The 144,179-nt window shown below is 45.3% G+C and overlaps 1 protein-coding gene and 3 pseudogenes across 6 annotated transcripts; all 4 read right to left on the minus strand.

Moving 5' to 3' along the window:
* Positions 1–2,764: 2,764 nt before the first annotated feature.
* On the minus strand, positions 2,765–7,410 carry LOC149333150 (monocarboxylate transporter 3-like; annotated as a pseudogene).
* A 20,472-nt stretch (positions 7,411–27,882) lies between these two features.
* Positions 27,883–55,539, minus strand: LOC149333151 (monocarboxylate transporter 3-like). 5 transcript variants are annotated; one of them, XM_089558576.1, is made up of 6 exons: positions 55,270–55,539; positions 43,594–43,732; positions 36,272–36,519; positions 32,793–32,936; positions 31,004–31,972; positions 27,883–29,491 (listed from the first exon to the last, which is right to left on the minus strand). In XM_089558576.1, exons 2-6 carry the CDS (start codon positions 43,626–43,628, stop codon positions 29,370–29,372), a joined length of 1,518 nt encoding a protein of 505 aa, XP_089414702.1. In that variant the 5' UTR covers positions 43,629–43,732; positions 55,270–55,539; the 3' UTR covers positions 27,883–29,369. The 5 variants fall into 5 exon arrangements, with proteins under 5 accessions (XP_089414702.1, XP_089414701.1, XP_089414704.1 ...); XM_089558575.1 differs by lacking the exon at positions 55,270–55,539 and adding an exon at positions 44,115–44,213; XM_089558578.1 differs by lacking the exon at positions 43,594–43,732.
* An 8,685-nt stretch (positions 55,540–64,224) lies between these two features.
* LOC149333152 (monocarboxylate transporter 4-like) lies at positions 64,225–85,439 on the minus strand (annotated as a pseudogene). The gene is made up of 5 exons (XR_016285184.1): positions 85,223–85,439; positions 79,504–79,647; positions 75,584–76,561; positions 71,168–71,284; positions 64,225–64,337 (listed from the first exon to the last, which is right to left on the minus strand). The product of XR_016285184.1 is annotated as a monocarboxylate transporter 4-like (transcript).
* Positions 85,440–96,482: 11,043 nt separating this feature from the next.
* On the minus strand, positions 96,483–104,862 carry LOC149333153 (monocarboxylate transporter 3-like; annotated as a pseudogene).
* Between the last annotated feature and the right edge of the window lie 39,317 nt (positions 104,863–144,179).

A 144,179-nucleotide genomic window follows, 5' to 3' on the forward strand; every position in this document is an offset into this window, starting at 1 on the left:
GTCGGCATTTTTGTCAAAATGCGCCAGAATGGGCAGTGTCTGAAGGAGACGTTGGGGTTCCTTAAATGCCTGCTCCCGCGTGGTTCCCCAGGTCAACGGCTCATCATCATGGTCAAGCGGTTCAAGTGTGCGGAAATTTTGGGGTTTTTGACGAACCGGTGGCTTTCAAGCGGGAGGTAAAGAAAAATTTCAATTTTCTTTATGAACCACCAAATCTCAATAAAAGCACGCATTCATAAGCCACTGGCTACACAGGAATGTAGAAGGTGGTCACTAACCGGGAAGATTATTCTACACGAAATAACATGCGGAATGTCCAAACTTTTAAATTAATTCCATACATTAAAATTGTTTACAAACATCTTTTTCTTTTCCTTTCATTATCTCAATTCTGTGAACAGTTCATGTAAAATAGCATTTTCTCTATATTGTACTTACTGCGCGTTTTCCGTTTTGATGATATTTTGTTTTAATAATGCGTGATGATTTTGTATATTGATGATTTTTGGTATACTGAACACGCTGCTCTATTGCTGTATGCAGTGTAAGTGAGAATGTGGTCTTCAGTAAGATCACTCTTTCCCCAGCGACTTCCCCCGCAGTCTCCCCCATCAACGATAAAATCAACAATTAATTATTATTATTAATAATAATAATATTAAGGAAGGTGTTATTATTATTATTAAGGAAGCTGTTGAAGAAGGACTCGTAGAAGCTGAGATTTAACAAAAAATGGGCGAAGTTCACACTTGCTTCCGCTGACTGTCACGATGGTCATAGTAGAACTTAGGCGTACTGAATTAACCTTTTCTTGCGTTTGTAACGGTCATTCAGCAAAGTATTTTCACACCCCTTTCTGTATATGCCTCTGCAGGCATGAGCGATGCGGCGCCCTGTTTTTCATTTTTACCTCAAACAGCTGGAGCGTTTCCTCGAGGGATCAAGAATATTTCTCTATGTCGTGCCCACGTAGAGCAGTTTTATGTCATTTTCTAGGTCCTTAGCGTGCTGTAGAACCTTTTTGTTGAATGTTACAGTTTCTTTGTAGTGATGGAGCAATTATTCATTGGCATCCACAGAAGTGCCGTCGTATGGCTACGCAGAATACAGCTCCCGTAGAAACTTTGTAGCTAAAGAAAAATCCATCCTACCCCAGGTTTTGAGCCCGAGACCACCGCTTCATCGGAACAATTGCTCTACCAAATGAGTTAAACAGGACAGCATACATATGGCTGGGCGAGACCAAATTGACATAAGTGTTGGTAAAATGTTTAGGGGAACTCCCCAAGACGGTGCAGATTTGTTAGAACGGCCTATATAGTGATTGGTTTCGACCCAAGTGCAGCCGTGCGGCTACAAAAGAAAGCTATGCCAATGAGTAATTACTGCCTCATTGGAAATCTACTGAACTTGAGGATTCACCTCAACATTTTACCAACGCTGTTCCCACTGTGAGTCGCCACCAGCTGAAGGTAATGCAAACTCGGGCAAGTTGGTGTGGTGTCATGGTGAATGTTGTGATGTATGCTTCTCGGCAATTTTGTGATTTGCGGTGTTGATTGGCTTGTTTTTATATCGCCAGTTCACTTCAATAAAGTTTAGTTGTGAGTCAGGGCTTGTTCTGACTGGTTTCGTGTCCCTCTCAGACGGACCTGTTTTGTTAGGGCTCTTTGTTCCTCGATACAATCGCTGGTAAGCATCGCCTCCCACCAGTCAAATAGTGTGTACTGCGTCTGTAAGTGTTCAGATTCGCCCCGCATCCCCCCGAAATGTGGAGCCAGCGGAGCCCTAGAATGAGGATTCCACCGACAACCCTCAAGAAACATCCCACTCATTTAGATCATTAAAGTTTACCTACCTGCCTATGTCCCTGTCTTTACCGCCGGTAAATTTCACCTTCTCACCAGCTGCACTGGCGTGATGTCCCAGGCCTATGCTCTACTGTCTCTCTCACTACCGTCCAGAGATCATTCGTTTCTTGAGATAGCTTGCCGGTATCCTGTAGAACCAACTTACCGCCTAATTCTACTGCATAGTCAGTAAAGATAGCTGGGATATTATTGTTCACTGCTTGAATATTAAGGTCGTCGTAATCAGTGAAAACCCAATACCTGCTCTGCAATGATATCCTGAATTTCTCTACTTTCCCTCTAACCGCTAACTCAGTACTGGGCTTCCGCTTTACTAGTTTCTTCCCTTCGCTCTTCATGGCTAGGGTAATTTGAGGCCTTACAATCCTGTAGTTGCTACTACGCAAGAATGGCAGGGTGAGCCCATATTACGATGTATATTTGATTTTTATTCATACCACTGGGGCTCTTCCACTTCCATTACCGGGTCTCTCTTTAGCAGAAGAAGGTATTCACGATCCGTAAATTATTTCTCTTTGCGAAATGTACTCATAACTCTCACCTGCTATTCTTAGAGACTATGCCAAAGTCACCAACTGCCTGATATTGACCCTGCATCACCCCTACCTTGGCATTGAAGTCGCCCGCCAGTACAGTGTGCAGTGTTTTTACTTGGCGCATTGCTGATGAATATATATGAAAGCATATATTGGTCATCTCATGTAATATTGCAGGCAGTTTCTTACTAACACATAGCCTACTTTGCTGCTGAAATTTTCTGTGTTCTCGCATCAGATGAATGGATATAGGGCATTTGTCTCGCCAACGGCATGTAAAAAAAAATAAGGAAACATCTTTTTAATGTAAAATTTCAACCGTTCACAGATGATTTCAAAGGAAATTTTAATATCTTTTTAGCATTGTTTTTTCCAGCTCCGAGAAAAATATTTTACCACCCATGCCACACCAAGGACGACATTCGAAACGACCACAAGGTGAAGAAACAAGTCGTAGGATCCAAGAACGTCACGGCAGTAGCCTGCGTGATGTATATAAGAAAAACATAATACCGGAACTCTTAGCTCCTTAATGAACGTCTGGTGCTCTGAAATAGTCATGAGCCCTCCACACAGGTGCGACTTTCACCTTAGCCATTTTGTATTATCAGGAACACTCCTTGCGAGTAATTTTATTAGGACACACCCATGTTCCGTATGCTGTAACACCTTCTAATTTGTTTTGAGATTAAGATATTTGTGCATTATTGTCTAGCTTGACGCTGTAAACAATGCAAGTAAAATTTTCAAAGTCACTGTTTACCACCTATAAGATTTCTGCGGATCGAATAAGTAATATTAATGACAATGAACGCGAAGACCCATTTGCTGGAGTCATTTATGTCAGAGAGTAAAATAACTGTGTGTATGAAGTTAAAGCATTTAGTGACGTTTTATTTCAAAAGCACTACCAGAACGCGTTCCTGACCAAAAATCTAGTGTGAAGAATCGTAGTAACTCGAGTAAGCTTGGTATAGAAGCGTCGCGATAGATGCAGCCATTGGAAGGGCAACCTTGAGGGTCACCTTGGCCAAAGGCACCGCCCATGCAACAATAAAATAAATAAAACCCACGTCGGCACGAAGAGACCGCCTCCGCTGGCCACTACAGGGGAGCACTATGCTATCGCCGCAGCCCCTCACGACTCATGTTAAACGGCAAATCACTCTCGCGCTCTCTATTGCACGTCATCGTTTTACACAACTTCCACAACCATGAGCCATACAAGCTAATCATATGTTTTATCTCGACTAGTAGCTTTAACTGCGTTGAAACGCTACCACTTTGCTTTTCCTAGACTATTCCAACACAGTCCATTGCCGCAGATAAAAGTACTGACTCCTCTCAGAGGAAGACCTTGCCCCTTTATGACATCTGTACATTGCCTTGCCTGTCATGAGCCATGCTAAAAGAGATCGTGCGCCAGGCTTTCTTCGCTGGTCAGTTAGTATGATCCACGACTCTTTCTCAACGAAATGCAAGACATTGAAACGGGGCGCTCTAAATATGTAATAGTGGAAAAATCCGAGCGTGAGATATACCTTTTATGCCATACAGGCTTCACATACCAAGCAAGAGGGCCATTCACCACAAAAAAAAAAGTGCGTGATCATAAACACTTTGTGTTTTCGGTAGGATGAGCGGCGGTAACAGCCCAAAATGATATCACCATTTCTTAAAATAGTCCATACTGGACACCCAGAAGTGCAGCGATCGTGAAGGGAGCGATTCTCGCGTGAGCAAGCCGCATGCGGTTGGCATGAAAGCCTCAGCTGGGAAACGACTCGCAATAATCCTGCCAGAATATGGCCTTTTTTGAAAAAATAAAGCATACTGAATAGCTGATAATCTACGAAGACGGTATCACGCCAACGAGCAATCACGTGTTTCGTAGTTACTTTCGTTCCTAGTTTACACTTTAAAGCATTGTGTGCACTAACGACACCAGCAAAGCCTTTAAGTAAATTAAGACATGCAAACAAAATTAACACGATGCTTACCAACTAATGATGGCCGTGTGAGGAGAGCCAGACCATTGCAGAATCCTACTCCGCCTACTGTAAGAGGTAGCGCGTCAATTCCAAAGTCATTTGACGAGTGCTGGAGCTTGCAGCGACACCCTCAAGCCGTTGCTGATACCTATAAGCACTGAACAAGCGAGCATAATCGGGAGAGTTGTAAGCCGTGCGAATACCTCGAAGGCTATGGCTTGGAGGAAGAATCCTAGGAACATCGCGGTTTCAATGCTTAGGAAACCAGCGTCGATGATCAAGCCGCTCAATGGGCGGAGTATGATGTCTCCAACGGCAAACGCTGTCGTGAGGAAGACGGCAAAAGAAGGTGGCACTCCTCTGTCTTTCGAAATGTCCACCGAGAGCAGAATAAACCCTGTCATTCCAAACATAAGGACGGTGAAAGTCAAGCCATGAACGGCGAACGGCACGCTTAAAATGTTTCTAGCATTAAGGGACGAGCTTCGTTGCTTTTCCTCTCTCTGGCGGGCAAGCTTCGACCACAGCGTTGTCAGGAGGACAGGATGAAGTCTGCGTTGGTTACTCTGAACAAGTGGGTGTTCGATAGTCCGTGGTGACTGCAGCTGCATGAATGCGGTTTCTCCTTCTTGAATGGTTTGTATATTTGTACCATCATCAAACGCCGAATTATTGCCCTTCGCTGCCGCCATTTCTTCCAAAGAACCAATCTCGCATATGCCTGCAGAGTATTTTCTACTTTTCATCCATTCCGGACTTCGTACCACGATGATTGCTGGACACGCGTTCAAAGACAGACCACCCAACAGGACAAACGCTCCCCAGATGCCGTACGTGGAGCGAAACATTTCCACCAGTGGAGGTGCCAGCAGCGTGTTGAGTCCGTTGAAGAAATAGATGATGCTGCAGGCAGCCACGCGGTGCCTTTCAAAGTGCTGCGACACAAGGACGTTGCAAGCGACGTAGTAGCCTGAGAGCGCCATTCCTGCGAAAACGTGAGAGCACGAATGCTACAGCTGTAAGATATAGCTGTTATGTATTTTTCTCTTCAGGGATATTGTTAAACTGTCTTTCATCACCTGAGAGAAACTCGCAAATGCGCTCTACTCCATTCTTATTCATCTAGTTATTTCACTCTCGTGATCCGCATTTGCGTCACTACCCGCCTTAAGTAGATGTTTTCCCTTACCAGTTGCTGCACATCGCTAGCAATTGTAAACTGCTGTTCCCTTGCAAGGCTGTTTAGCATTAGTTTTGCTTTCTGCATAGTTATCGTTCTGCTGTGCCAGTCGAACTTATTGACCATATTTTGCATTTGATCTCCTGTGTATTCTCCAGTAACTGTTAACACCAACTGTTGCCAATCCGGCCCGCTAAATACCTGCTCTAAACAGGCGGCGTATAGCATTGGCGAGATCGCGTCTCCCTGCCTAACACCCTTTCTCATTGGAATTTCATTGCTGGTTTTGTGGAGGACTTTGCTATCTGTGCACCCGCTACAAATATCTTGCAGTATTTTTACATAAGGCTCTTGAACACCCTAATTCCGCAATGCCTGCATGACTGCTGAAGTCTCGGCAGAGTAAGATGGTTTCTCATATTATATAAAGGCTATATATTGGGGTTGCTTATATTCTGCGCATTTCTCTAACCCCTGATCGATAGTGTGAATATGGTCTATTTTCTAGTACCCTTTACGAAAACCTGCCTGATCATTTGATTGATATAAGTCTAATATTGTCTTGGTCTATTAGCAATTACCTTTCTAAATGCCTTACAGACAACGTACTCTACGCTCCTCGATCTGGTATTTTTCAAGCCCTTGACGTCTCCTTTCTTATGAATTAAGATAATGTTAGCGTTCTTCCATGCTTCTGCTGCCTCTCTTATTAGCCTCCTGATTACATTGGCTGATGTAAAAATTTGTCTAGAACTTTCGGTGACTTTAACCACCTTATTCTTATTGCTGATGGCGCTGCCCTATTTGTCTTTTAACGTATACATCTGCTTTTTTCGTGTGATTAGTTTCCTCTTAATCACATTTAGGCTACCTATGTTCTTTAAAGCCTGCTCGATTCTTTCCGGAATAGACTTTCTGATGTCGGGTACCTTGAGCTTATTGACTAACTTGGAGAGCTCTGCCAGCTCTGGTTTGTCTACGGGGTTAGACGCCTCCATGCATTGACATTTGGTAATCACATATTTCGTCTCCTGAGATTGTTTGCTGGTATCCTGTCGAACCAACTTACCGCCAGCTACTACTGCGCATTGCGTTAAAATAGCTGTAAGATTATCGTTGTTTGCTTCAACATTAAGGTCGTCGTCCTCGATAAAATCGGAAGCCTCTGGGTTAATGCGGCTCGTGTCTTCACGTCTATCGACCAGACGGCACCGAACGTCGATTAGTTGCTGCTGAAACTCAGCCTGCCGCAGCGGACTGGAACGGCTGATTCGCGTTGGCTTGCTGGCTAATGTTTTCTTATTTTTTCCTAATTCACCTATTTCCCGTAGAGCGATAATCCTACAAGCTATAATAAAGCGCTGCCATTTAACAACGTACTGTCACACCTGTACTTTTTGTTACCTTGGATGAAGCCGAAAAAGAATGTGAGCAAGAGAATGTTGTCGGTGAAGGAGCAGGCGCAAAGGGAAAGTCCTGCAGCGATTGAAGAGGCCCATAGCACGGCTGTACAGGAGAAACGCCGGCAGAAATATCCGATGGCAGGTCCTGCAATAGAAATCCAAGATTATAAATGATTAATTCTAAGCACCTTTACAAGTCTTCGTACCCGCCAAAGAGCTGCAGGCGCCGCTGAAAACGAGAGGCCATGCCGCCTGCTCCCTGCTGACTCCGAAGGCGTCTACGATGCCGTAAAAGAGAACTCCCATGGATTGCTGCGAAACTGTCCCCATGAAGATTATCCAACTCAAGAAGCCTGCTGTGATCCAGCTCCACCTGGAGTCAACGCCGAACCGCCTGTCGTCCTTGAAACGAGCCGCCGAGATCGTCATGCCTTCGCCTCGATGGTCGTAGTCGAGTTCACCACGATGGAAGCCTAGACGCCAATGTGGATAAGGTAGGCGTCAGTTGCATCGAGCGGCGGATGGTTGAACACCTACTTGCGTGATGAAATTCTGTACGTGACGTTCTGTATAAAGCCTACATCATTGTTTTTGGTCGAGCTTTCCTGCTTCCTACAGCGCTGACGCTGTAGGCTTAGCTCTGCTGAAGGGGGGTATGTGAAACAGCATTTTATAAGTGTAGCAATAGACGGATACAGCTGCAGGCGCTGTCTGGCTTGAAAACGCGGAGCTACTATAAAAATAAAGCGCTGTTCTTTATCCGGTGCAGAGCAACAGTGCGCCTGTTTCAGAACATTTTATGGCGTCTGAAGTGCGTTAGAGAATTTTATGATGGTGTTTGTTGCAGAAACATGGAAGGAAAAAATACTTCCCCTCTAAGCGGGCAAAGGTGCGGATTAAGGCTCAAAATAATAGTTACTTCAGAAAATATTAATGCTTAGGAGATTAGCCTGTACGTTCGTCGAACGTAGCGTTATCACACGATTACTGTGTGTACTGTGGTAACTTTTACGGAAAGCAGAGGCTGTTTAATTGCAGTGCCCTTTCTAAATATTCATCATATGTAATACCGACACAGAGGACTTCATTTTGCCAGTGGCCTCCTCTGACTGAATGCGATCCGATTTCATTGTGTAATTTCTATCAACAATATCGTAGACGGTGCATTTATTTGATAAATTTCGGTGAACGCTTCAAAGTAGTCTCCTAGCGATATTTTTTTTAAAGTGCCCCAGAGAGTGCTAGCCCGCAGAGTTGAACGACTCTGCATCAGATCGGAAGCTGGTTTATCCAAATACTTAGAGTGTTTTTAAACACATATAAGCTTAAATTACTCAGCGATCTCTCCATCTACAACGAAATGACCGATAATTTTTGCCTAAATTATATAAACATTTAAAGGCAGAAAGCAGAAGACGACAGTGTGCAATGCATAGCGTGAAGGTGTGTGAGTTTTACACGAAGTCATCATCATCAGCGTGACTACACCCACTGCAGAGCAAAGGCCTGTCCCATGTCTCTCCAATTAACCCTGTCCTTTGTCAGTTGCCGCCACTGTATCCCCGCAAACTTCTTAATCTCATACGCCCACCTAACTTTCTGCCTTCCCCTGCTACGTTTGCTTTCTCTTGGAATCCACTCCGTTACCCTTAAGGACCAGCGGTTATCCTGCCTTCGCATTACATGCCCTGCCCAAGCCCATTTCTTCCTCTTGATTTCAACTAAGATGTCATTAACCCGCGTTTGTTCCCTCACCCACTCCGCCCTCTTCCGATCTCTTAACATTACACCTATCATTTTCCTTTCCATAGCTCGCTGCGTTGTTCTTAACTTAAGCTTAACCCTCTTTGTTAGCCTCCACGTTTCTGCCCCATAGGTGAGTACCGGTAGGATACAGCTGTTGTATACTTTTCTCTTCAGGGATATTGGTAAGCTACCATTCATGATCTGAGAGAACCTGCCATATGCGCTCCACCCCATTCTTATTCTTCTAGTTATTTCCCTCTCATGATCCGGATCTGCGGTCACTACCTGCCCTAAGTAGACATAATCTCTTACTACTTCCAGTACCTCGCTACCTATTGCGAACTGCTGTTCCCTTGCTAGGCGTTTGAACATTACTTTGGTTTTCTGCATGTTAATTCTTAGCCCCACCGTTCTGCTTTGCCTGTCTAACTGATTGATCATGTTTTGTAGTTTTTGTCCTGAGTGGCTTAGTAAGGCAATGTCATCAGCGAATTGCAAATTACTCAGGTATTCTCCATTAACTCTTATCCCCAACTGTTCCCATTCCAGCCCCCGGAATACCTCCTGTAACCAGGCAGTGAAGAGCATTGGCGAGATCGTGTCTCCCTGCCTGACTTTATGGAGAACTAGAGTAGCTGTGAAATCGTTATAAATATCTTCCTATATTTTCACATAACACTCTTCCACACCCTGATTCCGCAATGCCTGCATGACAGCTTAGGTTTCTACTGGGTCAAATGCTTTCTCGTAATCCATGAAGGCTATATATAGGGGTTGGTTATATTCTTCGCATTTCTCTATCACCTGATTGATAGTGTGAATGTGGTCTATTGTCGAGTATCCTTTACAAAAGCCTGCCTGATCATTTGGTTGACTGAAGTCCAAGGTTGTTCGGAATCTAATAGCGATTACCTTAGTAAATACCTTGTAGGCAACGGACAATAAGCTGATCGGTCTGTAATTCTTCAAGTCCTTGACGTCTCCTTTCTTATGAATTAAGATGATGTTAGCGTTCTTCCAAGCTTCTGGTACTCTCTAGGTCACAAGGCATTGCGTATACAGGGTGGCTAGTTTTTGTAGCACAATCTCGCCTCCGTCTTTCAACAAATCTGCTGTTACCTGATCCTCACCAGCTGCTTTCCCTCTTTGCATTGCTCCTAAGGCTTTCTTTACTTCCTCCTTCGTTACTGGCGGGATGTCCCATTGCTGTGCCCGACTGCCTCCCTTAGTAACTTGGTGATTACATTCGCTACTGTATAGATTTGTGTAGAAGTCTTCGGCTAATTCAACTATCTTATCCATATTGCTGATGACATTGCCCTGTTTGTCTTTTAGCGCATGGTTTTTACCTATGCCCAGTTTTCTCCTCACTGATTTCAGGCTACCTCCGTTCCTTAGACCATGCTCGATTTTGTCCATGTTAAACTTTCTTATGTAGGCTACCTTGCGCTTATTTATTAACTTCGATAGCTCTGCTCGTTCTATCCTGTCTGTGGAGTTAGACGTACTCATGCTTTGGCGTTTCTTAATAAGATCTTTAGTCTCTTGAGATAGCTTGCTGGTATCCTGTCGAACCATCCTACCCTCTACTTCTGCGGCGCACTCTGTAACAATAGCTCTAAGATTATCATTCATTGTTTCAACACTACGGTCGTCTTCTTCAGTTAAAGCGGAAAATCTGTTCTGCAGCGACATTCTGAATTCCTCTACCTTCCCTTTTAATGCTAACTCGTTAATAGCATTTCGCTTCACCAGTTTCCTCCGTTCCCTTTTCAAATCTAAGCTAATACGAGACCTTACCATTCTGTGGTCGCTACAACGGACCTTACCGAGGACATCCACATCCTCTACAATGAGGACCTCTACATCCTCTACGAAGTATCCTCTCTGTAATAGTCGCATGAGGACCCCCACGCCGAATGATCACGGTCATCGAAATCTTTGTTCCTTGAGGAGTGCGCTTGGCTCCCCTGTCTAGATGCATATGTGTGCCTCCAAGAATTTTGATGTTTGCGGAGATGCGGACATGCGCAGTATGGTTAGCTCGCATTACGCAGGCTGGTGCTCTGTGGCGAGAGCACATTCAGATTTTCCTTTCCGCCAGCTTTTTCATACACTAAAACAAACTTCGGCGATAGCCTAGTTCTGTCGTGCACTCGCAAGCGAAGCTGATCTGTACGTGCCTCGTGGGTTCAAATCCAAATCACGGTAATATGTGTTTGATTTATTTTTCTTTATTTCACTTGGCACAAATCTACAAACAGCGCAAGATAATGTGCTTGGCATAAAACCGCAAAACCGCAAGCTCGTCCTCGGGATGTACCTAATGTAATAGTGCTCTCGAACTAATCGTTTGTTGTATATAAAGCAATATCTCGCCTAAAATTTAACCTATGTACATTGGTGAGAATATCTGTCAGGTATAATATAAAAAATGATGTTAAGGATGTATTCGCAAGCCAAATTAACTTCAGGGGATGCTGCGGAATCTGCATACAGTGGGCAAGGAACTTTTTAAGGCAAGGAGCAGCGCAACAAGCCCCTTGGGAGGATATTGTTGGTCCCTTTTTGTGGGGAAATTTTCAGTGTTTTGTGTAAGGTGATCTCGGTACTCTCTGTGTATATTTATTTCTGATAGGCTGTAGTAGCGCCGTGGATTATCGCACGGAAGTTGTGGCAATTTTGCCCTAAAGCAGATCCGCAGAGGATTGCGGTCCGACAGGTGGACGTCTTTACAGCACGGTATACGAAGCATTCCTGTGCGGCCGGCCTATGCGAGCAACGCAAGCACGTTTTCACGGTGGTGTTTCAATGGTACAGCTAACGACCTCGGTGGCTGTCCCTTTCAGCAAAGGGGCGGTGTTGGCTGGATTAGTTATTAAGTTATTACGCTTTTGGATACAACGCTTTTGCTACATCTAGCTACGATAGCAATGAGCAGAGGAAGAAATTTGCTTTTAAGGCGTGTTACGTGTGCAGAACAGAATATGTATTTACCAGTGTGGCAACAATGGGAGCTACAAAGCAAGTTAGGATCTTGATGCTTGCATATTGTTTGCTCACCACTTGGAGTAAAAATCAAACTAATTGACGGTTCCGGTGCGTGTGGTCACGGCGGACGCAGCCCGGCTATGTCGCTAACCAGAACTCTGCTCTGCATTCTGCAGGTCACTCCTTACCCCTTTTCATTACGCAGCGATTGCCGCAGCATTATTGCCCTGCCGTGCCGACGGAAGTGTGTCGAGCTAGCACACGAGTGTGTTCATGTTTGCAAGTTGCTTCTTTGTGGGGACATCGAGGTCAACCCTGGTTCAACACAGATAGAGCTGTTTGAACAATTGCTTGAGGGTGAAACTGCTATTTGTACTGTCGTTTCAGAAATAAAAGCTCAACTGTTTACTGCCGAAAATATTATAAGCAACCGTCAACACATGTTAACTCAAATTGAGGAGAAAGTTTTCGAAGCTTCTCCCGCTCACGACGATCACGATGAAACTACATGTAAATCTGCGCAACACATCACTGGCTTCCAGCCAAAAAAGCTAACAGGTCTTGAGGATAGAAACAGGTGATCAAATATAGTTATTCATTGCATAATTGACATACCACAAACAGAGTAAAAAAAAACATTATTACTGAGATAATTAAGATAACTTGAATGTTGAATGAAAATTTATCGGCCGCATTCACAGGCTTGGCTGGGAAGGCACTAACCGTCCAGTCATCATCATACCTCCGGGTTTTCAATGAAAACAAACTGATATTTGAAAACTGCAATAAACTGAATGGATCAAACATAAGTATTAGGAACGATTGATTGCTAGCTGCACTAAAAAAAAGCAAGCTTCTGGGGGACAGCGCGCAAACCGAGAAAACTGACGGTAAAAAATATACCTGGTTCATGACTAACATAAGATTGAGGAAATACTTTTTTTGTGGGATGAAGAAAAAGGCATGTGCGCAAAAATAATGAGTAAATCCGCCCCGCAGCCGCACACTTGACGCTCTCCCCAAAAATGTGACACGCACTTGCGTATTATTGACCTAAACGCTCGGAGCGTATTAAACAAAAAAGAAAGTCTCGCAATTACTTTATTAGAGCACAACTCACACATCGCAGTGATAACGGAGACGTCGCTGCGATCTGAAATAAGTGATGAAGATGTGTTCCCACAGACTTAACAAGTTTTCTGATAGGATAGGAGTTCTACGGGAGGCGGCGTTCCCGTACTTTAGAAGCTGTTCTCCAGGAAAACGATCCACATCTCGAATGCTTAGGCATAAAAATCACGTGTTGAAGGCGCAAATTTTTTATGTGCGATATTTACAGACCTCCCGATGCGCCGCCTTAGTAGCTAGTCAAGCTTCGGGAAAACATGTTTCATTTCCAGTGAAATAAATTGTTACTAATAGGAGACTTAAACTTACCTCACATTACCTGGGAGAGTTTAGCAAGCACTTTCATTGTACGGTAAACATTCAGACAGCATGCTTAACACAATGATAATGCATGACCTGGTTCAAATAGTTCAGGAGCCAACACGTGTGCAAGGACACTGTCAATCTGTGCTTGATGTGGAATTTCTGCCCAGAACGAGAACTGAATATTCTACTGCGGTTGCAGAAGGTATATCTGATCACAGGTTATTAATATCAGTGAACACATATTCGCTGTACTCCATCTCAGAAACCTGTGTAGCGTTTCTTCCAGGACTATTCACGTGCAAATGATGCGACTATAATAGAACATATGGGAACATGCCTCAAACACTTTAACGATAAGGACGTGCTGAATGTTTGGCAGCGTTTTAAAGACATGTTTCAGTTCTGCATGAATAACTTTGTGCCTGATAAATACAAACTGGTTCACAAACAAACCCCGTGGATAACACGTGAAATTATTCACATGACACGCAAGATAAAACGGTTTAGGAAAAAGCACTTGCAATTTGGTGACAGAGAAATGAAAGAAAACCTTGCGCGTGCAGTACGGACATCGAAGGAAAACTACTTCAAAACTATGTTATCAAACTTTATTGTTGAACATCCCGAAGAGTTCTGGAGCTATTTGTGCGAAAAAAATAAACCAGTAACCAAATTTGCACTGACGGATCAATCATTACCGACCACCGTCATACTGCGGGTGATTTCATTGATTACTTCCATAATGTGTTTTCTAAATGTAGAAAACGTTTCACCCACCTGAAGGGAATTTTAATTCGTTCCCTGGCATAGTTTCGATGTTATTAAACTTAAAAACTAAATATTCTTGTTGTCGTGATAAACTTGCAAAACTTTTTTTGAAAAGAAATGCTGAATGCATTGTTAAGTTCCTTGTAATTATATTTCGTGCTTCACCACATGCTGGGAAACTACCGGATGACTGAAGAATAGCCAGATTTGTGCCCGTGTTCAAGAAGAGCAACAGTTAATTGTTAGAAAACTACCGTCCAATATCAGTGACATCCTCGGGTTTTAAACATTTGAACATATTGTTGCCAATCAGATTAACAAACTTCTCGATAAATACTCAATACTGTCTAATGGTCAACACGGATTTAGAAAAGGCTATTCAATAGTAACACGGCTAGTCACAGTACTACATTCACTCGCCTCATGTCTTAATAATAATGGTCAAATTGACGCTGTATTTCTTAATTTTGGAAAGATTTTGATATAGTTGCACATGAGAAGATAATATTAAAACTTACTCTTCTTCAGCATCTAGAAATTCCCAACCCATGGATAACAAGCCAACAAACCGCCGCTAGGAATTAATGAGCAGCGACCTAGCTGTCTTCCGGTCAGCTCAGGGAGTGTCCTAACACCACTGCTTTTTTTTTTACTTTTTTACTTTTTTTGCTTTTTTACTATTTTTAACTACTTTACAAATGATATTACTAGTGCAATTATTTGCTCTGTGCATATGAGGTTGTTCGCTGACGATTGTGTACTTTTTCGAGAAATCACTTCAAGAAATGATTAAATCGATTTAAATGTTTCTCTTGCTGGCATATTTGATTGGTGCAAAATGTGGGGAATGCGGCTTAGCACTGAAAAGAGGTCTTTCTTCGCTTCTCTCGTCAAAGAGTTCTACTATCCTTTTCTCACATGATAAGTTCGTCACCTTTGCAGGAAGAAACCAAATATAATTATTTTGGTGTTACAATTGCTAACAATTCATCATGGAATTTACACATTGACAAAATTTGTTCTTCGGACCTGCGCAAGTTGTACTTTAGAGATATTATTTAAAACGCCCCACCTAACGTAAAATTTCTTCCTTATTATTCACTAATTAGACCTAAACTTCAATATGCATGAGTTGTTTGGGGCCCGTTTACTAAACAAAATATAAAATGTCTTGAAAGAGCACAGGGGAAAGCTGTGTGATTTATCTGCTCAAAATTCTTTCGCTGTGACTCTCTCTCACAAATAATGAGTTATTATGGCTTTGGGCTTCTTGAGCAGCGAAGCATTAACCAAAGATTGCAGTTCCTTGCAGTGCTTTTTAATAAATATTTAGCAATTAACCCTTCAACCTATCTGTCTCGTTCAACTTCCAGGCTTACTAGCCGCCATCATCCGAATTCACTAACCCCTTATTTTGCGTGGCCGGATGTTTTCAAGTTTTCATTTTTTCCCTCAACTATGACAGACTAGAATGATTCACTGTTTCCTGTTTCCGTTGACTGATACATTGTTTCTTTTTATTATTCTTTTTACCACCATCCCTGGACCTGAAAATGATGTGCAGTATGAAGTAAATATTTTAAATAAATAATTATTTAATCATTTTTCATTAATTGAGCCTTTGCATTCAAACTGTGTTCACATTAGAGTTAGTCCATAAACATTTTACCCTCCTACTCTCATCATACAGGGATATATGGATATGTATGGGAGATGCCTTCGTCCTGGAGCGGGTGTACTCAGGCTGATTATGATGGTGATGATGATGGCTCACTTCATTGAAAATGCCTCCCTATGAAGTAAAACATAATATACATAAAATATGAAAATATGAAGTAAGACATAATATACATAACCTTGGTACTCTGGCATATTTAGAAAAAAATGAGCAATATTATGTTACAAGACATGGAGAATATTGGAAACTTGTTGCACCCCGTTTGAACTCTGGCATGGAACGCCTATGTTATTCTTTACCATCACTGTTAAACCATTATGTATCTACTAACTTTGATTTATTTATTTGCTGCACTACTAAGCTTCTATCTATGTTTACTGAGGATGAATAAATGATTTTACTTATCCAGGGATTTCATTTTTCGGACCACTCTGTTTTACTTCTGTTCTGCACTGATCAAGTGTTTTCATTTTCTTTTGTTTGACTCTATAAATTCTTCCTGTTGACCAAACGCTGCTCATTAAGTGGGGCGACGGACTCGTCAAGCCGCCTATTGACGACTTTTTTTCCGTCGTCCTCCATCTGTGTACTGTACATGGTGGAAATAAAGTCTTCTTCTTCTTCTTCTTCTTCAACGCGCGTGCTATTGTGATCGTAGCCTCTGTCGGCGTCTGTTTCAGCACAAATAGGCCGTGCGCTTCGTAACGTAACGCTAATGATGACAGGCAACCCTACAGTGGTGAACTGTGACAGTGCAGGTATTAAGTTTCATGATTTCGCATTTCCAAACGTGCCTCCTACCACCGGGAAAGGTTTGAGATTTTAGTCCAACAATTTATTCGAACTGCTTAAAGGGCTCTAAAGAATTGTAGTAAAGTTGCGGTGTGCCTGGGATGTTAACGCAAACCACTTCACGAATATTGTCCAGCAAGAATTTTTTTAATGCGCTTTGTAGAAACTGGGTTGTCTGTAGTCGAAATTTCAATTTTAGCGTCTTTGCGCCTCTCCCTCTCCTCTCGTCAGTTTTCGCACGCTGGAAGGCCGGCGCTCCTCCGCCGGCACCACTTCCGAGGGCGGAGCGTCGTGACTCGCCGGAGATACGCGACTTATTGGCGCGGTCACGGTAGCTGACTAACGTCCGAAAGAATGCAACCAAAAGCCATCTCTCAACTTGCATACGCAGGTGCGAGCGACGGAGGAGTATGCGAGCGTCAAGAAGTCGCAGGTGAGGGTCACCAACGTTCGCGCATGATTGTGGGTTTGTAGCACGCTCTTTTGGGTGCGCCTAGGGCACAGCCAAAGCGTGCCCGCGCGAGAAGGAAAAGAAAGACTGCGCGGGGCTGTAGCACATTGAAGCCCTGGCAAGCATTGCAATTCTTGCCCAGATCAGAGTCAGCTGTTCCTTCCTTCGCTCCTTAGGCAAAAGCCTACAAGCGGTGACTAAGGGTGAACACCATGACTGAGCAGTGCGACACCTCCAAGAAACGGGACTTTCGTCCGCAGGTCGTCGCGTCGCTGCTGCTTCGCCTCTCCTCCTTGTGGCCTCAGCACCCGAAGTCTAGATTTGTAGATTGAGGCGTAGTTCAGCCTCCATCGCATCATCTTCCTGCTGATGTGGCCTGCGAACTCTGGGATGTTCTCTGCGAACCAACAGAAGACATTATCAGCACATAAAGACCAAGGTGCTGGAGAGACTCATGCCCCTCGGACCGTTCCCGCCTCCAGCAGCTCCTTAACGCGGAGGAAATTGGCAACCGGCGCCCATCCCAACGGCAGCGCCAGATGCAGCAGCTTCTCGCAATGTGCGACGTCCCCGCCCACAATGCGTTGCTTCGAGAGCTCTTCCTCAACCGCCTCCCTTAGCCCATTTGCCTTGTCCTCGCGACGGCCGGGACGTAACCCTCGACCGCCTGGCGGAGCTCGCTGATCATGTTCATGAGGTGGCTTACCCGTCCGTATCTAATGTCTTGTCACCTGCTGAGACGCGATTTCACGCCTCGAGGAACTCACCGCCTCGGTTGCCGCAGTGCGACGCCCGCTCAGGGAGAACCATTCGCCTCGTCCCATCCATCGCTCACTTTCAAGCGCACGTCATACTCGGAGCCCCAGCCCTCGGTCTCTATGATGGTACCACCGCCGCTTCCGACACCGTGCCACGAAGTGTACATCTGCATGTTCGTGGTCAGGACACGCCCGCCGAGATCACTGACGGCGGCATGTAACCCCGCTTGTCGTCACTGCCGTGTTTTTAGGATTACCGACAAGCTACCTGGGGTCTGGTTCCTCATAGACACGTGAGTGGAAATCAGTGTTGTGCCACCGACTAAGGCTTACCGTTCTAAGTCAACGGGGCTCTCGCTTCGTGCTGACGAGTCGTCCATGGCGACATGTGGTCTTCGTTTCCTCACCCTAGACTTCGGACTTCGCCAGACTTTCCGGTGGATCATCGTCATCGCTGATATGGTCCACCCGATCATTGCCTCTGATTTTCTGTCCTTCTTCGACTTGGACGTCAGCATGCGACGTCATCGCTTCACTGATGCTTTGACTCGTCTGTCCATCTCTGGAGTCCTGTCTGACCATGCTCCCATCGGCATCCGCACGCTAATGCCTTCCTCGCCGTTCAAAAAATTCCTGGGGGAGTTTCAAGAGTTTACGAAGCCCTGAATCCTTAATCAGCCGCCTAAACGTACGGCGACCCACAACATAGTCACCCGTGGCCCACCAGTCGCCGCTCGTCCACGCCACCTGTTTCGGTACCGTCTGGATATCGTTAAATGAAGTTCGACCACATGCTGAAGCTTGGCATTATACAACCATCGTCGATAGCGTAGGTTTCCCTGCTGCACCTTGTGCCCAAGCGGAATCCCGCTGACTGGCGTCCATGCAGGGACTATCGAGCGTTGAACGCCAACACTGTTCACGATAGCTATCCGCTGCCTCGCATCCAGGAGTTTTAAGACGGCTGAACCATCTTTATCAAAGTGGAGGTCGTTAAGGCCTACCATCAGATATCCGTCGAGCACGCCGACATACCTAAGACCGGCATCATCACGCCCTTTGTTCGGTTTGAGTACGTGCGGATGCCTTTTCCGCTCAGCAACTCGGATCGAACCTTCCAGCTGTTCATCGCTGAGGCCGCGCGCGGCCTGGCCTTCGATGTCCGCGTACATCTGTGATGTACTTAGCGCCAGCCCTACTCCTGAAGATCAGGAGCGCCATCTCCGCAAATTCTTCCATCACTTACAGAAGTATGGACTGGTCGTGAACGGAACCAAGTGTGTCATCGACACCTCTGACCTCGAGTTCTTGGGCCATCATACATCATCGCATGGTATCCGCCCTCTTCCGGCCCATGCCAAGACCGCCCAGGAATATCCCCAGCCTACTACACTGCGCCAGTTACGCCAATTCGTGGGGCTCGTGAATTTTTCCCGGCGCCCGCTCACCGCCCTCCTTCGGTCCACCGGTGACCCGTCCTCTGCCATTTCCTGCTCAGCAGAAGCCCAGGCCGCCTTTACTGCTGCCAAGCACGCTGTCGCGAGCGCTGTGCTTCTGATCTATCCACGCATCAACGCCCAGTCTAGATTGATGGTGGATGCCCTTAGTGTGGCTGTCAGATCCGTCTTACAGCCGCTCATTAACTCCGAGTGGCAGCCTTTGGTACTTCCTGCTTAGACCCGCTACAGCGTCTTCGGCCGTGAACTACTTGCCCTCTATGCTACCATACAGCGCTTTTGCCATTTACTGGAAGGATGTAAGTTTCACGTGCTCCCCGATCACAAGCCACTGGCGTATGTTTTCAGGAACAACCTTCGAAATACGTGTCCCGCGAACTCTCCATCTCGATTCCACCTCACAATTTACTACCCACATCAGTCACGTGAAGAGTGCCATCAACAGCGCCGCCGATGCCCTTTCACGTATAGCGGCTGTTGATTCTCCAAATTTAACCATGACAAGGCCGCATTCTCTTCCGCACAGCAGGATGACGGCGAGCTGAGGGCTTTTTGAAGAGAACTCCCATTCCCTCCGATAATGGATTGTTCCTCATCCGTGCTCGCCTGAGCCCTTGTGGTGCGATATTTCAGCAGACCTTCCCCGCCATCTTGTTCCGGCTGTATTACCGTACAATTTTCTACTCGCTCCACGACATTTGTCACCCAGGCATTCGGGCTGCTCAGCGTCTCCCAACCCAGCGCAATGCCTCGTCCAGTATTAATGGCGATGTGCGCGCGTAGACGCGCGAATGCCTCCCCTACCAGGCGACAAAAGTTTCCGTCATACCAAGACTCCTTCTCAGGACTTTTTTCAGGACGTCTATGTGGGGGCTCTGTAGGTTCCTCTTTTGGCTGCGCCTAGGGCACAGCCAAAGCGTCCCCGCGCGAGCAAGAAACTAAAGACGGCGCTTGTCTCTGGCACGAGAAGCCACGGCAAGCATTGATGGTGTGGAATTTCAGTGCAGGGCTTTCTGTAGGTTTTGGCACTCTACCTGGATTCTACCTATATTTAATGGAATGACAAGGTGTGCTTTCAGCAGTCTGACGTCTGCATTGGTTCCCGAGTGGCCTCGGTTCTGAGCGACATGTTTCTTGGAAAAAATAGACAAATATCTACAACAGGACTTGGAACACTAGGTCAACAGGGTGGTGAGATATGTCGATGATTACCGCGTTCTCAGGCATATCCGGGATCCAAATGACGGTATTATTGACCAAGTCGCCAGGGTGTTCCTGGAGTGCTCGGGCGGATTAAATTTTACAGCCTTCGTGGCCAAAAGAAGGATGCATCCAGTTTTTGGATGTCAACGTAATGTTCATGGAAAGACCGGTATGCTGGGAATATTGCCCCAGGTTGGCCAAATCAGTTCTGAGCTATGAGTCAGGGCACACAAGGACAGTTACTTTTATCTGAAAGCGTCACTTCAAATGTCGTGTCCCCACATGATGGAGGCGGCCCTACTCTTGCAAGGTTCTTGGAAGCCGGTCTTCCAGAAGTGACCTCAGCGCGAATTTGAGAAAGTTGGCCAAGGATATTAAGAAAGGTGCTCAGCCAGAAAAGTGCAATTAAACGCAGAAAACGACGGTGGCTACCCAATGCGTTCACGGAGTTCCCACCGTTTAAAAAAAAGAATTGGTGACAAGTACGGGCTCAGAGTCGTTTTCAAAGCTGCAGACGAATTCAAGAAGATCTTCCCGGCTGTCAGCAAGCGACTGATCGCAATGGCTAACATCACTAGGGGCGGATGCGGTTCTTGCTATGAAGAGGCTTTCCTCGTCCTCTTCTCGTCCATCGCCTTTCGGGCTGTTTTTCAATGTGGCAATTCATAACTGACTCGCCCAGCTTTTCCGTACTTGAGTGAGTTGACGTGCTCTCGACGGGAGGTGTTTGAGAGCTCATACTACCTCACTGCCTGTATCCGTTGTCCAGCGCCGAGTACGGTCGTTTCCCTCACGTACAATTTCTGAAGGGTAGAGACTTGGGCGAGTCGGTAACTATGATTCAAGGTATGTGAGGTAGCGCAAAACGGGACAAGGGACAAAGACGCATACCGCACAGGCACTGAATACGTAATGATAAAAACTTTCGTATTTGGATAGAAAGTATTTTCTTATTTGTCGACGAAGACAGTCAGCCTCACCAATACGAATTTTTTTGCTGACACACTTTTCTCTAATCCTCGAACTGATGGTCATCAGCTTGGCCTGCATATGGTCTTTCCGTTAATGCTAATTATCAATTTTAAGTGGTGGTTTTAATATTGCTGCTTTGCAATTTTCTAAGTGCTCATAGCCGCCCGAACGCGGCCTTTTAATTTTATTTGCTACGCATGACGAGATCAGGTTTAACTGAATTGATCACAGCCTCGCGGAACAGCTTTTGCATTGTTGAAGGTTGTAGTTTCTTGGGGCACCTTATCTCGAAGGCTCCTTGCCAGGCTCCAATTGAGTGCGGCCCAGAGGGGCAGTAAAAGTTTTTCACTACCACCACCCAGAGCGGCAGGCAGTTTATTCGACTTGCGCCGAGCGTGCTTATTACTACCGCCGCTGCCGAACAGCTTATTCATGTGTGGGCGCAAGTCCGCTCAATAAAGAGCTTAAATTTTACGCCAGTCATGCATTTTCCACGGCGATGTAACGATCATGTGACAAATATAAAGCCTTCTCATCACTATTGTTTAACGAGCTTTACGGATATAAATGAGAAAGAAATAAATATTTTTGTGCTTTACGTCGGACACCTCACGTAGCTATATGAGACCAATTATCTGTGTGTGACACTGGCTATTGACGCTTTTTACTCAAATTAATTCTTGGCCTCCATCGCGTTTTCTGCGTGTGCATAATGTACCTCAGCTTGCGCAGGGTTATTGTCAGTACGCACATCGTCATCGGGTCGTCGCAGCATTAGTTGTGATCAAAGCTCCTGAATGAACCAAAAGCAATGAATTGCCTTGAACTTTGCCTCTTTAGTGCCCCTTGCCGCGCCTCCAATTGTTCAGAACACCACGGTCATGTGTTAGCACGCGCTTTTTGCTGACGCTGCCGTTTTTGGCACCGTGTCTTGGTCGGCAGTTTTGTCGGGGAGCGATATGCGGCTAACGGCGGATATTAGTGTTCCGGCGTTGCCGGGTAGAGGCTAACAATAAGGGTAAGACAAACTACGAAAACGCAGCAAGCTATGCAAACGAAAATGATAGGCGTGACGTTAAGAGACAGGCAGAGGGCAGAGCAAGTCAAAGAACAAACGCGATTTAATGACGTCCTAGTTGACACCAACAAAAATTAGGCCTGGACAGGGCGTATATCGCGAAGACAAGACAACCGATGGTCGTTGTGGGATATGGACTGGCTTCCAAGAGGAGGCAAGCGTTGCAGGGGTCGTCAAAAAGATAGGTAGGGGGATCATATTACCAAGTTTGCGGGTATGTGACGTCTGCGGCTAAAAGAGAGATACGAGAAAGGCTTTCCGATGCAGTAGGCGTAGTTGGACTGATGGCGATGATTGTCGTGTTGCGCTGTGCTCTTGGAAGGAAGAACAGAAGAGGCAATGGTAACAGTCTCTTCTCCATTAAATCGGGCAAGAGTAATGCCGCTAGCCTGAAGGGGTGGCTGCCTAGAATCGGCCGAGAACACTTCGTGCTTACTTCCCATGTTCGTAGAGAACACTTCGTATTTTAGTGCATAAATGTCAGCGATGCTGCTCGGATAGAGCTTAAAGGAGCCATAAATCAGCTTGTGCTCTGTGTTTGACTATTATATGTAAACAAGTCTTAAGCTCCATGGATACGTTCAAAAAATCAGAAACCCAGTGTGTCCATTGTTTTCCTACAGTGTGGGCGCTGCGAGCAGCCCCAGGACGCGCCAGTACATCCAGCAGGTTCAAACATGACAAAGTTCACAGAAGGGTTAAAATGGGCTGCACCAAAGTATGGACGTCATCAGAATCACTATCATAAAGTCTAGGCGTTGCTCGTGCGCACAAAGATGAGCTTAACACGAATAAGATAATGCCAATTCCATTTGTTTACATGTCCTACAATCTAGCCGTTGCGCGACGGCACCGAACGCTCAAGTAAGTTCGGCAGGAGCCCTCCAGTAAAGCTACTTTATATTACTTGATATTACTTGATATCGAACTAGCCCCTCAGTCTCTGTGCGTTAACTGCACCATTTCAGTCAACACCAAAAATATTTTCAAAAACCCTCTTAGCCGCGGGCTTTACAATTGGGACAATAGAATTTTTTATATTTATACACAAATAACAAGTCAATAACGTCAGTATGCTTTCAACGCAACGTTGACGTAACACCGGTCGGCACGACATAACGACGGCGAAGATTTTCTGCGTAAAAGAAAAAATAACTTAGAGGCGGGCAACTAGACAATGAGCAGCGTAGCGATTACAGGAATTATCGCAAAAATTGTAAATCTGTATTGAACGCCACGGCCATAGGTTACACCTGATTTCGTTACCGTTGGCCACATGAAATTTCAGGTGCCATCAGGCAAGAGACGCTGCAAAACAAAAATACAAGTGAGGATGTTCACATACCGTCACGAGGTAGTGCTCACCTCCAGCGCAACGTGCATAAATCTGAACATAGCAACAGAGAAGCGAAAAGCATCGATAAATCAGTACAGCGCTACTAGGCGCTGTCACTGAGCAAAACTCGTTTGTTTCTTCCGTGGTATCACCATATATTTACCAACCGGAAGCAGAATTTACAAACAAAAATGCCCTTTGGCTCCTCGCCCGTTGCGAGCGAATATAGGCGGCGTTGTGAGCGTGTGCTTCCTCGATCCACGCGGGATGCTGCTATCATCGGTGCTCAAGAGAAGTCGGAGAGGAGGAGCATTGGCGTAGGAGGCGGACAGGAGACATGTTTCTACTTGTGATTTATTAACGATTTCGGCTCGAACCCGGCCGCAGCAGGGCGACCGTGCGCTGCACGATGCCAATGCACGTTAAAGATCCTCAGGTGGTCTGAATTATTCCGGAGGCCTCCACTACAGCACCTTTTTCTCTTTTTCCTCTTTCACTGCCGCCTTCCTTCTTTACCTCAAGCCCCAGTTGACATGCCCACTAAGAAGACCGTTGTTAGTGTTTTGATATACTGAAAAACGAATATTAATATATTTTCAGTTCCGTCACAGACGTTATGCCATCTGTCATGTGCGACCAAAACTTAAAGGTAATCATTACCAAACTTCACAATAGATGGCAGCGGTATCAATGCCATAGAAGAGGCGGTAGATTGTTTGACAGCCTTAGGTAACATAAATCCTTACAAACAGATTCATTTTTACAAGAGCACCAAAGAAATTGCAAATTCGGTGTTCAACACAGCCATCAAGCGCTCTGTACACGTCTGGAAAGAGATTGCGAAGGAGTTCTCTCTGACTGGAAAACCCGTGTCAAATACGTTTCCAAGTGCTTCAAAACGCTCCTTTCGGGCGCCCTAGAACCGCTAAGTACAGGCATAGGCAATGTGCAGCAAGATACTTTGGTAATGCATTTATCCATCAGTAGGCTTGAGTGATGCGACGCCCTGATGAACATTTTTCACTTTCTGCGCAAATAGCAGTAGCATTTTCTGTTGCATGAAGAATAATCTTTCGTGTCATGCCCACTGACAACAGTTTTCTCTTTAATTTTGTAGCTGCACAGCCAGTCGCAGATGTCTCCTTTTGTTTCATGTTACAGTTTCGTTGTAATAAGGGAACACTTACTCATTCCCATCAACCTAAGCGCAGCGGTGCAGCTACAAAGGAAAGGTAAATAGTTTCCATCGAAATTTAGTGGTCAATGTTTCATCTTCTCTGAGGTTCGACTCCGGGACACCGCTTTATTGGGGCTGTCCTCTACCAACAGAGCTAACCGCGACGGTTAACATATTGTCACGTTGTAGTGACGGCAGTCCAGCGGTCAGGAAGACAGCAACACGGCTTGCAAACGACGCTCTTTATTTGGGCTGACTTGCGCCCGCAAAAGAACTCAATCACTCGGCGGCGGCGTAAGCAACAAACCTGCTCGTCAGTCGTCGAACTACGAATGCCCGCCGCTCGCGGCATCGCTCAATTTAAAGCCGGCAAGGAAACTTAGAGATAACAGGACAAGGTCTTCTACAGTAATATGGAAAAACATAGATGCAGCTCTTCACGGCTGCGATCAACCGAGATTAGTCCGGTCGCTTCTCGCATCACGAACAAAAAAAAATAGCACCCCTTTCCTGCGGCCTTGAGCGCGAACGAACGGACACTACAATGATACGTGGCAATATAATAGGCCGAGATTGATGTGATCAATAACTCGGAGTAAAGCAGTGATGACCAAACGGTGGGGAAGTATATTTGTAATAAAAGTGTAATTACTCATTCGAGTGCACCGAAACGAAGCCGCACGACTTCAATGAGAAGTTGTGCAATTGAGTAATTGCTTACTAATTATAATTCGAGTCACCCATTGAGGATTCCACTAAAGAATAAACCAACATTGTTCTCACTGATTTACTGGTCAAGTCGCTCTCGGCCCACGATATGCTAGCTGTCCTGGTGAGCTCAGTTGGTAGAGTGGCTGCTCTGGTGAAGCTGTGGTCCCGGCTTCGAACCCCGAAAAAAAAAAACAGTTGTTCTTTGACTAGAAGTTTTTGTGGAAGCTGCATAGCTTTCCTTTGTAGCCGTATGGCTGCGCTTGGACGGGTGTTAGTGAGCAATTGCTCCCTTTTTATGAATCTACTCCAGCGTGGGAGATTCCCTAAAATTTTTCCAATAGTTTTTTTTTAGGAATGTTTTCTCCTCCTTGGGGACAGTTTTCTCTGAACACATATAATTCTTGTCTCCCTTCTTTGGAACCGGAGAAGGAGTGGTGGAGAAGCGTCTGATCTTTCGAGTGTTCTCTCATCTTTTTTGCTTAGCAGAAACACGTAGCTCTCTTTTTTGTTTGTGCGTGTGGAACTAACATGAAAGCATCTCTGGTCTTTCATTTGGATTGGTTGTTGTGCCATAGAATTACGGACTATACTTTTTTAGCAGTTAATACTAAGTGATCTTAAACTTTATTCGATGCTTAGTTTTCAAGAACTGCGTAAGAAAGTTCTCAGCCATTCCCTTTTGCCCTCTGGTGCTTGCCTCAAGTTTCCACAAAACTTGCAGTACCATGATATTTGCTTCAGTACACCTTTAAATCAAGCTTTATAGTCCAGAAGGGTGAATTTACGGGCTAGTTGGTTGTGCAGGAATAATTTACTGCGCAAGGCACAATACACGGGATACGGACAGCGAATATAAATCGCAAGGTTCGAGGCAAGGGACAGAAATAGTGATGTGCCTTCGGGTGTATATTCACCACTAAATTTATAGTGTAAAATGTCACCCTGATTTATTGTACTTTCCCTTAGATTTGTTCAAGCTTTACAAACTGCTGTTCCCGTTATACATCCAGGGCATGAATGCATTGCCGCGTTACTTTTCCAATGTTCATAATAATGTGCTTGAGTTTCAATTCTATCGCCTCCCCTTCGACAGACCTTGCATTTTTTGAAGTCATGGAGCAGTAACCTCGTCGTAGTGTGCCAGTTGTTGCTGTAATTGCATTTTATTCTTATTTTTCTTAGGAAATGCCAGAAATTTGTATGCTAAGAATTTTTATATTCACGGCGTTTCAAAGATCTAAAATGAAATAATCACAGCAGCGTTGAAGGCCATATAAGTGAATAATGTGGCGAATTGAGCGCCTTGTTACACAACTACGGACACAGAACGCACAAAAGAGGGGGACAGCTGTTTATTATGTCTTATTAAGGAAGCTGTTTATTATATCTCGCGCCGAAGCCCTTGCTGCATCTTGTTTTCAAAGACTCCTAATAAGCGCTACAATCTCTGTCCAACCTACTTAAGAAAAATAATCATCAGCCACTTTCTTTTGTGATTAGTTTCCTACATCATCAGGCTAATGTCGCAGGCCACTCTACTACATTTTACTGGATTCCAGCTCAGTGTGGAAACACAGCATACGAAAAAGAGGTAGAAACAGGTCGCAGAGGTATTAAAACCGGAATTAGGCGCTGATTTAGTTCACCAGCTCTGACACATTCCAGCTAGGTAGAAAAAGCGCTTACGAAGAAACAAATCGGGCTGTGGAGCTTGCCGAAACGTCACCAGCAGTTCGTGCACTCCGTCAACTCTCACCCAAGCTTAGTCGTCATTTGGAAGCGCTTTATCATCGACTGCGTCTAAGCGCTGCGCTTACAAACGTCTTAAAGTTGCGCTTATGTCAAGCAAACACTTTTACATTTTGATAACTTCGACTTAGTAGAATAAGTGGAGCATATTTTCTTAGAATGCCCAGCGTATCTCGAGGAGGGCGTACACCATGAGCATCTTATGGAATCGCTCACTCAAGTGCCTATAACCCTCGGCTGTGTATTAGTACTCTAAATCTGCTATAGGCAGCAGAGACGCGCTATTAACTTTTAATGCGACATCGTTAAGGAGCTCGTGTTGCGGAAAAGCCGGTGTCGGCGTCGTTGGCGTTGTCGGCGTTGCAACACGTTAACCTCAGAATACAAAAAAAAAATTAATTCGAAAGCAATATATGGCTATGTAGTTTCAGAAAAAAGTGTCCTCAAAACGTGTCCGCGAATTTTGTCCGCTCGATTACGTCGTTCGCTGAAGGTAAATGTGCGAAATCGAGATTGAGATAGACAGTGTGTGATAAAATTTTGCTCTGGGTAAAGTTTTGTTGATGAGGTATACTTACTTTATTAAATAAACGTGCGAAAACGAGAAAAATGCACTTAGACGCCAAAATAGCCATTGACGTCAATTTTGTACATCGACGTGAGAATGGCCAGGGACGCCGATATAGTATGTGGACTTTTTGCTTTCGCGTTGCTGAAATGCGGGTCGACGCAGTGGTCTCAAACTTCTTTTGGAGACAGGAGGAATCGAACCCAGGTCCTTTACACTGCGAGGCTAGCAGAAACAATACGCAACGAAGGCTTTTTTTCGGCATGTTGTTTATTACACGCGTTTATACGTAGGAAAGAGCTATATACAATATTTAAAAAGTAATCAGCCAGTAGCCTAGAAAGTTGAATGAAAACGCAACACCACACAACTAAAGCGCACTTCATACCACAAATTAACAAAAACTATGGCATGGAAAGACAAGAAATATCAATAACGGGAAACAGTCCTGTTGATAGTCATTGTCTTCGCAAGTGTTTTCAGCCGGCACACCATCTGGCCGAAATGGGGGCTGGAGCAGATGACAAGCTTAGCATGCCGAACCAACATGCTCGTTTCCATAGACTTTGCATTCCGAGCGTGAAAATCATGTCAAAGGGTTCGTGGTCATGTTGTGTGGTCAACAGGCAACGCATGCACTGTGAGAATTCAAAACAAAGTCTTTCTTCAGAGTCCTCTGTAGAATGTCTCGAAACAATATTGCGTCTTTGCAGCCAATAGTGTTCGATTGTTTAAGGCGCATCACATAGGCGACAATTAATAGAAGATACAAAAATGCTTTGTGGTCTTTGAGTTCGTGAAGTGCATTTGTGTACTGATGCGTACATGAGTAATACCCTTTCAGCGCTGCAACACGCTGTAGCGTTCCACTCTTAAAGGCGATGTTTAAGCGTCCTCCAATTTTTATTTGATTATTTTGGTAGACATTAGTCTTTTAGACAAACTCTAGTCCCTCTGTTCAGCAATCTCAGTGTACGTTCTTGCGAACTTTCTCGACCCATTTTCTACAGCACTCTCATTCTATATTTCTCTCCCCAAATCCCTTCCCCACGCAAAGTAGCAAGTCAGCGGATTTACACGCCGGCTTATTTCTCTGTTTCTCAATTAAAGAGCATCTCTATCCCTCTTATCATTTCAAAGGAAGACGAACTTAGCTCGGTAAATGGGCGGTTGGAGGAGACTGATGGATGCATGGCCGGGTACATGTATTAGAATAGGAAATTTGTGATGTTCGGTTCACACTGGCCGCAGCGAAACAGGTTTAATTGCAGATTTTCGAGAGACGTCTTTGTCGAACATTAGGCGTTGCTGGGTTGATCATAATGAAACCAATTATTATGTTTCAAAGCCTTGACAGGTTGCTCCTGATAGCGGCACAGACTCATGCAAGCGCGGGGCAAGTTCTCGCAGCCGATGGATGAATAATGAATTGGTGTTTCGTAGCAGGCATATAGATGAACGCTGATGCATACATTTTGACATCTCATAAAATCAAACTCATTTATGTTTTCAGAGTGATTCACCGATGTTCCTGTCTTCCAGTCATATGCTTAATCACCCATGCAACGCAAAGGACAACGCTTGAAAGACACACCAAATGAAGCAGCAAGTCGTAGGATCCAAGAGTGTCGCGGCAGTAACCTGCAAAGAAAACTCTATTAACTTTTCGAAGGGAACAAATCATGGACATTTCGTTAGCACTTTTAATTATCAGTAAAAAATGTCCCTAGTGGCGTTCAAAATATTCTTTATAGCGCATATTTCGCTACTGGATATTGCGTCTGGTAGCGTTTTTGTAACGACACAATGTTAAAATACTGTGGAGAAGACGACTGAAGATATATGCATCAGGGAAGGCAGCCACTAAACAGCATGAAAGATGCTATCAGCACAAAACTTGCGGTGTTATTGATTTTTATCGCCATTTTACACATAAACTTCGTAACTTCTCGGTAATATTGTATAATGAATCTCTTCTAAATCAACATTTTGTCACTTTACCTATCTTTGTTACTATTATCCAGGAAGTTTAAGACAGATAACAAGCACGCAACGTTCATCCATGTATGTGGTACGAATTACGACGCTCAGGCAAAGGAAACCGCACTAAATACTGAATAGAGAAGGAAATTTTTAAATGAAGAGCCCATGTCCGAAGGGGTCAGGGCTATTTCAGTTAGCAAGGTTTGTCTATTCTAATGACACTGCAGAATAAGTACGGTGAGGTTTCAGTGTTGTTCACTGAACATTTTTAGGAATGCCTGGGCGTGAAAGCACAGTGCTATAGGCCAATCGCATGATTCTAAAAACGTTACGAGTTCAATAAAGGTTCCGGAAGCCTGCTATTGTCCTTCAGCTAAAAGAGCGTTTCGCTGCAATAAACATCAATTAACAATAAGCACCAAGAAAACAAACGTCATTGACGAGTGAACTATGGTCAGCAATATTAGAATTGTTTCAAACTGTAACGGCCGCGAGTGACAATTCACTGAGGCTACTTGTTTTTCATGCCAAATAAGTTAGGCGGGAGTTATTTTGTTATGGATCCCGTAACCTACAGTGACTGAGAGGACAAAGGCAGCAGAACGAGGGGCTCGTTACCTCGAATATGGCGGAGGCCAGGAGTCATTGTTACCAAGGACACCGTATGAAATGTTTTTTAGGTTTTTACCTTCCGCCTATAGCATGTTGCAACGTGTTCCTCGTTCCTAACCCGGGTGCGCTCGATAATTTAGCGAGAGACTCGATTCAGGCAACCTCGGACAGCGGCCGTCTCCCCCTTTTAACAAGTCTCACGTGGTACTTGCGGTATTACACTACGTTCCACGGCTGCGGCCAAGGTTGAACACGCCGCTGGTGAAGACGCCAAACGTTAGGTTACACGCAGCACAAGTAGACTAGAAAGTAGAAGGCTGGACAGCCTCCCCTCCAGCTAATTGGTAGAGCACTGTTTGCATGTAGTTGTTTTTTTCTTCTACTTTCTGAAATATAGTGTTAGAGACAAAAAATGCTCGCACTACTACTTTTCTGCTCAAAAATATAATAAAAAAATGCTCCGCTATGCTTTTCATATTTCACGTGAAGATGTTTCCGTCATATGCAACTTAAAGGCAGGTAAATGATGGCAACAGTTTAACAGATTGTTGTGCATACCAACCAAAGCTGGTCTTGTTAGGAGCGACACACCATTGCAGAACAACACACCTCCCACAAGAAGCGGCAGCGCCTCGATGCCAAAATCTTTGGCTAGTGCTGGAGCTTGCAATGAAATCCTGGACCCGTGGCTGGCACCTATTAGCACTGAACAGACCAGCATCGTTGGAAATGTCCTCAACCAGACAAACAGTTCAAACGCAACGGCTTCGAGAAAGAAGCCCAAAAACATCACTGCTTCTAGGCTCAGCAATCCAGTGTCGATGACCAGGCCACTAAGGGGCATGAGGATGAGGTCACCCGATGCGAAAGCTGTCATGAGGAACACAGCACTAGAAGGGGGAACACCCCTGTCTTTTGCAATGTCCACTGAAAATAGCAGAAAAGTTGCCATTCCAAAAATGAGCACTATGAAAGTTAAAGCATGTAAAGCAAACGGCAAGGTCAAGAACAGTTTTACAAAGAGGGCGCTGGTTCGCTGACGTTCCTCTTCCCGTCCCCCTAACTTATACCTCTGCGTGTACAAACCCACACGCCCAACGCCTCTCGTGGTGGTACGGAAGGACGAAGTTTTGTTGTTGTCCGCGGATTCCAGCTTGTTGATTGCAACTCCGGCACCTTGTTCGGCAGTTTCATCGCAGAGATCATCTCGGAGAGGTAGATTCTCCCGATTCACAGTTTGCACATCTTTTAACTCTGACACGTCCTCAGGATCTAGTTTGGATTTCAACCAGTCCGGGCTTCGGAGGACTATGACTGCGGGACACGAGTTGAGGGTGAGGCCACCCAGCAGCAAGAAAGTGCCGCGGATACCATACGTGGAGCGGAAGAGCTCAGCCAGTGGCGGAGCCAACACCATGTTGAATTCAGCAAAGAAAAAGATGACGCTGCTGGCAGTTGCACGGAGCCTCTCAAAATGCTGAGTAGCAAGGACTTTGATTGCGATCAGGTTGCCCGACCTCGCCACCCCTGCAATGAGATTACAAGTATATCTGAAGAGATCGCTGTTTCAAAAATCTTCTCTGAACTTTAACCTAAAATTAAGCATCAGCAGTTTTATTTTATAGAACAGTACCGTATTTCTTCCACTTTTGCAAGTTTTTTGGATATATGTTACTGTCCCATTCATGGTGAATGGCAAAGCTCATGAAACGAGAGTGCAGTTTGAAAGAGATCTAAGCGATTTGTTTCAAACAAGAAATGGGTGACCACTTACTTTATTGGTTCAGTACTTCAATTAGTGCGCTGCTTCTAAGACAAAATAAATGGAGTTTTATTTTACGGCTCGCACAGGCAAATTCCCATCAAGTTACCATTAGATGACATTTTCTCTTCTGTTACCTGTACTGAGCGCCAGACCAAGTCAGCAATGAATGTCTGGTCAAATATTTAAGAGAAACGCAAAAAGTGGAGTAGATATGTTATTGCCATGCCCCCAAGCGCACTGAATAGCAGCCAACAGCGGATGGCAATGAGTAATTACTCCCTTATTAGAATACATATCATCGGTGTTATCTCAAGAGATTTTCGCTAATGCAGCAGCAGCCGCTCTAAAAAATCTTATGAACTCGCGTACTGGTCATTTTAATGTATCTGCCCTCTAACATCATTATTTCTTCCTCAAGTAGCTGAATATTATACTGCAATAGAACCCGTCAGGTCACTATCAAGACCATTTCGTTGTTTCTTCTAAAATATGCCTTATTATAACGCTCCTCTTCACAAACTTGATTTCAATGCCTAGTTTGTAAAAGATTTAGAGCGTACCCAACCTTGGAGTGCACCTTACCTTGTACAAAGCCAAAAAGGAACGTCAACAGCCATATGTCGTTGGTCAAGCAGCATGCCCCGAGAGAAACTGCTCCAGTGACCGAGCAGGCGATAATTACGGCCCGGCAAGAAAATCGCTTGCAAAAGTATCCCATCACTGGACCTGCAATTGAAAACCTGAATACTGAGCGAACAAATTCTGCACAATGGAGCAAGCCATAATTTTCCGCCCCTTGCGCGACAGCTATGGATGGCGTGCATTGTTTTAAATTCAATTTCGCTCTTCAGTAAGCTATTTCGCGAAGCAAATCCTTGAATCAGTTACAAGTAGCCAATACATTAAAAAAGCAGTAGAAAAGATCCTCCTTATTTTGAGGTGTATCTAATAACACGCTGCCAACATTTGCAGCAACAGCATGTATCTGTGTCATTGATGGCAAGCTAAAAATTCTTGCACCTCATTAGCATTACGATCATAGTATTCGGTTAGTGCTTTTGATTTTGCATGGAACGGGCAGCATTAACAGCGTAAACTCAGCGAGCGCTTTTTAAGCTACGCACGAGTAAGGTTGTAATAATCATACCAGGAAACCAAACCCTAAGCGTTTCTTCAGGCGCTGCGCAGAAGGTGAGGTAGAGAAACACTAGTACTGTATAAAAACGCCCTTTTCGAGCCCGGTGCCAGCCACAAAACTTCTCTATCTTGTGTAACCAAGTCTTTGCGTATACTCATGTTTTTGGAAGGCTTTCTTTCTTTTTTTACGGAAGTTGGGAATTATCCTGAACAAACCGTTTGAAGTCGCTTTCATACCACATGGTATACGTCTAGTTGTAAGAGAAATTTCGTGATTTTTCATAACACTCTTCGGTAGTGCACGCAATACGACGCCGTCGGTATAATTCGCATGCTGACATTTATAATTCGGTCCAATTGCACAACACACATGAAATTATATTCTTGAGAGCCGAACTAAAAGCACCTGAAGGAATAACTTCCCCAACGACAATGATGTTAGGAATTACCCAGCATTACTGGGCCAGCCTTATGCAGCTATTACAGAGGGGGCCTTTATTTGGTTGTTCTATTGTTTTCCCGTCTCTCAATGGTCATGCTCCTCATCAGGCCAGCCACGCCTTCCACAGAATAAAAATCTCTCCTACTAATTTTCAGTTCACTCTGGTCTGCACCTGCTGCAGCTACAACCGTAACGCCGCTAATTTTCCAGCCTCGTTCGCCCGCTGTTCCCACTGTTTCCAGCTGCTACGTTCACTTTTCCTTACAATCCACCTCGTTAACCTGAAAAACTGAGAAAGAAAAGTGCTCGACTCCGCTTTTGAAAGTATTTCAATCGCCCTGCTTAGCAACGGTAGCCGGCTACATTCTACACATTATTCCCAACCATGCTTTGCAACGCTCAGATCATTTAAAACATTAAGCAATGGTTGCAGTCAACATCGGTTGTTCAAGATATAAACATGTCAGGAGGCTACGCTTTCACATGAAGTCATTTAGCGGCAACAGAAGCATAAGAAGCACTTTGAGCGCCACTCTTAAATGTTACCGAAATGGCACATTCTACTGAGAACTTTTTTTTTCTAGAAGCAGGTTAATGACGCATATTTTCACTGACTAGAGGACGGCGAAGTGGTGAGTGACACGGGCGGGAACACTAGCACTAAGCCATCTACCATTAAATCATGCCACAGCCTAATTGTCGTACTGTATTCATCGGCTCGCCGTCACGTGGAAGCATTAAAGCTTTTTCATTTAAAGCGGTCTTCGGCTTGAATATAGCACTGTAATGTAGCACTGTAATGTAGCTAAGCGCCACGCGCTCCTTTTTGCCTTCACGTTACGCTGCATGCTAAGATATAGGCCATGACCCTGAATTCGGTTATGTGTGTAGTGTAATGGTTCTGAATCTTTAAAGCTCGTATTTTTCACAGCGTGCAGTAGAAGCATACAAGGAAGACGACAACAGAAGAATGGAGAGCTGACGATTCGCCCGCGCCACACAAAAGCGTTATTGATGGTGACAGCCTTGATGATATTGGCGACTGCCCAACCGCGGCAGCGAAATAAATTGTGAGCTGTTCTAGACGCCTGTTCAAAGTGCCCAAATGCATTGGACAAGAAAGCGGCTTGCCGAGTCACAGTCACCGAACTTACCAGCAATGGACACCGCGACATATCGCATGAACCGGAAGAGCTCATTTTTTCACTCAATCCAGAGCTATCTTAGAGAGCTCTTTTAAGAGCTCTTTTAAAAAGAGAGAGTTTTTAAAAATATGGGTTTCGAGATTAAAAGTAGACTCTTTCGGCAATCTAATACCAGTGTTGACGGGAGTCAGGAAACCGGTGAATCGTCTTCACTAATAAGCTAGTTAACAAGATTATAAAAGTTATCTATACAACTATTGCAGACACACGCCTTGTTGCATAACATAAGAGTAGCGCAAAACCAGGACGACGGACACAAGGGGAGAGAACACACACCAACAACACAGACGCTGTTGTTGGTGTGTGTTCTCTCCCCTTGTGTCCGTCGTCCTGGTTTTGCGCTACTCTTATGTTATGGATCAGCACCGACTTGCCCAAATTTCCACCCTGGTGAAGCCTTGTTGCAGTAGAGTTTTATAGCAGGCCTTTAGTTGCAACTATATCTTTGTTTAAAACTTCGTAAGCGCGAATGCCCTTCGCATTGTGACCAAAAATATTTTGGCCATTTCTCGCTCGTATCAAAAATTACGCAACACTGTGTGCACACAACGACGTTCATGAAATCACCTGACTGCAAAAAAGCACGTGACACGTGATCTTCCCTGAACCATCCGCGTTGCTTTCTTCACCGCTGCTCATTGCTCCTGCCCAGGCGGGCACGAAAAGTTCAACTGGCACGTGCGCTGGCGATTGACGGCTGCTCATAGACATCGGCTTGCGAGCAACACGGTCGCGCGACTTTCAAATTATGCGAGAAATGCGAAAATTTGTTGCACCACAGCGTAGATGATAATCTAGTTTTAGAAATTCTAAAAACAGGTATGCCTATTGCTAATCGACAGCTTCAAATCTCCCATTAAAAAATAATATCTCCTTCAACTAGAGAGTTATTTTTTTATTGGGGTTTAACGTCCCAAAGCAACTAAGGCTATGTGGGACGCCTTAGTGAAGGGCTCCGGAAATTTCGACCACCTGGGGTTCTTTAACGTGCATTGACATCGCACAGTACACGGGCCTCTAGAATTTCGCCTTCATCGAAATTCGGCCACCGCGGCCGGAATCGAACCCGCGTCTTTCGGGTCAGCAGCCGAGCGCCGTAACCACTGAGCCACCGCGGCGGGGCACTAAATTTCGGAGTTAAGTTAATCGAATCAGCAAACAAAAGAATTTTCCCAGAACAGTAGGGTTCGTTTTTCGCGTAAACATTTTTCAGCCTTTCAAACACATTATTTTGAGCTTACTACCCGTCAAAGAAGCGTTGTGACCATACTGCGTACCTGACAAAGATGTGGAGGTTCCGAAGAAAACCAGTGGCCACGCCGCTTGACCCCTGTTTACTCCGTAGTCGTGAACGATACCGTAGAAGAGAACGCCCATGCATTGTTGTGGCATTGTCGTCATGAACAATAGCCAGCTTAGGAAGCCTGCCGTCACCCAGCTCCAGCGGGAGTCCACTCCAAAGCGGCGGTCTGCTTTCAGGCGGTCCACGGAGTTTGCCATGCTTGCCACCAAATAGCAAGAGGATCTGGAGGAGTTTGAAGTGGATCCAGCTTGGAAGACACAGCATGACACACAGCCAACGGTACTCTCAAGAACTCCATTTTCCATACACCTACAGGTAATTCCGTAGTTCGCCAGGCTATACACTTGGTCAAACTATATTTTGGGCTCAAATGCCGGTTTCCTGGTCTAAAAGGAAACTGCAGTCTCAAAACCCTATCACAACATTGCCTTGATTATCCTCGCTTGTAAGGCTGAAAGTTGAGATAGGTGGTACAAGTGGATGTTGGATATATCAGTGCGATCAGGAGCCGACTACTGGAGGCCACTTCTTTCGGCTATTCGGTAATTGGCGCTTTTCTAGATAGTATATTAATATGTTCTATTTCTAATTACAAAATGGCACGGCGCTAGTGGGTAATAAGAAAAGAAAACTAAAAAAATTACGCGGAACTTTAGCGGCTAAAGTGCTGAAAGGCGAAAGCCTGAGTGCTGCATTCTGCTACGCGATTGTTCACTTCACATTTTGTTGGTGCATTAATTAACTGCCAATTAATGACGCTTAAGCTTCGCCTTTAAGGAGTGGAACGCGACAGCGTGTTGTAGCGCTGCCACGGAGTCCATTGAACGCCACCACCCGTTCGGCGCGATGCCTTGCCCTTTGAACGCAACGCTTTTTAAGGAAAGGAAATGGCGCAGTAATTCTCTGTCGTCTCGGTGGACACCTGAGCCGCACTGTACAGGAAGGGAGGAAGTGGAGTGAAAGAAGAAAGAGGGGCCGTAATGAAGAAAATGAAAATTGTATTTGAGGAAAGGAAATTACGCATTAACTGTCTCGCATATCTCAGTAGACACTAGTCGAAAATTGTATTTGACGAAAGAAGGTTGCGCAGTAACTGTCTCACATATTTCGGTGGACACCCGTCAAAATTCGCGCGTGGTGACATCACGACAATTTGGACCAATCTGAAACGCGGACAAATACGCCTTGCTCGTCAGTGAATTGGTTTTTGAGGAAAGGAAATGTATCTGTCTCTCATATCTCGGTGGACACCTAAACCTCGCCGGAAGAGAAGGGAGGAAGATGGGAGTGAACGAAGACACCGTGTTCATTAGACGCACCTTTGTTCATTCCAAACCATCGAGCTGGCATGGCGAAGTGGTAGCGTGCTCGACTCGCACTCCGGGGACCGGGGTTCGATTCCCAAGCTCGGCCAATTTCTTACTCGGTTTTATTTATTTATCTGGGTTGACAAGAAAGGTTAATTGGACTAATTGGTTAAGTAAGCAATTAACTGAACCCAAACTTACTTGGAGCATCACTATACGATCCCTTTAATTGGTTGCATGGTTAGTACCCAAAGTACAATTGGCCCCGTTTGAAATTCGCGCACTGTGACGTTACGACCGTTTCGACCAACTGAAAAGCGTGACATTTTCTGTCGACAGCTCTTGCTTACAACGATGAGGCATTAAAGGCTTCCGCCTTAAAAGAGTAACTTATATGTGCAAGAGGCGTGAAGACACGGATTTAGGCTCTCTCGTATTCATTATGCAAGCCTCATATAAGCGCTTGCAAGATGAACGAGTAAAATTATGGTAAATGGTTTGGTTTGGTTTGGTTTATTAGAGTTTAACGTCCCGAAGCAACTAAGGCTATGAGGGACGCCGTGGTGAACGTCTCCGGAAATTTGGACCACCTGGGGTTCTTTAACATGCACTGACATCGTACAGTACACGGGTCTCTAGAATTTCGCCTCCATCGAAATTCGGCCGCCGCGGCCGCGATCGCACCCGCGTCTTTCGGGTCAGCAGCCGAGCGCCGTAACCAAATCAAGTCAAGTCATCTTTATTTCAACATCACAAGGATGCTAGGGGCGCAGTCAAAAAGCCTATTAAAGGCTTAACGAGGGGCTGCGCCCTGTACAAAAACTTGGTAACTTCGGCGTAAGAGTTGACTATATAATGAAATATATTTTTAACAGAAACAACAGGGCGAAATGGCACTTTCAGATAATGTTTAACTAAAGACTGTAGAAAAGGTGACATATGATTGCGGCAAAGAAGAAAAAACATACACGCAGTGTGGAAAACATATTTACAGAAATGCACACTTTCAGTGAGGTAATAAAAATAATAATAGCGTTATCTGCACACTGTAACTATTGAATTGTGTTTAGAATAAGAGGCAAGGTGTAACTAATGCTCTGCCATCCGTAATTTGTTCGGGTTTGTGGAATGACGAAATGATTTTTTGTACGAATGCTGTAAATGTGGGACTTGCGTTCAAGTCTGTAGAGTTCCTTGAAGAAGATAGCTGTGTTTATGGCTGTAGTCCTGTAGCGCCTTAATAAGGTTTGTTTATATTGCTGCGGGATAGGAATTATATTCAATTTACGAAAAATCGCTTCCGTTGGTGCGTCTCGAGAAACGTTGATGATGATTCTAAGGGCTCGTTTTTGTAATCTATGAAGCTTGCTAATATTCGAAAAGGTGGTGGTCCCCCAAACCAAAAAGCAGTCACCTATAACAGAAGAAAATAGGGACTGAAAGAAAATTTTTTTTACACATTGCGGTAAACAGTACCGAAGCCTGGAAAGAATACCAACTACCTTAGCTATTTTGTTAATCGTAGTATCTATATGTTTATTCCAAGATAAATGTTCATTAAAATACACTCCAAGGCTTTTAAATTCCGAGACAAGCTCAATTTTTACCGAACCTAGCCACAGCGAATATCCCAGGAAATCAATGATCCTATTTCTGGGACGGAAAAGCATTGCTTTGGTTTTTTTGGTATTCATTTCCAAGTAGTTAATGGCTGTCCATTCATGGAGGGAAAGCAAACACTGATTCGCCTGCCCAAAGAGATCATATACATTAGTTGATTTAAAAAATAGGCTGGTGTCATCAGCATACATTATAAATGTGCATTTGTTATCTAGACTAGTAACATCATTTATGTAAAGATTAAATAGCAGTGGACCCAATATGCTGCCTTGAGGAACACCAGCTCGTAGAGGCTGTATATCGGAAAGCTGATTGTCAATCTTGACCTGCTGACAACGGAAGGTTAAGTAAGATCGGATTAACTGAAGAAAGACGCCCCGAAAACCGTATATGTCCAGCTTGGCTATTAAAGTCTCATAGTTGATCCGGTCGAACGCTTTTGAAAAATCAACGAATATGCCCAGAACAAGCTCCCTCTTTTCAAATGATTCCAGTATTAATTCTTTCTGCACAAGGAGGGCGCTCTCTGTCGACCTGCCTTCTCTGAAACCATGCTGACATGTAGTTATTAGGTTGTGTTTTTTACTAAAGCTAGCAATACGTTTAAACGTCACCTTTTCTAGACATTTTGAGAAGACGGGAAGTATCGATATTGGACGATAGTTAGAGAGGTCGTTTCTGTCACCGCTTTTATAGATAACAGAAACCCTAGCCATTTGCATCCGCTTTGGAAATACTCCGTTTTCTAGGCAGATATGGAATATGTACTCTAATACTTGGCTGATAATATCAATGACATATTTAAAGGGTTGCACCTGGAAGCCATCTATATCACGAGACCTGCTATCACGAAGGGTTGCGAAGTGACTTTGAATTTCATGCTTATCTGTCGGCGACAGAAACGCAGTTTCAGGGGTACGAAATTTTAGATATTGTGCAGAGCGTTGATCATGAGCACTCCTGACAAGTGAAACAGAGTGATCGTTGAAGCGATTGGCCAGCTGCCTTCCGGATAACGCGCAGTCGCCTATTGTGATCGATGTACAAGTTTGGGGGTCTCTTTGAGGGTTTAAGATATTGTTAATTTCCTTCCAAACAAGATCGCTTCGTCTTACTGTATTGGAGTTGAATAGCTTATTCATGTAATCTTTCTTTGCTTGGCGAAGAATTGATGTTACCTGGTTTCTGAAATTTTTAAAAGCTTTAAGGTCATCGGGAGCTCTTGAAGAAAGGAAACGGCTGTAGAGTTTGTTTTTCTTTGTTATCATTTCGAGGCAGTCTCTGTTGATCCACGGTTTACGAGCTTCCCTTGGCTTTTTGCAAGTTCTTTCAAGAAAGCACTCTAAATATATGCTTGTAATTGAGCCACTACGGCGGGGCAAAATTATGGTAAATGAAAAAATTCTAAAAATATGTGGTTTGTTATTTTGACAGAGTATGCTATACAGTTTTCGCTCTCAATAAGCTGAAATAGTATCTTGAATAAGATTCTGGAACGTCGGGTTATTACTTGAAGACTCTTAAACTCACAATCAAGGAGTTTTTCGATAGTGCGGTTCATTAGTGCTTTTTGGAAAAGAAAGGTAAAAACGTGCTTTTGTGAATACTTTCCTGGTTTTCGTGCAGAGCAACTGTGGACTGCTTTCTGATGAGAAAGTACATAACATTTTCGCCTCACACATCTCCGAATAATGGCTTCAACAATTTCAACACACTACGTACCCTGACGAACAACTAGAAAGAAACTATCGCTGAAGTTACTTGCTACATGAAACTTTTTTAAATAGTGCTGTCGTGCGGAACACACTGGTTATACTGAACGTAGCTGAGACAGCGGCAGACGCAAAAGATCAAATTCGGCAAGAGCATTTCGCTGACGGGCGTAATGCCGACTTTGCAAATTTCCTGTGAATGTTACGAAGAGCACAGGTACATTTTGTAGGATCTCCTTGCTTTGAACCCCTTTGCTCAAGATTCCAAGTAACCACTTCTTCCAATAAAAAGCCTAAATCCGCCTACTCTGTTATATTTGTGTAAAGGTTGTGCAAAGATGCGAAGAGACGGCAGTGTACTGTGATGGCTCAGCAACAGAGCGTCTGCCCACATGGGAACCACCGTTGAACATGCGCCGACCAAAAGCACATATGTAAGTATTTCGGATCAACCGATACGAATGGGGTTTCTTGCAGTAATATATTCACACTGTGGCCCCCCACAGAGAAGAAAAGAGGAAAGAAAATGTTCTGTCTGCTCAACAAGGACGTCGACTTCCTGTCACCTCTGCAAAAGCGCTAGGTTAACAAGGGTGCAATTCTAGACGAAGGGTTCACAAGTTAAGCCACTAATCCTCCCCTCTCTCTTTACGTAGAGGAGGGCACTCTAGATTAGTGTACTTTATCATTGTTTGGTTCGAGCATCAGATTTTTTCGAGCGTTTTGATTGCTCAAACAGATTGGGTAGGAGTAGGTGAAACTAGCGCTTACCAATCCGAATACGGATATGCTGCACTATAGTCGAATGCAACTAAAGATCGAGGAGGTGTATGCAGTTCAAAGAAGGTTATCTATTCAATGACGTCAATTGGTTGTGGTAACTTCTCTGTTATTTTACTTCAAACTGCCTAAAAACCCTTTCCACCTGATAGTCCCCCTGTTATGATAGCGGGTGCAGGAATTAAAATCATACTAAATAATTCTGGACAAAAGCATTTTTAAACGGGAAATAGTTCATGAGAGTAATTTTTATATACTCCAAGATTTCACTAATCAAACACCATATCCGCACATATCCCGACAACAGGCTTGCATTCATTTGCTATTAATGTTCTTGCGATCGTCAAAGCTGTCCGCATTGGTGTTCTATGCCAGTCTTAATTGCTCCATGCGAGCGATGGACAAATTTTAAGCTACACATCCGAAGAATAGACCATTGCGTTCATTATTTTCATAACGGTACCTTACAATTTTCCAATATTAAAAATATTTATTCAAAGATATTGAACATGAACCTGCCACTCGGCGGTCTTCATTGGCATTATGGCCCCGTTTGATAGGTGTTCACCTTTTCTTTCCTGAGTTGTGTCCAACTAGAGTAGAAGAGAGCATCACATGCTCAGCACACGTCCACTCTGGGACACAAAAATATTTATGCCGTGCATGTTTTGGAAAAAAGTTAAGTTGCACTTCATGCGCTTGCTGCAGATGCATGCTTGGGCTCTTGTACTAAAAAAGGTTTCCAGCAACTGGATTTAGTGAGAGCGCCGAACGATATTTTTTACGTGCACACAAACAGCGCATAGACCTTTTCTGGCGATAGCAAAAACGTTTTCTGTTAGAACTCGACGACCTCAAAACTTATTCACCTATAGCACTGCCAATTGATAGCTTTGGGGGATATTTGCAATCTTACCCATTCGAATACTCAGCACTTCAAATGTCCGGGGCAGTTTTGTGGTTTATCTGATCATGCATGTGGATAGTCCACATTGATATGTGACAAGAGGCCCTAGAAAAGCAGACAACCTCGTGAATGTTTCCAATGATTGCAGGAATCAAACGAAATGTGTACGACAAAACTTCGTTATAATATTGATGAATTTCTTGTTGATTCTCTAATGCGTACGAGCGCAAAATGCATGAGCGTTCGAGCTTTGCAGTATCTTGGTTTCGTTTGCTTTATGGGTGTTTGAAGTCCCAGAGCAACTCAGGCTATGAGGGACGCAGTAGTGAAGGGCTTCGGATATTTCGACCACATGGGATTCCTTAGCGCGCATTAAAATCGCAGAGTACACGGGCCTATAGAATTTCGCCTCCATCAAAATTCGACCGCCGCGGCCGGGATCGAGCCCGCGTCTTTCGAGTGAGCAGCTGAGTTCCATAACCACTGAGCCACCGCAGCAGCCCTCACTGTCTCTTGGCTGCGCATCCTTGTGACGCTACGATGGAGCGGCACCGAGATACGTTGGTACTTATCTCGGGTATCAATGGCCGACCTGATCAGTAGCAAAGACAGACGTCAATGAGTATCAAGGAAATAGTCGCTGTTATAATGAAGGCTGTTGCTTCGACAATCTCAAGTAAAACTGAGAAGGGGAAATATGTCTCCAAGTAGTTTCACCTTGGCACTTTTGCGAATCTGTGGGACGACGATATTGGAGGATGTGACATATTAAGCGGCCTGATACAAGTAAGGAGTTATCTTTGACGTCTGCGAGAAAATACATACAATCTAAAATCTGTTGAAAATGCAAATTCATTATATTTGCAACTTCTGCAAAAAAAAACGAACGAGTACTTCCAAATCCGGCATACGCCCTATGGCTACTGGGCCGATAAGGAGCCGCTTTCTTAAAATACTGATAATTACATACTGATGCACAGGCTTGTTCTGCTTTTCGTCATGCATCCACTTGCACAGCTGCTATGTATGTAGAACCCGGAACTATATGTTGTCGTTGGCCGTGACAGCTCGGGGAAGCGCTTTACCGAGGCACGGATGTTCAGCCGCGTCTGCATTCATCACCATAAAGATGTCAGCTCAGTAGCCCAGGATTAGAACGAGCATAAATAAATGTCTATGCATTCTGCATTTTAATCAAAGAACAATTCACACATTCAGGGAGAAAAGCAGCAAACGCATCATGCTGGATCTAAAGTTAATCTTTGAAAGAAACCGAAAGTATTCTGTTGCTAAAGCAACGAACTAAACTACAGGGCAACGCGAAGTAGTGATGTCCATATTTCCCGCCTGACTTGAACTTGCCTTTCGACGCATTCAGAGATTGTTAGATACAGGGATACAGAGTTCAGCGAAATCTCTGGTTTGACTGCCGGTCTCCGCTCGAGCTTGCGTATACTCCTAGTATCAGCGATCACTGCCAGCAACACTCACTCAGTAGCCAGGGTCTCGATCAGGAAAACGAAAGATCATAACTGACAAGTGGACTCCCGATGCGCATGAAGCAGCAGTACTTGTATGCTTGACTAACACCAGTCGAAAGTGAACGAAAATATGACGCGATGACTTCCGCAGATACCCCAACAAGCACTTAAGATAAGATGTGCGCCCTGCTCTTGAAGACATGTGCTTGCCTGGAAGGTGGGCATATCGGCTGCCATGCGAAACAGAACCGATAAGATCAACGCGCACTGCGCACGCGCTTAGATCTCGGTAGGAAACACTTCCAGTTGCAAAACAATCGCACATCTGGGTTCGGCTGATGGATTGACGAACACGTCAAATGAAGAACAGTGCGGGATTTGATGCACGGCATGGTGGAGAACTCTGAGTCCTTTCAAACAAGATGGGCTTTTTTAATGAGCATAGAGATATCTCTGAATAGTCTTTTTGGCGTTTCATGTATATTGAAGCTCGGCTCGCTATAACCATGATCGAGGCCGCGACATTGACCTCAGCAGCCGATAGCAAAGCACCCTGAACACCACGGCGAGTTAACCAACATGCGTGAAAGCTTCCATGGAGAGAGCGGACCTAGGTAAAGAAAATGCTGCCAGCAGTACCGCAGTCGTGACTTTCTGTAGTCTCATGAGTCACCTATGGCTGATCCGAGGCACGCGTTGACATCACTGCGACGTGAAAAAATATATAGAAACAGTGGAAGCAGTAGGCGGAATTTACCAGTGCGTCCTCTACATACAGACAGGCATTCTCTGTGCGTCAATTTTACACCTACCAGCTTGCTTACTTGTTATTATTTCGAAAGCAATACTGCTCCCAGTTTGAGTCCTTCAGCGTAGCGCGGCGGTGGACAGGTCTGACCTTTAGCGTGACCTTAGACGTGACGTCATACTAGCTGCGAAAAACCAGGGCCCCAGCTCGGCTCGTCAGTGTAGAGCGGCGGTAGACACGGCGGGCGGTGAGGCTCTCGCTTCTCCCACTTGAGGCGCTGCGGTAGGAGTGACGTCACACCATCTGTGGAAGAGAAGGGCCCCAACTCTTGCCGTCGGCGGAGAGCGGCGGTAGACACGGCGGGCGGTGAGCCTCTCGCTTCTCACGCTAGGAGCGCTGCGGTCGGAGTGACGTCATACCAGTTATATAAACAGAGCTCCAGCTCTCATAGGCTTGCTGTTCTCGCTTCGGCGGGCGGAGTATCTGTTCTCGCTTCGGCGAGCGCGACTTCGGCCGCTTATCTGTTTCTTGAGCAGCATCGGCTCCGGCGGACGCAGTTCTTGCTGCGACGCGCGTCTTTTCTGTCCTTTTTCTCTTTCCTCTGATCTTTTAACTCTCCTCTGTCTGCACGTGACAGCGGTGGTGGCTCGGATCGAGCCAGTAAGCAGGCCCGTGCAATTTCCTTTTCATCCTTCTCTCAGTCACAACAACAACAACAACAACGTAGCTCTCATCTATCTGCACGTGGCAGCGCTGGTGGCTCGGCTCGAGCCAGTTGGCAGGCCCGCGCAATTTCCTTTTCATTCTTCTCTCAGTCGCAACAACAACAACGTCGGCGCAGAGCGGCGGTAGACACAGCGCAATTTCCGGGCTTAACCAAGCTGAGCCTCTGCCATTTTTTTATTTAGGGAGTGCAGCCCTATTATTAAACAGATTCGACAGTAACAACCGACAAAAGTAGCAAGGCATCTTTCGTGCTATATGTCGTCACACGCCGGAAAATATCTTAATTCGTCTATGCTAATTTTAGAGATTATAAAGCTGCGTCTTTTTTTGTGCCAGAAGCTCTTGCGAAAAATCCTTAAATTAAAATAGGCTTTTGCAAACATTTTCTGTGCTCACAGGCAAAACGAAGCAAAACCTAAAAAATTTTGGTGAGAACATGACCTGATCTGTAGCGACGATGCTACACATTGCACACATTACCTCCATATATTGCTCATGGTGTGCAATTGCTCTTCCACAGTTTCTCTCGCGCTCGGTGAACTCGCAGCTCGATAGCATTCATTGATATTGAACAACGCTGCTTCTTGTGCTAGTTGGTTGCTCATAATTTTGACGAAAACTTAAGCGCACATGAAGACTGAGACTATAGAGGCGCACAGATCAAATCACTAACTTTCAACAGCTTTTATGGGCCACACGGAAGCATATGTATACTGATGCGAATACAACCGAACAAAGCGAAGAAGGAAACGCATGTGCGTGCCAATTACTTCCAGCAACGCCAGATATTTAGCGATGTTGCACTGACGCACTCGGCTGCCTTCTTATGAATATGTTTCGCCTCTATAATTTCACAAAAGTGGCAGTCCCTGCTCCTCACTTCCAATAAGCCGTCTGTGAACAATGCCTCGCAAGTTTTCTTGGGACAATCATGGCAGTGATCTAACAGTTCATCGTTTCTTCGTTGTTCCACATTCTACTAGTGTTCCGGTAGTTTTTATTGAGGCATTTTCCAGTATGTACCATGTATACCCGACCACAATAAATATTTTACCATAAACCACACCTGTTGTGCGAGCGACAAACTTGCTCCGGTGCTTCTCTGATGCGTCAGTACGCCGTCCGTTAATCTCTCGGATATGGTAATGCCGTTCCCGAATAGAATTGCCTCCAGCGTGCATATAGTTCTTACTTTCTTTGTATTGTTGTACTCGCTTCACTACTTATATTCGTCCGTGTCGTCAGTAAAAATCGGTTGCAAGTTACTGCTTTATCCTGCGTCACTGTCTTGTCCCAGTCTTCTTGTGCACTCACATTTTCGTGAAATTTGATATTGAATTTTCGTGTTTTATGAAGCATTTCCCATAACCAAATCGTAGACGGTCTGCGCGGTTCTTAGTATTGCACTTTTTTTACGGTACTAGACGCATAAGTATTTGTTGTGTTGGGTTCAATGGCGCATAAGCGTCTAAGGCTATCATGCGCTAAGCTCAGAATATAGAAAATTGTTTTATATAGGACGTTATACAAAAGTGTAAATAAACGGTGGTGTTCAAGGCCTAAAAAGTTCACTCGTGCAACCTAGTAAAAATTAAGGCAAAATTTTAGAAGTCACTTATGGTAAAACGCTTTAAAAAGGATCAGGTAACCTCAGCTGCCATCCTTGGCTGGGCAAGGATCTCGAGGTTCCGACCCTATGGAATAGGGACCTCTGCCGTCTTCTCAGGAATGAGAGAGGGGCTGAGGTAGCAAAAAGTGGTGGGGCAATGGGTTAAAATTTATAGTTTATCGAGAAAACCAGCTTCTCTTCAAAAGCTAAAAACAGAACTTATCTCAACAATTTCATTATTACCCAAGAGTAGCATTGGATGAAAAGATATGTGTTCAGTATAGAATTGAGTGAAGTAATTTTTCCTTAGTCTTTCGAGTTTTGAGCATGAGATTAAAATATGGTTTATTGTGAGTTCGTCTCCACATATTCCACAAAGAGGTTTGTCTTGTTGTTCCGTCATTAGGAAGTTATGTGTAAGGTATGTGTGTCCTATGCGGCGACGACATAAAATTACTTCCATAAAACGTTCCTGGCGAGTACAGGTCTTTCATTCCGCGAAGACAGGTTTTACCTAATGCAGCTTGTTGTTTACTTCCTTTTCTCAAGTTGTCTACCATTTGGTCTACAAGTTAGAATTTATTAATTTCATGCAGTCTCTATGGGGCGTACTGAGGTTTTTGATTTTGTGACTATGAGCTTGTGCAGCACACAAGTTGGCTCTTTCATTTCCAACTATTACAACATGGCTCGGCACCCAGCAGAATTTTCTGGTATGCCCCTGCGTTGTCATTTTTTCTATCTTGTGTGTTATGCTTGCTATTAATGGTTCGGCTGCATTTCTGGGATGTAAAGCTGTGAGCAGGCTGAGTTAGTCTGTGTAGATGATGCTGTTTTCGATATTGTTACTTATGATTCTAGCAACAGCAACAGAAACAGCTTAACATTCGGCGGTTAAAATGGACGCACAGTTTGGCACTCTTACTATTTTTTTCCCAGCATGCTTGTACTACCGCGCTTCCGACATAATCCGCTGTTTTTGAGCCGTCAGTGAAAAACTCCGTGTGGTAAGCATATATGTGTTCGCGTGGTGTCTGTTTTTTTCGAAAATATTGTTCCGAAGAAGACGACGCTGGCAGTGGCGCAACGCGAAGCGCTCGCGCTGGGCCAGCGGCCATTAAATCATCTATTGTCCATCGTTCACCGCCTCATTCTTCGGCTGGCCGCTACGTTACATTTGGTGTGAGCTGCGGGGTCCCTTCATCGTCATCCTGGTCACGGAGCTTCGGCGGCCTGCGCCTGCCGTGGACGTCGGCCGTGAGTACCTGGTCCGCACCGCACGGCCGTGCCCCAGCCCGCCCGACCTGAACCGACCTCGCCACTCACCCCAGCCCCGTCCCTCGCCCGGACCACACGACACGACGACCCGAGATCCGACCGACCCAAGACCCGACCGACCCAAGACCCTGCTCACACATGAAGCCACCGCCCCCTGCCCCTGGCGTTCGGTGCGTCCAAGGACCTCGACCGTCAGCTCCTGGCACCCTCTCGCCCGGATGCTTCGTGGACCGGGACTCATGCGCCTATCATCTTATCCACTGTGGCGACCAGCACTTCATCGTTAATTAAAAGACTAGCGCATGAAACTAGGACAAAGACAGAGGAGGAGACAGGACGAGCGCTAACCCACCAACACCAACTAGCCCAGCTTTTCGCCTTGATAGCTCTTCATCATCATGGCACTTTCTTGTCCTGGAAGCCATCGCTGAATCACGCATCCCTTCGTCCATGTCGTCCTCAGTTCACGATCGGGACGATCGCTCGGTGGCCTCGAGTAATGTTAAGAAGATGACGCTGGCAGTGGCGCGGGACAGAGCGCTTGTGCTAGGCCAGCGGTCATTAAATCATCTCTTGTCCATCGTTCACCGCGCCTCATTCTTCGGCTGGCCGCTACGTTACAATATGTTAATGGAAATTCGCATACAGTGGGCAGGCTGTACCATGAGGGCAGTGGGTTGTGCCCTGAGGCGACGTCAGGAAGGGTATCTAGTATTCCTAAAATCCTCGAAACGGAGAAGCAGAGGTCCAATAGACTGGGGTTTGTTGTTGAACGTGATGTCTTACTTCAATTGTTTCATATAATTCATTAACTACACTCTCTAAATTTTCTTGATTAGCATCAGCAAGAATAGGCTTTTCATTTTCAGCGTTATGACACCTTTCAAACCGCTTTTTCTATTTTTTCACTCGTTTAATTAATAGATTAATTACAAATATTATTTTAACCCGTCATCACCTATTACACAGCAATCAATTATAAATCACTGGAACCAAAAATTACCATGATGTGACTTTTTTTACGGAGCCCTCGACAATAGGTCGCCGGTACGAATCCCTGCCACGACCTACGCTCTAACTTAACTAGTAAGTTTATGGCGCTCAAAACGCTGAATTGTATAACACCATCCGCAACATTTTGCGTGCAGCAAGCTGTTCACATGGGGATATTTTTACGCAGCCCCCGATTATTTCCTACAGGCGGTGCCGACTACGCCGTCGGCTTTTCGACCAAACGAGCTCTATACGTTATCGCGTAATAATGCACAACGACTTTGCACCCTCATAATTATTAAAATTAGCAGCCATAAAAGGCGCCTTCTCGCGCTTGATTTCAAGGCGAGCGTGACGCTCTTTAATGGCTGTCTTTTTCGAATATGCAACTCTTGTTTGAAATAAGCAATCCAGATTGTTGGAAAAGTAATCGAAAATTAAAGTATCCGAGTTAACAGACTGCACTCAGATATGCTGCAGACGTTGTAAGAACGATATTATGAAGAAGCGCAGCGCAAAAGAAACTGCACAGAGAGAATCAATACGCATGAGCGCACCGACTGTTCACAAGGCGCCGACTTTCTCGGCAGATTAGCTGTAAAAGATAGTATACTTTAGATGGTTTGGTTTGGTTTATGGGGTTTAACGTCCCAAAGCGACTAAGGCTATGAGGGACGCCGTAGTGGAGGGCTCCGGAAATTTCGACCACCTGGGGTTCTTTAACATGCACTGACATCGCACAGTACACGGGCCTTTAGAATTTCTCCTCCAAAGAAATTCAACCGCCGCGGCCGGGATCGAACCCGTGTGTTCCGGGTCCGCAGCCGATCACCATAACCACTGAGCCACCGCGGCCGCTATACTTTAGAGTATCTAACTCCGTCTCATTGTTTAAACTGGTACCACCCAGTCTTGGTAAAATACCAAGTTTTCTGAATTCCACGCAGCAGCTGCAGTTTTCGCTTCGAAACAGCCCGCCGCCAAACTGCGCTCAATGCCACCGAACAGGAGAGTGGGAGCCAGCAGTCGTGGCCTAGTGGTCTGGGCGTCCGCTTCGGCTTCGGGAGGTGGTTGGTTCGAAACCCACCGCCGGACACCCACCGGTAAAAATGGGTACAAGCCACCCCCGGCCCGGCGCCCGGCTTCTTCAGGGGTGTGCGCTTGGAGGAAGCTCCGTAAACCCCGCTGCGCCCCTTCGGGGGCAACCTAGTTTCGAGCACTCAGCCTGCAAAGGTGGTTCGTGTTTCACTGCAAAGTGAGGAGTTCCGACTCAAAACTCGTACGCTCTAACCAGCGTGTCTCAAGACAAACACTGTAAGCAATCCTGCGTTCCGAAGAGAAAACTTCAGAGTATCACAGCTGACTAGACATGCCGGTTTTTCCGGCTGTCCGACTTGCGAGGAAAAAAAAGGCAAAAATCGGGCTTCTACCGCACGAGGCGGATTTAAGGTTGCTTGACGGGGGAACTTATCTCTCATCCGGCAAGGCAACTTTGGTCTAAGACCCTTTTCCCAAGCATCTCGCCCTAGAAGAGCCGAGCACCAGGCCAGGGGAAAACTTGTACCCATTAAAGAAACCGGTGGGTACCCGGCGGCACTGGGTATCGAACTCAGCACCTCCCGAATACGAGGCGGATGCTCTACCACAAGGCCACCGCTTCGGTGGCCACGCCGAGAGCGCTCTTTCTCTTTTCACATTCATTTTATTTCGCATTTCTCTCAGTACAGGAAAAAATGCGAGGATATGGACTAAAAGCTGCTATGTAAAGCTTGACTGAGGCCCTTGGCCCCTTTGATGGAAGCGCAGAGCGGTTTCAAATTCTAAAGTGATACGTAAAGGCAAGAAATACTTGTACATGATAACAGTGGTCGTTAACTTGAATGAGCTCCTATTTACAGGTAATAAATTTCCGCACTACAGTCCAAAAATATAGGCAAATAGTACCTCATACACATGCACACTAAAGCATTATACACACTCAGTACACACATATATATAAGAAGTATAGACTGTATAAAGGAATTCTATGTAGCATGCAAATGCTTCTTAAAGAATACCAGAAACAAAGGAATACATTTGTACGTTTTTTTAAATTCCGGAATGCACATCTCTAATCTACTTCTTTATACTGATAAGTTTCTAAAATATTTAGCGGGTGCGGGCCTTGATGCTGTTTTTTTGCGTCTGCGCCCATGGATTTAAGTGTGTTTATTAACAACAGCAAGCGACGTTCTAATCGGTTAAAACCGTTACTAGTACTCGAAAACAGGACAGGCCAAGTGTTTTTATGTCTCATGTTGTAGGTAAGTTCCTGTCTGAGATTGCACTGCCAGAGAAAGCACGTATTTCATTTTGTCAGCTAGGTTTTATACTTCGTACTTAGGATGAACTCGTATATACGTAGTGCAGGGAGTATATTAAATATTAAAAAAAAAGGTACGGTGTGTGTCCATCTTACGGTAAGCTTGCAATATGGCGGATTGCTCTTTTTTACATTAAATATAGACGCACTATGTTCGCCTTTCAAGTCGTTGCCCAAACATGGCTACAGTAATTTGTATGTGAAGTAAATAAGGTATTATATAACATTAGCTTCATCCTAGGAAGAAAAAAATATCGAAGTCTGCACAGAATGCCACAGGCCTTTGCCAAGTTGCGAATCCCGTGGGTTACATATGGATTCGAATTTAAAGGTTCATTAAACACTACGGCTAAGATTTTCACCTCCGGCACAGTATCTATTTTTTAACTTAGTACTTTTGAACTAAAACTGTAATCGAGCATTTTTGCGCACTTTGAGCATGAATTAACTTTGCCCCAATCTAACAGTTTGCTACATGTGATGCTACCTATGGATGATAGTTCATTAACATTCTCTGACTGAAGAAACTCGTGTCATCGGCATAGACTACAAAGAATGCGTGGTTGCGTATTCTTACTATGTCGTTTATGTAAAGTGTAGAAAGAATGGGTCCTAATAGACTGCCTTGGGGCACTCCACAAGATAATCTGCGAAGAGCTGATGGCTCCTCTTTTAATGAAACACTCTGTTGTCTCGCGGAAAGATGTGATCGTAAAAGGGCGAGAGGTATATCACGGAATCTTTAAGGTTCTACCTTAGAAAATCGGGTTCTATGATGAATTCTGTCAAACACCTTAGAAAAATCTATAGAGGCCCGTAGTGTTAATTTTTCTTTGAAACATTTATTAATAAGTTCTTTTTGTGTGAAAGGGCCAGTTCTGTCGACATGCCCTGTCGGAAACCAAACTGCTGGGGCGATATTAGAGAATGCTTGACACAAAGCGTTACAACTTTTTAAAAAATTATGTTTTACAATCCTTTTGACACGAGAGGCCGCACATAAATAGGTCTATAATTTGAAAATTTATTTTCGTCTTCATACTTAGTACAGTGACTCTGGATAGCTGGATTTTTTGAGGTAAAACGCCAGTAGACAAACAGATCTTAAAAATATGCGTCAGAGCAGGTACTAGGAGGTCAAGCGCAAAATTTATGGGGCGGGTAAGAAAGCAATCAATATCATGCGCTTTGCTTTTCGTCAAATACATAAAAATAGAATAAACTTAATCTGCAGTAAGTGGATCAAAGAAAGTCGTGGGAGAGTTCGGCAGACACAAATAGAATGATGCTTTGTTACTGTGGCTGCTATTTGCTAAAGTTTCCTTTTTCCTTTTTCAGAGGAGGAGACAGGACAAAAATCTGTTTCAACGACTTGACGCAGGTCCTGCCCCCTTACAAACTGGCAGACATACAGATACTTTTGTTGTAAGTATTCGTTGAACTTATTTGCTAGATCTCTTCCTTTGAAACTTGCATTATAACTGCGATTTCAAGTTCTTCACTTTCAAGTGCATTGCGATTTAAAGTTCATTCAATTCACTCCGAAGAGCGTCCCTGTGAGCTGCAACGTGGCCAAAAGATTTTTGAAATAAGTTTGTTTAGAGATGCGTAAAACCCTTGTTACACTGTTTCTGTATTTCTTAAATAGCAAGAAATTATTGGGATTGTTTGTTTTCAAAAACTGAAAACACATAGTGTTTTTTTACTAATCCTTCTGATGAATTCTTCAGTGAGCCAACGCTCACGATATTTGTTACGCCTTTTGATAGGTTTGTACCTAAAACGATCTGTGTAGGTACGCTTAAACATACTCTAGACGATGTCATAGCCATCATCAGCAGTAGTACACTAAATCAGAGATGTAAAGTCGATACCCTCAACTACCGGTCTAAAATATTCAAGCATATTTCCATTGATTTCTTGAACTAAAGATAATTCACAAGGCTTTCCGAAATCCTTGCATCGCTCACCGGGCTTGCAAAGCCCGCAGCTGCTGTTATAACGCCAGCTTTGGTGCAGTCGTTCGGGTTATTTGTGATGAATATGTCAAGAAGACTTTCACAGTGACAGGTGATGTTTGTAGGCTCTGTTATCAAGTTTTAACAGTGAAATTTATCCAGAAGTAAACACATATCTTGCGAATGTAAAGTTGTTTGAAGCATATTGATGTTGCTATCCCCACCGATGGTAATGCGCAGTTTATTCAAACACGAATCCAGGAGCTTTTCTAAGTAGGCAAAAAAATTACTAGTACTCCTATCGGCGGCCGCTAAATAACGACAAGTATTGATTGTTTGCAGTGAAGAGTCAGTGTCTCGTAATCTGGAGTAATAGCTGCGAAGTCGGGGAGCACTACATGCGCCATCTGTTCTGATACCAATTGCATTACTCCCCCACCGCGCCTGTAAGGCCTGTTTAGGTAAACACTTCTGTAACCTGGCAAACAAAGCACTTTTGTTGCGTTTGATGCCATGTTTCGGGGATCACTATGATATGAAACTTGAAACAGAATTCATTAAGAAATGTTGTTACCCCATGGTAATTGTTCCTTGCAAAGTGTGCATTAAAATGTAGAAGAGCAAGGTGTGCACTCTTTTTTGGACAAGTGATATTTTTCGGTGTGTTCGTCAACACGGGGAAAGAAGATGCAAAGAAGAGCGCGAGAGGTGCTTACGCAATCTTTTCCAGATCAGCTTTTCATGAAATCCGGATAACTCGAGATGTCTCTGTCGTCCGCGCGAACACTTTGCCGCCTTTTGTCCATGCAAATCCCAACTCATTTCCTCCTTCTTTGTAATAGTCTTTCCGAGCAGAAACTTAAGCTGTGGACGAAGGTGTTCGCTCACGAACACCGATGCTTTGGAGGAAAACCCTAGTAAGTCTGTGTTTAGTTTTTTTCTGCGTGCCTTGTCAATTACTTGGTCCCGTTTCGCACGTCTGTCGAAGCCTGCAACAATGTTCTTGCTTTCTACATCGTTACAAAGGGGAACACGGTGCAATATCTCGATATCCTGCTTATCTATAGATACGCCCACTGCTTCGCCCTCTTTACCAAGCAGTTGTTCCACATTTTCATTATCGTCATACGGCACAGCCTTTATTTCAATATTGTTCCGAGAATTCCGATCCTGTTTCGTTACTCTAACAGAGTTGTCGCGCGCCTGTTTACTCAGTTTTTCAAGCTCTGGTAGCGGTTGTTCATGAGGTTCTTTAAGTGCTGTATCTTCCTTATTTCCGCGCACTCTTGCTTCATTTCTTCGTAGTCTTTGTTGATGTACCCTAGGCTACGTTTAGCTCTCTCAGTTGCGTTCGGAATTCACGTTTTAGGTCAGCAATTTCTGTCATGTCCACGCAGGACAAAAAGCACTACACGTATCGAAAGATCACCGGCAGCAGAGGCACCGCTGAGAGCAGTCCTAAGCAGAAGATACAAAAATGCCAGCTCAAACCTGCGTTTCAAGATGAAAGAATGAGCGTTGCTGCCGATCCGCTGTGACTTTGCCGTCCTTTTATATCCAGCAGGCGACGCAGCAGTTCAGAGACGCTGTACCACGTGACGTAGGCAGATAGGAAGGATGCACGGTTCATTTTGTTGGCTGTAAATCAGCCAAGGCAATCTTGCTGTCCGCTATCAGGTGATGGCGCTCAGGGGCAGCAGAAGTCTGCGTTCCAAGAGAAAAGAATGAGCGTCGCTGCCTCCGCTGCCAAGTGACCATGATTGCGATGGTACCGTCCTTTTATATCCAGCAGGCGACGTAGCAGTGCGGTGATGCTGTACCACGTGATGTGGGCAGGTATGACGGACGCAGGGTTACTTCTGCTGACTGGAAATCTGCCCAGGCAATCCGGTGGTCCACTATCAGGTGATAACGCTCAGGGGCAGCAGGCGTCTGCGTTCCAAGGGTGTGTTTAGCTGTATCCATCAGAGTACAGCTTCTTTTATCGCTAACGTTGTTTTGACGCGTTTGTTCATACTTATTTAAAAAGAAAGCTCTAAAGACCAACGCGCTCTTTATGTTTTGCGACAGACAGGCAGAGGATATGAAAGTTTGGGGTGTTAACCGGGCATTGTCCGGATGGCTACCCCACACATAGGGAAGAGAGTAAACGAAGCGACGGAGAAGAGAGCAGGAAGCCTAAATTCAATTCGTAGTTTGTAACATCTCCACTCTATCCTCTGGTGTGTGAAAACAAATTATGGCCACGGTCGCTTTACAAATTGTCGCTCATGCTTGTGGCTTTTCTATTTTGGTGGAGGAGATGGATGGTACTGTCACTTAATTTAAGCGTAGGCTGCGGTTTCAAAATATTCGCACCATTTATTGGCCGTGAGTGAAAGCAGCGAATTCTTACTCTAGATACAATCGTTTAACCGTGATTGTCGAAGTAAGCGACTGCAGAATAGGTGCAGAATTCTTTTTTTCTTGAACCTGCAATGCTCGCTTGTGTTGGAATGTATCAATGTAATAACATAATAAAAAAACATTTGCAAGCGCCACTCAAACCCCAGCCCTCTTCTCAATGGACGAGGCTGGGTTTGAGCTTGAGTTGGTGTAAGAGGTCCGCGTTTGGCAGACGCCGTCCCGACCTTCCTGTACGAATAGTTTGGGCTTTCATGCGTCCGAGGTTGCAAACCGCTAAATACCACGTAAATTATTTAAAGGCGCTCGCACTCCTGGGGCTGCATGCGCCGCCAACCTATCGCAGGATTCTTGAGCCCGTACGTCGCGCGGTGCGACTCCGTATAGCAATAAACTACCACCTCTTTACACCGTGAGGCGTTCCCTTGTCGGTTGTGCTGCTACAAAAAGCATGTAAATCATTCTGAATAGCCTGCATCATGAAATACAGTCAGTTTTTTTTATGCAATGGCGCAACGTTTCTTTGAATTTTTCTTATAAAGAGCTCCAATAGCGGCCTGTGTACAACTGGACGCTATGTACTTGGCCTACTACTGATTCCTTTTCAGCACAATTTTCTTACTGATACTGATGCCAATATTCACCGCTTTTGGGTTTCCCCTGTGCTGAAGCTGGCGAGAATTCGGCGCCTGGCGGCAGTGGGTCTCTCGCAGAGCAACCCGTCCTCATATATTGCTTGGACTGAGGGGCCACATCAACGCTTCCGCCTCACCTTCCTTAGATCGGCCCACCTTTTTTCATTCATTCAACACCCTTTTTTTTACACGTTCTCAACTCTCTTTGTACACTGAGGCATTAAATAAAGGTTTCAAAAAAAAATATGGGCGTCTTCGCATACGGAGTGCTTAGAATGTAGTAAGTCGTAGAGTGTATTGCTATTTAATGATCACTTAATTTGTATCAATTAAGGTTCTCTGAAACGGTTTATTTTCGCAAATACGCAGCAAATGACACACGAACTCAGCTAGTCGACGGGTTCCTATATCCTACATCAAGCCGGCTCACTCCGGCTTGGGAACAACAGGTTCGGGTTTTGTGCCGCCGACTCTCAAGTTGAGGGTATCTGGAGTGGGTGGATTATCGCTCTGAAGAGCTGTAAATTATTTCAGCGTGCCTACCTCCTTGGGTTCAGAAGGTTGGTCTTTGTCTTTCATTCATTCAGAGCTTCGGAGGACAATGACTGCCGGGAAAGCATTCTGTGTGAGGGCGCGAAGTAGCAGGAACCTGCCTCGGATGCCGTTGGTGGAGCGGAAGAATTCAGCGAGCGCTGGAGCTAGGGGCATGTTGAGTCCGGAAACGAAGAAGATGGCACTACAGGCCGTAGCACGGAGCCTTTCAAAGCTGAGACACAAGGACGCTGACTGCGACGCTGCTGCCGGACATTGCTACTAGTGCGATAAAGAAAATACCAAAAGAGGTCACGAGATCATTCTTCGAAATACTTACAGTGTCACGAAGCTAAAGTATCGCTCTGATTATAGTTTTTTTTTTCTTTACACTCATATGTTTGTCACATCTGCGGCAGGTACCCGCTAAAGTCATGTCTGTGATAAAACCAAATCGCATTGACAGGAATGTGCGATGACGAATTGGGTGTACGTGACCTCTTTCCAAGCTCTTTCATAAATTGCAACGCCGGAATCACTTCCTAACAAAGAATGAGGAGCAGCACATTCGTTTCATGACTAGCACAGCCTCACACCTTAGAAGAATAAAGAGGGTGATGCAATTAACCCTCCCGTTAGGCATACAGGGCTTGTAGTTTAGTAACAAATGAGCTTAAACTGTCCGCTTATACTAATTTGTTCAGAAGCCATTAATTCTTCTTGCAGTGACCTCAGCGTTCAGCTCGAACGGAGCACCTCCCAAGCCCCAGTCACTCCAGCTCGAAGCCTGAAGAGCAGCTCAAGCTGATCGACAGGGCTCGCAAGAGTGCAAAGGCCGCTGGGGCCCTGGACTGAGGGTTCCACCTACGCTGAGAGAAAGAACCCTTGTAAAATAAAGTTTTTCATTCATTCATTCTCAACTCATCATTTGACTTAAATTTAGCTTGGCGCACGATGGCCTTAGTTGCCTATGTGCCATAATTCAGAAGACAAAAAAGTAATTCCAAATGATCATGCACTGTTTGAAAAAATTGCTTTCACCAAGTCGTCGGCAGAATATGTGGAGTTTTGTGAGTACGCAAGATTACCTTGTACAAAGCCGAAAAGAAATGTCAGCCATCGGATGTCGTCTGTGAGGCAGCATGCTCCGAGAGAAACTCCTCCAGCTACTTCACAGGCTGACAATAGGGCTTGGCAGGAAAAGGTGGGCAGAATTACCCCTCGCCTGACCCTGAATTTACAAGAACAAATTGACAAAACCTTTTACGCACATTAGAGAATTTGGTGTTTGGTGCAGTATATGTGACGTTCTTTGATGCGTAAGTTTAACACTCAATTTTTCTTTTTTCCCAGTCATGCAGAAAATCAAACCTTAAAAACACAATAAAACAGCCACAAATTTAACCGCACACAGAAAAAAAATGACTACTTATCCTTTTGGCAACCGCAGCCCACAGTTGTTTCGTCACAGGTGAAGGCTATTTTTTCCTGTTCCAAATTACACTTTCAATCAAGTTTCCGTTTAAAATTTTTGTATTATACTATTTTCCCATAGAACAGAGGAAACGCAGTAGACCTAATAAGCTTCATCTTGCCGCGCTTAGACAAAATTGTGAGAAGCGAGCCTATAGAAAGTTGGAATATAAATAGTTTACTGAGATGCAATTCGTCGTGGTGGGCTAAGTGATGACCTAGTAGCCGCGACTCCATGCATCGTGGATATTTTTCGTACCTCCCAAAAAGAGCCAAGTTTTGCACAATAAGGTAGGCAACGCTGCCTCGCCCCTATTGGCAGCACACTCTAGAACGATCCCACCGACGAAAACACCGAAGGCTTGCTGCAGAATTGTCATGAACAACACCCAGCTCAGGAAGCCTGCCGTCACCCCGCTGCAACGGGACTCAGCCTGAATCTTTTCTCTTCCTTGAGGTGAGCCAAAGATAGTGTCATGCTTAATCTTCACATGTTCTAGAAGAGTACAGAAATGAAGACATGATGGCGGTCACAGCAGGACATGAAGCTAACGGAAGTGCCCTGGGTTGCATTCTTTTAGCAATAGGATATGCGATAGCGAAATTCGACACTCTAAACCGTCCTCTAGTACACTTTGTGGTCATATGCCCTCATAAGCCAAGAACTGTAATATCCTCATCGTCCTCAGATATTGCACTGCGGCGGAAATTGTGATTGTTTGCTCACGTTTACACTGACTAGAGTTTCGCGATTTAACAATCCAGTACACCACTCTCCTCTGTTCGGCTTTTTGCGCTGCTACAGCCAACTTAATAATATCCTGCGTACCGACAGTTCAAGCCTCAATAATACACAAACAGCAAGTTCTGGAACTTCAAGCAGTAACACAAAAAATACGAATATCCCGGCAGTTGATTAAACAATTATCGGATTGTCTTTACTAACAAACTAATTCACCAGTTCAAAACTGCCGTTCAGTAACGCTCAGAAATGAATCAGGAGCTCATGCATTATGATCAGTTTCGACGCTGTAGCCAAGCCACCCATTGCAAGAAACTTGCCCAACAATTGTAGATGAAAGCATTTTTGAAGGCGAAACACGTTATGAACGCATTTTTTTTTCATATATTGTAAACCTTCACTATAATGATCAATACATCCACGCATCTCCCGTCGGCAGTCTGGCATTTGTTTGCTATTAACGTTCTTGCTACAATTAAAAGCTTTACCTTTTGGTTTTCTATGGCAGTTTTAACTGCTCCATATGAGTGACAGAAAAACCCTAAAAGAAAGGTTTAGCTACGCATTAAAAGAGTCGACCGTTACCTTCACTATTTCTATAACAGTGCCTTACAATTTTCTCATAATAAAAATCTTGTCTAAAAGTGTCATGGATATTGTCCGTATTTTTTTTCTACAAAGCTGTGGAATAAGTTGCCATCAACTGTTTGGCCAGATATGTTGTTCGGTTCACAGAAGCAAGCAATCAGAAGTCTTCAGTTCAAAATAAGACACCAAAATATAGGCTGAATGATGTGCTCTTTATATTTATTTTTAATAATTCCCGTTTTCTCTTTTCTATACTGATTTTATAATTATAAAGATCAACTCCCTGTGTTTATTTCAAGGACACCTCATGCAACTCCTCCGTTTTCTGGTGTCCTCCCGATATAAAGAGTTCGATTTCAAACAATGAAACAACATTAAAATATTTCTGATTTCTAATGGATAGCACTAGTTTTGATGCAGGGATTTCCATCGGCGCTATGTCGCACGTATTTCTTTATTGTGGCCTCCGCATGATGTAACACTTTTCAAGCCTACCCTTTCCTTCCTTCTTTTACCATGGTCAGAGAAAACTCAATTTTCTTGAGTAAAACTCTTTCCGTGTTTGGTCAAAAGTAACGGCAGGTAGTTTTCACTTGGTAACAATCGTCCACTTTCTACGTACCACGTAACTTTTATAGCTTGAGATTATTCTCAACATCATTTTCCAATATGAACTAAGAAAGAATAACTCATGTCTCTCGACATGCGAGACTTGCTCGAAATGTTACTTTAAGAAACACGCTTGTACGCAATAAATAAACTAGGATAATGTCATAATTAAGTAACTGAACTTAGCAACAACTTTTATTCAGAGGCATAATGTCCTCTTTATAAATTTCCTCTCAACATTAAAGCGTTTTCTTGGTACAAAACTCTAACAAACCTTTGTTTTTCTGAAGAAAGCGTACGGCTATATTTTATACTATAAATCATAATTCCATGAACAAAAAAACAAGGCCAGAGGAACAGTGGACCACTGTTCCTCTGTACATTGGCTTTTTGGCCAGGAAGCATGATTAGTTACGACACTTGTCCCCAAATCATCCAGCTATGTGCTGAGTCCGTGATGTATAATATACTTCTGTCCGTCCATAAAATTCTTTAAATCTCATTCGTAAACTGTAAATTGTAAGTTTTAAATTATGAACTTCATTCGTAGTGTGCTAGGTACATTAGGAAGTAGTACATCAAATACCACCCTGTAACCACCGTGCATCACCTTTGTATTGAGAAACGATTACGCAACTTCACTACCCAGGCGAGACAGAAGTGCTTATTACTCGATAACCGCACACCACATGGACACTAAAATTCACCTTTTACGACGGCCACTTCGTCCAAGATTGTAATCTGCAAGCACTTAGGATTTCTCCGAAAATGAATCGCGTAGCAGTTGGGTATAGACTTCCAAGGCAACAGCTACCGACGGAGGAGAAGACGCTACAGCCGATTCGCTTGAAGTAGTGTTGACTGACTGCTGTAGTGACCCCGGGCGAAACGGGGCATAAAATATGGAACAAGGATCCGCGTAATGGGTAAGCTTCGCAGCTGTCCCACGTGGCCATTTATGATATGCGTCTGAGTCCAGCTTTTCGGCTCACGAGGCTGCTTTAATTAAAGGAGTACATATCGGTCGCGAATCGAGAGAGCGCAGTAAGACCAACGGACATCTACGTGTGCTGAGATATGGTCTGGAAATTGCATCAGTTGCAAAACAAGTGCGAAAGTCATGAGTCGTTAATATTTCTAACAATGTGTACAAACAGCAGTACGAGCTATCATGCACGGCGGAGCAATATTCTTGTGATTAATTTCGACCTTAGGAGCTTTTTATCGAGCACGAAAATATTAGTGCGTTCTAAGCCCTCGCATATAGTACCCAGGCGAACGTGGCGGGAATGGAACCCGCTACCTTCTGGTCAAAAGCGCATACCACAGTTAAAAATTATACACCAAAGGCAAAAAAACCCGAAGAGGTTAGGAACGTACTACGGGCTACTGTAGTACAGACTGAAAATGAAATCTTTTCATTCACTTTTCACGCAACAAAATTGCCCGAAAATTTCCCTCAGCCGCTGCACCCCCCCAGTCATTGATGGAGATTAACAGTTAAACTTTTATTGCTTAAACGAGGAAACGAACTAAAAGTATGAGGGGACCACCTTGGTCGTCTTACCATACTGCAGTAACTCTTTCTTAACCAGGCCTATTCAAATCATTCAGTTTTAATGCTAGTGCCAAACGCCCCATTCTGAGCAATCTCTCCCCCCCCCCCCCCTGCAATTGCGGCCAAATAACGCCATGATGTAAAAATAGCGCACAAGGAACACAAGGGACGGATAGGAAACGACGCAGACAAGCAAAGAGACAAGATCATGAACGTTATCCAACTTGCCCAACTTTCCTCTTTGCAAATAACGCCAACCAATATGCCAAGAGAACGGTATCGTACTTTCGGAATCGTTGTCACTTTTTGCAGCAGTAGCAGGGAGTATTTCTAAACTTTTCAGTAATCCTGTCACCTCAGAGCGATCGCGGTAACCACAGCGCCTAAGAAGGCTTCCTTGTCTCGCACAGGCCTTGCTCAGCGACGACGATGTTCTCGCAATTTCACGCCATCGACGCTAGACCGTGTAAGAACATATGACGACTATTGATGTTTTTCTTGTAGCTTGGAATTTATTGTAGCTTTCGGTTCCGCGTCGGAGAGATTCACTCTTTTTCGGCACTCAGTGAAGTTCCTGGGCATATTCTGAACAACTTTGTGCCAGCAGGAGTCAAGTGGACCGAGTTTTCCGCAAGAGGACCCGGAATCGACCTTTGAACTACATTCTGGAGTAGCTTAAAGCGCTGGGCAAGAACATTTTTTTTTCTCAACTGGAAAGTTTCGCATCGAGAGATCTGTAACATCGAATGCCTGCTTCAATACTTTTCACGCACAAAACGCTTCTAGATCTTCATTCTACAATTTTCATATTTAATATATCTAATTAGTGTTCAAATTTTTGTTAGAGCCTCTAAAATTGTTCCAAAAAGTTTTTGCGTTCATGAGTATTATTGATTTTTTTAATTCATGTCATTAAAGCTTCAACTTTGTTATCCACAGGCTGTTATGCTGAAATGACAAACAATTTTTAAATTTATGGGTGCAATATTTTGGCGCAGTACACTAAATTCACCTTTACTCCCGCAGTGAGGAGACAGTTAAACGTACATTTGGGAGAGGCTGTTAAGGGAGATGCGCTGCCGTAAACACAGAGCAAAACAACGACGCGCGAGTCCAAGGAAAACACAAGAGAATTGCTGGACAACATTTATAAGGAAGAACGCCGATGTATACCCTGACAGCTGACACAAAAATACCAATGAGGTTTAAAAGATCGTTGTTTTTTTTTTGGATTGCAAAGGCCGTCTGTTTCGTTCAGCGATCAATAAATTGCTTTGAGGGGAGGTGGGGCCAAGTCTTTTCACCGTAACTTATGCTCGCGATAGTTAGGAGCCTACAGCTATTGTTCCAACAATCATATTATAGTGCTTTAGCCCATCTTTAAACGAACCGGCTGTTCTAGTATTGTGAGGAACTTCGTAGGAAGGGCTCCGGATTGTATCGTTTTCATGGAGTCCTTTACCGCGTGCCATAGCTTCCATAAAGTAGCGCACGTCCACTTCGCCTGCTTTGAAACTATGCTGCAGCGGATGCAATGACCGAGCTCTCAGTAGCTGACGTCCCTAACCTTAGAACCACCGTGATGGTGAGGTAGCAGTGAATATTTTCCTTGAGCATGTGTACACTGTCTTCCGGCTTAAATGCGCCTGAAGCAACGAAGCCGAGCATGTGCAGAGCGCATGTGTAAAGTAGCAGTTATGTAGCTCGGAAACTGTACAGCGGTTTCGATATTTCAGTGGAGATTGCAAATACAGGCTTCTTTTAGGAAATTAAGGAGATGCATAAACCTTACAATTGCCTGCTCCTAAACAGAAAGTAATGTTAAAAATTTCACCCTGTATATTTCACCCTGTAACATATTTTCCTCATTTCGTTGGTTTATTGGCAAATTTGCTTGAGCTGCTGCCCTATTGACTCCATTCACAGGCGGTGATTCCCATTCTCTCGCTGTGGTAGCCAGCATAGAACTCCTCCCGGCGCCGCCCATAGTGCACCAGTTCAACACCACCACCGCCCCTATCTTAGTCCACAAAGACGAAAGTAGTGTTGGCCTCGCTGCAAAGCTCTCCCAATGTAACTCTGGATTCTATTAATACGTCGCCGTCTATAGGAGCAGCACAACTACATACGCTGAATCATAGTATATAAGTGAAATGCGCAACAACTTAGACAGGGCACAGAAAGAAACACATACAACAATTCACGAGCGAATTGTGAAGATTCTTCGGTCGGAGCTTTGGCGCCAGATTGGGCTCTACAATGACTGAATGTTGGTCGCCTGCCAAAAACTGTTACCTGAATGGTTCGCCAAGAAGAAGCTAGCTGTCCTCAAGAAGTTAGCGTCGCACCTCATCGAACAACAATGGAGAGCGGACCTTGCCTACCTTCTTGCCTTCTGCGGTAAGAATAGAAGCCATGACAATAAGGAACGCGTGGTTTTCGCTGGAGGCTGTTAAGTCCCAGAGAAGATTTCTTCCGTCCTGGAAAAAGGTCCCAAGTTTGGCATCCAACCCCAGGTACCTGCGCATGAGCTCCTCGCCATAAACAGGAATATCGCCTCAAAGACCAACGATGAGGACAAGGAACGGTGCCTCCTAGAAGGTGTGGACAGCCTAAAAAGGTGTGCTAGTTATCGTACTTGTAAAAAGGGCTGTTTGGACTTTAATTCTGTTGTGCACCATTTCAAAAGTCATTATTTGCGCTTACTGCAATCCGACTTGCACTCGTGAACTGTTGCATGTGTTTCTTTCTGTGTCCTGTCTAAGTTGTTGCGCATTTCACTTATATACTATGCAGAACCAACTAGCCAGACAACACGCTCTTCTGTACGCTGAATCAGTTGATCTGTTACTGAAAAAGCCGTAGAGGTTCTTGTCAGATTTCGCCCTTGCCTTTAGCGACGCCCATTTGACGTTGTGAGAGGCCATAATGCGATTTTCTGGCATTCCTCGCTAACTGACCCATCCGGCAGCCTCCCCAGTTGGGCTTTTTGTTCCCAGGAATGTGACATCCGGGTCGTACATCGCACCGGCCGTTAGCACCAAGACGCCGACGACTTCAGACACCCCCTTTTAGCTTAGATAGCAAGTATTTCCACATCCTAAGCCCATCTTCCGCCCCTGTACATCAGCGACATGCCTTCCAATTAGTTTATTAGCTCATGGATAGCTTCCCTTCTCAACTGCCTCTGCTCCTCTGGCAGGCTTGCAGATTGCGGGAGCACATGCATCCCAGCACTGGGAGCACTATTCAAGACAAGTATACTATAGTTTTATAATAATACGTTTTTCTCTTTCTTCTCCTCTCAAGACCAGCGATTTTGTACTCAGCGCGTGCTTGCCGCAACCAAACGTTTGATTTCATGATTTGTTATGCTCTTCTTTATCGCAGAGCTATCACTGCGATGACTAGAGGCGGCTGCGATTCATTCGTCTACATTTATGCTCAGAAATATTCGCCCAATTCCAGGCTGACCCACATTATTGTGCTGACTGTGGAAGTCTACAAGACATGCACTCTGACACGTTTACGCTATTACTTTATTATTGAGTGCGGGCGCTCGTGCTACATCTGTAAACGTCGCAATAAATCCCTCATTGTTCGCCTAGACCGCTGCTGCCGCTACCGTGCCAAGTTAGCCCTTCGATCGCAACTTATTATTTATACAGTCTACTCCAGTACACTGCTAGCCGCGACCGGTGGGCTATCGTCTTAGTTCATTATATGATCGAACACGCAGAAACTGCCGCCGTCCACATCGCTACAGCACACGAAGCGGCGTCGTTAATTTTGAGCTCCTTCCTCAATGTGCAACTCGTGAGGTGCTCAGTGACGGAGGACCTGTTTTCTATTCTGACGTTCTGAAAGCTCTCTGCTCAGAAGTCATCATGAGTAGCAGCAGTAGCTTGAATAAGCCAACTTGAAGAAAAAGGTGTCTCCTTTATCTCTCCAAATGACTATGTCCTGTGCCAGCTACGCCCACCTCATCCCCTCAAACTTTGTAATCTCATCCGCACACCCCACTATCTGCCGTCTGCTGCTACGCTTTTCTTCTCTGGGGATCCAGTCTGTTGCCCTTGATCGCACTGGGTGTAGCACTAGTAATCGCCGTAACCGAGGGAGTTTCCTCCGCTCTCGCTAATTAACTCCTTTCCGCGGTAACCACTTGTCGGACGATTTCTGTGGTAACTACTCTCCGAGGGGTTTCCCTGACAACTCTTTTCTGGTTACGCACCTTAAGTTCTCATCATACCTTCCTCCTTGTAATGTAACCACCCTCCGGTGTCGCCATACCACCATTTTATACGCTAATCATCCTCCGACTCCGCGTTTCTTCTCCCTCGCCCTGCCGTCCCTCTTCCATTCGAAGTAACAGCCTTCCAGGAGGCTCCTCTTTCGTATCCTCGACGTTATCTGCTTCGTTCCTTGCATTTGTTTTCGTGCCCTGAAACGGCGCGAGAAAATTTCAGATATTCTGCTGCTATAAATTCCACTCTAGTTTTGAAACCTCCCACAATCATCCCGATAGTTTGAGAAACACCATATCTATTGCGGACTGTTGGGACCTGCTCCCGACAACCCTTGTGGCTGGCTTCCCTGCGGTGCGCCTTACCTAGTAAAATTAGTTACCATAACTTCCAACGGAGGGCGCCGGTGTCGCAGCGAAGTTAAAAATTGGATGAATTCATTGAAAAAGAAACATAGTGTAGAACTAAATCGATACTGGAAAAGGCAGATCAGGAAAGAATCTTTCTATGATAACTCAAGAGGCAGTGCCCTACTTTTGAAGCTAGATCAGGGTGTCTTAGAACGCGCAGCTACAAAAAGAAATGTAACGAAGAAGATGACACATGTGCAGTGTGTGGTAGATCTGTGGAAACATTTGAACACCTCATTATCAAATGTGATGGTATCCATCCGGATGTCGATGCAGGCGCAGTCACTCTTCCTGAGGCCCCAGGGCTTAAAGATAACAATGGTCATGTAAATAAGTCTGCAGTGGAAGTTAGCAAAAAGCGATTGGAGGATTGGTGGCTGAAAAGCAGAGATGTCGCAAAAGGTTAGAATTGTAGGTAACCGTAGGTAAAGATGATGGCGATTCTTAATGAGAATTGCCAACACAGTAAACAAAAAAAATAAAAAAAGAAAAGCTGAGCATGGTGGCATTTGCCACGACCCCGTTTCAAAGGGGGCGCTCCCATCCTGGTAGGCGTGCACTCGGTAGCCTACGCGAATGCGGGGTGGGGTCCGGCGGTGTTGAACATTGTCATCCGCGGTTAAACGGGGAAAACGTATTTGTCTCGCACTATTAAAACCCCACAGAACTTAAGCAGACTTTTTTAATCACTATCAAGATATGTGAACAAAAGATTTTTGTTTAAAAGCGCACACTTACTTGCAGATATTGAACCTGCCAGCGGTAAAGGGAACAAGCAACGCGTGCACGTTCAGAGTCAGGTGTACGATTCTGAGTACCGCAGACAGCGGCATCAAGTACTCGTCGCTGACTTTTTTATAAAAGCACAGCAGCTGCTGCTCAAACGGCATCCGCTTCTGCCATCGCCTATTGCGTTGAGAGACTTCAACTCATTGTCTTTTTTTATTTGCGTTTCATATGAGATGAACGAAACAGGAATAATAAAGCAGTGTGTTAATGTATTGTAAAGAATCAGGCATTGCTGTGAATGTACGGGTACCTGTGTCGTTCCCTACCATCGTATTGTGTCCGGACTGTTCCTTTCTGCCATGTCGGACCAACTATCTCGCAACAGCACCATTGTGTCCTACTAGGACTCTTATTATATGATGTACATTCAGACGCGGTTGTGTTGGATATTTCGAATTCTTTACAATGCACTGTGTCACCTCCCGAAGCCGGAGGCGCATTGCAGATGAGAGCTGCAAATTAATTTTGAGTGGCTTGGATTTTTGTGCCTGTATTTTGCCCAACTGACACGGCACTGGTTTCACTGCGCGGCACAGCTCATCTGCTTATCTCGCATGCAGACAATGCTGCCGGTAAAAACAGATGTCGGTTGTCCATCTACCGTTTTCTTTCCCCCTGGTTTATTCAGCGCTTTTCGAGGGATTGAGTGCGACTCAGAACAATGAGAATCACACTAGCGCCACATACTTATATACCTTTTAACGACGCCGCCGCGGTGGCTCAGTGGCTATGGTGCTCGGCTGCTGGCCCGAAAGACGCGGGTTCGATCCCGGCCGCGGCGGCTGAATTTCTTTGGAGGAAAAATTCTAGAGGCCCGTGTACTGTGCGATGTCAGTGCACGTTAAAGAACCCCAGGTGGTCGAAATTTCCGGAGCCCTCCACTACGGCGTCTCTCATAGCCTTAGTCGCTTTGGGACGTTAAACCCCATAAACCAACCAACCAACCAACCAACCTTTTAACTACGCTCGAAGAAAACAGTTTATTGGGGCTAAGGGAAGAGCGTGTGGTAGCTTGATCCACGACTTCCTGTTCTGCAATGAAAGGCAAGTATTTGATGTTGCAGCGATTTGGACCTCTGTTTGAAAAGTTCTCTGTATGTTTGGGCTTCATGGTGATCATAATACTGATGTCTTTTCGCTGTTCCTTTTTTGCGGGCCGACTGGCGGTATGCAATCCAGCTGGTTTGATGTGCGTGCATTAGCATTTGTAGTGTCATGTCTAGGATGCTGACGCTCCTTAGCTATATGCCGAAACAAAGGACGTAATTTTTTGCTTATATTTTTGAGCACACATTCCCAACTTGCTGTTAAGTCATAGGAGTTTTATATTTTTCTAAATTCCTGCAGTGATTTCTGATAAATTAAGAACTGGTGTAAGAACTACCATTTCAAACATCACCAACACCCACTCTAGTACCTGGCACGAAAATATACGTTCGGACGACTTTGGCTGCTGCCAGGTTCCTGGGCTATCAGGTTTTTTTCTTTCCTAGACGTTGCCTCGAACAGCGCGGGAACAATTCATATACAATGACATTCTTTCGTTGAAGCAATGCATCGAAATATTTAGTGACCTAGAATATTCGATTTTCGCCCCAAATTTAAATCGGGGTTCCAAGGCGGAAGGATAGTTTCCTAGCGGACTTGATTTTCTGCGAAAAATTGCTGCATCTTGTCGTCGATAATAGGTGCAAGCACGAAATACATACTTAATTTCAGTTAGAAAGAACACCAACAAAAAAGGCTCTTACATGAATAACGGCATATTCAGCAGAAGAGAGGCAATATTAACTGCTCTCTAGGATCCCTCCCCCTTTTTACAACCGCGGTCGATGTTCAGTGATCAAGCGGAATACTTAACACGGGCTTAGAAAGGCAAGGTACAACTCACCTGTAGTCACGCGCAATGAACAACACTGTGTAGGTTCGGAAACGTGATGTTTTTTTTTATTTTTGTTGACGTTCTTTTTAAGTGAAATAAATTCCATTCCAAACCAGGCAAACCTCTGCATAATGTTTCTTTTAAACGAAATATATGGCAGGAGGGCTATTCTCCATTTGACGACTGCTCAGAGACAGTTGCAGCTGCCTTCGTGTTTTGGAGAAGCTCTTTGCCGGTAGCACCTGCCGCTGTCTTGGCCCGCCACTATTCTCGGACCTTGGCACTGCGCTAACTCAGCGCGTGTGCTTTACCAGTTCGAGAAACCGACGTCGACAGCCGCTTATCTTCCAGCTTGATAGGGTGCCCGACGTACTTCGCCGCTTTTGCTGCTTTGCACGACAACGCGTTTATCCGCGTATGTATCGATGCCGGGCAGAGTGCTCATAGTACCTCACTTCATTCGCCGCTGGACCCGCAGTAGCTTTCTGCTTTGGCCTCAACCGCGCGTTAAGCGGCCCACGCTCACATTTCACTTTGGTTTGCGGCCCTTCTAACTCTTGGCTCATCCAGTTCGATTGCTCAGCCACGATGGAAGCAACCGTGCTTTAGATCATATAAGAGTGCTGGACTAATCGCTCTCAGAGGCTACCAGTGCACGGCTGGTTCAAGACGGCTGGATTGATGCACGGCTGGTTAAGGTATAAGGGAATAAAGCTGTCCTGTTTGTGCTGCCACGGTTTCGAATCGTGCTCGGGGCTACGACATGGGCCATGCCTCGGTTCTTTTCTGATGAACGACCTGTTAAAATACGACCAGTTTTGAGATTCCCTAATAGTGCATCTCTGCCCAGAAAAACATTGCAACGCTGTTCAACTATGGTTCCGTAATGCCAGCGTTGAGCTAGGTTTCAGAATGCCGATCTGCCAACCCAGCGCCAATTTTCTGAATTTCTGCAGCGAACACTTTTCACTAAGGTATGCAATTTTTATCCACCCAAATAATGCGATGGCAAAGGTTATGAGCAAGTATTTTATCCAATCGAGAATCAGGGCTGAAGGAAACATTGTAACAAATGTGGACAGGACGCGCGCTAGCTTACGCCTTCGTTGTGCAACAAGGCAACCGTTTGTGTATGTTATGGTTAGGGGGGTTTAACGTACCAAAGCGGCTGAGGCTATGAGGGACGCCACAGTGAAGGGATCCGGAAATTTTTTATCTCCTGGGGTTCTTTCACGTGCACTGACATCGCACAGTATGCTGGCCTCAAGTGTTTAGGCTCGATCGAAATGCTACCGCCACGGCTGGGATCAAACCTGTGTCTCTCGGGCCATCACCCGAGCAACATAACCACTGAGCCACCGCGGCGGCGGTCGTTCCGTATACGTTCGGAGGTAATCCCGCCTCTTAATTTCAAATATATATTGGAACAGTCCTGTTTTTAGGCGCAGCTTTTAGTTATTTTCGCTATTGCGCAGTAGTTCCTTCTTCTTTATTTTTTTTTTTTTGGGGGGGGGGGGGGTGCGTGGCTTTCATCGGGCGGAAAAATACTTCGCGACCCATGCAGCGAAAAATGCTATATTTGCAGCGGACACCATGTGAAGCAGTAGATCGTAGGATCCAAGATTGTCGCGGCAGTATCCTGCAAAAAATAAATAGTGCAGACAATAAATAACTGAGCGTTTGGAGAGCACGCATGTTTTACTAAACACACAGACAGTGCAGTGTCTTACGAAGCAAATACTAAGTATTCTCATACGGCCAATGAAACAATCGGGCCAATAAATTTAACGAGAGTTCCGGAGCGAAATTGGAACGGCGTATTTGTGGCATTGCAGTAGAGTGGGAAGAAAAACGGACTTCCAAACCCTGGTAGTATGAGTGGTGTGGCTTTCCAAATTGAACTTTTCTTCGTGCCACCGGTTTTATTTTTTCCCAGTATATGCCACGTGCACTGCTGTTAATGCAGGACATTGTGCACTCGGCTCCCTGAGAATGCACCGCAACCCCGATGTTCAACGCGTATACGGCAATGTACGTATCTCCTGTTCTGACAGTACTTCAATCTAAAAAAAGGCAAGATCTGCTGGCTAAATACATTCCTTAGGGAAAATTATACGCGTATGCATGTTACGAAATGTGTTAGATGAGCGGTTTACTGGCTTAGCTTAAAAATATATGCTACAACAGTATATTCTGCCTAAGATGGTAACGTGAGCGTATCCTATTGTAGTAAAATCCAGCTTGACCAAAATCATCGCCTAAGTCGCAATAAAATCGCATAGATGGGACAGTAGTCATTATAACTCCTTTTCAGTGTATTAAATGTTTCTTCTAACAACCTCGACGGTTGCACGGAAATGGAAAATTATAGTGATAAATAATGACGAAGGACACGCACTACCAAACGCATGGGAAAGCATTCAATCACATTCCTCATTCCTGCATATGAAGCATTTACCAAATAAATGGAAAAGTACTCAGTGCATGTGTGTGCGAATTTTATGACGCATAAACAGCTACGGCTAGTTAAAGTAATATTGACTACGTTACCCCGGGCTGAAGCGGAAAAACAGGCAGGTCTTCAGACATGGATATGGGATAACGGATGACAGTGTTGCGATAAATTCACCTAGAAAACCATCTTTAAATGCCTTATAGACTGTCCCTAGGCTTTCTATAAACAAGCCTTGAAGACTAGTTTATAGACAATGTATTATATAGATGCATAGCCATGCGATACAGTAAACTCTTCTTTATAAGCAACAGACTTGTGAAAGTTTGACGGACCCAAGTCTATGGATAGTCTGCAGAGCAACTACGATTTGTAACCTAAGCAAGATGCGGTGGCGCTGCTATCGCCGGCTGGAACGACAGGGGTAAGTCTAGTGGTTAAAAGTAGGCTGAGTGCCCTTAGGAATACATGGAAGCCAGAGTTTTAAATTCGCTTTTTGATTTGACTGTGCCCTGTGACATCGTCTCTTCGTAAAGAACAACCAAGTGCATCCTGTAACCGATTCTGAAAGTATAAAGTGTCATTTCGATGACTATATAATTTTAAAACTGCTCGTTAAGGATGCCTGGGGTGATTACCGGCTAGGGGCAAAACGGAAGCGCGGCCCGCTGTCAAGAGAGTGCTATTTGACACACTTTTAGCGAGTTTTCTAAGAGATGGGCACACTACACAACTCTCACGACCCTCTTCACCGCTTTATGATATGAAATGTTTTCAGGAGAAAATGTGTGATCGCGATGAAACTCCTCTGTGTTAAGCGCGTTGTCAGGTACCGGGCGAAAGATGAAATGTAATATTCGTCAGCATTTTCCTTTCAATGACAGAGCATTTTTATTTTAGGCAGTATTGTTTACGGCACCCTGACATGACCTATGACTGGATTTCCTTGCTCTCACTATAAGCATTAAATATTCTTTATTTGAGCGGAAAATATACGTCACGATATATGGAAAATGTGCCTTTCAAGTCTTCTTAAGAACAATACACTGCAGGAAGATGCAGAATCCTCCTCGAACACTTTCCTAATTCCGAATTAGTGCTCTAGCCATACTTTCTGCCACCACCTACATAGCTGCTCTCTGAACGAACTGCTGAATTCTCATGTCATTAAGGAACAGGACACTTATAAAAAAGTGCGTTCACAGGTGTGAGAGAAATTGGAGGGGGCGTTTAAAGGTGCACTAAAGAGGATTCTGTGCTCGCCTTTTTACCGCGTGAATACAATCTGTACGCTGCGAGCATTCTTTTCAGTTATGAATTATTTCTCTGAGCGGCCAATATTCATACTGATTCGAATTAAGCTTCCTGGCTCCCGCCTTTTTTTTTTAAATCAAAACTTCGAAAAGAGGAGTAGTCAGCCAACGAGTGGAGTGCCTTTCAGACATTCGCACGGCTGGTTGCCCCTCTCCCATTTCCGGAGTGATACGTAACTATCGGCGAAAGCGAAGAGTCCACAGGTATTTTTACTTCCGTAAGTCTAATTTGTAGCTATAGCTATGTATTCTGCGACTGAAATGTTTATCCGCGTAAACCTAAAAAAAATTAAATAAAAGGGAAAGCGAAGCCGCGAAGCGAGTGCCTGAAAAGAACTCCACGCGTTGCGTGACACTTCAGTGAATGCTCAGTGCGTGTAAATCGAGTTTCCGCGCTGAAACGGCCAGCTCAGATTCTTCTTTAGTGCAACTTTAAGCTCGACATTTTGGAGGGGTTTATGCCCTTATATGTTGAGTTGCTCATTCTGTTCTTTGCATTCATAGACCCCTGGGAGTCCACAGGCCACTCCTGACGCAATTGCGGCGCGGTTAAAAGACGCGCCACTGCCGTGCGATGGGAGTTGCTGCCACAGGTGGGGATAACGCGACCAAGGTTGCTGTTCCTCAGCGCTCTCTTACGAGAAATCATTAATTAATATAACTGTGATGACTAGTACCGCGGGAAAATACTAGTCCGAGAATGTTCAGAGAGGGCAAAGAAAATTAGAGAACAATAGAAACAAAACGAAAATTTCGAAACAAACGAGCAACCTTAAGTCGAACGCAGTGGAGTCCTACTGAGTAGTAGTGCAAGCCTCTTTTGAGCTGCATGCGGCTGTGGACGCTCTTACTTAAGTTGATGAACTCAACAAATGTATTAAATTGGTTCTCCGCTGTCGCTGGCCATTGCCGTCGTCGTCCCGTTCGCGTGGCCTTCTGATCGTTCTAATCTAATCGTTCTCTCTCCTGGACTAGGAGCGGGAAGAACGAGAAGAGGTGAGAAGAAGCTAGCGGGGAAGACTTGTGGCGCGGGCCCACAGATGTCACCCAATTGTGGTCTTAAAGCACTGCGGGACAAGATCGTTGTTTGCGGAAACCTACAGCCACAAACCACTGGCGAGTAAAACAGAAAAAAAGCGCTCTCCCCATGCTACCGCGAACAGCGCTGAGCTATCTAACCCTCCTACGAGAAAAGCCAGAACCATACACACGAGGCCGGTATCTTCAAGTCTTCACCAACACTTTTTCGAAAAATGAAACTGGTAAAATTGAAAAATTGATTTTTCAGCACAAGAAATGACGCAGTTAATGGTCTCACCCATCTCGGTGGACACCTGGACTGCACGTACGAGAGAAAGAGGTACCGTAGTGGAGGTCACCGGAATGATTTCGACCACTTGGGAACCTTTAACTTGTGACCCGCCAAATGGCTCAGTGGTTCTTTCAGGCGCTCGTCTGCTGATCCGAAGTACCACATTCGATCCCGACAACAGTGGCCGCGTTTCAACGGACTCGAAACGTGAGGCGAAATGGAGGCGAAACGTAAAAAAAAGGTGTGCTGTGCGATGTCAGTGCACGTAAAGATCCCCACGTAGTCAAACTTATTGCGGAGACCTCCACCGTGGCTCCTCTTTCTTCCTTTCTTCTTTCACGTTCTCCTTTTAGCGTTTTGCTACCTTCGAAACGCGGCCACCGCGGTCGGGTTCAAGCCCGTGTACTCCGCCTCAGTAGACGAACACCAGAACGACTGAGCCACCCCGGTGGGTCACTTATCGCAGTTCTCCCATAACACAAGCTAACTTTTCTTTGCGTCATGCCTGGTGCAATCCATTAGTTTTTATTCTGTGAACCACACAGTGCAGATCACTCGTCGTAACCTGACCGTAAACGGCCTCAAATTTTGCACCATTAGTTCAGGAGCAAACATTTCAGTCTCGTCGGTGTCATGTAGTGGCCGTAATACCATAATATAATTCGTTTGAGTAGCCACCCATAAAACTGTGCGAAAAGTTCTCGAATGTATCCTCCAAACGCGAGATCTTCGCCAAAAAATTATATGCTCCAAATGTTCAGTGGCTCTTATACATAGGCGATATGTTGTTATTCTAGTAATACACAAATGTTGACGCCCTAAATATAGGAGAAGACAACAAAAAAATGTATAATTGCTTACCAAACAAAAATGGCCTCGTCATGAGCAGAACGCCGCACAGAAACCTCGTTCCACCCATCAGAAGAGCCAGTGATTCGATCCCGAAGTCCTTTACCAAGGCAGGAGCTTGCAATGAATACCTAGCTCCGTTGCTTACACCTATGAGAATCGAACAGGCCAGCATCGTTGGGAAACTTCTCATCCACACAAAGAGTTCAAAGCCGATGGCCTGGATGAGGAACCCAAGAAACATGACTGCTTCCAAACTTAAGACTTTCGAGTCTATGACCAGGCCACTCAGGGGCCTGAAGACAAGATCACCAGCACCAAAGGCGTTCATGAAGAACACTGCACGGGAAGGTGGCACTCCTCTGTCCTTTGCGATGTCCGCTAGGAGTAGAATGAACGTCGCCATTCCGAAAGTTACCATGGCGAAACTCAAGGAGTTCACTAGAAATCGTAGAGTCCAGAACTGCGTCGGTATTCGGGACAGGCTACGGCAGCCTCGGTCCTTCAATTCTCTAAATCTTGAAGACAGTGGCAAGGAACCCGCAGCTTGAACGCTACCAGCCCCACTTTCGAAGACTGGCGGGTCCAAACGTTCCATGGATTCGATCTTTCCAAATGTGGTTTCAGAATTTTCAGGCGCGGGTGTCGCTTCCAGCTCCTCTGAAACCAGAAGGCCCTCGCTGGTCATGACTTGCGCATCACTTGAAGGCGTGCGACTTTTTGTGACGGGTGAGTGTTCCCGGTTTTTCAGCCAGGCAGGACTCCGCAGCACAAGGACTGCTGGGCACGCGTTGAATGTTATTCCGCCCAGCAGAAGAAACGTTCCACGGATGCCATATGTATCGCGGAACAGTTCCGCCATGGTGGGAGCGAACAACATGGTGAGTCCAGAGATGAAAAATATGAGGCTGCAGGCGGTAGTACGGCGCTTCTCAAAATGTTGTGACACTAGGACGTTGACTGTCACGAAAAGGCATGTCATCGCCAAGCCTGCAGAAAAAAGAAAAGGGGGCAAGGAGAGTCAAGCGTGCAATGAGAATTTTTAGGATCCTGCGTAGAGCAACAATTCTTTGTTTAACACTGCAGCACTCATGTTTGCAAAGCAATGCGTAATCTGGTTGCTCAGCGTGATCAATTGTCAGCGCCAGGTACGGGAGTTTTATGCGGAAATAAATTCGACGCCTTCCGACTTGTTGCGACTGGTATGGAGAGAAAGTGACGGTCGGTTCTTGTAGTTAGGTCAAATGGGAATAAGTTGCGCGAGCACTCAGCGGCTGTTCTTTTTTTAACTGTTGAGCTTCGTTTTAAACTGTTTATCGCGGCTATGCTCTGTTATTCATGATATTGCGATTTCAGTAAAATGGTATTAAAATTTTATTATCTGTGACGTATGTGTTTGTATGGCATGGATGGATCACAGTAGATAAATGGCACAATGTTTATTGCAGTCGCTGTATGCATGCATTTCAGCAGAGGCTCCCGTTGTTAACAAAATCCGGCGCAGTCGACTTTGATTCGTCGGCGGTGTTGTGAGCAGAGAAAGCAGGCAGCCTATGTGCCACTAAGGTCATGCACGTGTCCTGTGTCCTCTTTTTCTGTGTGCTTGCAAATATTCCGCCTACAAATTTCGTCATGAACTTTTGGGTCACTACAACCTGCACACCGTCTCAGGGGGCAGACACCTCTCGGAGGACCAGAAGAACAAAAGGTTGTTTCCGTGACTGTGGGCGTCGGCGCTAGAGCGCTAAAATACACGCCTACATTTTGATTCAACAAGGGGAAGCTTTGGGCTAGTTGGTCAGACATGTTGGAGAGGAGGAATAACCACGAACTTGGACGAGACTGAAAAACTAGAACCGCTCGTCCTGCCCTCTTCTTGTTCTTCAGTCTCTCCTACAGGCTGCATTTTGCAGTGCGCATCTTTGCCCCTTTTTTTAATTATACTATGTTCAATTGATACCTCACCTAAGCCTTTGTTTGAGTAAGATGCATACCAATGGGCCGCCAGTATGAAGTTGTTTATTTTTTTAGGAGTCATAAATTGTTGTAAACAGATGTTTGTAACGAAGGACATTAAAATAAGCACAGTGGTTCAGTCAAATAAACCCTTTTTCTGCTTTCTTGACCGGTGTTTACCGGCTTCTTTTTCGCCTTCCGCATAGCCAGCTCGTAGCTGCCATCCTTCTCAACTGTGAAAAGAGTACCTTCGTGTAAAAATTTGGGAAATTTGCGCAAAGCGAATATTCCATCCTAAAATTTCAACACACCGAAACAAAAGAAACCAAGACTCTAAAAAGCTATCACGTTTTCACTAACCGGTTTAACAACAGAAACAATACATCAACAGTCATAGCAACGCCAGTTGCTGCGATAGCCACTGGATTCAACACAAAATCGCTTACGCTTTCTTGCAGAGTGTAAAGTTCGGAAAATGCAATATACTGAATTATGTTGTTCCTTTTTTTTGCTTTTACGTATACCTCGACGAAGCCGTGAAGAAATGAAAACCGAAGCCAAGTCACGTTGCCCATTCAGCGCGGCGTGAGACAAGCAGGAGGAATAAAAGCCTCACAGCTAAATGATATTTTCACAGAATTTGACACCTTGCTCTGCCTTTCAGAAAGCCATAGCGACATAGCGACGCGCACATTGATCCCGCTGCAGCCGGCGCGGAGCACACGCAACGCTTCACCAATGAAAGAGTACAAAAACTGACTATTTTGAGGCCTTTTTTGGAAACAATTTCATGAGGATATGCTACACGCGCCTTTCTTTTTTTCTCTCTGACATGAATTGCGGCCGGTAAGCACAAATTATTGTTGGTTTACAATTAAGAAAAACTGGGCGTAACAAATACTCGACGATGAGTATAGACTTTCATATGAACACAAAAAGGATGGCTCATTGAAGTTGCTAATACGTATTTAAGGCCCTTTGACTCATTCTTTCCAACAAGTTTGCTTTCTTGCGCAAGTAGCTAACAATTTATGCAGTCATTTCCAGCCCGTAAGGAAACAAAGATGGTGTGAGAAAATATCTTCGCCTTATTTGAAGCTACATAATCAGGAAATTCACCTGAGAAGTGGATTTACCTTGCTCTAAAGGTCATGTTCACAAGCCAGTGCTCAGCTTTGCAGATGCAATATTGAGCTTCTTCCTTACATTCTTACGTAATTGAAACAAGGTGTTTGTGGATGTGCAGTGTCAACAGTCACTCATCGGGTGGCTTTTCGGGTTAGTTGGTCCATCATTACGAAACTTGCAGCGCTTCAAGAAAAGGACCGACTCAGGTAGACAGCACGGGCGCTAATTTTCAGCTGATTTTTATTCATTGCGAGTGCAGGATTTTTTTGTACCTTGTGGTAGCATCACCATAACAAAAATTACACCACGTTATCACAGCCTGTCACCACTTATCACACAGCCTTTATCTGTTATCACATTCAGGTAACCAGAACCTTTTTTTAGAGCGGTATAGATGGAACCCATACGATTAACTTTCAGTTCTTTTATGTTTTCGGATTCAGAATCTCCGCCGTAACTTTGTTTTATTCTGCTTACAGTTTTGCATTCCTTTCGAAACCAGATGCTACCCATCCGGCTTGCGCTCCAAATAGTGTTCAGCATGATTTCCTGTATGACTTTCAAGAATTTCGTTATGTTCTTTTAGCCTCATACTCAAGCGCCCTCCGGTCTCACTTATGTATACTTTTCCTCCTCGCAATGGCAGGGAAAACACGGCGCCTTGCGTACATTCCACAAGCTTCTTTCGGTGGTTGTTTCGTTCGTCTTTTTCTTTACGGCAAAAGTATCAGTCATCCTTTCACAGTTTCCCAATTTTTTCTGGGGCTGAAAGCACCACTTTAACTTGATCTCGATTCTATGAGAACATATCTTAATGCCAGTCTAAGCAAAATGGCGTTCGACCTTACCGTGGACAATCCCGTAGTAGAAAATTAGTTCCGGTATGCTGTGAGAGAACCCGCAGGCACAGAGAGCAGCTCCGGTCGTGATCGAGGAGACGAGAAGCACGGCCTGGCACGAGAAACGGTGGCATAGATACCCCATTAAAGGGCCTGCAACAAGAACACAAAACAAGCAGTGAACTAACGGAGTCATCTAGAAATACTTATTTTGATTTGCACTACCATGCTGAGAAAAGATAACTTGCTATGCGAGAACTTTGCGGTCCTGCGGAGTGCACTGATTTTGTTAGAATCCTTTGAAATGCTTTGTCAAACAGACCGACGGGTCCAGACATAAGCGCAGGCCACCGAAGTTTTGAACAAAGGAGTGCGCCCTTTTGACTCGTCTAGGTATTAAAAAGCGTACAAAATTTTATCGCTCTCTCTGAGTAAGCCTACCGCAATCATCCGGATCTTTTCTCTCGCCCATGTCAACGGAATAGCTAGATGGGCGAGTTGGAAACTGATCACGGTGGATAAAAAGCCGTAACGTACCTTTCGCTTAGCGGGATATTTCGCGCCACAAGGAATGCTACTGACGCAAAAGGAAATTTTGGGCGGATTTGTGCTACGTCTAAACTATCCTCCGGCAACAATGTATGCTTGATAAGCCTTGTTTTGTTGTTTCCATGTATAATCATCGAAAGTAACTTGAAGTGAAAGTTTTATGCGCTCCTTTTGTTGCTTGAGACTAGTGCCGTGGCCGCGGATGATGCTCGAGCGATCACCGACCATTTCAAGCGAAACCGAGTTTCCGGTCAACCATCCACATCGACCCAATGCGCAAGGTCATCATGAAGGCTTGGCTAGTCTACGTGCTGAAGATTGCACTGTAAATGGTGTTCGCTGTTTCTCGTCTCTGATCTGCTGCTTGCAAGGGTAATCGTGCAGCTGCTTCATCGCGGCTGTACATCCGGTTTGTGGATGCCAAGTCGCGGCTTCCCGCGCCGGGTGAAATTGCCCCACTAACCATTTAGAAAAAGCTCTACTCTATGCATGTCAAGCTCAAGGTCAAAAGTTCTTCACCATGACCTTCAACCTGGAGTAGCGGCGGAACGGTGGCTGTGACGTCAGATCAGGTGCGTTGCTCACCACCGCGCCACGGCTGCACTCGCTCCCCGCCGTGTCTTCGTCGACTTGAGTAACAACTGTGCCACCACTCGCCGAATCACGCACTCAGAGCAGAGAGGGACAAAATAAAAGGTGGCTGTCTGGCAAAGCCTCCTTAGACGACATCATGGCTGAATAGCGTGCCGGGCCCTCGCAGCAAAGGATTTTTAATCCAAGGCAAGCTGAGTACGATAATCCAGCTGATATTACTTCGGGGACAAGCTGCGTTGCAGCAAAAACGTGTGGCGTACGATGCAGAGACGAATCAAGAACGAGCAGGGAATGTAGTTAACCAGGCATAGCCGGGCTTTTCGCTCGTCTTACTGGGTTCATCCGGGTTGAACCACAGCCAGTTTCTCTGCCTCTTCTCGGGCTCCCCCTTCTTCCTTTTATTTTATTGGCGCGTCAATGTTCTTTCTATTCACGTTAATATAGCGTCCATCGTGTGTTTTTCTCTTGGCTCCGTTCGTGCTTTTTGGGCGCTAATTTTGTGCGAAGTATTCATGAGTTTTCAATGTCAACCACTGTGTTTCAAATCTGAAAGCATGTAAAAACGCACTGCGATGCAGCGCCCATAGTAGAGGATTTCGGAGCATCTGACGCGCTTGCGGTTGTACATTCGATAGGCTTAGTTTCGAAGCATGATGAGGCCTAAAATACTTTCCAGTGTATACAAAAGTTCAAGATATAAACGTTAAATGTATCCCTGGGAAAAACACTCTCCAATAGTTACAAAAAAACTTTACACCTGCCAACTCCTGTAACACTCAGTACTAAACAATAATCAGAAATTGCAAATTTTTCCGTTAGAGGGGGAGTAATTTTTCCTTGTTCACTGGTGTCTTGCAAGGTGAAACAGAGTTGTGTTTAAGGAAAACAGCGATCTAAAGTCAGCAACAAACATAAAATTCACAAACCAGCTGAATTTTAGCCCAAGTAGCTGCGCTAGTATTGTGCAACAATATTCCGGTCACGTCACAAGATTTTTCTCGCACAATGCACTAGACTGCATTTTCTTCTTGCTTCTTAAGCTCTGTTTGGAACCTTAGTAAAAAATTTGTCGTGTCCGGTCGCTGTGTTGAATGCAGCGAAAGACGCACACGGTACTTTAAGACTTCGTTTATTGAAAGCCGATGAGGGTGCGACCAGCGTCGACCGAGGCAGCAGCCGAACTGGCCGCCCGAAGAAAGGAGGGAGTGGAGAAGCGTCCACGGCAGGGAGTGGCTTCCCAGAACAGGAGGAGGGTGCGGGGCGCACCGTGAGGGGGCATCCGGCGACAGCGTGCGACGAGGGGCAAGCGGTCGTTAGGAGGAGGATTGAGTGGTCGTTAGGAGGAGGATGCGAACTGTCGTTAGGAGGAGGACGCGGGGGCGCACACACACAAAAGCAATAAGGGGACACAACACTTCCTTCCCCCTTAGAAAGTTGCCTGGTATCGGGCAGGGGGTCGGCGCTCACGCGTGGAGGCGCGCTGGCTTTGTGCGCTCGGGGAAGAAACACTTGTAGGCTGGCTGTTGTTCGCTGTGTCTCCTGGGTCTGTCCTGGGCGAAGTCTCTTCTTCCGGGAAGAGGTGCCAGGCTATGTGGGAAAATGGTGCACGTGTTCTCTCCGCTGGCGGACAGCTCTCAGACGGCGTCGTAAACCTACGCAGCTGGTTGAGATGTCGGCGTGCTACTGTGCCATGTATGTTGACGAGCCAAGAGCGCAGGCCTATGCGTCTGACAATTGTAGCTTCCTCCCAGCGTGGCTTTTTCAGAAACTGTCGGGCGAGGACGCGCTGCCCCTCATTAAGCGTGCCGCAGCGCGGAATTGCTTTTTCTTCCCGGAACGTCTCTGCCTTTGGCTCGGGGAGGATGGCTGTGAGCTGGGTTCGCATTTCACGCTCGAACATCATTTTCGAGGGGGTCTCGCCTGTTGTGCTCTGAACCGTCGTGTGCTGCTTGAAGAGAAAGCGCGCAAGGCGGCGCTGCAGCGAGCCTGTCTGATCTCTTTCAAGGGCGCGTTTTAGCTCGGCTACGTAGCGCTCGGCTTGTCCGTTTGTCGCTGGGTGGTAGGGGGCCGATGTAACTGATGAGATCCCGTTGTCGCGATAAAACTTGAGGATCTCCGCAGACACAAACGGTGTTCCGTTGTCCGACACTACCTTGCGCGGCAGGCCGAACGTTGCAAATAGTGATCGGAGGTTGTCAATGACTGCTGCCGAAGTCGTCTGTCCCATTTGCCTTATCTCAAGCCACTTTGTGTAGGCATCTACGACCACAAGGAAAGTGCAGCCCTCAATTGGTCCTGCAAAATCAATGTGCAGTGTGTGCCATGGTGTGTCTGGCTTTTCCCATTCTGGGACAGGAGCTTTCGGCGGGGCGCTCCGGCTGCTCTGGCAAGGCTTGCATTCTCGCACCACTGTTTCGATGTCGTTGTCAATGCCAGGCCACCACATGTAGCTTCTGGCACACTTTTTCATTGCAACGATGCCCCGATGTCCGGCGTGGATGAGAGACATAGCTTGTGCGCGTAGTTCTCTCGGCATCACAACTCGGGACCCAAATATGATGCAGCCGCGATGGGTGCTCAACTCTGTAGCTCGCCTGCGGTAAGCGTCGAAGTTGTCCCCTTTGAGTTTATGCACGTTGCCTTGTTGAACAGCTGTGTAAACTAGCCGGAGAGCTGCGCACTTCTGCGTAGATGCTGCAACTGTGCCTGCTGTAAGCGGAGGTTCTGGCAGTGCTTCGAACATCAGAACGTCTCCTGGTGGAAATGGTTCGTCAACAGTTGCGTCTAGTGGCAGACGGCTTAGCGCATCGGCGTTTTGATGTTTACTAACCATGTTCTGGCTCGGCGTCTGGTGTATGCCGCATATCATCACGCCTAGTGGAGAAAACCAGTTTCTCCCTAGAAGGCTTGATCCTGTGCCCTTCACAACAAGCAGAGGTAGCGTATGGGTCTGGCCGTTGTAGTTAACCTGCACGTTGGCAGAGCCCAATAGTGGCAGATTCTGTCCTGACCACGTTCGCAGGTGCGTGTCGTCTTGTTGCAGGGCGGGTGCGTCAGATGGCCATGAAGTTCGGAACGTGTCCTCACTGATCAGAGTACAGGCTGCGCCGGAGTCCACCTCGAACTTAATCAGCTGGTGATGTACGCTTACTTCTGTAAAAATCTTCGGTCGCGTGCCGAGATTCATGGTGTTCAGGTCGTACAACACAGATGGTGTTGCTGATGTTGTTCCATGGAGATCAGATAGCGGCGTATTCTCTGAGGCGTTGACGCTGTGATTAGGCTGGGAAGGTGACTTTATCTTGGCAAGTCTCCGTTTCGTAATGCATGCTCTTTCGATATGCCCTCGCTTGTGGCAAAAATTACACGTGGCTGACTGGAATCGACATCCCTGGGGGTTGTGTTGGTCGTCACACCGCCAGCAGCGTTGTGCCTTTTTGACCGATTTTACAACAACAGAAGGCTTGCGCACCTGGTTGCTTGTCTGGTGTACCGGCTCGGTGTTCCGGCGAATCCCTCTCTGCTGGTGACCGGCGCTCTCCGCTCGAACGGCGATGTCGTAAGCTTTGCTGAATGTGAGGTCCTTCTCAGCGAACAGGCGCTGCTGCAGTGACTCGTCACTCAGTCCGCACACAAATCTGTCGCGTAACATCACGTCCAAGGGAAGCATGGTGGTGTTAGCAGAAGAAGCTGCGTCCATTTCCTGCCCGGTAGCTGTTGTCGACAGCGTTCCAAAATTGCAGTCGGCAGCGAGCTTCTTGAGCGCTGCTACGTAGGCGCTCACTGTTTCTACTTCCAGTTGATCTCGTCGTTGGAAGCGAGCCCGGCTGTAGACCTCGGATGGCCTTGGGTCGTAGTGCTTTTGCAGCGCTTTTACGATGTCGTCGTAAGACACTGCCGCTGGTGTGCTTGGCTGAATAAGGGCGCAGACAGTATCGTAGGTCTGCTCCCCGCACAGCGTCAGCAGGTTGGCCCTCTTCAAGGCTGGGTCTGTGATGTTGTTAGCTTCAAAGTAGAACTGAAGGCGTCCAACCCACGATGACCACGATGAGCCGTTGAATTCTGGAAACCCTCGCGTAGCCATGGCTTGTCAATAGCGTTGCGTAGCGCGGGTCGAATCCACTTTCTCGTCGCCACTGTCGTGTCCGGTCGCTGTGTTGAATGCAGCGAAAGACGCACACGGTACTTTAAGACTTCGTTTATTGAAAGCCGATGAGGGTGCGACCAGCGTCGACCGAGGCAGCAGCCGAACTGGCCGCCCGAAGAAAGGAGGGAGTGGAGAAGCGTCCACGGCAGGGAGTGGCTTCCCAGAACAGGAGGAGGGTGCGGGGCGCACCGTGGGGGGGCATCCGGCGACAGCGTGCGACGAGGGGCAAGCGGTCGTTAGGAGGAGGATTGAGTGGTCGTTAGGAGGAGGATGCGAACTGTCGTTAGGAGGAGGACGCGGGGGCGCACACACACAAAAGCAATAAGGGGACACAACAAAATTGTTAAGGGAACAAGTAGCAAAACAATCACACTAACACCAGAGAATAGAAATCTTGTTTCAGGCATGCTTTAAGCTCTTATGTAGACGGTCGAGTACCTGCTAAGGAACCTAGGCTTGCGCTGAGTACGAGAGGCCACGCCGCTTCCTCCCGGGTGACACCGAAGCCGTGCACGATGCCGTAGAAAAGGACGCCCAAGGATTGCGGCGCTATAAGAGCCACGGAAAAAAGCCAGCTCAGGAATCCCGCTGTCACCCAACTCCATCGTGAGTCGACACCGAACTGCGGATCCTCCTTGAGGGCTCTCCGCGGCATGTGGTCCCTTGTCTTGCGTCAGGCAGGCAGGTAACGAACACCGATGGAGGCTAAAGCTAGAATGCAGCGGAGACGTTGGCTGGATTAGTGTCTTTGTCAGTTTTGCAGGAATTATAATGCTCGTAACATTTGCTAACGTGCAGTTAACTGTTTACGAACTCAATTACGCTGTGTAGGGGCCGTATTCTATACGCTGACCCTTCTCCATTTACCATTTCGCGTCCATATGGTCATGTGCTATTGGTCACTCAGATATGCTCGCGGCTTTAAAGCTCTGTGGGAAGCGACCCAGCCTTTGGGTGATTGGCGACCGGTCTTCACCTTTGGCTGCATATCGCAGCCAATGCGGGTATATCGGGTATATCAGAGAGACCAATGATAGGAGACCAAATGGAGGTGAAATGGACAGTTTAAAATGGCTAGCTTATAGAATACGGCCATAGGTATGTTAATAGCTACATTAGAGCTCCTTTTTATCGTTTTTTTTTCAGCCATCTCGCAGTGCATATATTATCACAGGATGTATTTTTTTCTACTTGTGTTGCGTTGTTTGTGCTCTGAATCGAGCTGTCTTAAACGTGCTCAATTTTTTCGACGTATTCTCGTCGCATAATCAAGCTTTCTTTTTCATTCTTATCATTTAGTAATGCAGCAGTTGACAAAATGGCATTTCTATTTCAGGGGGGGGGGAACAAATCACAAGTATGTTTTTTTCTCTGTTCTCACTGAGCAAGCGACCATTTTCCAACTAGGCAGGGAGTGATCAAAGATATCTGCTACGGGACCTACGTCAGAAAAACTTCCGGCTCTAATGCAAGATCCAACGAGAATAACGACGCTTTGTGCAAAAGCAGCTACTTACAAAGCCCTGCTCCTCCCTTTATTCGCTTTGCGATATTAAGCAGGATACAGAAAGGCTAATGTTTTTTTTTTTCTGCTAGGTAAGCAATTTAAATGTCTGATAATAACTCTCTACATCAGAAAGAAGACGCTCGTGAGACAGTATACCATTGGGTGATTAAGGTATGAGAAACGTCAAAAACAATTTAAGGTCAAAGAAACATGCAAGAGCACCTGGTCACTTGTTGTCTCAAAAGCCGCAGCTACGTCGAGAGCCGGCTCGTGAAGCTCTATAAGGCTTGCTGGTAGATATGTGCACACTCGTTGGCAGTGCTGTGCATTCGCTACACTCAAGAGGACGAGGGCTAGAAAACGGGGTGGAAGATACGATCGGCATGTGCGATACCACGAAACAAAGCTTACTGCGCTGTTTTTTAGTACCAGGAAGAGCTGATAGAGGTGGTTGGCCCTAAATTATCTGCGGAGCTTTCAGACAGAGCGGGTGCGCAATTTCTCAAGGTGTTCAGTCCTCTTTGCTCGCTTCGTGGAGCAGTCTTTGAAGGCACGGTAAAAGAAACAGTATGAAGAGATTGCAACTTCTGATTGATCCCCTGCGGAGAGCGTGCGAGAATGCCTAGAAAACTGCGGAAAATCACCCAGCAAAGGTCGAAAGCGCAAAATTTATACTCTAACAAAACGCAGTTATCTTAAATTGAAGTCGCAGATTAAATGCGTAAAATGGCATTCCGGCAGACATTCTTCGAGTAATTACAATGTGTACAGTCGTGGGCAAAAGTGCAGAGATCACAGGACTGAAATGAGAAATGAAAATTGGTTTTTGAGGAAAGAAAATGACGCAGTAATTGTCACACATCTCGCTGAACACCTGAACCGCGCCGTAAGAGAAGGGAGGAACATAGGAGTGGAAGAAGAAAGAGAGAAAGAGGTGCCACTGTGGAGGTCTTCGGAGTAATTTCGACCGCCTGGGGATCTTCAAAGCGCACTGACATCACACAGCACACGGGCGCCTTTCCGTTTCGCCTCCACAGAAAGGCGGCCACCGTCGTCGGGTTCGAACCCGGGTACTGCGGCACAGTAGCCGATAGCTCTAACCACTGAGCTAACTCGGTGAATACTCACGGAATTGGCGGTGATTGCGATTTTTCTGTGTGCGAAGGCGCGCCTGGCAGAAGTGTGGGGTCAGACAGGCTAGACACGTTATGCTTATCTTGAAAACGTGCTGCACTGGAAAGAAGCGCTGGTGCGCAGTAATGTCACTTCACGGACTCTTTCACTTTTGCGCAGGCGTCTACGTCCAACAACATGGTGTGAGAATAGTCTTCTTTATAAAATACAAAATGAAAAATTCCTGGTCTCCTCCTGCTTCGAAGCTTAGGAAAATACGTTGGCATTTGTGGATAGGTGAGTATAAGTGTGAGTATATAAGGTGAGTATATAAGTAGTTTTTTTTTATGCCGCTCACAAAGCCTGCTCTAGTGCTGCTTCGGGGGACAGCAGAAGACTGGGCTTGTCTGTTATGACTATACATGCCATGCGCGTTCCGCCTGGTTAACCAAACTGTGGAACACCCCAGTTTTTTACCCTTTAATTTGACGAACCAACCTATAGTTCCAGAATAAATGACCGGGCAAAAATATTTCTGCCTCGTGTTACATTTGTATCATATTTTTCGCGACAAGACGAATTATAAGCAATAAATATGCACCTAGGGCGCTACAATGCATCGCGAAAATGAAGACAATTGCAGAGTTATTACGCACGAGAAATTTTCCAACAGCCGTCGCGCCCTAGTGAGCAGCGATGTCATCAGAAATTTGTAAGAATCATGTCATCGCGAACAGTTTCATAGAGTGATGTCGCACACAGTGGGTGGAGTAATTACTTACTCTTTGACCGTGAAAATGAGCGCTCATTCATCTGTGTAATACGCTTCGTACTGAACACTCTGGGGGGCTCTAAATTTGATGTAAACTTCGAGTTTTGCCAAGTCAACCTTGGTTGCCTTCCTGGCATTGTTGCTTCCGCTAACAACTTCTTACTGAGTTCGGTATCTAAAACCTAAAAAGCATGGTTTGCGCACAGCATTTTTGCACCGACCGACACTTGGAATCAATAGAAGGACATTACTCACCTTTAGCTGAAGTATTATGCCATTCGACAGCTGCGGCTTTCACTGTTGCATGTTCTGCCTTTCACTGAAAATGGGGCACTCCGAGCGCTACTCATTGCCTGGATGGAAGAGTGTAAAAGCATTATCCTAGCAGGGAAAGCTGAGCTAACGGCGGCAATGCTGCACACTGCACAACGAGCGAGCAGTAACAGCCACGCTGATAAAGAGAACAAGCTGATAAGCCAAAAGTGCACGATACTCTATCCCTCTTTCAGAGGGAACCGAAAGAGCAGTTATATATGTTTTATCTTTTCTGTGCTGTTTCACTTCTCCACGTTCCTCTGCGTTATCGGGAGATGACATGAAGTAGTACAGATTACCGACTGTCCGCTGCTGTCGAACATTGCCCTTTTACATTTCAGAAGATCTAATGTGAGAACCGCGCATAGATCACTGCGTACTGCTGAACAGGGAACTGCAGTTCGCAATTCGTGGCCAGGTGCTGGAAGTAGTAAGAGAATATGTCTATTTAGGGCAGGTAGTGAAAGCTGATCCAGATTATGAGAGGGAATAACTAGAAGAATAAGAATTGGGTGGAGCGCATATGGCAGGTTATCTCAGATCATGAATGGCAGTTTACCAATATCCCTCTAGAGAAAAGTATACAACAGGGGTATCTTACCGGTACTCACCTATGGGGCAGAAACGTGGAGGCTAACAAAGAGGGTTCAGCTTAAGTTAGGGACAACGCAGCGAGCTATGCAAAGAAAAATTGATCGGTGTAACGTTAAGAGATCGGAAGCGGGCGGATTGGGTGAGAGTACAAACCCGCGTTAATGATATCCTAGTTGAAATCAAGGGGGAAAAGTGGGCTTGGGCAGGGCATGTAAAGCGAAGGCAAGATAACCGCTGGTTCTTAAGGGTGACGGAGTGGATTCCAAGAGAAGGCAAGCGTAGCAGGGGGCGGCAGAAAATTAGGTGGGCGGATGAGATTAAGAAATTTGCGGGAATATGGTGGCCGCGGCTGGCGAAGGAGAGAGTTAATTTGAGAGACATGGGAAAGGCCTTTGCACTGCTTTGGGCGTAGTCAGGCTGATGATGATGATGAAACAATGGTAAAAAATTTACGGCAGTCGGGACGTCAAGTAAGTTACACAGAAATGCACCGAATATATTATAAGTCTCTATTTAAGATCTCAAAGATAACGGAAAGAGATAGCTTAGGTTCGAGTATTGGTAGTCATGCTGTTATTGCGTGACAGGAGTATGGTTTAAGGCTTAGAAAATATAGAGTACGCACCTACAGCAACTACTCACCGATCTTAGTCCACATGAGAAGCTAGAAAGTACAGACCAAAAGGCTGTCCACAACTAACATGATCTCTCTGATGGTAATAACTGTATGCTTACATCACCCATTCAGTACAGAGCGTCTTGTGAAAATTTTGTTTATGCGCCCATGGACAACACCTTTCTAAACTTTTATTTTATTAGTAACCTCGACGCAGCAATGAATGCTTCCCTGTTGAACATATTGAGTATGTATTCCTCCTGAACTTTGTTTCGTGAAGTTTCCCGACAATAGTGAAAAAACTTATGCCGCAAACTTTAATTTCTTTTCTAATCCACTCCAGGTTCTTTTTGTCTCCTAACGTTACTGTTACCCCCTAAACAGAGTTACTGAATTTACAACCCAGATTTCACGAAGCTTGTTGAAGGCACGATGAGGGAAAGGCTTCAGATTAACATAAATTAGAAAGTTCCGTTAAAAAAGCCCTCAAATCTTGGTACGCGATTATTTCTGGGAATACTTCACTAGGGGTCGCTCATAGCCTGAATCGCTTTGAGACGTTAGACCCGCATAAACCACAAGACTTTTATCTGTGTACAAATTCAAAGCTGAATACAGCGCTAGAGGGCACAAGAGACCACGCCGTACTAGCGTTGGCTGTCGGGGCAGGCGAAAACAGCACGCAGCGAACGTGCTGTTTTCCGGGGTAAAGCGAGCGTAACATACTTCCAGTAGAGAAAACATCCACTTGCCCATCGGCGTCATTTTTTTTGCATGTTAAAAGCCAAAATCTCACCGTCTATACTTAAATTCTGCGGATGGAAAACCTTTTAAACTTTTAAATGAAAATTTGAAGACTAAGCTGTGTACCAACCCCTGCAATGCATTACTGTGATCGTCACGATGACGATGGTGACATTATTTGAATGACACGAAGGCTGAATTTTTAAAATAAAGCCACCTTAACCTTCTGTTTTACCTGCACTAGGTGAGTTAAAATTTTTTAAGTATTTGACCTAACGAAAGCCGAGCCCAAGGCCAGGAAAACGAGCCACCCAATCAGAATACGGCGGGAGCAGGGCGGCGCTGAGCCTAAGCCAGGAGAATAAAATAGAAAATAACTTTAAAAGAAAACTATACCATAAAATGGCATGTTTGCTCATAGAGCATGCGCATAAAACCTGATATTTCAAAGCGCGCTTCAAATTTCTGTAAGGAAAAGTACTCATGGTGCCGTCTGCCTGGACAGAGCGAATAGTTTATTGAGCAGAAACGCTCAATTTCCGCGCTCTTGCGAGATAGGATGCATGAAAACTTAATTACGTTTTTTGTCCTCTTTAAATTGCACATACATAGTTTTATATTTCATTACGGTCGTATTCACAATCTCCGCTTTCGCTGTCACCCATAGCCTGTAAGTAGGACTAATAATTAGACGGCAATAATTGTGTAAAGTTCCGCTAATATGGGTGGAGTGTAGCGAAAGCAGTAACCCAGAAAACCTAATTTAGAAAGCTATGTAAACAAGATGCTGTCCCTCTCCAGAAACACCGACATGTTTTTACGGGAAGGTGGGAAAATATACCGAGTTAAAGTATATTTGATCTAAGGTCTTTCATCTTACTCATATGTAGCCTACTTTTGAAAGCTATCGCCGCACATTTCCTTGAGCGCTGGTCTCGGAGCTGCACCATGAAAAAAAATATTCTTGACAACTGTTTTCTTCGCACTTTAAACAGTACTTTTAGATATGTATTTATAACAAACAGGCAAATATGGGTGATTTTAGAGCACTGAAGAGAGAGCACATTTAGAAGCGTACTGTGATGTGCCCAGAAACGTAGAAAGCAGTCGTACACACTCTTGCAAAGAAGGTCCAGTTGAGCCAGACGGGCTATATTTTACAGCTAAACTATAAAAGCTTCCATATATTGCCTAAATAAAGACTGATGGCTGCATGGAATCAAGGACGGAAACGAGATATACGAGCAGTGTACTTACCATCCAATGATGATCGGTTTGAAAGAAGAGCCAGATCATGGCAGAACACTCCTCCGATAAGTACAGGCAGAGATTCGATCCAAATTCTTTTACGAGTGCTGGTGCTTGGAGTTAAACCCTAGAGCATATATTGTCATTTATGAGCGCTGAATAGACCTGCATCATCGCGAAAATTTTTGAGCCATACGAATAGTTGGAAATTCACGGCCACAAGCAAGGTGCCTAGAAATAGCACGGCTTCCACGCTCAGCAGTGGAGTGTTGACGGCGACTCCCTTCACATAACTGAAGAGAAGGTCCTCGATGTCACTGGAAGGCATTACTCTCGATTTTCTGCGTTTTCTGCTGAGAGCAGTGGGAATGATACTATCCCGAAAATTGTCACTCTTAACGGTGAAGCATTCACTACGAAAGGCACGGTTCAGAACCGTCTCAGTTCAGGGACCATGCTTTTTTGGGTTTAACATTTCCGTCCGATTAGCGTAGACCAGAGATTGAGCAAGCAGACGGGCCCAGAACACCGCGGATGGGTTCGAAGTTACGGATATCTCATTTCTGGCACCTTTGTACGTCAGGACTGAAGATCGAGAAGAGGACAGGACGAGCGGTAACTAGCAACTGAAGTTTATTGAAAAAATACATGTTGCAGCATAGGTTGCATCTGCGCATAGCGTCCGGGAACTAAGATAGTGACACGTGGAACACACAAGATAATTAATGATATACATCGAAACGAACAAAAAACAAAAAACACAAAACACATTTGTTCGTTTCTTGTTCGTTTCGGTGTATATCATTAATTATCTTGTGTGTTCCACGTGTCACTATCTTAGTTCCCGTACGCTATGCGCAGATGCAACCTTTGCTGCAACATGTATTTTTTCAATAAACTTCAGTTGCTAGTTACCGCTCGTCCTGTCCTCTTCTCGATCTTCAGTCCTGTCAAGTTTGCGGTTATCCCTCCTCCCCAACATGTCTGACCAACTGGCCCAAAGCTTCCCCTTGTTGTACGTCAATTTTCTAAGCATTTCCGGTACGTAAATAAAAGAGGAAATGAAACGCAAGCCGGTTTCTCTTCATTTACGTAAACTAAAGCTCCCGTTCTCTGTAGGAAGACAATGAAGCCCCAATTCCACAGAACATAACCTTTAACGAGAAAAAAGAAATGGAGGGAACACTTACGCTCAGATTTAAGGGTACGGCGCGGTAGTGTTTATGGGTTAATGTCCATATGCACCGAAATATTGATTCCCTACTTTACACTCACAGTTTGCTGCGAGTCCTCATACAATACCTGCTGCGGTGGGGTAGCAGTTAAGCGATGCCCGAATGCTTTGCGATGGCATGTGCTGCCTCCGGTTGGGCTTGTGCAGCCCAGGTTCCTCTTCCCGAGGAGGCTCTCGAAAGCAATCACTAATTTAGCCGCCACATGCCACGGTAGGCACTTGGTTCAAAGTCCGCTAGAAAGGTTGCGATGAGTAGGGGGGCCGCGTGCCGCTTTGGTTGCTTCTGTAGAGATTTATTCCTGATATTTTGCTCCCAGTGAACCACGCCGACACCAACGCCGACGCTGATGGAGACGCTGGCTCCTTAAAGGGGCTGTGTAAGCCCTCCTTCAAACAAATTTTCGGGCACTTTCGGGTGCACATTTCTAAACAGCCAATAGAGTGGTAGCTACCCGTCTATCATTTTCGTGTATCAGTGATTTGTGCTCTTTCTGCTCTGGCAAAACTGTGTGATACAAGTGGAAAAATATTATTTTGCAATGTTTTTCTCTCGAAGACTAGATTGATGGCCATTTTTGAAGTTGCTTCTTTCTAAAAAATGAAAACAGTTATTTGCGTATAATTAACAATGAATCGGTATGTCTCCACAAGATCAAGTAATATACAGAGTTGGCCCTCTTCCTCATTTAGTTTAGAAAATAACGGAACCCTTCCTAAAAAAACGTAGTTTTGAGATCAGTTTAAAGTAAGCTGTATCTTCGTTGTGGACTTTTCCTGCGTGCCAACATTTGTTCACCGATACATTCCATAGCCACCGTCTGTATAGTCATCATCCCTCTCATCATTGCGTTTCTTTACCAGTCGGCTCTAAGGGACGCCGTAGTTGACGGCTCTCGATAAAATTACTGTTCTAAAATTACAGTTACAGCCAACTGACAGTTCTTTAACGCACTCTGCCATTGCAGACCACATAGCGTTTCTGCATTTCGTTTCCATCGAAATTCAGTCCCGCGGCCGATATGAAACCAGTGACATTGGATTCAGCAGCCGAACGCCAAACACACTCAGCGACGGCGGGGGTTTAAGAAGAAAAATGATTGCCCTGTACAATACGGCGACAAATAAATATAAAAGATACAGTGAACAAACCTGCCTTTGCAGAAAAGGAATTTAGAAGTAACTTGCATTGGGAGCAGAGAATGGGGACTAAATGAAGTAAATAGAACAGCATTTCTTTACTAGACAAGACTGCTTATTGCTCTTTCGCTGCTTATTTCTTTATTGGAGAAGGCTTGACTGCAGAATAGAAGGAAGCGCATTTCGTTGTCTTGGCAGCACACCAGGTACAGAGTGAATTGCTAAATTGTCACACAATCTCACTATGCAAATTACCAGAAGTCTACAGGGGTTAACACCACAACACACGGAACCATTACCTCAGCTGGTCGCACGATAGATATTCCTCCAATGCTTAGCACGCTGCAAACAATCACGGATTCCTCTCGCAACCACCCGTTAAGGCGTTGTTTCTCTGTGAAGATAACAACTAGAGCTCCTAATTCTTATTGAACCAGGGAAACGGCACGCGGCCGGAAGGAGAGGGCCGGAGGAGACTTGTCGTTTAATCCTCGTGCCATGGCGCTGGTTCACTAAGCATTACGCCCGACTAACTCGCCCCCAATTCATGTTGGTCTACAGCTCACTTCAGGTGACAGAAAGACTTGCAACAGGGAGTAAGTAGTAACACCTCAGCGTTTCAGATGCAGGAGGCAAACGTAGCAAGGTAATCCACCAACACATAGAGTTGGGGCAAGTACTGAAGATAAACTTGTGCACTCCGCTTCTCCAGACAAAGGGATGCTTCTAAAGTGCGTAAATGTTATCCTGTGCCAAGGAAGGGAATATAAAATCGATGTGTACACTACACGTACCATATATTTCAGCGGATAGCGCTAAATTTAACAGCAAAACGGGGGTCTAAAAACAGTCTTCTGGCAAGGCAAGCGATTAACCATCGTCCCACAACAGTAAAGCGCTCTTCCAGACTGTGTCCTGAATTTTAGAAAGCAGTTTTCTTTGTCATAATAGCACTTTCCACTACCATGGAAATGTAACTACTCTTTCGACATACTAAGATATCCGCAAAAATTCTTATTAGATGAAGTTCATGGGCAAGAAAACATAGAACAAGGAGCACTGTATCATGTTCAAATTGCCATAAATATACCCAGGCTGATTACACATTCCCAAATTCTAACCGGAGTCAGATCCAGGCCGTCGGTTAAGCACAATATTTATCAAATACAGTGAGCTCACTGCTTCGTAGTGCAGCTTAACTGCCCGGCCTCACTTTTTGTGTACATCATGCAGTAGTTTTTATAGCACGATATTATGAAAGGTATGCTTTGGAGAAACAACGGACAGAACGAGCTTTTTTTATCTACAAATCTTTGCAACCATCTTTGTATTCGGTGCAATAAATGCCAGCAACTTGCTTGTTTTGTGCTCAACCTACCCTAGAAAGAAGAAACCACCCCAAAAGTTAGTGCGAGAGCATGTTTTCTCGGTGTTTAAGAAACATCATTACGCAAATTTTTCGTTCATTAGTTTATTTTTTTAATCAAAGAGTTTCTGTGCAGTCAACATTGCATTGCACAAATGCGTTTTGTGCATCAATCATCTGACAGCGTGTCTGATCTCTTCACCACTCTTTGTGGCTTCGCGGCTCTGAACTATTTTAACATAATGTAGTTGATAGCTGCCCATTACGAAAAACGACTGCCGAATCACTGAGCTAGTGAACGAACGCGTCGCTAGAAGCTAGACATTCGAGAGAGCGCTAGGAAGTCTTGTACTGTGATCCAATGCTAGATATCATCCACCTTGTGACCCGGAAACAGTAACAATATTTGCCGGGCAGGGTAACAAATAGAAAACTGTGGCCCTTTTTTTCCTCCAATTCTGCACACGTGTGTACAATGAAATAGAACTTTGAGGGTTCTTGATCTCAACAACTGGCCAATGAAAGAAAAATATCGATGCCGGCACTCTAAGTGCTCATGATTGCTGTGCTAGGTGTAACCACATATTATGCGTGCTTTTCTGATCCCCGCAGCACCTGTGGTGTCCATAGTTTGTCTCATACATTAGCGTGGTCCTCAATACGGTGTTGAGTTCAATTGAGTAAAAGTTCTGAGTGTGTGCTGTTATAGAAGCAATAAAATTTGAATTAGCCGCTATATGTATTTCATACTCAAGAAATAAATTGTGCATATGTAAGGAAATTATTCGCGGTGTACTATGCATCTAACTTTTTAACAAAACAATTGATTCATATCGCATTTACAGCTGGCTTGAGCCCTAAAAGAGGCTGTAAATTAGAGCACCGTGATTACGCGCCCACACATTAGCGGCCGTACGAGAAAGATCGGGTGATGTTTAAATTGGAGGCTACGAAGTGGTGTGTCATGGACAACCTTACCTGCTCGAGAGTATTTCGTGCCATTAAGGTTTTGGAATCTGGTATGTTTGATTTTTAAACATATGTGTATATTTTCATGGCCGTTTTCGCGTGCTGGTAAAATACTTTGCAACCCATGCACTGAATAGAACAAGGTTTGCAGCCGCCGCTATGTGAAGGAGCAGGTCATAGGATCCAAGATTGTCCCGGCAGTAACCTGTGGAAATAACGAAGTGAATTAGTACACGTACTCTAAATAATGTCGAATTTTGACTCGATGTTCATGGTTTTGAAGAACAAATATTTTCAAGGCTTCATGGGCTAGGATGCAACGAGGCGTGCCGTTGGCTTCGAGATCCACGGGGTATGCCGTTGTGGAAGTCCACGGATCAAATGGGTCCATTTGGGGTTTCTTTACGTGCATTGACATCGAATAGAACACAAGCGGGAGCATAGTTATTAATTTTTATACGCAACAGCAGCTATTTCCTCGGATTTTGTTCACCATGTATAGCAACTGCGAGTTTGTTTCAAGGAAGAGTGTTTAAATGTTTGTTTCAGGAAAAGGGAAAAGTGGCAGGGGTTGCTAGCACCAAGCACAACAAGTTAGCAGACGCTGCTTTCCCCTGCAACACTGTATTGGCGTATTCCCCCTTGACCTCTTTGCGATGTACTTCTATCGGCATCACTGCGCCAGGCGGACGGCTCTCCCAGGGTCACCTCCAACATTCTCGAACAAAAATTTTGAAAACGGGAAAATTGTAAGATACTATTAAGAAAACATTGAAGCTAATGGTGCATTCTTCTGCTATGCAACAAAATCTTTGTTTTGCAGCGTTTAAATCGATCGAATTTAGCAGTTAAAACTGCCATAGAAAACCTCGCTGCCTTTCCCTCTCCTACTCCTACACCTCAATTTCTCTTATTGCAGCGCGAATGCAGGTAGCTACCAGATTACCGGATTCGAGCACTTTGAATGAATAGGATATTATCCATGTTGCCTTCGCGGAATAAAAAGATGGCGAGAAATGAAATTGAGCGCATAATGAAAGCAACATGAACAAACAACATCAGAAAAATATGCGGTCAATAAGTGACAAAAAATTACAGAACATTGCGGCGACCCGCATTGGGACAAGCCGAAAGCATTGAGGCCTCCTCGGTACTCGCCGCCTGTCTTTGCCTCTAGTTATCATTTTCGTTTTGGTTTGTTAATTAATTTACCTACTAAATTAGCGTAATCAACTTATGCTTTCATTAAACATCGATTTATTTATTCTGATTATACCCTAATTTATCTCCAACTTCTGGGATTTTCAAATTTGGCGCCGTGGTTGGTTTCCCGTCCTCTTACTATATACCCGTCCAGCCTATCCAACCGCCCAACGGTTCTCGCTGATAAGAACTTAACTAATTGACCTGTGTCGATGAAACTTTTTTGTTCGATTAAGTGTCACTCATGAAATACATTTTATTTCAAACTTTATTTGAATTCTTTTGCATATGTCCTACTATTTTGCCGTCCACGGTTGTTTTCCCATTCACACAATTTATCGATATCCGCGCTATATCGACCCTTTTTCCACATTTTTGCCTCTAACCAACTAATCATCCCATCGACACAATTTTCTTTGCGCATCATCCTTACATCATCTTTTTTGATCACAAGCACTTGTTTGATGTTACCTCTACTGAGAATGTCATAAATGCTGCGGACACGTTTTGCGGGCACTTTTTGGTGACATGACCCTGTCGACACAGCCTAGAAGTATTTTCGCACTAATATACAGAGGCAAAAGACAGCAACAGCATAGTGGTCCTGTGGGAACTCCTGTGAAAATACACACCGAGTAAAAGCTGCTGCGGTGGTTCACTGGGTCTGGCGCTCGGATGCTGTCCCGAAAGTTGTGGGTTCGATCCCTATCGCGGTGGTCACATTTCAATGGAGGCGAAATTGTATAGGCCCGGGTACTGTGCAATGCCTTTGCACGTTAAAGAACCCCAGGTGGTCGAAATTTCCGCAACCTTTCACTACAGCGTCCCCCATAGCCTCAGTTGTTTGGGACGTTAAACCACTGAAAACAATAAACCAAACACACCGAGGAAAATGCCCTTAACTACCTTCGAAGCCCTCTGCCCCTCTTCGCTCAGTCGTGGTGGCGTTACGACATGGTATATCCATCAAAAGAGTTTGCAGTAAACTCCTTGGCTTTTTCCCCGAGGTCCTTAGTGTGCTCTAAGTAGCAGGGCTTACACTAGCCTTAAATTAGCCGTGCGACGGTTGCTCTATAGCGAAGACGATGGCCTTCAAAAGAGGGGAGAATCCACAGAAGTGGGAGGCGCGATGACATTGTGAGAAAACAGCACACTATGGCTAGGAGCGCACAGGCGTAAGAAGGCATTTTAAGTGAGACTTCTTTTTTTTACCTAGTATGCTCCCGCATAAGAAATGTAGATGCACGTGCCTAGGCCTACATTAACAACTCAGCGCAGTCAATACTTTTTCACAGATGTGGCCGACGTATTTGTCGTAGCAGCGCAGCCCTGGAGGTTTTTTTTTTCGGACAATCCACGAATGAAAAGGGAAACAAATTAAAGTACAAATAATAAATAAGATGCGATCAATGCCTCCCCAGAGTGAGACACTCCGACATAACTTCACGAGCGAAAGAACGAGACACCAGGAGAAGAATAACACAGGACCACGCTGATCACTTCGTTGCTCAAGCTCGCAATACGCAATTTGCTGCGATTATGAAAATGAAAACCTGCTACAACTAAACTAATATTACAGCCAACAAGCCGACCAATTTCACACTGCAGGCAACATGAAATAACAGACTCATTGATACACATACCAGCTAACCTCACAGCATTGATGAATTTCACAAGTCATTATTAACTTGAAGCTCAGCATTAAAGCTTCGCCTCTTTTTAATATGTCCTAAAAGAAATAAATACTTGCTTTAAAGTTTTCTTGCCCTCATTATTGTATCATTATATTCATTCTGGAAATATAAAAATATAGTATGATCGCAAAATATATTTTTATGTTTTGTGCAAGCGCATGAAATCCAGGAAGCCAAAGGCGCAATTTCTGGCATAACGCCCTTCTTTCGAAATATGCGTTGTAACTGTAACCAAGAAAATGTACTGCACCGTACCAGGCATGACTGAACACTTGCTAGCAAAATATTTCACAAATAATAGGTAAGGTAAAGCTTGAATACACCAGTTTAGAAACGACTTCTTTTTTGAAACACTTAATCAGGCATCTTAAAAAAGTAACAAATAGTTTCTTAATTATATTTCATGCTTAATTATCGACATCTATTTTTACTGAACTGCGCATCAACATTCTTGAAGACTAAAATATTAAAACAATACAACATATTTACTTACCAAACAAAAATGGCCTCATCGATATTATAGTGCCACCGCAGAACGTTGCGCCACCAATCAGGATGGGCAGTTTTTCGACACCGAAGTCCTTCACTAGAGCTGGAGCCTGGAGTGACACCCTCGTTCCATTGCTGACACCTATCAGCACCGAGCAGGCGAGCAACGCTGGATAACTTCTCAGCCAGGCGAATAGCTCAAAGGCGACAGCCTGGAGGAGAAAGCCCAGGAACATGACTGCTTCTAAGCTTAAGATTCTGCAGTCGATGACCAAGCCACTTAGAGGCATGAGGAGAAGGTCGGTGAGTCCAAAGGCGTTCATGAGGAGCACAGCGTCGGAGGGCGCCACGCCTCTGTCTGCTGCAATATCCATTAGGAGCATCAGAAATGTTCCCCTTCCAAAAATTACCACCGCAAAGGTCATAGCATGCAAGGCAAACGTCACCGTCCAGAACTGCGTGGGCAGGAGGGAAAAACCACGCCGGCATCCGCCCTGCCAGCCTCGAAGTGTAGAACACAGCGACAGTAAACGGGGCTCTTGAACTTCCTGCGTGCTGCTTAAAGAGAGTAACGGCTTGATGGCCTCTATTGGTATCACTTCAACTTTCGTTCCAAGGTCGTCTGGATTTAGAACTTCTTTGCCTGCATCAGCTGCTGCACTGCTTGCAATTTTGCACACTTTGTCGACGAATGAGTGTTCCCTTTGCCTCAACCAAATCGGACTGCGTAGCACAATGGCTGCAGGGAGAGCATTCAACGTGAGGCCACCCAGAAGCAGAAATGTGCCCTGGATGCCGTAAGTGGAGCGGAACAGTTCAGCCAGAGGTGGTCCGAACAGGATGTTGAGTCCAGAGACGAAAAAAAGAAGGCTGCAAGCAGTCGTACGCCGTTGCTCAAAGTGCTGCGACACAAGGACGTTTACTGCGACTAAAATTCCCGATGCCGCCATTCCTGCAAGCAATACGAGAATATGTGTGATTAATATGTAAAAATACAAGTTTCCACACTCGTCAACATAATAAAACGTGTCTAGCACTGCGTTTGTGGAATAATCTGGGGGTGACGAAAGGCAACTGCTCATCTTGCCTGTTGGGTAAAACCGCGGTTCAGTTATTCGGTAAAGCAATGGAAAATCCGTAGGTTATAGAGGATCGGTGCAACCGTAATATACGCGAAGGGGCAGCTCCCACTAAATTCATTCCAAGTTTCTTACTAAAGGGTCCCTTTGTTGGAGAAGACTTAAACTGGCGCTAATTCGTTCCCTCGAATAGAATTATTCCTTTTTATTCTGTACATGTACTCTATCTTCCTGGGCAGCCAAGACCAAGCAATCGTCCGGGGAATAACTTAGGTGGAGGTATTGAGCAGAGGGCACACTTGGCAGGTGGCAATTGCTGAGAGGCATACCCATCAAAACTACCTGCTACAGCTGGTTGGTGGCCGCTTCATACAAGCGCAGATGCCGTGGACGGCAACGCCGCCGGACAGTTTTCGCCTTCATTTTCCTCTCACGGCTATCGCATTAAAACGGTTATAAGCTAGGATAATTTCTTACGCTTTCGCTATTCTCAGGTCTCTATGACAAGCAGTGTGTTTCGATAAAACGTCCCGATGCACAGGAATCAACATTGCAGAAGGCAACAGCAGTCAACAGCAGGACTTAAATGGCCTGAATTCAAATTTAGGACACTTAAATGGGTAAAATTAAATAAAAATACATAAATATATAGGAGCATATCAATTGATAGTTTTCTTTGCCATGGAAAGGTAAAGCGTTAGATAGTTTCTTAATTAAGAGAATAATAAGATCGTTCGTATTAATAGCGCTGCATTTCTTCTGTGTGTAAATCGGTCACCACTCCGAAGAAAATCCTACATGAACGCTTGAAGCAACCCTGTTCAGATTCGAGGGCCGAACGTTATCTAGGTTGGTATTTTTTTTATTCTTACCTCAAACGACTCCATAAAGAAAAATTAGCACCGGGATGCTAACGGTGAAACCGCAGGCACAGAGCGAAGCTCCCGCTACAGCTGATCCGTGGAGTAGCATAGCCTGGCACGAGAAACGGTGGCATAGGTACGCCAGGACGGGGGCTGCAAGCAAAAAAAAAAGATACTAAAATTCACGGTTTATGCAGGTGGGAATGAGTTAGCATGTCGGTTGAAATTTCATGAGCGTGTTTACTAATGTCTCCCTCTTTATGCAGTCACGCAAACTAGCGCATTTACCAAGAATTTGTGCCACCCACTCCGCGCAGCTATGTCTATTGGTGCTACAGCGCCAGAGGCTGCTGTAGCACTAATAGGAGTAACAGCCTGGATAAGAGGCTGCTGTGATGTTTCCAATTTTTAAAAATCATTTGTGTTATTGTCCAATTCGTTGAAATGAGATCTCAAGTTCAGTAAAGCATTTGATGCAGTGCAATCAAGCGTAGGCTTCAAACTAGACAATTGATCGAACTTCGGCTATCAAGTGCAAGTGATGTTGGGAGTGCTTTCACTGGTTTTGTATTTCAGATCCGTGCACAATAATAATAACCATTTTGATGTTCTAGTATACCGAGCGACGATGTTGATATGAAGTATCAATTAATGCTCATGCAAGAGATGGGTTCTCTGTAATGAGTAATGTTTCTAGCAGCTATCTTTTAACAAAATAGAGTTCATCGAACTTCTAACAGCTATTTATTGTGCTTTCAATTCTACGCCAACAAGTAATGGCCTGCACCGATTTATGAAAGACTCTGTTATCTTCTTTAAATCGTATAGTGTTCATACTGGATGCTCCCAACCGTATTCCGTACGCGTTAAGATAGGTTTTTACGTTTGACTATTAAAACTAAGTTTCCTTGCGCGATTGCTGTTTTCCACTACGTGTAATTATATCTTGCGTACGACTAGGGTTACTGTTAAGGGAAGTTTTTTTCTGTTATGCAAGGTCGATGCAATGGTAACGTGGGTCCTAATATCAGTTAGCACGCAAATGAGAGCATTTTTGCTATGTCAGTATTTTTGCTATCTCCTGCTATGTCACTTCTTACAATAGGACATGCACTTCTACGCATTGGCCAAATGTTAGAGAAAAATAAAGTTACATACACTAAAGTACCTAAATGTGAGTTCTGTAATACAACATAAACTATGCGTGCTTTTTTGTTCTTGGATGTTTATCTTTATTGAATTACACCTACTCACCGATATATTTGGCTAGAAAGCATCAAAAGCACTAATAATCAGAAAACGCAGTTTATACGACTCTAATTCTCCCGCAAAGCTTTCAAGCCACGAAACCTGATTGTGCACCAAAGTAGCAAAGGGTTCAGAATTATAACTTCTGCACAAATTTTTCTTCGTTGTACCACACAGTTCAGGAGCAAATATTCGTTTACTGATTGTTGAAAAACAGAGAAGTCCATCCATTCAGTAAGTATTTTGCACCTTGTATGGTATGCAGTTGTCGTTAAGTGTTTCTTTTCTAAGATTTTCCGAAGCGGATACCCTTCCTGCTTTGCAGCCTGCTTGATTCACTCCATGGCATATTTTTCGATGCTGTTTCCCGAGATTCTGTTTCCTTGTCACTTATTCTAGCCATTTATTATTAGACTTAACTATTAGTTTCTCTGTGCCCTCATGAAAAAAACGGAAGTTCAGCTGATTATCTTATCACCTTCTGAGTTTAATTTTGCTTAAATAGGATGTGGAATGACTTGTTCGATCAGTGTTTATGTCTAAAATGATCATTATTTCTTTCTGTAAACGTAACGAACAACGCACTCAGCACGAGCGTCAAGTAAAAAAATAATTTTAACAAAGAAGGTGTGCGATGAGATAATTGCGTGCGAAATGCATTCATGCTTCATGGCAGAAAGTAATTATCTACACGAGAGGATGAGTGGTAAGAATCCAAATGTAAAGTAGTGGCTGTAACAGTTACGTTCACAATTAACGGAAATGTTTTTCGTAATGCTGCGGTATTCATGTCATCTGAAAGCATTTATACTTTGTGGTTCTATTCAGTCGTTGTTGCATGCCTCACTGATGCAAAGGCATTTTATTTCCCATAATCAAGTTGTTTACAAAGAAATATTTGCCAAACAGCTGGCGTCGATAAGAGGGGGAAAAAATCCATGTACTGAGGCATTACTTAATACGCATTCTGTATACTGAACCGTTTAAGCCCTAGAAACATCCAGTTTGAGAACACCACGTGTAGGACACACAGCGATTTTTCAAAAATGGGTTATGGGCCATTACATTTTGCTTGTTTTTTTTTAATTGCAGGTTGGTTTCGTTGTGACTGGCAGGCCAAATCTGGTTGTTACAAAATCTAATATTATCGCTTGCTTGCGCCTTGGTAACATAGATTTAGAAGAACTTTTTGTTGGGCTAGATGCTGCGTCTTTGAAAGAAAAAAACTGCACCGCAACCAAGACGTACACAAGAGAGGACCACACAGGACTAGGTTCTCACAAGAGAGGACAAAGGTCTTCTCTTGTGTACGTCTTGGTTGAGCTACAGTTTTTTTCTTTCAAACATGCACCATCTAGCCCAACAAAAAGAGGACCACACAGGAATAGGTCCTCACAAGAGAGGACACAGGTCTTCTCTTGTGTACGTCTTGGTTGCGCTACAGTTTTTTCTTCCTTGTAATATAGACGTGCTGTACCTTCATGTTTAATTTCGCTACGACATAAATTCTTGTACATAACATTTTTGTTGTCACTATCAGAACTCCCGGTAATGGAGAGTGGTGTGCTTTTCAAGCTGACCTTGGGCGATTTTTTCCTCCACGCTTCCTGCATCGCCTAGAATGCCGTAATAAAGTCATATCTGATTGTATTACGTGGATACTGGTATACCTGCTAAGTAGCCCGAAGTTGAGCTCAGCACGAGGGGCCATGCAGCTTCCTCACGGGTGATGCCGTATCCCTGGACGATGCCGTAGAAGAGCACTCCGAGCGACTGTGGCGCTATCAAAGCCATTGCCGTATGCCAGCTCAGGAAACCCGCTGTCACCCAACTCCATCGCGAGTCAACACCGAAGTTCCGGTCCTTCTTGAGGGCTGTTCGTTCCATGCTTCCCTGCTTCTCGTTCTGGGCGGGTAGCGGTGAATGTTGTTGCGGGAGCCTACATGCCAGATTAGAGTGGCACCTTTGGTAGTTTGCTTGCCATAGCCAGTAATTATTTTTGAAAATTCTAGAGAGCCTGTCTCGCTGCTTGTAAAAACGCATTAATTCAGTCGGATAACTGTGCTCGCGCAACTTCTAGACAAGTATACTTTTCTTTAGTATCTTATCTGTGAACTGTGCACTCGCGTAATGCGTACATTTTCTACATTATGGCGCTTTGTCTCTAGCTAGGCTATGCATGCGTTGCGTGACGTCACGGCAGCATTGACAGGCGGTCTACATGTGGTTGCCTCAGCGCCCATCAGAAGTGATTCCGATCAGCGCAATTCATAAGCGCGCTGTTGTTTCTCCGGCTCCCAGTCCTTAATTTGAAGGTCAAGGCTACACCAGTTCAACATTTCCACACAAATTCTGCAGACGGACGTTGTCTCTTACTGGTTATGTATTTACGGTTCATTTTTTCTCAATAGAATAAGCCATATTTTTTATCCACTCGCAGCTTTTCGCCCTTGTAGATAGGTTTACAATGTGAATGAGGCATTGATGAAGATGAAACTGGGGTTACTTCATCCCAGACTCAGGCAAGAGGCAATATTCTTCACGACAGGAAGACATGATGGATACGTGATGCAAGGAGTATCATAAAGGACTGAAATATCTTCCGCATACCTTACGAAACAGAAATTATCCTTCAGCCAGGAGCAGCCGGTTAATTAACACACGGTGCTATCTCACGCGCTCTCTTTTCTTCACTTCGCGATTGTCATTCAGGTATGATAAGCCGAATGTGTCTGTTATGTAGTAGCTTTTTAGCTCAGGATATTCACAACAAACCAAAGCCCTGGCTCAAGAAGGGAGAGCTTATCCAAGAGGCACCGTCAAAGAACTTAGCAATGACATCATGTTAAGGGCAAAGTGTACAGCACCTGATCAGGAGAAGTCTTTTTTGCACAAGTTTCGTCCGCACAGGGCGCACATGGCTGCGTAGAAGTTTCACTGAGGAGTGTTCCTGTTCGTACCGGTGGCCTTTTTCTGCACTCCGCAGAGTACGGGACGAGAAAATGTCTTGGCAGGTGAAGCAAGTGGGCGATATCACAAAGCAGAGGTTCCGACGGTGCTGCAGGGAATGTAGGAGAGAGGTTGGGGGGGGGGGGGGGGGGAAGAAAGAAGGGGAACTGGAAAAGAGGTCGTTGCCTCCAGTCTATCTGCGGCGGCCTTACAACGGTCTGTGTCTAGAAAAGCTGTGAGTAGACTAGATGCAGCTGCTAGCTCTCCCAGCATTTTCTTATCAGACGCTTATCTGAAAGAAGAGGTTTCGACATCAGAGCCACTGAGCATGAGATGGAGGCGTCCATCAAAGCACAAATTTTCTAGCAAGAGCTTGTAAAGCGGTAATTTTGGAAAGATAAAATAGCATGCAGCACTGCGATTTGAATGCGGAGTAAGGAAAGCTCGGTAGAAGACACAGCAGGGATCAGAATTTGATCCACCGATTTATTGCTCGCCACCCACCACTTGAGCCTACTCGGTATTAAGCGGAATATTGCTGGAGTGACAGCGACCGTTACCAACTCTTAATGACCAACAAACTCGAAGAATGCAGTAGTGGAATGATCGATTGAACGCAAGGACACAAAGGTCATAACCGACAATCGGTATAAATCAGTCAATACTTTCTGGGGAACGTTTTTAAAAGAATAGACAACTGACATATTTCATTTCTTAAACCATACTTGGTTGTGCATTCAGGCTATTTCATGAAATGCGGGGAGCTAGGCATTTCTACTACACAGATGAGTCGTGAGGAAACACAGGCAGTGCAACTGTCATGTACCACTTACTGCTCAATGTGCCATTTCCTGCAGAACCTTACTGCTTCCCTCACTAGCAGAGACGCCCAGCCCACACGGCAAATTTCGTATGCACGAAGCATCCAAAGAAGGCAGAAATCGAGCCAGTTATTCTCTGACAAGCAAGTCCCAGTAAAAAAAAAATTGCAGGCCCTCTGGTTTCGTCAAGATCAATCAAAGGCTGTAGCAGACCTTCAAGGATCGCTTGGACGTTATTTGAGAGTGTCCTCCCATAAACGTCTTTTCAATGCACGTATCCACATATAATGGCACTATTGTTGTGATGATGCATTAAGAACACTCTATCGTATTCTCGTACATCTAGGTAGATATTTGCACTAAACACTATACGATAGAAATATCAGCGTCGTGAATTATGTAAAGAGAATACTTCTGGTGTTCTCGGAGTACATGACTGCCATTTGTGCAATGGATGTGATCATGAACATGGCGACATGCGTGGAGCACCAGCGATGCCGCGGTAATGTCACCATTGCAGCATTTTTGGGTATAAAAAGGGCAGCTTACCTGACATCGGTGCGAGTGGAAGGCCGCTGCAATGGGTGTCAAACTTCCTGAGGGGTAAAAAAGTTTACATGGAGACAGCTGAAGGACGAAGTGCACAGAGCACAGTCTGATGCGCATAGTTCTGCACGGCAGCGTACTGAGCACTTTTCCTTCAACGGCGTTATGGCGTATTTGCCACGAAGGTTCCCACCTATTTTGGAATGCGCTTTGCTTTATGATGATGTCTGCATTTCAGATTTTGACCCAGCTGCGAATTTCATCCTACCACTCTTACAGAATGGCCTGGACATATTAGAAAGAGGGATTATGCTTTCGTATGCGAAACAAGCAGTGTTGCCTTTCACTCGAAAGCAGCTAAAGAATATCAGTCCCTGTGTTCAGTGCCAACCACTGAACACTTTTAGCAGCACCATTTCCCCGGAGTAGTACTCGACCGACAACTGTGTTGGGCCGCACACGTCAAACTTCTAGCAGATGAGCACAACTCAGTGGTAATTGTGCTCCGCAGACTTACTGGTTCGTCTTGGGGTAACTGGGCGAGATCTGTGCTCAAAGTACACAGCGCTGTGCTAGGACAAAAAATGACGTACTCTGCACCGATACTGCACGTACTTTCATGAACCACAGACAACTGCATATAGAGGATGATAGCTACGAGGTTTTCGTATGTGGATTGGAGTGTTGCGAGCGGCTGCTAATCCTCTTTTTATTGCACAGGCACGGCAGCCTCCATTTCAAGCTTTACGCGCAACTGAGACTTGCCGATATATTTCCTGTCTAATCTCAAAAAGTGAAAAATACCAGTTAGGTTCGGCGCTGCAGGATCGTGATGGTAACGAAATTAATCGCGTTCCTAGAACACCCACAGCATCTTCCATATTATGTGTATTTGATTGGAAGTTTAACGTAACACCTTGGCTCCTGTTGACCACTAAGATCGCGTTGTTTGTCGATGGGAATTAGAAAACGCGACATGGTGGTACTTGCTCCTAACTAGTTAGCCATGTGCGAAATATACATGCGGTATCCTTGTCACATTCATGTTAGGAACTGATTGTTCGTCTATATATTCATCGCCATCTGCATTCGTAGTTCCAGAGCTGAATGAACGACGAGCAATTAACCTAGCTCACGCAACGCTGTCAACGACAGCTGAGGTATATGTAATTTTTTTGACACTATGGTTCATAGTATCCGTTGAAGATCCACGTGGGTGGGCGACCTTCAGCGACTCGCAGGCTACATTAAAATCCCTCGATAGCCCAAGTTCTAAAGCGTGAAAGACAACTTTGGTTTACGAAAGGTTTAAAGAATTCTCCAAGAAAACAAAAGTGCAGCATTTAGTAGTATTTAAATGGATCACAGGCATACACTGAAACAGATGAAGGCTCCAGTCAAGCACATGCTAATGCACCAACTACATGCCTACCATTATCAGGATGCGAAATTCGCCGTCTTTAAACGTATTTGACGAGCCAAAATATACTTTTTTAAAGGCAGGAATATACGCTACGTGCTCACCTCCAAGTGCAAGGCTATATTTCTGCGTCTGTTCGTCCCACAGCGCACATTACTAGACGGCTTCCGAAAATACAATACACTGCAAATTTTTAAATCCCCGATCGATATTTAATCCGTGCCCGTTGAGAGCTCTGTAGCACTGAATACTTGCTTCAGACTTTTTTAAATTCTCTTTTCAGGTTGAACATATTACTGAACTGTCTGAATTTTTGTGCGAATTTCTCAACTTTTGCCGATTAAGGGTCCTCGTTCGTAAGTTACACACACACACTATATAAATATATATATATATGACAGAAGCCAACAGCCACAGAAACCAATGGGCACAGGGGATTTTTTTTAAAGTTATTTATTTTGTGGTGTTGATCAATTTAGAATATTACTGAATATATTATCGTTTAAAGATAACTGATTAGAAAAGCAGAAGAAAAAACAACCACCTGCCGCCGGTGGGATCCGAACCCACGACCTCCGAATATATATATACATATATGTATATATTCTCACCGGCGGCATGTGGTTGTTTTTTCTTCTGCTTTTCTAATCAATTAGCTTTAAGCGACAGCATATTCAGTAATATTCTTACTTGATCAACACCACAAAAAAATGAATTAATTAAAAAATCCCCTGTGCTCCTTGGTTTCTGTGGCTGTTGGCTTCTCTCATATTTATAACGAGCCCCTCATTCCCCTTCCCTTGTTTGCTTAATTGCTTAGCGAGGGTCTCGGTTCTGGCAGCCTTGACGCCATAGAAAGCATAAGAGGGTTCTCACACAGCTTCCACCCTCGCCGTTCGATGGCGTTCTACGTCACACTCGCGGTAACTCAGGACGTTCCACGTCCGCCGCTTACGAACGTGGGTGGCGCTGATGAGCACTCTCAAGGTTAGGTTATTTGTAAACATAAATACCCCCGAAAGCAGAAGGTTTGACAGCCGTCACCGTAGCTCAGAGGTAGAGCACCGGACGCGCAATTCGGAGGTCATGGGTTCGGATCCCACCAGCGGCATGTGGTTGTTTTTTCTTCTGCTTTTCTAATCAATTAGCTTTAAGCGACTACATATTCAGTAATATTCTTACTTGATCAACACCACCAAAAAAATGAATTAATTAAAAAATCCCCTGTGCTCCTTGGTTTCTGTGGCTGTTGGCTTCTCTCATATTTATAACGAGCCCCTCATTCCCCTTCCCTTATATATATATATAAGGCCTCCGGGGTTTCCCACGTGACGCTCCCTGTCCCCGTTTCGGTGAGCGACCCCACGAAATAGAGGAGTACCTTGCTGCCCATGACACCACCTCTACCTGCCGACCCCGATCTCCGTCTCCCGCACGCATCACGTCGCCCAGCCGCCAGGCTTTCCCAGATGGACGGCGGGGCCGGTCTCCAAGCCCGCGCCGGGGAAACTGAAAGCGGCGACCTCAGGGGGGAAGGTTGCTGACAGCGGATATAACGAAGACCCCCGAACGCCGCCGGAGCGCGATGCCGAGATCCCGATGCCGCCGCAGCCCGATTCTGTGAACCCGAGTTTCCCTGACACCGATGCAGTTAGCGCCGACCTCCGCATTCACGTTGACGGGCACCCAGTGACTGCTTTAGTTGATACAGGCGCGGACTTTTCGATAATAAGCAAGCACCTCGCGGATCGCCTCAGCAAGGTAAAGACAGCATGGGATGGACCTCAAATTCGTACTGCTGGCGGTCACCTCATGACGCCTGTCGGAAGATGCACTGCTCGAGTCACCATTGCCAATTCTGCTTTTGTTGGCACTTTTGTTGTTCTGCCGCACTGCTGCAAAGACCTGATCCTCGGAATGGACTTCTTGCGTGAGCATGGTGCCATCATAAACCTTCCTGATCGTCTGGTAACATTTTCGACCCCTGGAACGATTTCAGCCGACACCGAACCACGCAGAGTGGCCCTGCGCATAATCGACGCCGATGTGACCGTGCCTCCGCGATCCTGTGCCCTCGTTACTGTCATTTGTGACGACCGGTGCAGTGCTGACGGCGTAGCAGAACAGAACACTGCGCTTGTGCTCTCTCATGGGGTCTGCATCGCGAGGGGTATCGTCACGCTACGGAACGGCCTGGCAGATGTCCTTCTAACGAATTTCGGGACCGAACGGCAACACATCGCCAAGGGCACTGCGGTCGCATACTTCGAGGGAATCGCTGAAATTAACGACTGCCTTGCCCTCCAGAGCGAAACGTGCAATTCTTGCACACCTCAGCTGATCCTCGACGTGAACCCAGACTTACCCCCAGCCGATAGGGAGAGCCTAGTCGGCCTACTGCATCAGTTCCAAGACTGTTTCTCGTCTACGTCGGCAGTCAAACAGACGCCTCTCGCTAAGCACCGCATCATTACGGACTACAGTACCCGACCAATTCGACAAAACCCATACCGTGTCTCACTGAGGGAGCGTGAAGCCATAGCTGAACAAGTCAAAGAGATGCTGCAGGATGGTGTTATTCAGCCGTCGAGGAGCCCGTGGGCTTCGCCTGTGGTTTTGGTTAAGAAGAAGGATGGTAGTCTGCGATTTTGCGTTGACTACCGGAAGCTTAACCAGGTTACCAAGAAAGACGTCTACCCGTTACCACGCATTGACGACTCTCTTGACCGGCTGCGGCACGCGCGCTACTTTTCTTCGCTGGACTTAAAAAGTGGTTACTGGCAGATCGAAGTTGACGAGCGGGATCGCGAGAAGACAGCGTTCGTGACGCCGGATGGCCTTTATGAGTTCAAGGTCCTTCCTTTCGGTTTGTGTTCAGCTCCGGCAACATTTCAGAGAATGATGGACGCTGTTTTGTCGGGCCTGAAATGGCAGACGTGCTTGGTATACCTGGACGACGTTGTTGTATTTTCGCCAACGTTCGAAGAACACCTCCAGCGCCTCTTGACCGTGCTACAGGCTATAAGATCTGCCGGCCTGACGTTGAAGCCCGAGAAATGCCACTTTGGTTATGAGGAGCTCCTTTTCCTGGGCCATGTCGTCAGCCATCGTGGAGTCCGGCCGGATCCTGCTAAAACAGCTGCCGTCGCCAACTTTCCCACTCCTTCGGACAAGAAAGCGGTCCGGCGTTTTTTGGGCCTTTGCGCGTATTACCGGCGGTTCATTGCCAACTTTTCCCGACTTGCTGCACCGTTGACGCATCTTACAAGAGAGGACGTCCCATTCGCGTGGACAGAACAGCAGCAGCAGGCATTTGATGAATTACGGCGACGCTTGCAATCCACGCCTGTCCTTGGTCATTTCGATTCTCGTGCGGAGACTCTCGTCCACACAGATGCCAGCAACGTGGGTCTCGGTGCTGTACTCGTCCAGTGGCAGGACGGTGCTGAGCGTGTAATAGCATACGCCAGCCGCACTCTGTCTCGTGCTGAATTTAATTATTCCACGACCGAAAAAGAATGCCTTGCCGTGGTATGGGCTGTGACAAAATTTCGACCTTACCTGTACGGCCGGCATTTTCAAGTTGTAACCGACCACCACTGTCTCTGCTGGTTGACGAACTTACGGGATCCCTCTGGCCGCCTTGCGCGTTGGAGCTTACGCCTTCAGGAGTTTGACATGTCCATCGTGTATAAATCAGGGCGCCAGCACAACGATGCCGACTGCTTGTCCAGATATCCAGTCGAAGCTGCGCTCGACGACGACGAACCGGACTTTCCTCTCAGCGCACACCGAGACGGCCAGGATGGAACGTCGAGCTTCGTCTTCTTCAGCAGCGAACCGCGTGGCGCACGAGCTGCGTGCCGAACAGCCGCCGAGCGGCTATTGTTGTAGACGCGGCAATATATATATATATATATACACGAGGTCTGTTAGAAAAGTATTCGACCTTTGGCCGTAGCAAAAAAACTTGCATAACTGGAGCGTTGAAACCTAGTCACCTTCAAAGTAGTCTACTTGGGACTCCACACACTTCTCCCAGCGGTGCTGCCATTGTGGGAAGTATTTCGAAAAGGCCCCTTTCGGAATGGAGTTTAGCTCAGCTGTCGTTGCAGCCATAATGTTCTTCCTTGTCTGAAATCGCGCTCCTTTCAATGACCTTTTGATTTTGAGAACCAGCCAGAAATCGCAGGGGCCATATCAGGACAGTAAGGAGTCTGTTGAACTACAGGAGTCTGGTTTTTCGCCAAAAAATCTGAATCGAGTGCGAGGAAAGTGCAGGAGCATTGCCGCGATGGGTGCACCAGTTTCCTGTTGACCTCAGCTCCGGGTTCTTGCGCCGCACAGCATCACGTAGGCAACGGAGGACATCCCTGTAGTACTCTTTGGTCATTGTTTGACCCTGTGGAGTGCGTACTCGTGGTCTGCCACACAGAGGGTGTCAAAGAAAACAGTCAGCATCACTTTCACATTGCTGCGCACTTGGAGGGCCTTTTTAAGTCTTGGTGACGTGGAATGCTTCCACTGTGACGACTGGGATCTGGTTTCCGGGTCGTACCTGTACACCCAAGACTCGTCACCAGTGATTATGATTTTGATGAAGTCGGGGTCACTGTTTGCGGAATACAGCATGTCCTGTGAGACTTCAACACGAAGCTGCTTTTGCTCCACCGTGAGCAGCTTCGGCACGAATTTCGCCGCAACTCTCTCTATGGCCAAATCTTCGGTGATAATGGAATGTGCGGAGAAATTGCTCATGTCCACCTCTTCCTCAATTTCTCGGATAGTCACACGACGGTCCCGCATCACTATAGCGTTCAGTTCGGCAATGACCTGGTCATTTTGGCATGTTGATTGCCGATTGGAGCGTGGCTCGTTCTCCACCGATGTGCGGCCATCTTTAAATCAATTTTACCAATGCTTAATCTGTGTGCTGCTCAAAGCATCGTCGCCGAAAGCCGTCTGAATATTTCGAATGGTTTCCACTTAGCTGTCGCCCAGTTTATGGCAAAATTTGATGCAGTAGCACTGCTCCTTTCACTCCGCCATTTTCCTTTCAATAAAAAACCGACGAGAGCACTGCGCACTGCCTCACTCAAATGCTGCGTCCCAGCGACTGACGCTATCGGCAGGCAGGAAAAAATTCGTGCATGCGCATGAAGGTTCAAGGTCGCCTGATGCAAGCGCGCTTGTTTCATATCCATCAGGTGTTCGCAAAAAAAAAAATAAAGTCGGATACTTTTCTAACAGACCTCGTATATATATATATATATATATATATATATATATATATATATATATATATATATATATAAGATGCGAAATTGAGAAACGCTTCGTTTATTGGGAGTCGACGTTTCGGACAGAGCCTGTCCTTTTTCAAGACTGGACAGGCTCTGTCCGAAACGTCGACTCCCAATAAACGAAGCGTTTCTCAATTTCGCATCTTATTTTAAACTAGCAACCAAGTACGTTTACCTTATTGTGCTATATATATATATACATATATATGCAGGGTGTCCCAGCTAACTTGGAGCATGATTTTTAAGAAAACTAAGCGTTCTTCTGAACTGAAATTCTGTGGATGTTGTTAGGGATAACCTAAAGTTACAGTACCATTTTTTCGCTCCTCCTATTTGAATAATTTGTCGAGATAAATAAATTAACTTCTTAAATATAGCTTGAAACGTTCAGGCACCAATGGGAAATTTGTGGAGCTCCCCAAAAATTGTCCAACCTTGGCACTTCCAACGAGATAGACTAAGCGTGGCCGTGTTTATTCGGGAAAAATGAAAGCCCGCGGAATTAAAAAAAATACCACGTGACAACGCGCTCCGTGCTCCCAAATGCGCCGCGATTACAGCGCTCTCATGCGTGCTTCGTAAAAACCATCACTCGCTTCGCGCCTTTCGTGCTCCCCAAGACAGACCTTCGCATTGTGCTTGTTCAAAGATAAGCGTCATTGGGTACGGGCGGCAGTTGAAACAAAGCGCGGCTTCCGTTTCTGCGGTGATAATTGCGCTTTCACGTTAGCAGAATGCATGCGGAGGAACGATGACAATCTCATGTGTTTGAATTCGGGAGCAAGATCCTAACAAGCAAAAACGCATATAACAAGCCTGATGACGTCGTGTGAAATACGCTGAAGAACAGCAGCCGCGCTTTCTTGCAATTCCCGCCCGAACCCATTGGCGCTTATCTTGGAACCATGCGCAACGTGAAGCCCTGTCAGGGCAGCACGAAAGGCGCGAAGCGAGTGGTTTTTTACGAAGCACGCATGAGAGCGCTGTAATCGCGGCGCATCCGGGCGCAAGGAGCGCGCTTTCACGTGGTATTTTTTAAACTTCGCGGGCTTCCGTTTTTCCCGAATAAGAACGACCACGCTAAGTCAATCTCGTTGGAAGTGCCTGGGTTGGACAACATTTGTGGAGCTCGACAACTTTCCCATTGACGCCTTAACATCTGAAGCTATATTTAAAAAGTTAATTTATTTATCTCTACTAATTATTCAAATAGGAGCACCGAAAACATAGTACAGTAACTTTAGATAAACCCTAACAACATCCATGCAATTTCAGTTCTGGAAAACGCTTAGTTTTGTTTATAAATATTGGTCCAAGTTAGCTTGGACACCCCGGAGGGCGATTTCACGGTAGGGGCAACGGCGATACAGGTGGCCGGCTTCCCCGCAATGGTAACAGAGCGGCTGCTGGTCAGAAGTGCGCCAAACAGCCGCCTTCCGGGCCGGTGGACGCATGGCAGGTCCTCGCTGAGGCCTCTGGTAGAATGGCGGTGGCGGAGCGGTTGGCGACGGCGGGTGGTACGGCAAGCGTTGCGCAGGTGGCAACTAGGAACGAAGAGCCGCGGCGTAGCTCATGGGGCATGGCTCCGGCATGACTGGAGGAGGCGGTGAAAATGCTTGGCGAATCTCGCCGCGCACAACCTCGGTAAGAGCCGCAGCCGTCGGATCAGACGAGGCAAGGGTCAGGTTCTGCAGCTCTTCACGGACCACCGCGCGTATGAGCTCACGCAGCGACGCATTGTCGCTGGACACGCTCAAAGAAGCCTCACTGGCGCTTGGCTCACCGCACAAGGAGTCATTTCGGCAGGAGCGCTGATGCAAGGCCCGCTCAATGGCGGTCGACTCTTTGATGAAGTCGGCTACCGTCTGCGGGGGATTGCCGACCAAACCAGCGAAGAGTTGGTCCTTCACACCTTGCATCAGGTGGCGGAGCTTCGTGGATTCCGCCATATCTGGGTCAGCGCGCCGACAAAGACGGGTCACGTCCTCGGCGAACATAGCAACGCTCTCATCAGGCTCTTGGACGCGAGCGTCCAGGAGGCGCCGCGCACGATCCCAGCGGTCCGTGCTAGCAAAGGTGTCCCGGACCTGCTGGCGGAAGGTATCCCAGCTTTGGAGATCGGCCTCCCTGTTCTCGAACCAAATCTTGGCTCCGTCTTCGAGGGCGAAATACACGTTCCGCAGCTTCTGCGCAGGGCTCCATTGGTTGAAATCGGCAACCCGCTCAAACTGGTCAAGCCAGTCTTCAACGTCTTCGAAAGTGACGCCATGGAAGCTGGCTGCGCCATGCCTGCGCCATGGTGGTATGCTCACCAGGTCGATGAGTGCGTGCCTCTTTTGGGAGAAGACCAAACTCTGGGACCAGTCCCAGGAGGTGGCGGCTGCTGCGGTGAACGGGCGTGCAGACAAGGGGTAGCTGGTCGGGACTAGATGAGCGGCTGTCTGAAGAGGTGTTGGACATGGGACGTCGACCCCGCACCTCCACCAGTGTCACGTAGCAGATGGTACAGGTAGCGCCGCGTCCAGACGGCAGAGGAACGCCAACACCGAGATGATGCCAGCGCACACCGAGACGGCCAGGATGGAACGTCCAGTTTCGTCTTCATCAGCAGCGAACAACGTGGCGCGCGAGCTGCGCGCCGAACAGCCGCCGAGCGGCTATTGTTATAGACGCGGCAATATTCTTCATCAGAGTCCTGATGGACACCAGCTTCTGGCCGAAACGTTGACCTAATAAATATTTCGATATGAAGTGATGGCCATCCTTTTTTTTTAACTGATAAACAGCAGTCGGGAAACGTTTTCTTCGCTCTATACATATTAGGTTGGGGATGTCATATTGAAGAACTTGACAAATTTATGCAGCGTTTCGACCAGGGACTGCTCCAGTCCATAACATGGTCGGAACATGAATTCGTGTATTGGGGTTCAACGTCCCAAAGCGACTCGGGCTATGAGGAACGCCGTAGTGAAGGGCTCCGGAAATTTCAACCACCTGGGGTTGTTTTACGTGGACTTACATCGCAAAGTACACGGGACTCTAGAACTTCTTCATAGAAATGCAGCCGTCGCGGCCGGGATCAAACCCGCAGGTCGGAACATGGAATAACTTTGTTAACTTTTAGTTTTAGTAGGATTTAGCCAATTTTGATGTTCTTTATATATATATATATATATATATATATATACATACATACACATGCCATTAAAATATAATGTTAGCCGCACTATGGTATGGTTCAATAAAGAACAATTTTAAATGCACGGATGAAAAAAATGTTTTGCACACCGCCCTGAGTCCCAAATTAGCCTATCTTCCCGCTGTGATGAAACAGAGAAACAGACACAGAACAGTTTATTAGGGATGATGTGTTGCCAAAAAGTCGAGCGAAAGAACGACGCTTGAGTCCAAGGCAAACACAGCAGAAATGCACCTTCTCAAAACAAAATCTATCAGGAAAAGAGCCGACATAAACTCGGAGCAGGTACAAAAATATCAATGAAATTTACTAAACCTGTTTTTTGGGTTTGTCAAGGTAAGGTGTTTTGAGGAAGTGTGGCTCAAGCTTTCCGCCGTAACTTCTGCTCCATGTATCCAACGGCTATTTTTCAACCAATCATACTGCAGTGTACTAGCCCATCTTTAGACGAAGTGGCTGTGCTATTATTGGGGGGGACGGCGTAGGAAGGGCTACTGGTTGTTCCGTCCGATGTAATCCTTTAACTCGTGCCATAGCTTCCATAACGTAGCGCTTGTGCAATTCGCTTACCTCGGAATTGTGCGGCCCAAGATGCACCGACCAAGCTCTCAGTAGCCGATCTCTCTAACCCTAAAACCACCATCATGGTACAGCAGAGGCTGAAGATTTTCATTGAACGTGTCAACAGTGTGGCTCGTTTTAACTGCGCTGAAGCAACGAACGAGATCAAGCGGAGAGCGCGTGGGTAAAGTGGTCGTTTTTTTTAGCCTAGAAACTGAACAGCGTTATCGACATTTTGTAGACAACTCAAATACAGGCTTCATTTAATAAAATATGAGGATGCAAGTTTACAAAGCCTGCTCCTAAAAGGTAAGTAATGGTGAAAAATTCTCTCGTCTATAATAAACAGCACAAAAAATGTAATTCTCCAACTTTCGCTTGTTTATGGTTTATTCGCAATTTTGCTTCAGCTGCTGCAACATTAACGCCTTTTGCAGGCAGTTCTTCCGATTTCTCGCTTTGGTAGTTAGCATGGAATTCCCCTCCGTGCCACCCGCCTTGCACTAATTCAACTCCACCGCCCCTACCGAAGTCCCTACATAGGAAAGTGGCGTTGGCTTCAGTGTCGTGCTCTCCAAACGCAACTCTGGATTCGATTAATACTTGATAATTTATACTTAATACGCCTATGTGAGTCGCACACTTACAGACGCTGAATCAAATTAATCAGTGACTAAAAAAGTGCTTCTCATCATATAGGGCCTTGTCCAATTTTCACCCTGCCTTTATCGATGCCCTTCTAACATTCTGACAGGCCATGATGTGGTTTGATGGCCTTCCTCGCTAAATGACCCATCCGGTCGCCTGAAGAGGTAAACGTTTTGACATGATATTCGAATCGTGTATCGTTCCAGCCGCAAGCATCAAGTCGTCTGTATTTTCCCGATGCCCACTTCTAACAGAGTTTTGAATTGATTTATTTTCAGATATCACACGAACTCGAGGATATGGGAAAAAAAAGCTGCTATTATGCATCTTGAATCGGCTCCCAACCACTATACAAGAGCTGAGCATCAACTACAGATGCATATGACGTCAAATAAAACAAAAAATATACACATAATTGAACAGCAAACTACAAAAGAAAAGTTACAATAAATCAAAAACACAGACAATAGCAAACGTATCCAAGTATCCAAGGATCCTCTTCTCGATCTTCAGTCCTGTCAAGTTTGCGGTTATCCCTCCTCCCCAACATGTCTGACCAACTGGCCCAAAGCTTCCCCTTGTATCTAAGTAAGTTGATCGGTACCCCAGAGCATGCCGCTGTTCCTGGAAACGAGGCGGTTCACGAGCTGGCTCCAGGTTTATACCACGGGGCTTGTGAGGACACCATCGGGCAGGGCAGCGGCGAACTCCTCAAAACATAGCGAAATTACTCAACATACAGATTCTAACATAGGCTGGTACCTCCACTAGACCCGTGGTTAGCAAATATGCAGGAAGTCGCGAGGAGACGACTCCAAACCCACCCGCGAACCTGGCAAAACATATGCCCCGGAAGCAAGGTCAGACGACTGTTCACACTGCGGGTTGTAGAAGCCCTTCAACCATATAATCAGGCAGTGCCAAAATTCTCCTGGCAAGGCGCTAAATATCAACTATAAGGAATCCTGGGAGACCCTGCTGCGTAGTTCGGGCTACGCAGCAGTCCTACTACAGCAGAACTACAGCAGAACTGTAGTTCGGACCTTGAGCTCCAGCTCCACCTCGTCCGACTGGCTGATGAAGCCTCCAGGACACAAGACCTCCAGGCGAGCATCTCAAGCGGTGCCTCCTGCCTCCCCGGCCTAGTACAGTGGGGGATGCGGGAATGCATTGGTTGGATAATAAAAGTTATTTCCTTCTCTTCCTCAAAAACATGGTTTTTTACACTTGGGCACCAAAGCCTCGTACCTGAAAGCACGATTACGGCGTCCACTGACACAGAGAGCGAGTTGCGCGCCCTTCCTTTCCTAAAAATAACGTAAACCTTCCGCTCGCTTTTAACAAAAGTAGGGTGCTTAACTGCCTGCATTTGTAGGTGGATACCAACACCTACTAACAGCGTGATAGATGCGTACCCGGCCCCAAAGAGCGAGCTGCACTTTCTACTCAGAGGCTTCACACAAATACAGACAGACGCACTGCAGAAACCCGGGCAGTGCTCGAAGTGATTTATCGCTAAAAATAATGAAAACAACGCTCCTTTCAATGCAGTCATTAAATACCATCATTGCTCCTAATTTACATTAATGATATGCCGAAGTCTATTAACTTGACAATCAGGCTTTTCGCAGATGATTGCGTAATTTCAGTAATCAATTCCGTTTCAGACCCACCCATACTCTAATTACATCTAAATAAGGTGTCTAGTTGGTGTAACAGTTGACTTATCAAACTGAATACTTAGAAATGTAAGGTTATGGGTGTTTCACACTGATATGCTAACCATGAGTCCCTACTATATTTCCGGCTCTGTACTTCGGCAAGTAACAATGTTTAAATGTTCAGGGGTTCATATAAATGCTAAACTTTCACGGCAGGAGCATATCGATTATCCTATTATCAATGCTAACCTCATGCGTCTCTTCTTGCGTAGGAACTTTTCTATGACGCCATCTTCTTTAAAGCTAGTACTCTACAAATTCTTAGTTGGATCGAAATTAGAATACGCGTGCTCTGCGTGGGACCCGAGACTCGAAACTCTAACTAATCTCTTAAAATCAGTACAGAACCGTGGGCCCGATTAGTATTGTATAACTTTTCCAGCACTTCTGGCGTAACTGCAACGAAAAAGTATTTGGAGAATTTCTAGCCTTTTCCTTCGCAGAAACCTCTCACGAATGCTAACTTCTCAGAAAATTTACTACCACAATCACCATTTAAGACGGCATCTTCTATCTGCGCCATCTGTCACATCACCTCGCATAGATCATCGCCATAAAGTTCGCATTCCACACTGACGGGCCAATGCCCGTCACATTTCAACTCATTTATACCGAAGACGGCCAGCGATTGGAACCACCTGCCCACTTTCTTCGCCGGTAATTCTGTTTGTGCTATTTTTTTAAACAGGCTCTGAAAGCTGTGTTTGACTAATCTGCCTTGTTATCTCATGTGACCTTCAACATTTCGTAAGCTTGTTGATTTCTTTTTGCTGTATTACATTTTGTTTTGGTTTTGCTGCGTTATGACCAGTTTTCTTCTGTTTATTCTACTCCCTGCCGTAACGCCCCCTGGGGCCTTGAAGATTTTGTAATAAACGAAAATTGGATACTCATATGAGTTTTTCAGCATATTGCCCTCCGCAAACAAAAAAATGCCTTCGGCTTACCACCCCTCAATAAAGAATGTAAATATTTTCTCCAGATGCGATCGTTTGGTTGTACTTTGATTTGATACATTTTCGTTTCACCATTACCTCCCTTCGTATGGTAGCACGCAGTGTTTTCCCCTATCATGAATGCAACACGCATAAGACCAGGAAATCTGCACCTGCTGTCCTATTCATTTTAATGCCAGCTAGTTGCTTCGGCATAATCGCTCTCTCTAAATGAACAACTTGTTCAGGTATAACCTAGCAATGCTGTATGGTCTACTTAAGCAAATATGGTCTTGCGGATGCACCGCCACGAAGTTACGCTGTAACCTGAACTGTCCTAGATTGGCTGCTAATATTAAGTTCTTATTTCTAAATGCCAGATTTGGAACGGAAAGGTGGTGTCTTATATTTTGTGTCATGAAGTTATGATATAAGGTGACCGTTGTATAAAACTGACTATTACATCTTTTTTTTATGCAGTTCCGCCGTAATAAATTATAAATCACAACTACAACTGCCATATACTCATTCAGACTTGACCTCAAGCGCCCTCATTTGAAATTTTTATAACCGCTTTCATGGTACATATTTTTTTCTGCGCTGTCAGGGCTTCAATGCAGGAAGGCTATTCACATATTTCTCTCATTCTTACGCAGTCGGACCATGCATGGTCCAAACTCGCTTGCATATTAAAGTTTTCCATCCATCCATCTTCTCTAATGGGCTGTATTTGATGATTGTTGTATTCCTTTCTTTTGGCTTTGTTACTTTCCGATACAGTGAAACTGCTTCGATAAATAATATGTGCTCATTTGTCAAAGTGTTCATTGTATCTTCAACACTCTAGATTATGTGTTTGATGCATTCCTTTTTTTTTCCTTCTGTTTGTCTCTAACATAAAGTGTATTTACCGTTGCTGTTCTTTAGATGATGTTCTAACTTAGAGGCAACCATTAGTGGGCCTTACTTTAGTCCTTGACTCTGGAATCTTTGTAATAATACTGTTTGGCTGTGTGATATCGTCGTGAGTCACAACGGTAAGCTGGAACTGAAACAGACAGAACGGGACTGACCCAAGCTTGAAGCAGTATGCTGGGCCAGTCCCAACAGATGCCTGCCTTCTGATCGCATTTAATGTTCATCTCATCTGGCGGCTGGTTTCGAAATGCATCAACTCGACCCACGATGCATTCTGCCGAACACCACAGCGCATTGCGTTCGGTTGCTGCTTATTATGTCAACCCGCTGCATTCCCATTGTGTTTTCGCAACAAATGAAGGAGTGTATGATAATACTTACTGGATACCATAACGCTCAGGCTGCGCCCAGTCTTTCGAAAAGTAATATTGTGTAACACTACTATCTGGGTGTGGTTATAGATCATGCTTACAATTAAAAGCGCAAAGACAAACACGTACGAGTAGGAAACCCCACAAAAAGCTTTTCTTTGTTTCTTTACTCGTCCGTGTTTCTCTTTGCGCTGAGTAATTGCAAGCATATTATGAGAACAAAGAATAACTGCGCAAAAATGACGGGACAAGAGAGAAGAAGAAGCACGAGGGAAAAACGCACACTAACAACTGATTTATTCCACCTACTCCTCCTTCCTTCAACAGCAAAGCGCAAGCATGTTTTTTATGGGTTCCCGCGCCGTCGTTAGCAGTCTCACCGTTCTCTTCACTGTTTGGCGTCAAATTATAGCATGACTATCCGGCATGAATAAAAATGTGTTGTGGGCTATTGCAGAAAACATTCTTGGGAATAAATGTGGACCAAGCTCAACATGGTTTTGTACACCATAAGAAAGGAGTACTAATTTCATTGTTTGAGTGAGCAAATACACCGTTGCCACTTATATTTCGTCATTGTAAATAAATGTACCTGTTCAAAATTTCACCACACCAACGACCCATTCGGTGCTCTACGAGCTTGACTCGGTCCACTGAAACATGTTGCGCCTATCTAGAAAACAAATGAAAAAAGGCTTAGATCAGACCATCTACGGTTGAGGGCCATTATATTGCGAACAGAAAAAAAGCTTAATCAGCCCGTAAAAATGATTCTTCCTGAAGTGTTACGCCGCCTGAGTGCAAGGCCACGTATCCAGTAGATTGAGGTAACAATGAAACAGTACATATGGTTATTGATATCTCAAGTGATATAGGAAGGCAGGTGCAACTGTCCCCGAGTAGCAAATAGCAGGCGGGGGGGAGGGCGCTGGCATCCATTTTGATACTGCCCTACGATAATTTGCATTCTTTTCCTACATGACGTACGTAATTAAAAGGGCTGAATTCTCCAGTATCAACGGTACCAAAATCACAGCTGCAAGACTAACCCTAGATTTCCTTCGAAGCTTTTCAGAAAAGAAGGTGAGAATGCTGCCTCACTCTCTCACTGATGCCGGAGCCTTTCAGTGAGGTGACAAATTTGTCCTCACGTGTTCCATGCGACGTTTCGCTGCATCGCTCCATTCTCAAGGCCGTTCTTGCACTCTTTTTTTTTCTTGGCATAGGAACGAGCGCTTTCAGGCTTACGTCTTCAACCGCTCTCTTCATATATTCAGGTGAAGTACACTCTTAACGCTTCTTCTGGTCTTCCACAGAATTGGCGCAGAGGTATTCTTATACGCTCATATATATCGCGTGTTGCGCAAATAAACGCACGCGGTAGAATGCTTCTCCCAGCTAGACGGGCGCATTGTTCGAGCTGAAATTTCTTACAAAAGAGGCATTTTGTCGACAGAATTGTTTCATCCTACATTGGTTTGGGTTACTTGCCTGAATCAATCAAAAAAAGTCGCGTATTCTCATCGTCTGCGGCGAGAGCGAAGGAAATCATGCCGTTCTGTCAGCGATTGCACCGGTGGCGCCATCTCGTTGGTTGGCCGTGAAGATTCAGCAAAGGAGAGAGGTTCGGAAGGTTTGAAGACGCTCTTCCAACTGTTTTTTTAAGGGTCACAGAAAACTTAACGTGCTGAAAACTTAGTTTGTAAAAGCTAAGTTTTCTGAGACCATTAAGAAACCAGTTGAAAGAGCGTCTTCAAATGTTCCGAATCCCCCTTTTTATTGCTAAATGTTTATGACCAACAGACGAGTGGCGCCACCGATGCGATCGTTGACAGAGCGGCTTAATTTCCTTCGTCGTCGCCGCAGACGATGTGAATATCCGACTTATTCTATTCAAATCAGGTAAGTACCCCAAGCAAACGTAGTATAAAACAATTTTGCCGACCAAATGCCATTTCTGTGCGAAATTTGAGCTCTAACAATGCGCCCGTTGAGCTGAGAGAAGCATTTTACGGCGGGCGTTTATTTCCGCAACACGCGATATGTATTACTGAAGCTATCCATACAACAGCCTGTAGCCTCTCTCCCTAAAAGGTCTCCGTAAAAATGCGCGGCATGGAAATAGGTCATGAAAAGTAATGACAACGCTGTCCAAAGCCACAGCCACAGGTTCCCTACTAAATACGCAGCTCGAAAGTCTGCTTGCTTTTAATCCTTGGAGGCAAGAGAAAAATTTCGGCTTCCCTGTGTCAGTCATAGGGCGATTAACTGTTTCCTTGAACCTACTGTATGATTTTAGTGGTTAGAAAATTTTCAGTTAGTATACGGTTATCGTCGAGTGGTTGAAGCCATCGGTAAATGCAGCTTATATGTTTGCGCCACAACTTATTTGAATGTATGATATTACGGGCTGCATATATAGCAGATTTTTTTTCGTTCCTCCAAATCGAACGCATACGTTCGAATTGTTTCGGGCAATTTCGACTCCGCGTTTCTTTTAACGTTGGTTTATTTTACCAACTCGCTCGAATGTCAGTCTTTTAACGTTCTTCGCCCAGTTCGGGTACATGTTCTCCTTCAGCTTCGGGCAATGTTTGCCCTAGTTTGCCGAGAATCGGAGCAAAAAGAATTGTGGCCTAATAACGAATAAAGGGCGATATTTTGAATACGTACAGCAAGGCCTCCTTAGTCACAGAAATAAGCGATAAGCCAGGTAGACCCCAGAGATTGAATTCTTTACGGGTTGTGCCTACCTTTGGCCCAGTGGTGTACGTAACCTGGATAGAAAAAAAACGAGCACGATGTAAGAGAATGTCATTTACCGGTCTCTCAGGCAGTCGTGTACGGGTCGATACCACAGAAAGCTCTACTTTTAACCGGACAGTGTTAACTGCACCGTTCTACAATAAATCTGGTGTCGGCGATAAAGGAGTTGTGAGGGAAAAATCATAGCCATGACTATGGCGGGTGACGCCCAGAAAAAGCCCAGGAGGAAAGAGGGCTACACAAGTCACGTGACCTTGCAGCGTCACCCCAACCTGGCCACCGGATAGTGAGGAAACTGCCCACCGTGGTAGGTGACCATTAAATTAATGATTGGTCGCTCAGGAAGACCAACATGGGGTCCAGAAGGTCCTCCATTGGCAGCTTCTGTCATGGCAGGGCAGTGGCGCGTCACTTAACCCCTTCACCACTGAGCAAGGAGGGGTATGAGGACTCCCTGGGAACTACAAATGCCAAGTAGAGAATGATCTTCTGCATATGTGGGAATTAACCGAATGCGCTATTTGATCGTGCCATTAAGGCGGTGCTTACGTGTCCTCTGCAATTTTTAAGATAATAATATTAATTTATTGAAATCTTGCTAAGTTGATATCGCCTAATTCAAACCACAGATCAATTCAGCATCCAACGTTTGCAAGAATGGAAGAGAAGGATGGAAAAGAAACTTTCACAGAAGAAAATGTCCACACAACTAATGGATGGACTCAGTGCGGAGGTGTCTTTCGCAGGCGTTCTTTTCCCGCCTGCGCTATAACAAAGATTTACCACAGCGTGCGGCTTCCTTCTCTAACTGCGTTTCTTTCAAGTGCATCATGCCTAGTTATCTCTGTAACTTTTCATTTATTCAATATGCACCAACTAGCCCAGCAATCGGCTTTACTTCTCTGTTTAACTACGATCCAGGTAATTTGTATTGTTCTAAGCGGATGTCTGGTCCGTATCCGCGTCTTTCGCACATTCAAAAGTACTTGGGGCAACTCGTCCGAGCTATCTGCGGGGCCGACGTTCCCAGGCCGGAGAACACTGACATCGAGGTGCATCACCCCTTTTCTGCGAGTTTTTCCAGGGAATGTAGCGGAAGCAGAAAAACTGACGCATTCTCCAACTTCGCACGGAGCAGAATATTGCCCACCTTGCAGCTATTAGATTGCTCTTAAAACACATCACATTGCCAAAATTTGCCATTTCAAGCGTGTCCCTCACTAAACTCTCAACTTCTGACGTCAAAAACGGAAGAAAAAACTCATCACTCGACTGCATAGTATTTTCCTGGCACATTTGAAATCAATAAGCTCGCATAGATGGCGCGATCGGCACTCTCGGCGGAATTATGATACCAGGAAGAGAGCAACGCGCCAGGCAGCCAGACTCATAGCCGTGCGTCCCAACTATTTCGCGCTATGACATATTTAAGCACATTCCGCCCTTGGTGCATTCCCTTCATTGCAAAGCTGTCACGGAGTATAGCAGCGAGCAGCCACGCTGCGCTAACTTTCGCGACTGCTCATGTTTTGACCGCACGCTTATCACAGGGTCGCGTGAGCCGTTTTGACGGATGCTTGCCGTTATCGCTCGCGGCCATGTCCCGTTTGGGCACGCTGCTTGTCGCAAGCATTTTCCGCTCTGCTGAACGTGCATACTTGCATTCCTTAGTTGCCTTCATGGAAGTAAACAAAATAACAGGCATTCATTTCATTACAATGGGTCGTGCTTACAGACAGCTATAGCAAAAATGTTTGAAATACATTTGCTTGATTATTCTGTACGAAATATTATTTCAAATTGTGGTTGTTCAAAATACCTTCTAGTGGTTGCGTGCGTCCTACAAATTTCGGAGTACTTAGGAATAGCAACACTAAAGCCAATATGAAAAAATGTGCATTTTCGTAACTGTAAATTCTCTCGCGTAATTAATTACATGTTTTCTTCGAAACAGGTGCACGTTTTTAAGCTCCAAACAATATATTTTAATTTGCAGAATTGGCGAAGTAAAGAAACCGTGCTTCTGAGGACGCCGCGATGGTTCGACTTCATTTTTGGTTTGTATATGTTGCGTCATAATCGGTGGGCTAGCTCCCTGCCAAACATTGTTTTCTAAACTCACCGGTCCTCTTATCCCATATTCTTTGTATCGAAATGCACTTTGCGGCATTCTAAGAGTAATATTACACAAATCAAAACGGCGATGAACTAATATTAATAGCCACATTGCACAAGTCACTGAACATATGACCTTCGAACTGTAGAGAATAGCGGCCTCTCGAAATAAACGTCCTTATTTTGTTATCGCTGTACCAAAGTAATATTCCCGAAAGATATCTTTCTTTTTAAGCATCGATATTGGAATCGGCGTTGCTGATGGATTTATTAGGCGTTCATTGCTGGGGTCCTCAGAAGTGCAGAGATAAGTTTATTTTGTCCTTTTTCTGCTTCAGGTAGAAAGACACGATGCATCAGTGATGAGAAAAGGCATTGGAGTATAGAAGAGCGAAAGTCCATTTGCGCAGTGCTTTCCTAAGCAAAGTCCGCCAATGTTCGCACAATGTAAAACTACTCAAGCTTTGTGGTTAACTAAAGTCAAGGAGATTGTTTTGGAGCCTTCGCCCGGGCCAACACTTCTGTTTGGAGACAGATATGGTGAGTTTGGCGACGGATATTCTAACGTGAACGCTCACTTTCCCCGCTGCTATGGAAGGTATTTTGCCACATTGCTATATAATGTTCCGTATTGCGGCCGATGGATCCGTCGAATTCTCGATTGGTATTAGATATTTGCAACATCTTGTGTGCTTCTTGAGATTGGCTAAATAGAGCTTACAGCCATTTCGATGACGTGCAGCGGGAGGTGCACACGCCACAGAAAAAAGAATACCTCAAATATTATGGCGAAATCCACTGGTTTCTTTAGACGCAGGAGAGCGACGCACTATCTTGCCCGGTGAGGCCTTTATTTGCGCAAAGACTGTGGGCCCAAAAATTATCCGAGAAGTGCCCTGCTGGTCGCGTTCTAATCGGAAGGCGATCTAGACCAGAATTGCTAGTCGAAACGTGTGTCAGAAATAGGTCAGGAGTCGAACTGTCAACCAACAGATACACGGGCGTCTATGGGAGCCGGTCGTGGTGCTCTTCGCTGGCATATCCGGGCCCGGAAATACCCAAGGCACTTTTGCCGGTATTATGCTATCACGTTCTCCGCACGTAGTGTAAATAAGTGGTGATTACCTTCCTGCTAGAGTTTACTATAAACGAAAGGACTTCAGAACAGAAAAGGCTTGGGCAGGTTGGTAATTGATTGCAACACAGTAATGGTTTGGTTTGGTTTGTGGGGTTTAACGTGCCAAACCGACTAAGGCTATGAGAGACGCCGTAGTGGAGGGCTCCGGAAATTTCGACCACCTGGGGTTCTTTAACATGCACTGACATCGCACAGTACACGGGCCTCTAGAATTTCTCCTCCAAAGAAATTAAGCCGCCGCGGCCGGGATCGAACCCGCGTCTTTCGGGTCAGCAGCCGAGCACCATAACCACTGAGCCACCGAACGGGACAACACAGTAATCATAGCGCGGGAACAACGCAGGCGTTCTCGTCCGGTCTCGTCTTTGTCCTGCGTTGTCCCTGCGCTATGATTACTGTGTTGCAACGAAAGGACGACAGGAAAGGGAGAGTTTTCACTGTTCCCTGAAACGTCACTTCGAGCTCTAGATTGTTCCACGGTAGCTTGAAGTGTGATGCAAATGTTTACGCGGACTGCCAATTTGTTCGAATCGAAGTATACTTGGACGGATTAATTGCGTATTTACGAAAGTACAGTTTATAAACATTGCCAACACCAAAATGCTATTTCTCTAAACTCAATTTCGAGCATTAGGTTGCTCAAAAGCAGCTCGAAGTGTGCTGCAAATATGCTAAGGCGGACTGCCAATTTGCTAGAATTTAAGTATTCTTTCGACGAATTTATTGCGTATTTACCGAAGTACACTTGAAGTACGTTGACAACACGCAAATGCCTTTTCCCGAAACGCGATTTCGAGCACGCGACTGTGCTGCAAATACGTTTAAATGGACTGCCCGTTTGTTAGAATTGAAGTATAGTTCGGATGAATTAATTTCATATTTACGAAACTACACTTTTAATACATTAACAATATGCTAAAACTGAATGCATATACTTTTACAAGGACTGCCCGTTTTTTAGAATTGAAGTACATTTTGGATGAATTAATTTCATATTTCCTAAAATACACTTTTAATACATTGACAAGATGCTAAAACTGCATACATATACGTCTACAAGGACTGCCCGTTTTTTAGAATTGAAGAATACTTTGGATTAATTTTTTTTATATTTCCAAAAATACACTTTTAATACACTGACAAGATGCTAAAACTGCATACATGTTTTTTGACGTATTTGAAAAGTGCTCGAAGTATGCTTTAAGTGAGGTAGGTATTTTTGACATATTTTAAGAATATATTTCGAATACCAAGCATGAAATTTCTGGAACGTATTTGCTACATATTTTTAGTGCATTCATGGATACAAAATATGTTTAAAATACAATTTGAATAGCCTACCCTATATTCCAAACGTATTAGTTTTTGCTAAGGGTGTCATACCTTTGAGACCTCTTGACGCAATAAACGTTGTCAAGGTAACCTTGAATTGCTAAGTCAATAGCCTGCTGAAGCCGAAAGTTCTTGAAATTTTTATTCATGCTCGTCAATTATTCCGGTAAATATTGCACGCATGATTGTTTCTGCCGCATGAGTCGGCAGAAACATGCATGTCAAGAAGATGTACTAAGGAAGACCATAATCTTTCCACAAGTTCATAACATCCGTTCCTGCCGTCTTTCTGTTAATCCAACTTTTCATCGTGGTTACCTGTTGCGGAGTGAAATGAGTTTTCCAGTCCCCTACAATTCCTTTCCTCGCAAACAGCGAGCCCTCATGCGGTGCTCTTTCCGTTGCAACGACTTGTGTTAGCGCTTGGATGCCGCTGTCGGTTCTCATGGGTGGAAGTTTTCTCAAAGCTTTTACTCGATCATGAGGACTGTAATTGAAAACTGCTCTCATGACTTCGAGACTCGATGACTCCAGAATCCTCGCAAGCAGGGCACTGTCCTCCCGCAAAGCCGCACCGTGGTCTTCTCCCAGGAAATCCGCTATCTTCAGAATCCATTTCTTTGTGTCTCCCTTCATTTCCTCGTACGTCATGAACAAAACGTTAGGTTTGTCTCTGATCTCGTACCAAGGAAGAAGATGGTCAAAATAATCTCCGTAATTAATTTTTCCTGATATAAAGTGGTCTACAAATGTTCCAAAGGACACTTCTTGGTTACTTTTGGCCGGGACATGCTTGAGAAAGTGAAAGCATGATACGCAGCAGTCATAGGGATTTCTAGCTGCGTAAATGTATTTGGCCTCCTTCGAGAACACTATGTTTTTGAGCGGCAGATGTGTCATCAAGGGCCCTTTTCTGGCGGGGTTCCGAGCGGCTTCAGCCCCCGTCATGTCTATGAAGGGGGAGAACAACATATATTCTGCTGGTCCGACAGGCGTGTTCATTTTAGTCATGATGTTAGAAACGATGTACTGAGCCCAGGTCGTGCCGCATTTTGGATAAGTAACGATCATCACATCGCCAGATTGGAGTGTGCACTGCATTGCGGAGCGCACGTTTTCCTCAGGGCAGAGCACAAGAACGGGAACGCCATTTATATTACGGTACGCCTCCGGATTCATTGGCCAAGGATCTGTTTCTCCTGCAAAAGATCAGAATACCTGCAATGAGCATGTTGCACTACGAAATTGTAATTAAAATATCATCGTAAACACTCATCCCCAGAAGTTCTCCACAAGCGGATTTTTCAAACATAACTTGTAGATCAGCGCAGTTTTCAGCATATCGCAGTATTTCGTTCGAAATCAATATATCCAGAGATCCCCCCACCCTCCCCTCTAAGGACGCGCGTAGTTTTGAGCTAAATATTGTCAGAAATGCAACCCATAGACATTCTATGGAAGTGGCAACTACTCGCCGAGAGCGCAGGAAAAACTTTAAAAACATGATTTTGGCACACATTAGAAGGCTAGATCATTCCAATTACTTTGTTCGTAGCACTATCTTACAATATTCCACAGTTGCCTCAAATAAAAAGTTAGGTCTCCGTCAGCTAAACTTGAATGTTACCCCCAGAACTATGGTCTCAGCTATTCAGCTCTTCATGTAGCCCCAAGGAAAATATCAGTAGTGATTTCTCACGACTAGCCACAGGCATCCGGAGAATGTAGTGGTTCCAACGACCGCCTTAGAGCGCCTCGTGTCCACAGCAGTAGTGCAAAAATCCCTTAAGCGCCGTGTTGCTGCTTGTGTCACTGATGTGTTGTTAAGATGTTAAGCTTCGCCTCTAAGAGTCAAACGCGACGGCGTCTTGCAAAGCTGCCAGGGAGTCCACAGAACGCTATAGCCCGTTTGGTTCTACGCCTTGCTCGTCGTTAAATTGGTTTTTAAGGGAAGGAAATGTATCTGTCTCGCATACCTCGGTGGACACCTGAACCTCGCCGTAACGGGAAGGGAGGAAGATGGGAGTGAACGAAGACACCGTATTCACTAGACGCATCTTTGTTCATTCCAAATCATCGAGCTGAAATAGCGGAGTGTTTAGCATGCTCGTCTCGCACTCCGGAGACCGGGGTTCGATTCCCCAACTCGACCAATTTACTACTCTATTTTATTTATTTGTCTAGCCTGACTAGAATGGTTAATTAGACTAATTGGGTAATTAAGCAATGAGCTAAACTCATTGCCGCTTATTTGGAGCATCACTATACAATCCCTTTAATTGGTTGCATGGTTACTAGCCAAAGTACAATTGGCCCCGTTTGAAAATCGCGCACTGTGACGTCACGACCGTTTCGACCAATTGAAAAGCGTGACATTTCTGTCGACAACTCCTGCTTACAACGATGAGGCATTAAAGGCTTCCGCCTTCAAATTTTCAGATCCAGTTCGTTTGGAGAGAACCCCTACTCTGGAGCGCACTTCAGCTCCACAGCAATACGGCACCCCCCTAAAAGCTGTATTACGGCTCTAAACAAAACCAATACAACATCTTAAGAAGCATCCATTGTCTTCGAGTCGCTGTACGAGCTAAGCTAACCTGTAAATGTAGAAGTTAGCAGGACAATGCCGCACTTATCAACAAAAGGAAATGCTGTTCGTCTAATTTATTTAGAAGGAACGGACAAAATTAAGCACATTTATGTTACAAAATAATTACTTTTTTGCATCCACTTTAGTGCAGGTTTTTGTCTACACAGGAACGCAATCTTTTCTTTGCAGTGGACCTCGAGTAGTATAGTCGTCTTTTGGCCAAAAATGTTTTGCGTGTGTGCGTGTGTGTGTGTGTGCGTGCGTGCGTGCGTGTGTGTGTGTGCGCGTGCGCGTGTGCGTGTGTGTGGGGGGGGGGGATGGGGGCGCCCCACGTCCGGACATAAACCGGTAAAAAAGCATCTCCTATTTGCGAGCCACCACACACGTACCTCCACCCGCCAACAGCTACAATCTCCTGAACCTTACGCCACCCAGAAGTCCTCAAAGTGGAGCAAACTAATTCTCAAACATGCAGTTGGGAAGCGAATAATGTAAAAGCGAAACATACAACCAAAACTGCCAGATCACTTCGTCAGAGCTGTTCGTTTGATGACCCATGCATTTTTTTTTTCTTCAGCTACTAAGCTTCTGCGAAATCTGTGCAGCCTTCTCTTCCACATAACATCAGTGTTCGCGGCATCTGCGTCAGCGGCCAATTTAGAAACAGGAAACATCACTATGTTGATTTAAGTCAGCATCTGGAATACACAAAGACTTGCTGCTCGTTTACCACTGACAAGTGGCTAACGTGACGGATGCCCATTCGGCTCTTGGCAGATTAATTTCTTTAGTATGCATACCTAAGCCATTCGTATAACTAATCACTTATTCACGCCGCCGAGGTGGTTCAGTGGTAATGGCGCTCGGCTGCTGACTTGAAAGACACGGGTTCGATCCCGGTCGCGGCAATCTCATTTCGATGGGGGAGAAATTCTAGAGACCCGTGTATTGTTCGATGTCGGTACACGTTAAAGAACCCCTCGCGGTTAAAATTAACCGGAGCCCTTCACGACGGCGTCCCCCTCAGCCTTAGTTTCTTTAGAACGATAATCCCCATAAACCTGAACCTAATCGTTTAATCACTGTCGCACAGGGGTTTCCACTTGCTTCCCATCGGCTTTCATGGGCGACTCACACACCTTCTCTATCCAAGAATAAATTCGTTTCCTTTTCCCCATCTTACAATAAATGCCCTAAGACGGTTAGATAGCAGCAGGTTTCTTCATAATATTGTGATGCTACTACTTCAAAGCACCAGGAATCAGCAGAGGTGTTATAAGGAAGAAATTTCCATCCGTCCCGCAAACCACTCAAAAGCTGTGATGTGCAATGCCAACCCCCGATTCTGCAATCCTACACACACAAACGGAAGAGACTCAACTGGTTTGCCTCCGAGTAAAGACTACAAATTGGCTTTTACAATCCCACTGTACACCCCACGAATTCCTGCTCGCTAGTGCTGACATGCATTATACCGTCGTGACGCGCTTACACGGTCGTCAAAGCGCGAAACCGGAGCGAAACCACACCATAAGAAAGATAACTCACCTCTTCACTTCTCTTGACTGCTGCGTTCAGAACTGAAAGCGCCTTTCCTGCTTTGGACAAAGCTTATGTCCGTGAGTACCTGCATCAACAAGGCGCGGCTTCAATGAAATATGAATGCTGCTTTCTATTGGCACAACAAATTCCTAACGGAGATTCGCGGCCCGTCAAGAGACAGCATGTTCAAGTAATTGCGATGTCAATCTCCTACTTGATGAACTTCTAGCTTCGTATTGAAAATCACATGCAAAAACCAGGCATGCTTTAGGAAACAAATTAAAACGGTACCAAAGTTAACCATTGAGCTTCAGAAAGTGTGTCTTCCTTTACAAATTGCACGAAGGATGCCCTGTACAGTACAATAGAGAGAATGTAACAACGCACAAATATAATTGGTGAAAATGGTAGAATACTGTTCTTAAACCATTACGACTAACTGGTCGCCTAAAATATGTAGCTTCAGATTATTTTATATTGCAAAAATAACAACTGAATTGAAAGAAAGGAGCAGCCAGGAAAGCTAAATAATAGTTCCTGGTGTGTTCATAATTAATGGAAATTTTTTAGGTCATTCGGCCTAATCACGGCCGTTTCAGCCTTGATATATCCGAAGCAGGAAACTGACGCTCCCGCCATAAAATCGGCCATTCTAAGTCTTGGTGCGCCTTATCATACGCTAACATTTTTGAGTGCCTCTGCTGCCTTTTCTGTTATCTCGGAAGCCTCTTTTCGGTTACAATTTTTCTGTCATGGGTTTTCACGCCTTTCATCCCCTTTAAAGCTTCTCGAGTGAAATTCGCTAAACCAATGTGCTGCTCGTTATTGCTGCATGCAGAAAATGTTTTATGTTTATTCAAAGTCTGAAGTAAAAAAATATCGACAATAGGCAAGCTGGAAGCCACTCACTCTAAATTTCGATGCAGTCTTCGGGCTCAAGCGGTGGATTTCAGAAGTTATACGTGTTGAAGTTAATGAAGAGCAGGAGCAGCAAATGCGCCTCTCGCGCTACAGGTATGCATTGACTTTATTTTCAATGTAATTATTGGCATGCAGCTGTTAATAAAACATTAAGACCTACATATATTCCTATCGAAAAATGTCAAATGCATTCTACTACTCTCGACAATACGCGAAAGATATTCGACTAATCCAGAACGCAGGAAAAATAGCAAGCGGTGAGTATGCAAGTCATGTAATCCCTCTCTTCGGGATCCACAGAATTGGACAAGCCGACGCCGCCTGACTGCGGAAGATATTCGGCAGATTAGTAATTTTTTAGTGCGTATCTTTTTATTTTTTGCTAGATTTTTAGAACTTAATTTACATTCTATTGCCTCAATGAAAGGAAACTTACTGGAAAGAGAGAACATGAGAACGGGCGCTAAAAAATACATGAAATAATGCAGTGGAGGCACACTGGACTGAAAACTGGATATATTAGGGCTAATCCGCGCGAAGCTCTGCCTAGCCGTAGAGAAGCGCTAAGGCGGATAATCTACATGTGAACATAAATAAATTATGGGTTTTGTTGGTGGTTTGGAATTTAATTCCTCGGGAGCGCTTAAATTAGACGAACCTAAATCAGAAAGTTCTCCAAACAATGAATATAAAATTGCTCGGAAAGTTGGGTCAACTCGCGACGAAAGTAGTTACTTTCGTTCCATTGCCTGCCGTATGGCCTTCGTGGATTTATGAAAAGAAATGTAGCTGCAACTCTCTAAAAAATGTGTTTTGACAGACACAAGAGTGTGTGTGATCGTGTTCATCGTTTAACAGAGGATATTTCTTTAGGGCAATATGTGTACATTGTAAGACAGCTGTGCTAGGCCTAGAATAAGTATTCCTACCTTCCTGGCTCTCGTGAAAAAAAGAATAATATTCAGTACCCAGCGACTACTGCTCAAGAAACTCGAGATATTTAAACCAAAAATCTAGCAACCTAACCAACTATTCAACCGGGGCCGCTAACCTTACATTGTTCTCGCGTGCAGAAAAAACAAGGCATCCTGAATTATATTTAACTACTAACAATGCAGAGTTTGAATGGTAATAGAATTTTGCAGTGCAGATCCCTGTGCCTTTTTAAATTATTCTACGATCACCTAACGACGCAAAAACCTTAAATTAGCTGCTTACATTTATAATGCTCCCGGGCAGCCCCACAGTGCAGAGGGCTCAATAAATGTAATTCAAGGAACTCAAGAAGCTTAGTTATTTTTGAGGCATCAAACGCTTCTGAAATTTCTATGCCATAACACCACCTGAGTCGACGTAAGTAAAGCATGTCCTACCTCAGGCGACTTCCAAAGGCCAAGACTGATGCTGGGCGGGCAGTCTTTATTATTTTTCAGCTTTTCTTCAAGCCAAAGTCTCGCTTCGATAGGTACCGTAGCTTAAATACCGATGATTTTTACTCCCCAGAACAGCGCCAACCTTCTATTAAACCGTACTCAGGTCAAATCTGCGATATCTGCTCGTGAAGCCTGCCATTTTTAAGGCGGTGTTCATTTTTAGCTCTGTATTTGACACCAATTGCGCCGCGTGCTGTAGCGCTGTCTGAATTAACGGACAGGTGGCAGTGTTTTCCAGGGCCAAATTGCAAACACTGCTGAGGGGATGTTTATATCGGGCTTGACACAGAGTGCTGTCGGCCGCAAAATAATTGAAACACGGCTCCGATGTCAAGAGCGGCTGGGGGGTCGCAACGCAGCGCTAATATCTCGCGCCCCTTGCTCGTAACCAGAGTGCCCAGAGTGGCGGCATATTTGGATCGCGCTCGGGTGCTTGTTAAGCTTAATAAACGTCTAGCACGCCTTTGGCTGCTCTCCTGTGGACGACCGCGACGAAGAAGAGCGCGCGTCGCCAGTAGTGCAGCACAGAGCGGTGTCGGCCAGTAGAGGAGCAAGCGGATAGCCTCGCGGCCCCAAACCGCTACACTGTGTAAAAACAACTACCTCACGTGTTTTACGCAGCTGATTATTACTCTGTGCATAATAATAGATATGTGCATATTCTGAGAATTCTTGCTCTTCAGTCCGAAAAGCACTACTTCACTAATAAAGCTAGAAAACCCGGGATATGTGCGGAGAACTAAAATTTCATGTTTGCCGCAGCACCAGCGGCGGCAGCCTTGCGCAACTGCTCCGCAACGCCCGGAACCGGCAACCTATGCTAGTATGCAGGGAAATATTTAAAATCCCTACAGCGAACGAGTCCACTAGATGAGGAGAGAGACATCAAAAATCAAAAAGTGTGTCAAGAAAAGGCACAGGCTTTACGCGGTTATTAACTGCTAGCTTGGTGAAGCTATGAGGATGATTCTATTGAGAAGAGCAGGGAACAAAATTAACGAATCACAATGTAAGTTCGCAATTGCGTAAGAAATTACTCTGCTAAATAGATGAATGGAAGGAATAGCATCGCAGGCTGCAGGAATTAAATAAGGAAAATACAACGTTTGCCTCAAAAATCAACACAAAAGGCGCCCTTGCAATGTTTCAGGCGGGAAAGCCAGGAGTTTTCATTGCCTTAGTAGCGAGATGTTTTAACTCGTAGGAGAAGAAAGATCTCATTAGTGAACGACAAAGCATTAAAGCATCTAACCCCGCAGGCAAAATGAAACTGGCATACCTATCCAAACTATTCTATAAGCTCCATGTAACCGGCACAAGCATGTGCATTATGGAGAGAATGAATCGAGCTCTAAAGAACGGAGAAAATTCAAGATGTAACTAGGCACAGGCAAAAGTGAGTTGAAAGAGCAAAGAGACAATGACGATATTTTGATTAGCAATATGGATAAGATACTTAGAGAAGTACATACAGTAGCAAATGTGACCAGGACAATAATGCGAGATGCACTGGTGCATAGCAATTCAGCATCTAGCCAGTAAGAAAAGAAGAAATAAAGAAAGCCTTCGGAGCAGTGCATAGGGGTAAAGAAGAACGTGAGGATCGGTGCCAGCAGATCTGTTGAAGAAAGAGTGCATCAGATGAACTGTTCACTTTGTACCTGTAATGCATTGTGACCTCGATGGTACTGGAAGATTATAAGAACGCTGTCACCATCTTAATCCATAAAGAAGGAAATTGCAACCACTTGAAAAATTATTGACCACACAGCTTACTGTCCGTTGCCCACAAGTTTTTACTTACGTACTCGTTAACAGAATCAGGGCTGCGTTAGACTACATTCAACCAAATGATTAGGAAGCATTTCGTAAGCGGTACTCGACAATAGACCATCTTCACACTATCAGTCAGGGGATGTAGAAGTGCGCTGAATGTAACTAACGCCTACATACATCCTTCACAGATTACGAGAAAACATTTCACTCAGTCGACAGCACACCATTCGTTACAGAATGAAGGTGCAGATGAGCCTTATATAAAAATTCTGGCAGATACCTATAAAGTTCAACAGCCTCTTATAGTCCCCCATAAAGTCGGTAATGACAGTCCAATAAAAAAGGGTGTCAAGCCGGCAGACACGAGAGTAAGAGAGAGATTCAGCTTCTTAATGAAAAACAGACATCTTAGCCGGAATGAATATTCGCTGATATACGACTCTGCGTACGGGAGGAAATATGGGAATGAATATGCAAGAAGGGCACTAGAAAAGCGATCGGTCATTGAAGAGGCTTGCAGCGCAATAGTTCACTGCGTAATGACTTCTTTGGATAAGACTGAAATCAAGTTCTGTGCATGTACAGTGGGGTGATTAAGTGTTCAGGAAATTTAGAGTTTGTCTAAAACACCAACAGCGTCTAATTAGGCAAATAAGAATATAATTTCAAGTCACTGCTGCATGCAGCAGCCTAAAGGACCTAATATAGAGTCCACTGTGAGCGGAACTAGGGCGACGCACTGCATGCATTTTCATAGTGCGCACATTTGTTGGCGTATGGTGGACATTCGAAGAGAATATGAAGCACAGGGTCAATTGAGCCGTAGTTGTCACAGTACGGACTGTCTACCTGCTTGAAACAGTATCGTAGGTTGTTCGTAAATGCGTCGCTAAGACCAAGGCGATGATAAAGTGTTCCTAGATGACACGGAAGCTCGACCGGTATCGACTTGATTTGAGCTGTGGGTCTATGCAATGGAGAAAGGCGTAATGATGACTTGGCGAGCTCAAGATGTGGCTCTTTTCATCCTGAGTATATTGTTTCGCTACTTGGGATGCGTCTGACTTTGTGAAGATGTGCTTGTAGTTAAGGTGCTGTAGACCTTTCCGGGCCACATCGACTGCTCTCTCGTTGGCCAGAAGGCCGCAGTGAACTGGAATCCATTGAAAAATTATACTGTGGCCTTCAGCAACAGCCAAGTGGTGCACGTATCTAACGTCGTGAGAAGTAGGCTGGTTATTTGTTCTCTTAAGTAGGTTGCACAATGTTTGCAGCGTTCGCTGCGAGTCCGTGAAGATTATGGTGACTATGGGTTACCGTGCAGGATATAGGAGACAGCTTCTTGTATTCCGTATAGCTCTGCTGTGCGGGAGGATGTCCTACGCTGTAGTCGCCAAGAAAGCATTTTGCCTGATGTGGGCACATAAAGGCCGCATGATGAGGAGTCTTACGATGTTGAGCCATCGGTGAAGATGTATGTGACTTGCGAATACTGCTCACGTAAGTACCTCAGAGCAGCTTTAGAAGCGCTGCGCGCGGCGTGCCGCCGTTCTTTGCAGTGACACCCGGTATGGACTGTTTGATTTCAAGAGGTGAGAGAGTCCAAGCAGGGAAAGTTGGAGCCAGTAGTTTACGCGGCTGACTATTGGCAGGAACATGTAATAGCTGCACACCTTGACCAAAGCCGGAATTGCTGTGGGTTATATCGACTTGGCACAGGAAATGTTTATTCCCTTTTGAGTACCTGACGTAGATGGGTTAGAATCGTTACCTGCGCGGCGATGAGTTCGAGCGGTAGATATCCTGCTTCCACAACTGTTCCCGAGGTGGAGGAGCTATTCGAGAGGCCAAGACATCCGCATGCTGGTGTTTCGCGCTGCCTCCGGCGTCCTCTTATTTTTTGGAGACATTTTCTGCAAAATCGTAACGTATATTGCAAAAGAGGTAATTTTTCAAAAGTACAGTGGTGAGCAGCCTTGTCTAGAGCGCTCGGGCGGTGCACTTCCTTGCAAACAAATCCAGATTTTGTGGCAGGCTCTAGGGTCCAGCTGCAACGCTTGCACGGAAGTAGCGCCAGATAGTCTCGTAAACAAAGCAGGCACGAAAATTTTACCCTGTAATGAGGGGCTGCTCTCTAATTTCGCTTTTTGTTACCAAGTACGCACTGCTCAAGCGCTCTAGACAAGGCTGCTCACCACTGTACTATATTGCAAGAGAAGAAGCATATTGCAAAAGACCATCAACATAGGCACTGTGAAGGAGAACCATAGAGCGACATTTGCAGTCCCAACGTGTTCCTGCCATGAAATAGAAGATTTGTGAAGCTGCTGATATTCTAACAGAGTTTTTTTTTTAACATGGGGGCGTCCAAGAGAGCCTTCGGTCGACTACAATGCCGAGGAACCGTTTTGCCCGTACGTAGGCTAGGAGCTTCCTACCAAGAAGGAGCGGATATTTGGACAATTTTTTCCTGGTGAATGCAATGGCAGCACTTTTTTTCGGAGAAAGATGCAGTCCTTGGGGAGCCAAGTGCGTGATGTTTACAAATGCTTTCTGAAGACACCGCTGGGTGACGTGGCACGATTTGGAGTCGCTCCATATGCAAATATCTGCCTAACGCTAGATGTGTACACCTTGGTATAGGGTTTGGTGTTATTTGTAGCAGGGTGATATTGAACAACAGGAGCCGGAGCACAGCACCCGGTTATACGTTCTTTTCCACGGCGTGAGGCAGTGTTGTGCCATTCGGGGTACTCAGGAAAATTTGTCGCTCCTTTAAATAGTTTTCGATCCAATTGTACAGCTTGCCTCCAAGTCCAAGACATGACTAGGCTTCGAGAATGGCATGGTAGAAAACGGGATCAAAAGCAGCATTGATGTCGAGAAAAACAGTTATCGGGATGCGCCGAGCATGTAGGTTTTCTTCAAATGATGTGAAGAAGGCAGTCAGATTAACAATTGCAGATCTTTGCTTACGAAACCCGTTCATTTCTTGGGGGCCCACTTTACGGCTTTCGATAAACCATATTCTGTGCCTATGTATTGTACACTCTATAAGTTTACCTACAGAACTCAGTAGAGCAGCCGGTCAGAAAGATGAGTACTTAGTTGGCTTCGCCCCTCCGCGGTGGCTCAGTGGTTACGCCGCTCGGCTGCTGACCCGAAAGACGCGGGTTCGATCCCGGCCGCGGCGGCTGAATTTCTTGAAGGCGAAATTGTAGAGGCTTGTGTGCTGTTCGATGTCAGTGTACGTTAAAGAACCCCAGGTGGTCTAAATTTCCGGAGCCGTTCACTACGGCGTATCTCATAGCCTCAGTCGCTTTGGGACATTAAACCCCAATAAATCAATAAACCAACTTAGTTGGCTTCGTTGCTGGTTTCAAAATGTGAATAAGTTTAGCCAGTTCCACTCCCCAGGTACCTCACCAGTAAGCCAGGACGCGCTTTAATATTCTAGCAGGCAAAGACAGCAGTTTTGAGGTAGCTTTGCAAGAGCTTCATAGCTCATCTGATCATTGCCTGGAGACGTTCTCTTGTTTGACCCAGCGACAGCCGTGTTTAGTTCTATAATGGTGAACGGATCGCTCATCTCTGGTATCGTCGCCTGGTGGAGGTAAGATTCACAATTTATGCTTGGCTTTCAGCCCACTGTATTCTTCCGAAGTTACTTTTTGAGATTCTCGTTCATGCAGAGACAGTGCGGCAAATGGGTTAAAACTGGGGAGGAGGCGTGCGCATGCTTCGGATAGTCCGCCAAACTCTGGCAGCCGGTTTTCCTACATCAAATTTTGAACACAAGCCCCCCACCTTTCTCGACTAGGTTTGTCTAGGTAGTGCCTAATGTGTATTTGTGCCCGTCGGCAGGCCCGAAGATCCTGAAGAGTTTTCGTGCGAAAGATTTCCTTTCGCCACGCCTGAGCATCGCGTGCAGCCTTTCGTATCTCTCATAATTTAACGGTACTCTGTCACTTTGGGCTTTGATTTATGTGCTCTTTTTCATGCAATTGGCTATAGTGGAGTAATATTCAACAGTCTAGCAAGAGAACAGCAGTTTGCAATTGATGGCGCGGTGCTGAAAGTAGCAAGAGAATATGTCAATTTAGGGCAGGTAGTGACAGCTGATCCGGATCATGAGAAGGAAATAACTAGAAGAATAAGAATGGGGTGGAGCGCATATGGCAGGTTCTCTCGGATCATGAATGGGAGTTTAGCAATATCGCTCAGGAGAAAAGCATACAACAGCTGCCTGCCTTTGCTGAAGAAAACAAAAACAGAGGACAAGCGAAGATCAGGTAGCACATGAACTTGCCGAGGCAATTTTCATTAGAAATAGTGTGGATGACTGTGGCACAGACCGTATACTAACTTGTACTAAAAGGAACGGAGATTTTTATACTGCCCGAGGTCGCAGGTATGACATTTTCGAGCCATACTTACGCCAAGCCACGCAGATTCTAGCGTCCACCGAGGTGGGGCCGTGGAGGATCAAGAAAACTGTCCCAGACGAAGCATGTGAGGGGACAGAATAAAAATAGTTCTAATTCAAATTGACCAGTTACTATCAAGCAGAGTACTCTGCGGCCAATGCTGAATGAGCGGTCCTGGCGGGGGACGTTGCTGTAAGTCGCCATACCGCCGCAGGCCTGATCGTGCAGCGGCAGGAAACCGGGCGCGGAGCTCTTGCAGCAGTGGCTTCGTTGATGCACAAGCCTGTGCACTTGGAGGAGGAGACCGACGCCCAGGCCCGGACACCCGGGCACGGCACGAGAGGTACCTTGTCACGAAAGCAGGTCCTGACCACGGGACGGCAGGATCGAAGGGTGTGCTGCGCACTCAGGATCCCTGGGCGGGGAGCTCCTGGCTGTGCCCAGCACGGCACCCACTCTCCGAGGCAGCGGGAGGCACGCGGGCGAGAGGAGACAGCAGGCTGCCGGTTGCGGTGAACTAGGCGAAGGCGGCTTCCACAGGCCTGGTCAGCCGGGTTCACAGAAGCTTTCAGCCACAACCCTTGCCTGTTCATCGCTCGTGCTCGTCTCCTCGCGCCGTTGGCGCCACGTTCCGTGTCTCCCTTTTCCTAGCAAGCTTGAAGCCGCCGCTAGTACTGCAGGGGCGCTGGTGTCTTCACAAATAAGCCCCTTTGAGAAGACTTTTCCGAAAGAAAAAACCATTTGTACAAGGCACTGTTCGGCCCACTGCAGCACACCACACTGATCTTTCACACGCATACCACCGATCACTGGCTGTTCACAGAGTTACCTCCATACAGATCATAAATCCATAGACACAACCAAAGGGAGTCCGCACACAAAGATTGGTAAACGGGCCAGTCAAAAGAACGTTACGGCGACATAGTTATCATAGGGTCACGAGCGGCTTAAATACTAATCGGCACCAACATCAGCACAGTCTTTGATGCGCTCAACCCGGAAAGAATATTCCTGTAACGCCAGACTCTATTGGAGCACACGGCTATTTAAGTGCTTTGCCTCCGTCAAGTACTGAAGGGGCTGGTGGTCTGCCTGAATAGTAAAAGAGCGACCATACAAGAAAATATGAAATTTGTCGACCACCCAGAATAGTGCCAAACATTCCCATTCGATGCCGTAATAGTGTGTTTCGCCCCGAAGAAGCTGCCTGCTGGCATAACATATAGGTTAGAGGGTACCGTTGTGTTCTTGCAAAGTAGTGGACCTAAACCCTTCCCAGAGGTATCGGTACGGAGAATGAGCTCCTTTGCAAGATCAGGCGCCTGAAGAACTAATCGGGATGCGAGATATTGATTGAGGGTATCGAACGCTATTTCATGCTCGGGAGTCCAACGCACATGGTTACTGTGTTTTCCGTGTAAGTTCAACCAAAAGCAGGGCTTTGGCGGCGTAGTGAGGCATAAGGTCTCGGTAGTACCCTTCCAAACCAAGAGAAGACCTAATTTGCTTGTTAGTTTCAGGTTTAGCTGCGGGTTCCGATTTAGCGGCAATCGACTCTACTGGGCGAATCACACCCTCACCCAGCAAATGTCCCAAGAAGATCATGCGGCTCATACCATGCTAGCATTTCTGAGGTTTTACGTTGAACCTTGCCTGTCTTATACGGATGAACAGTTATCGGGGAGTATTCAAGTGTTCCTCACACGTTGAGGTAGCAACGAAGACGTCATGCATGTAATGAGCCACATTACACTAAACGAAAAAGCGGATGT

This window comes from Amblyomma mixtum, chromosome 8, assembly GCF_055824585.1.
Source record: "Amblyomma mixtum isolate Tamu chromosome 8, ASM5582458v1, whole genome shotgun sequence".
Lineage (NCBI taxonomy): Eukaryota > Metazoa > Arthropoda > Arachnida > Ixodida > Ixodidae > Amblyomma > Amblyomma mixtum.

Coding starts and splice junctions, on each gene's coding strand:
- LOC149333151 (XM_089558576.1), bottom strand. CDS start 43,628: ATGCATGACGAAAAGCAGAACAAGCCTGTGCATCA. Junction 36,520..43,593: donor CAGAACAAGCCTGTGCATCA/GTATGTAATTAT, acceptor AAACTCCTCCAG/ATCCTCTTGCTATTTGGTGG. Junction 31,973..32,792: donor CCTTTTTGGCTTTGTACAAG/GTAAGGTGCACT, acceptor ATCTCATTGCAG/GGGTGGCGAGGTCGGGCAAC.